General features: G+C 41.7%; 12 protein-coding genes and 5 non-coding genes across 20 annotated transcripts in view; 5 read left to right on the top strand and 12 right to left on the bottom strand.

Moving 5' to 3' along the window:
• The window catches only part of LOC139285200 (pannexin-1-like), an 8,007-nt gene extending 2,942 nt beyond the window's left edge, over window positions 1-5,065 (top strand). The window contains exons 4-7 of the mRNA XM_070905702.1: window positions 702-980; window positions 1,464-1,686; window positions 2,065-2,332; window positions 3,298-5,065. Of these exons, the coding sequence (XP_070761803.1) occupies window positions 702-980; window positions 1,464-1,686; window positions 2,065-2,332; window positions 3,298-3,383 (856 nt within the window). The 3' untranslated portion in view covers window positions 3,384-5,065. The remainder of the gene's footprint in view (window positions 1-701; window positions 981-1,463; window positions 1,687-2,064; window positions 2,333-3,297) is intronic.
• A 1,309-nt stretch (window positions 5,066-6,374) lies between these two features.
• Window positions 6,375-12,715, top strand: aamdc (adipogenesis associated, Mth938 domain containing). Its single transcript, XM_070906048.1, has 4 exons — window positions 6,375-6,467; window positions 10,948-11,085; window positions 11,247-11,342; window positions 11,995-12,715. Exons 1-4 carry the CDS (start codon window positions 6,441-6,443, stop codon window positions 12,133-12,135), a joined length of 402 nt encoding a protein of 133 aa, XP_070762149.1. The 5' UTR covers window positions 6,375-6,440; the 3' UTR covers window positions 12,136-12,715.
• Window positions 7,578-7,741, top strand: LOC139285935 (U1 spliceosomal RNA). The gene has a single exon (XR_011597356.1). It is a non-coding gene; the product is annotated as a U1 spliceosomal RNA (small nuclear RNA).
• On the top strand, window positions 8,912-9,102 carry LOC139285938 (U2 spliceosomal RNA). The gene has a single exon (XR_011597359.1). It is a non-coding gene; the product is annotated as a U2 spliceosomal RNA (small nuclear RNA).
• Window positions 12,712-25,043, bottom strand: ints4 (integrator complex subunit 4). Its single transcript, XM_070906047.1, has 24 exons — window positions 24,965-25,043; window positions 23,611-23,805; window positions 23,186-23,303; window positions 22,660-22,766; window positions 22,401-22,503; window positions 21,910-21,992; window positions 21,701-21,751; window positions 21,104-21,192; window positions 20,500-20,620; window positions 20,242-20,313; window positions 19,934-20,108; window positions 19,231-19,436; window positions 18,988-19,130; window positions 18,166-18,281; window positions 17,190-17,323; window positions 16,732-16,886; window positions 16,230-16,323; window positions 16,037-16,117; window positions 15,818-15,948; window positions 15,661-15,720; window positions 15,153-15,312; window positions 14,788-14,931; window positions 13,644-13,764; window positions 12,712-13,271 (listed from the first exon to the last, which is right to left on the bottom strand). The coding sequence occupies exons 1-24, from the start codon at window positions 25,016-25,018 to the stop codon at window positions 13,081-13,083; spliced, it is 2,904 nt and encodes a 967-aa protein (XP_070762148.1). The 5' UTR covers window positions 25,019-25,043; the 3' UTR covers window positions 12,712-13,080.
• An 8,616-nt stretch (window positions 25,044-33,659) lies between these two features.
• Window positions 33,660-38,196, bottom strand: kctd14 (potassium channel tetramerization domain containing 14). Of its 2 annotated transcripts, none has more exons than XM_070906333.1 (4): window positions 38,093-38,196; window positions 35,703-35,927; window positions 35,397-35,531; window positions 33,660-34,451 (listed from the first exon to the last, which is right to left on the bottom strand). In XM_070906333.1, exons 1-4 carry the CDS (start codon window positions 38,144-38,146, stop codon window positions 34,140-34,142), a joined length of 726 nt encoding a protein of 241 aa, XP_070762434.1. In that variant the 5' UTR covers window positions 38,147-38,196; the 3' UTR covers window positions 33,660-34,139. The 2 variants fall into 2 exon arrangements, with proteins under 2 accessions (XP_070762434.1, XP_070762435.1); XM_070906334.1 differs by having other exon boundaries at window positions 38,096-38,176.
• A 757-nt stretch (window positions 38,197-38,953) lies between these two features.
• Window positions 38,954-44,424, bottom strand: rps3 (ribosomal protein S3). The gene is made up of 7 exons (XM_070905679.1): window positions 44,375-44,424; window positions 43,144-43,274; window positions 42,816-42,909; window positions 42,054-42,148; window positions 40,309-40,496; window positions 39,868-40,071; window positions 38,954-39,028 (listed from the first exon to the last, which is right to left on the bottom strand). The coding sequence occupies exons 1-6, from the start codon at window positions 44,402-44,404 to the stop codon at window positions 39,872-39,874; spliced, it is 738 nt and encodes a 245-aa protein (XP_070761780.1). The 5' UTR covers window positions 44,405-44,424; the 3' UTR covers window positions 38,954-39,028; window positions 39,868-39,871.
• LOC139285947 (small nucleolar RNA SNORD15) lies at window positions 39,341-39,489 on the bottom strand. Its single transcript, XR_011597368.1, has one exon. It is a non-coding gene; the product is annotated as a small nucleolar RNA SNORD15 (small nucleolar RNA).
• Window positions 40,898-41,047, bottom strand: LOC139285948 (small nucleolar RNA SNORD15). Its single transcript, XR_011597369.1, has one exon. It is a non-coding gene; the product is annotated as a small nucleolar RNA SNORD15 (small nucleolar RNA).
• Window positions 42,375-42,523, bottom strand: LOC139285950 (small nucleolar RNA SNORD15). Its single transcript, XR_011597370.1, has one exon. It is a non-coding gene; the product is annotated as a small nucleolar RNA SNORD15 (small nucleolar RNA).
• A 1,257-nt stretch (window positions 44,425-45,681) lies between the features above and the next one.
• LOC139285692 (uncharacterized) lies at window positions 45,682-59,876 on the bottom strand. 2 transcript variants are annotated; one of them, XM_070906310.1, is made up of 10 exons: window positions 59,638-59,876; window positions 55,975-56,121; window positions 54,009-54,103; window positions 53,092-53,177; window positions 52,695-52,911; window positions 51,656-51,771; window positions 51,217-51,328; window positions 49,725-49,926; window positions 48,738-49,067; window positions 45,682-47,876 (listed from the first exon to the last, which is right to left on the bottom strand). In XM_070906310.1, the coding sequence occupies exons 2-10, from the start codon at window positions 56,091-56,093 to the stop codon at window positions 47,738-47,740; spliced, it is 1,416 nt and encodes a 471-aa protein (XP_070762411.1). In that variant the 5' UTR covers window positions 56,094-56,121; window positions 59,638-59,876; the 3' UTR covers window positions 45,682-47,737. The 2 variants fall into 2 exon arrangements, with proteins under 2 accessions (XP_070762411.1, XP_070762413.1); XM_070906312.1 differs by lacking the exon at window positions 59,638-59,876 and adding an exon at window positions 59,344-59,525.
• A 2,188-nt stretch (window positions 59,877-62,064) lies between these two features.
• LOC139285311 (coiled-coil domain-containing protein 150-like) lies at window positions 62,065-73,678 on the bottom strand. The gene is given in 18 exon segments (XM_070905860.1): window positions 62,065-62,460; window positions 63,133-63,216; window positions 63,703-63,941; window positions 64,245-64,327; window positions 64,467-64,615; window positions 66,413-66,532; window positions 67,160-67,226; window positions 67,333-67,400; window positions 67,491-67,669; window positions 67,671-67,677; window positions 69,791-69,886; window positions 70,218-70,289; window positions 70,432-70,475; window positions 71,655-71,784; window positions 71,863-71,966; window positions 72,085-72,164; window positions 72,881-73,058; window positions 73,208-73,678. Coding segments are annotated over 18 exon segments (2,190 nt in total). The 5' UTR covers window positions 73,563-73,678; the 3' UTR covers window positions 62,065-62,325.
• Window positions 73,679-74,468: 790 nt separating this feature from the next.
• Window positions 74,469-78,202, top strand: xaf1 (XIAP associated factor 1). Of its 2 annotated transcripts, none has more exons than XM_070905962.1 (7): window positions 74,469-74,674; window positions 75,737-75,872; window positions 75,963-76,019; window positions 76,308-76,536; window positions 76,650-76,714; window positions 77,109-77,354; window positions 77,439-78,202. In XM_070905962.1, the coding sequence occupies exons 1-7, from the start codon at window positions 74,637-74,639 to the stop codon at window positions 77,469-77,471; spliced, it is 804 nt and encodes a 267-aa protein (XP_070762063.1). In that variant the 5' UTR covers window positions 74,469-74,636; the 3' UTR covers window positions 77,472-78,202. The 2 variants fall into 2 exon arrangements, with proteins under 2 accessions (XP_070762063.1, XP_070762061.1); XM_070905960.1 differs by having other exon boundaries at window positions 76,647-76,714.
• Window positions 78,203-78,844: 642 nt separating this feature from the next.
• On the bottom strand, window positions 78,845-83,456 carry tekt1 (tektin 1). The gene is made up of 8 exons (XM_070906416.1): window positions 83,413-83,456; window positions 82,561-82,749; window positions 82,287-82,452; window positions 81,547-81,675; window positions 81,231-81,377; window positions 80,821-81,046; window positions 79,528-79,724; window positions 78,845-79,115 (listed from the first exon to the last, which is right to left on the bottom strand). The coding sequence occupies exons 2-8, from the start codon at window positions 82,724-82,726 to the stop codon at window positions 78,956-78,958; spliced, it is 1,191 nt and encodes a 396-aa protein (XP_070762517.1). The 5' UTR covers window positions 82,727-82,749; window positions 83,413-83,456; the 3' UTR covers window positions 78,845-78,955.
• A 316-nt stretch (window positions 83,457-83,772) lies between these two features.
• On the bottom strand, window positions 83,773-93,097 carry LOC139285229 (inositol polyphosphate 5-phosphatase K-like). The gene is made up of 12 exons (XM_070905742.1): window positions 92,856-93,097; window positions 92,144-92,248; window positions 91,939-92,047; window positions 91,679-91,795; window positions 91,086-91,261; window positions 90,723-90,834; window positions 90,509-90,618; window positions 88,142-88,373; window positions 86,527-86,664; window positions 86,358-86,441; window positions 86,157-86,261; window positions 83,773-86,029 (listed from the first exon to the last, which is right to left on the bottom strand). Exons 1-12 carry the CDS (start codon window positions 93,095-93,097, stop codon window positions 85,934-85,936), a joined length of 1,626 nt encoding a protein of 541 aa, XP_070761843.1. The 3' UTR covers window positions 83,773-85,933.
• A 2,075-nt stretch (window positions 93,098-95,172) lies between these two features.
• On the bottom strand, window positions 95,173-107,975 carry LOC139284974 (phosphatidylinositol transfer protein alpha isoform-like). Its single transcript, XM_070905379.1, has 12 exons — window positions 107,855-107,975; window positions 105,461-105,491; window positions 102,071-102,216; window positions 101,564-101,655; window positions 101,254-101,261; window positions 100,800-100,874; window positions 98,562-98,645; window positions 98,286-98,363; window positions 98,057-98,167; window positions 97,770-97,892; window positions 96,124-96,193; window positions 95,173-95,996 (listed from the first exon to the last, which is right to left on the bottom strand). Exons 1-11 carry the CDS (start codon window positions 107,869-107,871, stop codon window positions 96,146-96,148), a joined length of 813 nt encoding a protein of 270 aa, XP_070761480.1. The 5' UTR covers window positions 107,872-107,975; the 3' UTR covers window positions 95,173-95,996; window positions 96,124-96,145.
• Window positions 107,976-112,931: 4,956 nt separating this feature from the next.
• LOC139285059 (large neutral amino acids transporter small subunit 4-like) lies at window positions 112,932-136,104 on the bottom strand. Its single transcript, XM_070905497.1, has 14 exons — window positions 135,904-136,104; window positions 129,459-129,675; window positions 129,293-129,348; window positions 128,995-129,071; window positions 120,178-120,270; window positions 119,844-119,977; window positions 119,139-119,344; window positions 115,670-115,822; window positions 115,033-115,159; window positions 114,954-114,996; window positions 114,776-114,895; window positions 114,325-114,398; window positions 113,247-113,370; window positions 112,932-113,093 (listed from the first exon to the last, which is right to left on the bottom strand). The coding sequence occupies exons 1-14, from the start codon at window positions 136,061-136,063 to the stop codon at window positions 112,932-112,934; spliced, it is 1,746 nt and encodes a 581-aa protein (XP_070761598.1). The 5' UTR covers window positions 136,064-136,104.
• Between the last annotated feature and the right edge of the window lie 4,077 nt (window positions 136,105-140,181).

The following is a 140,181-nucleotide window of genomic DNA, read 5'->3' as shown; positions in this document are numbered from 1 at the left end:
AGTATCCATGCCAGCAGCTGTGACACCAATATAACCCTAACCCTGTTCATTGTCAGTTGCATTTTCTGTGCCGCTCCTCACTGTTCAACATTTTAACATGCAAAGTAACTTTACAATACAGATAAGTAGAAGGTTAAGGTTGGGTTCACGTTTAGGTAACAGGAAACAGACACCGGCATGTTTGAGCCACCTTATATAGTGTAGGTGCATCAACATTTAGTTGCTGAATGAAAATTTTCTACATTTTCCTAATCCTAAATGCTATTGTATGTCATGTGATACTTTGGATGGCACTAATCAATTTTATGGTGGGAGGGTACTACTACAACATTTGATTGATAATTTATGTCACATGCAACATTTTATCTAAATGCCATTAAAAAAAAAAACAAAAAGATTAATTTCACTGCTGCATTTTAGCTTTTCAAAAGTACACTCATAAGAGGGTTAGAGGTCAAGACAAGGTGATACATTTGTTAATGCACAGATGTGCACTTCTGAGGAGGATGAAATATTTACTTTTGCCTCATTTTAAAGATACTACATGTAGCATTTTGTAACAGACAGAAGAGGATTTTCCTACTTTATTGCTACTAAATGTCTGGTGATGTCTTTGATCTTGCCATAGTTACTAAGCTCTGTTCACTGTATCACTGTTCTTTCTCTCTCTGATCTTGTATTCTCTTTAACTCTTCTGCCAGCGACCCCACCGAGGGCTGTTTCAATTACCCGCTGGTTGAGAAGTTTCTGATGACCAAGCGTTGCTCGCGGGTGCTGCTGTTTTACTACCTGCTGTGTCGCGGCTTGACTTTTGTCACGCTGGTGTGCGCCTGTGTCTACCTGGCCTACTACCTCCGCCTGGCCTCCTTCACAGACGAGTTTGGCTGTACGCTGCGCGTTGGCCTGCTTGCCTCCGACCCGGGCGTCCCCGACAAGGTGCAGTGTAAGCTCATTGCCGTGGGAGTCTTCTCTTTGCTGAGGTACGCAGTACACCGCTTGGTTATTGTAGAAACATAGTGAGGTGCATTTATTGTGTGGTTCACCTGAAATACATCAGGTGGACACAATACTATGAACACCTGTATAATATAATGTACTCCAAAACATAAGCTGCAATGAAAGTTTTTGTTCAAACTGTGTCTATTTCAGTGTGTAGATCTGAGGTCTTTTCTTTTTTTTTATAATAGTACTGGATGGAAGTACATGGTGTCTCTCTTATTTTGTCCACCTATATAATGGTTCCTGTTTCCACTTAATTCCCCATTTTTTCTAATGTATACCATTATCCACAGAAACTCTATTTTTGTTATTCACTTTACATGTGATTTTGAATAATCATATTCTATGTAGATTTTTTTGTCATTTTGCGTTCATCATGTTGTTCTATAACACGGCCATATTGTAAGATCAAATGCCCCCTCTCTACATGTCAAAATGCAGTCTGTTTGTTTTACTGCTTCCAGCTATGTCAACTTGGTCCTGTTCATTGCACTGATTCCCGTGGTGATCTACGCCTGTCTCCGTCCCCTCTTCTGCCACGGATACGCCCGCTTCCTGGAAACCTACCAATCACTGCCCACCGTGAGCGTCCTGCCAACCCCTGGTGGCCAATGGGACGATCTCTCTCTGTATCTGCTTTTCCTGGAGGAGAACATCAGCGAACTGAAGTCCTACAAATACATCAAGGTGTGTGTTGTGTGTTTGTGCGCCAGTATCCATGGCTATGTCCGAGGTCACTCCCTATTTACTATGTAGTGCACAAACTGTGAGTGAGTTACATGTCACTATAGAATAAACTACTGAGTGTCTGTTGTATGGGGAGTAGTGAATGGGGGAACGAGAGAGTGATTTCGGATGCAGCCCATCTCTGATCAGGTAATGGATCATTCTCGTTATTTCTGTTTATTTTTCTTGATCTTCAGTAGTATTTAAATTGTACTACTGAGCAACCTACTATGTGAAAATCAGATGTGATTAAAGCACAATAAGCAACTAAAACTAAAACAGGAATATACAGCTTTTTTTTTTCTTTGTCCAATTTTGTTATATGTTTTCTGACTTAAGGTGTTGGAGTTGTTGAGGAGACGGGGTGAATGCTCCGGAGAAAATTTTGACCCCTTGGGTCTGCTGCAGACTCTCTGTTTGGTGAAGATGGACAGTGTGGATGGCAATAAACCTGCCGGTGCTGCAGGGAAACAGGATCAGGTAAAAATGAATGCAGCTGACCCTGCCAGCACCCCCACAGCAGCCAACGCCGGAGCAGCTAAGAACAGCTGCAACCGTCCGAACTCAGCAGCAGCTAACGACAGCAAGATGGAAACCGAGATGAAAGGTGAGTACAGAGAGGCGGGACTAGACCAAATTCTATTAGTTTTCATTTGTAGCATTCTATGAAGGATTAAAAATCACATTTCATGCTATTCCAACTATTATCGAACATGATTTTGTACATATTAGCTGACTTGGCTGTAGTTGGTAGGTAACGAATTCGCTGTAATTTATTATTATATAAATTATGATCAGTTCATTCCAGCCATAATGCTACCTTTTATCAGTCTCAGTGCAGACTGATGGTCTGAATTCTGTTTGAAGTTCTAACCATCTTTAGTTTATTAGCTTTTAAACTAGAGAGTTGGACTGCAGATAGAGACATGCACTAATCTTGTGTCTCAGTGTAATTTTACTTTGAGGTTTCAAGGAAATGTGGAGGGAAGGATGAGAAATGAAACTGAGAGTTAGAGGTGGAGTGAAGGGTGGAGGCCTACAAACTACCTCTTCCCAACAAAACCTGTTTCAGGAATACAAACAGGAATGTTTGACAGCACATCATGTTATTAAATTCTGTTTTACTGTCAGTGTTTCACTTCTAGGATTTAAAAAAATTCTACTATCCTAAAAAACGTTTGTTTGTCATTGTCTTGTTTTTAGAAGAGTCGCAATATTAGGTAGCATTTCTTTTTAGTCTTGATGAAAGATCGATATCACTAAAAACGGCCATAAAGTGGAATTTGTACACTTTTACACAGATTAAACGAAATACAGCATGTTAATTAGTGAGATTAGGCAGATTTAGTCACCATTAGACAGTGCCAGGCTCGCTGTTACTTTATGCTAAGCCAAGCTAAGCGACTGTTGGCTACATATTTCCCTAAGGATAGAGGCTATAGCTGTACAGCCCACTGGCACAAACTTGACATTTCGGGCCACATAATTAAACTCAAGTTGACTTAATAAACATGTGCAACAAAACCCCAAATAATAACTCACTAACACGCAAAATGATGTATGTATTTTCAGAGCTCACTCCCTTGCTGCCAGGAAACAGCGACGCAACAGGCAGCAAAAACAGTGAGGGAGGGATTCTCCGGCAGCGTGCGACGTAAAGGACTACTGGCACGGCGATGGAGACGAGGTTTCTTGGGGGGGGAATAACTTTTGTTTGGCACAGTGCTACAGTGCTGAATAAAAGGGGAGGAAATGAGTGTTGTTGAAAGTCTAGACAGTGGAAGGGTTCAGTAGAGTAAAACTCATGTTGGTACAGATTTCAAGAATCATTGAATTTGTCGACCCATTAAGGACTAACAAACTTTTCTTTTTCTTTTTACTGAGTTAATGTTTGAGACACTACACTACAAAAATACAGACAAAGATGCAAGTGTTCTGCCCTATGAATTGAAGGATGTGATGTCAGGTCATCATGAGTGTCAGGATGTGATACATATTGACATGTTTATATAGCCGTCAGGGCTGTGTTGTTGTTTGTTTGAAAAGATTTGCTTGTTTTGACTCACAGCCTGTGTATTTAATTCTAATAGAGAGTGAGTTTGTTTACCTGATTATATATCTGTGACTATTTAAAGTAAAAGCAGCACCGTCAGTATGCAGTAGATGTTTTTGCAGTACATGAGGTTGCTCGCTGCTTAAACAAGCAGGATATTTAGGGTTGAGGGTTTGGGGGAGGGGGTTTTAACAGATTATCATTTGTTCAATAATCCATGTGACAATTCTAACTTCAAATTCAAGTTAGAGCATGAAATTGTCAAGATTGCAGCCATTTGGTGTTCATCATCAAAAGGAGAGGTGATGTATTTATTTGCACTTGTCATTGTGGGAGAATGTACTTTTTATGAGATTGTCAATCACATTTCAAGACAATGTCAAGTTTGTAAAGGGGAATACCACTCAATGAGGAATTCATTCTTCATTATTCTGTTGTCATATTTTGTAGACAGTGATATGACAAGGCAGCTAAAACATGAACCTATTGGTCAAAGATGTCACAGTACGGCTTTAGGTGTTCAGCTCTCTGGTCTATTATAGAGTCATTGATTGGATTATACAAAAAAATAATATGAATTCCTAAATTGTTTGGCATTCGCCCCTAAGAACTGAATGTGCCTCATTTATGTGGACTGGGTAGTTCTCTCATGTGTAGATCTGTTTTACATGTTAAGCTACAGCCAACGGTGGCACAAATGCAGGATGTTTTTGTTTAATGTGACATTTATCTATTTTTCAACAAAAATGGTACAAGGTGTTCATTGCTTGTTCATCTTTAATAAATACATAATTTCTCCAAAATGTCAGTAATTTATAAGAAAATGTTTCATCAGAGGTAATATCCGGTTTTGGGGCTTAAAGTTCAGTCATTTTGTCAGAGTTTTTCAGATGTTTGGATGTCTCAACCTGGAATTAAACTTGCCGTGCTTGCTCGGGAATCTCAGGGATAAAAACATCTCACTACTGCCCGTATATGTGTACTGCACTCAGTGGAACATTTTGCCATGTTGTCATGAAATCGCTGTAGTAAGATCTCCTCTTTACTGTGTTGTATTAACTTTTCTGTTAGTGTTCATATGATGGCTACATGTTATTGGAGTCCCATTCCTGCGCTGGGAAAGAAACTGGTGCTTGTTGTCTTGTCGTTATGAGAAAACCTTTCTAGTGACATTTTTGAAGCTGCTGTTGGTCATGTTTGATATATGATGATGGCTGTTGATAATTACACCTTTTAGGATTGTCTGTGGTCTTAAAAATAAATGCAGTAGACATTACTGTCGAGTTAGATGTTGTCTGATTACTGCATATGGGGTAAAGGTTTGTGTCTGTACTCTAAGGTGGTACTTGTTTTAGTTTACTTTCTTTATGAGGGTGGTTTTGGTCCCAAGATGATGAACAGGAGGTAAATATAAGTAAGATCCTCTGCATTCCCGGGGTAGGTTGATGTTATGCATTAAAAGAAACAAACAAGACAAAACGACAACAAAGCACATATACATGAATAATAAAGATTTATGTGACAGTGATTAAGTCAACCTTTTACAGATTTTAAAGGAAGGTGAGCTCAGTGTAAACAATATGGGGTTACATACCTTTAACATTCCTGTTTAAGACTACAGCATCAATACTGCAACATTTCCCCCGTATTTCTTCCCTGGCCCGTCAGTAGATGGGGTAATGTCCTCACCAGAGACAGCGTCCCCCTCCTGGTGTCAGATGAAGGCAAAGGGATGCTCCTCCACCTGCATGGACACTATGTGTTACTGGGGTGTTAATCTAGCTCAGTTTTATTGTCATGTCATTTCTCTTTCTCACATTCTCCATTTTGTCTCTAAAATATCCACAATACTTTTTCACAGGTGGTATTCTTTCTGTTTTAGCACAAAAAATGCTGTACACGCCACCTGCTGCTGTCCTCCTCTTCTCCCAGTTTCCCTCCTCCACTCTGAACTTAGTGAGACAGAGAGGGCTGGAGGTCAGAGTCCCGCACACAGAGAAGGCAGCGGCTGAAGACAACAACCTGGTTGTTCAGGGCACCAAGGTGGGCCTGGTCTTCCACTCTACCTGTTGATGATGAAACCATTGTCGCTTCGACTGCCATTGCCAGGACCAATGTGTTTACCAGTTAGACTGTTAAGTGGCACATAACAGCCCCCACACATTTCAAAGCCCAGCTCGAACTTGTGTATTATTTCACATAGTTGTTCCTGGTTAACATCTGACACCAGGTGTTCACGTTGGAGAACTTTCCAGGACCAAAACATTTTGGCTGCAGTCAGGGACTCAAGCTTTAAAGCTTTAAAGTTTGATAACCCAGTTTCAAAACTGCTTGTGTGGAAAAAAAGGCCTACATTAGAAAGAGTTATTTTTGATTCATCTGTTAAATCTGGGGCGTTTATAGTTTAGGTTATAAAAGTACGTGGAAAAGCAGAGAAATAATGAAATGACAAAAAAAAGAATCATGTTCTGACCAAATTGAAACCAGAGATTGATATTAAACCACAGTTTTGTCCCACTGAGTGAGCTGTTACATCACACAATCGTGAACTACCTAATTGGCTCATTGGAGGCAGTGTGGAGCTCATTAATATACACAACCTCCGGCCATCACCACGACTGATTACCGAGGTCTGGAACTCGTTTTTCAGCTTGATGTTCAGATGTGTTTGGCATCAGGACGTCTGGGGGTAGGTCATTTACATAGTCATATCTTTTTGTCACGTCAGACGCCTTTCGTGTCACTATCTCTTTCGGAGTTTGGCCGTGGTTTGGTGGTGGTGGCGTCTCCGCTGTGATTTTGGCTTCAGGTGTTTCTCTGGCGAAGTTTTCACCATGCAGGTAGAAAGAAAGCTTGTGCAAATTCAGCGAACTAGATAGTTTTATCAACTGAGAACGAATCCACAACAGATATTACCGCTTGCCGTGTGTTTAAAGGTGTTTTGGCTCTTAGGCATTTCAATTACAGTTAAGTGGTAATATTAATGCCAGTCTCCGCTAGGTATTCTGTGGTGTTGTAGGTCATTAAACATTAAACTGATACGTCGTACACGGACAAAAACGATGGACCAGCCATGACAATACTAAGAAAGTTGTTTTTACTAACAGGACGGGAAATATTCAGCAGGAACTGCACAGGGCTGCACTTCATTACCCAGCAGAGGGCGCTACAGCTCAGTTCATCGTCGCGAAAAGAGTTGAGGGAAAAAGATCCTTTATTTGATTGTGCAAGTTATGTTGTGCTGATTACACAGCATAGTAATGTAGGTAAAGAATTATTTTGTTTTCATATAATTGGAGTCAACCAGAAATAAATGACCAAAAGCTGATAAAGAAATGTCTTTCTCATGATAGGAGCGTTGGTGTTTTGCGCGTGCGCAGTTTATTACTCGGTCTCCAATGCGGAAATGTTAAACTTTAACGTCAATTTGTCATAGACGATTGTCCTAAAGTAGATTACTGGCCAGTTTGGTAAGTGCGACGCATTTGTGTTTTGCTGTGGCTGGTCCACTGTTTACCGTACTAATCACTGGTGATGTGTTTTGTATGCAATTGTTCTCCACTAAAACAATGCAGACATTTCATTTGCAGTGCATGACGGGAAGACATAGGCTATAAACCGTGTTTAATGTTAACGTTACGTCTCTACAGCACCAAACATCTCAGAAAGAGGAGGCTGCTGTGATTATTTGGGCTGTAGTCACATTGATATATTATAGTGTGTATATATTTAGCGTTACAACCGTCACAGAAAATAGTTCCTCCTCGAATGGCCCCCTCGTCTCTGACATGTACAACTCATACTTACCTGGCAGGGGAGATACCATGATCAAGAAGGTGGTTCACCCAGGGCGAGGCCCAACCATTGCACTCCGGTTGAGCTGACCTTTGCGAATTCCCCAAATGTGGGAATCTCGACTGCATAATTTATGGTAGTGGGGGACTGCGTTCGCGCTCTCCCCTGATAACATGTATAAAATAAACTTCTATGCAAGGTTAGTGCGTGTACAAGAACTCTTACGTGCTAAGAACGTGACATAGTTGAGAATTGCGTAGAAGTGAGTCTTATATATTTAAATCGGAGTAACAATATGGAGGACATTAGAATTGGCTTGTTTAGGCACTGTCCTGTATGTCGTATTTGTTATGTTACACATTAATCCAGCGGTGGAAGAAATATTCAGATCTTACGTACAACGTATCAAAGTAAAAGTACCTAATATGTTAGCAGAATGTCTCCTGTCAGTGTTATATCATTAAATATTGTAGCATTGGTTGTTGTTATTACTTTATACATTTATGTTTGAACATCATTTTGATATTGCAGCTAGTGGAGGTAATTTTAACCACGTTATATAGTTCAGCTTAACCTACAGTATATAATGTACCATTTTTACAAGGTGTATCATGAAATGGAAATACTCACGCCAAGTATAAGTACTTCAAAATTGTGCAGTACTGAGTGCATGAACTTAGTTACATTGCACCCGTGCATGTATTAGAGGCAGGCTTTGTTAACTTTTCATAAGCATCCTAAATCACAGCTGTGGTGGTACTTACAGTACTCAGTCAGTCAGAAAATAAAACACTAATCTGATATTGACATGACTCTGTACATTAGAGCAATTATTTTTGTAATCTTTTGAAGGCGGTGTCACTACAACAACCTGCAGTTTTTGTGTACTGACTGCAGTGAGATCTTGTGTCCACTAGAGGTTGTCGGAGCTCCATTTGTTATTGAAAACACACTGTGTCATAAAAAGCACATTATTATTTGCACCCGTAGAGAACTCTGTCATGAGTTCATCAGTCTTTTACGTGTTAGCATCAATGTATATATGTATATATATCAATACATATACAAGTGTATGTATTTTAACGTTGATGCAGCTGTGTTTCTCCTGCTTTAAATTCCTATTGGATTATAAGGCACCACGTGACCAGGAAGCGTTTGTTACGTTTATTTTTTTAAAATAACATTCTTTGTAGCGACTCTGTGACATTTTCGTCGACTGTTTCTTAGACCTTTACTCTTATGTCCCCGACTGTCCTTAAACGATTAATTTGATTTTTGACCCCTCAGTGAAAGCGATAGTGCGGCGAATCACCCCTTTACCTCCAACGTATTGACGGTATCGCTTCTCGGCCTTTTGGCTAAGATCAAGTGTAGTATCTGTTCTTATCAGTTTAATATCTGATACGTCCCCTACCCGGGGACCATATATTAAATTGATTTTTGGAATAGGGAGATGGAATAGGGGCTTGCTCCGTCCACTCCACGCATCGACCTGGTATTGCAGTATCTCCAGGAACGGTGCACCCCCCTAACGATGTGAAAAATAAAGTCTTCCTCAACGGGAATCTGGTACCCACTGTGAAGCCGTTAATTGCGAGTCTTCAACAGGATGTTACAGCGGTTTTGCAGGTAGATTATAAATGTTCAAGTAGAAATGACTTAACAACATACCCCATCACAAGTAAAACGGTTGTATTTAAAATTGTGCTTGTCCAGAGGTATAGTTAGCTAAATGTACCTACAGTATTACAAGTAAAAGAGACTCTGTATATAGAAAGAAAGTGGTATATCATTTTATGTAAAGAATATTACTTCTGATGCAGAATTTTGATATTGTTGCCAAACACAGTGAAGCCCACTTCAACTACTTGAGTATTGTTGAGGATTTAGGTACACCGTAAACAACAGGGGAGGTTTGGAGTTTACACATAAAACAGATGAATTTAGGCATGCCGAAGAATTTGGCTGTCAACAATAAACAATAAAACAACAGTTTTAAAGGGTTTGAGTGAGATTTATATTTAGCCACATAGGAAACGGTGGACTAGGTTTATAAGACATGCAGGTGATTTATAATTAAAGTCCACAAATGTGAATGTTTTTGTCAGACACTTTGTTGATCAGCTGTGTAGATGCCACTGATTCTAATGCTAATTCAATTAGCCACAATTTACAACAAATTAGCCCTTTCCATATATCTATTTGTCCAAAACAAGACCCAAAGGGTCGTTAACTTCTTTCTGATGATTACTAACATGTTTGGTTTTTTTTATTTTATTTAATTTTTTTATGCGACTGAAGAGCGGGTAACTGTCATTTATCTGGTCACATTTTCACAGTGAATCTGCTTTGATTTTTAATCATATCACCACAGAAGTGTAATCTATAGATCATTGCTAAAAGTTGGGTTAAGTCAGTGTTTGCGTCTGAGTGAAACTCAGAGGTGTTGCCCTTTAATTACAGGAAGAAGAATAATTTCAGGGGGTGTGTTCAGTCTGTTGACATCGAGAAAGGGTAAGCAGCAGTACAGGCCTTTGCTTCATAAATGTCCTGTTATAGCTTAAGGAACTACTGACAACAGCATTGCAGCTCCCTGTTTTTAACCTGTTGATGTTTATTAATGCAACAACAGATTGTGACATACAGGTTTTTCTTGGTTTGGTGGGTAGCATGAGCCAGTCTGTGGCCAGTACAAAAATAGCTCCCAGTCAGCTCCTAGGAATAACTGCAGAACTGGCAGTGGACGGTTTTGGCTTTGGCAGCTGACGAAGGCTAACGTTCATCTCGACTGATTTATCTGTGTTATATTATTATACACGCCTGCTGCTTCAACGTAGGCCTTGATTTTATGGTGAAGAAGAGAGCAGTGAAATGTTTAGAATTCTTGTGGGTTGTGCTCCTGTCATTAGTCTGCGAAATATCAACACATTTTCAAAATTTTACCAAGGATGACAGAGTTTTATATATTTAATCTATCTGACTCCGAATAAATCAGGAATGACACAAAACTACTTGACATGAATGAAACCAGCATCTTCCATAATGTGCTTGTGTGTAGTGGCAAAACAAGAACACACTGTCAGCTAAACACAAATTTAAGTGTTGTTTTTTTTAACTTTATTCCAAAATGATTCTGAACTGATCTGAGATGTTGACATTGTGATGTGGGTCAACAGTGTGTTTATGCAGCGTGTTTTTACTCCCAGCAATGCCACACAGTCATGGTTCTTCTGACGCTGCTTTAGATATCAAGTCAATATGTTTTATAGAAGGATGGAGAGAGCTGAGGCTAGAGTTAACATTTATTTCACAATCTGACTTGCCTCAAAATTCACAGTCATCATCTACCTTTGTGTCTCAACCTTGTCTTACAGCATACCATGTCCTCTCCAGAGATCGCCTCACTCTCCTGGGGCCACATGAAGGTGAAGGGATGCTCCTCCAGCTATAAGGACTGTAAGGTCTGGCCTGGAGGCAGCCGAGCCTGGGACTGGAGAGAGACTGGGACTGACGTGAGTGGAACCATGCATCATAATACACATGTACATATACAGGAATGCATAGTGTTGGTTAACACAATAAGAACAGACACAAACGCACCATGACCTAGCATTACACACCGGGGTTTTCCCTCAAACAGTGATGACACATTCTTTTGCTTTTCCCACCACAGCATTACCCCGGAGTACAGCCTGCTGATCTGGAGGAGGTGCTGAAGAAGGGGATCGACTTGCTGGTCATCGGCAGAGGCATGAGTGAAGCTCTGCAGGTAAAACAGACCCCCAAAAATAGTTTTAAAAAAAGGAATACCTATCACCAGTTTATGAATTCAATCTCAGTTTCAAGTATGTATTGAGAATTCCTACTGAATTCCTTTTTTTTTAATTATTATTCTGTAAACCTACAAAGACAATGTAGGGAAAATGAGTGCTACCAAAATAATATTTGAGGAGGTTGTCAGTTGCAACTTAAATGTGTATGTTTCCCCCGTTCTCTGGGAACCAGTAGTTCCATTTATCGTCAGTTAAGTCAGTTCGAACGCAGTTTTAGGGGTTTATTGTCCACTTCCACCGTCATCTAATTGGTTTGGGATGTTCCTTACTATGGATAGCCTAAGACATGAAAGTGGAGGCTGAATGTATACATGCTGAGGGTGTAGTAGCTGCACGGGGACTGACTCCATGTCAGAGCAGCAGCAGCTTCAGTGCTCCGTCTGTGTCTACAGAGGATGAGTTCAGGCACAGTATTGAAAGTAGGTCACCTGTGTTTTGGCAGCGCTCGGAGCCCAACACACAATCACTGTAGTCGCATTTACTTGACATTATAGTGAGATGCAGCCCATGGAGACAGCTAGACTGAGTTGAAATAAGAGCGTACCTGTTCTCATACGGACTAAAAAAACGCAGCTTCTCTTCTCTCAGGTTCCCTCCTCCACTCTGGACTTTGTGAAGCAGACCGGTGTCGACGTCAGAGTCTTGCAGACGGAGAAGGCGGTTGCTGAGTACAACAAACTGGCTGGCCAGGGCGCCAAGGTGGGTGGGGTCTTCCACTCCACCTGTTGATGCTTTCACCCTCGTCTTGCTGCACCAACTGAGATGACCTGGATGAAAGTAGCCTGTAGTGCACCATTGCCCAGTCTCTGTTTTGCCGTATGTATAGCTGGCTAGCTCTCAGCATGACTACAGACCCCTGATTTATGGTAAGATTGAAACATCTTGATGTTCAGTTTGGAGAGGGCAAGCCCTTGTTTCAGCCCAGGTTTTGCTAGCTGCGCTGTAGAAGAGCACTCTGTGTGTCGATCAGTGAGGCCCTGCAGAAGAGCACTTCAGAGGGCCTTGGTAGATTGACTCTAGCTGCATTTACGCAGGATGAAGAGATCAAATCTGTCTACTTTACGTTTGTCGTCTGAACGGGGAGGAATTCAGACATTGATATAATTAGATCAAATTGAAGATGCAATGCAAGTACATTTGACTTTAGAGGCCAATTTTGTGGAATGTAGAAGTACAATGACCACTTCTCAATTGTCAGGTAGAAAAGACACAGATCATATGGTGGTGGTGTTGGTAAAAGGTAATTAATGAGGTGAAGATGTATTTCTGTTTGTTTGCTACACAAAATAAAATTAGAAAATGATCTCCATCACATGGGTTTGTCTTTATAAGAAACGACTGTAGATACAAAACTATTTCCTGTACAAATGACACATCACAAGTAAAAACAAAAATACTTGTGCTTCCTGCGACTTAAACATAAATTATTTTTATGCATGCTTGCCCAAATTTTAAAAATGAATATATGTTTTGAAGAGAAAGCAAAATGGTTTAATTCTGTACAGTTTTGAATTTAGAAGGTCAGTTATTGTGAATGTAAATATGCACTGACACAGCTTAACATAGCTGACGGCTAGCATCCTCTTTCAGTCCTGATCAAGAAAGAAAAACAAGCCAAGAAACTCTTGCAGGTGAAAGCTGAAAAGAGTTAAAGCCGGTCGTTCCTTTGATTTGTTAGCGGCGCGCAGGTTTGGGCATGATGTAGACTTTGACGGGCTTGCTGAACGGAATGGTTCCCTCTACAGCGGCCTCTGGTGGCGGGAGGCTGTCGATGCTGTCGCTCCACCCGAGCTTGGAGGGGGAGGAGAGGGAGGTTGATGAGGAGCTGTAGGCCAGCAGGAGGCGCACCTCAATCTGAGACGGCTCTGAGAGAGAAAGGCGGAGATAGAAACGGTCAATGAAGACAACAAAGGCAAACTGAATACACAGAGGATGAAGGGAACGTTTAAGAGCTCTGCCTCCCAAATCCTCCTAAATCTAGCTACAGTCCGATAGACAAACAATATTTTTAAATAATTCGATAAGCTATGATTCTATGCGATAATGCTAATGCTGGTGTTAACTTGAAAAAGGTCAATTGAAACATAATTTGGTTGGAAAGATCTTATTTAATTTTTTTTCAAATTTCATGCAGCATTTGAGTTGGATCAGTGTTTGTAACCCCTATTAAAAGTAGATGAAGATGAAAGCATTTGTCACTAAAACAAAAACATCAGATGGGTGTGTATTATACTGACCTGTCCATGCGGTGTGTGAGAGGTAAACCTGTGTGATGAGTCTGTGTCTGTCAGGGCCAGGCTTTCTGAAGTCTCCAGGTTTAGGATGGATCACATGACTCTGGCCGTCTGGATACAGAACCTGCAGAGACGGAAGGTGTGGACGATGCACAGAGAGCAGGTGTTCACATTCAGAGCGAACGGTTCGGGGTTTTAGAACAAAATGACAGGACATGTGGCCGTTAATGGGCCTGTTGCAACAATTAGAATCTGTAACTTTATAAGTAGAGGGCAGGCTCATCTGTAACCCCCCCTGAGCTGCAGCAACTTTAACAAAACCCATCTTTTAATATCCAGTATAACACTGTTATTTTCACTGGAGCCAAAGCAGCACTGAACTAAGGGTCCGACCACAGTACCTGCTGGCTAAAAGTAACAAATATCTCATTGCTTGTAACTGAATCGTTTACTCTGCATTCACTTTCACGTTTGTAAGTAAGCTGATCCTGAATCAGGCTTTCAAATGCATTACAAGCTGAACTGATGAAGGTTATTAGCAGATGGGGTTGAAAAACAGTTCTGCAGGCCATGTATTCATTTCCAGCAAAGGGAAAGATCAGCATGGTCACGTTGAGTCTTGGACCACGTCGTCGTAGGAAAAAGAAACGGCAAAAAGGAACAAGCTGCCACAGTTTCGAGGGTTGAATGAACAATGTATTTCAGTAATAAAATGATGTGCAAGTTGAGACGTGTGTGGTTTTAACAATGTTTGTTTTATACTATGTCCATATAATATTACATAATAAAATGTGTTTTTATTTAGAACTAGTGTTTTATTTTAAGTGCAGAATCATAATAATAAAAAAAAAAGACCCCCACAGCGTTCTTATTAAGTTGAACCTTGTTCCACACTGTACACAACCTGAGCTGAACCTGTCAAGCTCAGTTGGTTCTTCTTTTTCTGGCATGAATGCCAACTTGTCAAAGCAAGGCAGCAGGACGTCAAAATCAACTAAATCAGCAGAAATGTTTCTCACTCCAAACTAATTCTGAAACCCTTAAAACAGCTTGCCACAGTCTACAAAAGGTTTCTGAAGAGCAAAACGCTAAAGCTGACCAAAAGTGAGAAACAAAGGTTCGTTATTTAGTTGTACATCAAACTGACCTGTACTTTGACTGTGTTCTGGGGGTCCTGGACGTGCTCTAGCGTAGCATCAATGTCTAGCGCCACCACCAGGCCAGACGTGAACCGCAGCGGGTTGTCGGACTCCCCTGTCGGCTCTATGATGGTGGCTGTCGCGCGATGGATCTGTCAGTCAGCAGGGAAATGTTAATGGAAACAAAAAGGTATTCTGTTGATCAAACTGTGCACCACTGCTGTCAACATTTTTACATCGGTGTAGATTTCCTTCATGTGATGATAACTCATGGTCAGGGAATTCACACTCACGCCATGGTGTGTCTGAGAGTGTGAAAGACAGTTTGGTTCAGTGGTCACGCTACCTTCATTGACTTGTTCATTCATTATACCTGTTCAGGCAGTCTGAGCTGCAGCAGGCCACTCTGTCTCAGGGTTGTCTGGAGGATCTTCACCAGCTCCACTGGTTTACATGACGACAGCCGGGGCATCAGCTCCAAAAGCTTATCCACAAAACTGTCCTGGAGGTGGGGCAGCTCCTTCAGAAACAGCCTGAGGGTTGAAGAAATAATGAGAGGATGCATGTCTACATGTACACCCACAAAACCAAGGAAGGAGCAGGGCGATTCTACCACCCAGAAAGATACGTATGTTTTTAGGCAAGAGGGGGATGTTCAAGAATATACAACACTTCCTCAGACAGCAAATTCTTTTTAGTTTGCCTTTTCAGGAAGACTCTGCCCCCCCCCCCCTCGCCACATTCAGTCATATGTTGCACTGTGTAGCAGTGCTATAACTTGTATTATCATGTTTTATTTAATTTGAGCTTACTCACAAATTAAAGCTTGAATGTCCTAATACTTAGACTTCAAAAGCTAGAAAGACAGACAGAGATCTTACCGCTGAAAAGACTCAATGTCCTGCAAAAACTTCTCACAGCTGCTGATGAGAGGATCCAACCTGAAGAGAAATGATAAGCTAAAAAGCATCTGTATACAGATGTAGTCCACATGAGGTCCGAACTGTACATGGTGAATGTGTGTGTGTGTGTACTGACCCTTGCCTGGTGCGAGCAGTCAGGATGAGCTGCAGAGCTTTAGCTTGAAGGCGAACATGATGTATAGTGGCCACCTGTCTGCTGTCCAAGCCGCTGTACAGAAACTCCAGCTTGTAGGTTTCCTCTAAGATCTGCAAACACAACCGCACACATTTAAACAGACAAACGTCTCCCTACATGATCTCACAGTTGAGTTGATACCAACGCGCGTGTGCTGACCTGTTGAGCTGCTGCTGTGGCTGTGACGTTTTGTTTGAGGCAGAGAGGGACAGCCATGTTCCACAGCTTCTCCTGCAGAGCCTGAGGAAACATGGCACGGGTTAGACATCGTGGTCCTTATTTTGAAACCACCATTATGTCTACATTAGCATTAGCGTCAGCCTTCACATAATAAAACAAGCAACACACCTACCTTCATGAGCAGCAGCTGGCAGTGCAGGTACGTAGCACAGAAATCAGCAGATCCAGCAAGCTCTGTCTGCAGCTCCCCCAGCCGCTGCAGGTCTCTGACAGACAGACAGACAGACAGACAGACAGACAGACAGACAGGTGGAGAAAGACATTAACATACTCCTCCTCTTCCATTGACCAAAGAGATGCTGATGCATTCCAAAATTCACCAGTTAAATTCACCTTTTTACCAATTAAACACAGGTAAAACAACCTGTTGGACGATGTCATAACTTGAGGTTGGCAACAAATAACGTCCATTCTGTGACACTTGATTGTGGACAATTACTTTACTGCAATTAAAATATGAATCACATATTCAGTGATCAACAGCCACAGTCAGTCAAATGACCAAACGATGATTCCTTGACTTTAAATGAATTTGAAAGCCTTGTTCACCATTATTATGTTAGTATGTATTTGTGTGTGTGTGTGTGTGTGTGTGTGTGTGTGTGTGTGTGTACCGTATGGTGAAGTCCAGCAGGTCCTGGGCTCCAGATGCTTCCAGGTTCTGGATGGTGCTGACCCTGTTCAGACTCTGTTGAAGGAAGAGTTGAGCTGATTCCACAGAACCTGAACCACAACGCGAGTCCACCAAGTCCAGACCGTTGCCTGGCAACTAAAAGAGGAGAGGCAGTGAGTGTACCATTGACTGTCTTGTCAACGTTGTGTAAAGGGATGTGTGTGTCAGGCCATTAGTGTGATAATACAAAATATATGAGTCATTTATTCTCTGTTCTATAAAATCAGAAAATAATAAACTACTAATCAGTTAATCAAGAAAATAATCAGCAGATTAATAATGACAATTGTAGCCGTAGTTGGAAACAAATCAAAAGTCAAAATTTAGCCTATGGCGTTGGGACCTTCTGTATTGCTGACATGGACTGCAGTAATATGACTACAGTATTTCAGTTCTCACTCTCAGCGGCGGCACGAGGTGCGACAGACTGTCCCTCAGGTAGGCGTAGTGTCTGAAGGTGTGGTCGGAGAACAGCGCCGGCATGGTGGGACACGACTTGGCAGCGTTGAACACCAACACCAGCACCGCGATGTCTGAGATCAACAACCAGAGTCAGGAAAGAAAAACACAGTTCACAGGAGCAGCAGACAACAAACAGCTCTGTGTCCCTCTGCTGCGGAGATATTAACTGTAACCAACAACCCATAAACACACCGTCTGTGGTAAAGCTGCGCTGTCATTTTGACACGCTAACTATTTTGTTAATTCACTACAGACTCTGAAAAGTTACATGTCTGTTCAATGACAGTATTAGAAATAATCTTGTTCCATTCGGTTAATGATAGAATACTGCAGAGGACAATTATTTTAATAACACTGCGCAGACATTCAGTATTAAAGTTTGTCGTCTTCTATACGTGACTATCCTCAAATCCTTTTTTCCCCACTTGTGCATACAACAAGTGGAAATGACTAAATCCTAGGAAATTATAAAACAGATCAAGAAAAACATTTGCTTTATGGCTCATTTTCTTTCTTCTCAAAATAGAGCCGCTGAGCAACACAACGTTCTTTACCCAGCAATGGATTTCCATCCAAGCCATGTTTTTTCCAGATTTTTAGTTTTGTCTGTGTGTCATGATTATGTTTATGTATACGTTACTAGTTATGGTTGTACTGCCTGTACTGGTGCTTATGTATTCATAGGCTGTAGCTCATTTTGGCTGCAAGCTGCAGCCTACTACAGGTTTAATGTGGAATGAGGAAAAGAAAAACAGCAAATGGCTGCACAAGCAAATCATAACGGCTGATTTGTGAAATGAACTGGCGAACTAATGTGGAGACTTGTAGTTCGGCCGCTGCAGAATAAAGTTGATGTGGCTTGTCTGCATTAACGTAGGTGTGTTTTTTAGATTTTCAGGTGCGTGAAGGATACAGGCCGGATCATCCATGTCAGGCTCTGGTGTGTCGAAATAAGGGTGTGTGCTGAGCAATTCAGGAACCAGAGGCAAAACCAGTGTTGGGTGACGGGAGCCCATGAACTTGAGACACCTGAGGGGAAAGAAGAAAATAAAAGACAAAGCCAGTCAACAGGTCATCAATGGACAGTTTCTATAAGACGTAACACCAGATTCAAGATTTTTCTTAGCCAATGCGTTTAATGCTTCGATGAGGACAGCGAGTCCGACTGTTCCCTTTCTTACTGTTGCTGTCGCTCTGACACGGTTGAACATCACAGTCACTTTGAGTATATACCATATTTTCATCAAGTGCTATCTTAAACCAGCACTGACCAAAGTTTCAAACAATTTTTTCATGACCTCCCCCCCGTTTTTCACTATATGTGACTCACATTGATGTTGATGTAGTCGGTTGTCAGTGTCATTATTTTGTAACTTCTGCATTACATTTTGTTCTAATAAATAACACTGTTGTGTGTAACTTTATACACGTATACAATTATTAGAAGTACTTTTGTGTGATTCTAGCTGTATTTAGGCTTCTTCAGATTATATAACGTTTGAATGAAATGATAAGTATTGTTAAAACTTGCAGCACCCTTGGCCCGTCCTTATGGCACTCCGGGGCGCCACAGCATGCACTTTGAACTATTGTCTTAAAGCCTAGTCCTAATCCTGAACTTGTTTCCTGGAAAAACCAAAATGTCTTCACTCAAAAGGTCTAAAAATCAAAACACTTTTTATAAGAACTGCAGAACACACACACACACACACACACACACACACTGGAGTCTTACTTCCAGACCGAGTTGCGGTCGGTGGGATACTTGTTGAGGTTCTTAAGCAGCTCCAGCAGAGCCAGCTGGATACAGTCTTTAGTGGAGACGTTGGTGTAACAAATCAATTCATGGAGCGCTTCTCTGATGTCACGAGACGAATCCTGCAGGTCGACAGTGACTTCATCAATGTGTGTGTACATCAGATTGAATAATGTGTTGTATAACAAACAAGAAAATACAAAAGTGTGTGTGTGTGTGTACCTCCAACACAGCCAGCACAGTGTCCAGCTGGTCCTCTCTGAGTGTTATATGGGTCGAGATTTCTCTCAGCACATGGATGGACTGCAGCCTCACTTCCTCAATCTCGTCGTTGAACATATCGACCAGGAAGTCCAGACACTTTTCGGCGAAACTGGGAGACGACCGAGCCAGCTGGCACAACGCCTCCACCGCCGCAATACGGACCTCTGACACAATATTAAAGACAGAGAAAACACCAGTGGGGAAAGCACAAAAGTCAGAGAATAATAAATATGTAAAGCAATACAGTATAATGAATAAAACTAATCCTGGATAGAGGACAGAGGGGCGAGTAAGAAGGGGAGACTTTCTTAGAAGTTACATTTTCTTGTAATTATTCATATTTGCTGGCACTGTAAAACCTTGGACGAAATCTAAAGCCTTAAAGACATTGGGGGACATATAAACAGATTCAGTGGGAATATTCACTCAAAACCTCATTTTGGCAACAAAAAACAAGTTATACGGTCTCAGATACATACTATCTTTTGTTACTTGCTTGACTATAAATTAACAAAATCATTATTAAATATCACAATGCCACATCAGTAACATCCTGAGGCTGAGTGGGTGGAACATCATTTGTACCCTTTGGGCTCTGTTTACATTTGAACCGAAATTCTTTGCTGAGAAACAAAGACATGCTGCACGATGTTTCACATACCAAACATCTCGTCCTCCAGGCCGTGAACGAAGGCCCCGCAGGCCCCTGAGGCAATAAGGTTGACGGTGTTCGTGTCCAGTCTCTCCTTGGGGGCGTCGTCGGCCCACTTCTTGCCAGAGGAGAACTCCCCAGAAGCAAAGAGGTCCTTGGCCCGTTCATGGGCCGTACGCTTCCTCTGGACACAGGAGAGAGGAGGAGGAAAGGGCATGAAGTAGAAGAGTGCTAATTAACATTATCAGAGTTCCTGATTTTGCTCACAGATTTTCATTAAAAAAGCCAATATCTTGTGGACAAATGCAATTACTCACCCTGAGATCTGACATCAGCTTCTTATCCAAAGTTTGCTCCAGAAAGTGAGGACTGACCTGCAGCATCGAACCCTGACACAAAAGAATAGATTCAACAAGTTTCCCTTATGAATGTTGTGTTTGTGTCTCAATCAAATCACCCAACACCTGTCTAGACTAAACCTAGACTAGGACTAGACTAAAAAAAACAAAACAGTATTTATAGGGATGAAAATAACTATGAATACGGTCTGTGTCGGTCTGATCCTGTTCCCTCACCAGTGTTTTGGCGGCTTGCACCCGGACCATCCAGGAGCCATCGCTGACCATGTGACTGATCTTCCCAAATGCGTCATCAACCAGTCGGATCTCCTCATTGGACGACGGGATGGGCACAATGCTGGTTGGACAGACAGAACAGTGAACTACAAGTCAGACAAGGCCACTACAAACTGGTGCAGCTGATCAGTAAATTACAGTAAATGGGTACACGGAAAGTAAAAAAGTAAAGTTCTACTTATTTCAGGTAGCATTCAATTCACTAGCTAACCAAATCAAAATATCAGCTATCAACATAACAAATATTATCAAGACAATAAACTGTATAACATAATTTAATGTTATACAAAGAATCTCACACAAATCCAAGTTTTTTCTCTTTCACTACACTTTCCTGGGTTTCAGTGTCTGGCTGAAGAACACTTCAGCAGAGACAAGTGAGCGGTTTGGACCCAGCTTGCTCCTTGTCCCTGGTGTTACATCTATTTATTACACCTACTGTCTTTTCACTGTTTAATGCTGTAAAGCTTATAATGTAGTTGATCCAGAGAGGGGATCTAACATTACAACTATGAAGTCACTATGAATATCTGCATCTTCTCACCTTTCTGGGTACAGCTGGCTGAGCACCCAAACCATCTGCACCGCTGCAGAGCGGACCTGCTCATAATCATCTGACAGCAACCTGCAGGCCTGCAACACACACACACACACACACACACACACACACACACACACACACACACACACACACACACACACACACACACACACACACACACACACACACACACACACACACACACACACACCACACACACCACACACCACACACACACACACACACACACACCACACACACCACACACACCACACACACGTTTACAGCCACTGTAGCTGTGATTGTCTGCTCTGGCCACCACCAGAGGATGATTAACGTCATTAACAATACTCTGAATCTGTTAAACACCTTTCTTATGGCAGACACTTTCTTGTTATTACCATTATTTTATTATTATTCTCCCACAGAGAAATTTGTCTTGAAATAGCACAGGTACTGACATACACTACAACCACAGTAAAACTATACACAACACGTGCCTTGAACACACAAGTCTAAACGTCCACTGTGGGGAAGGTCTGTTTATTCCAGGATTTCCATTATTTTGGCAGGTTTCAGTAAAGATAATAGGGCTGTTACCTGGTCATATATGATCTCATGAATCTTCATTCCTCTTTCATGCAGCTGCAGCTGGAAAACAAACAGAAGCACACAGAATGAGCTGCGTTATATAAAAAGAATCATCACTGAAATATGAGCAGACTGGGTTTCCTCACTGCTGATTGTTATTGCATTGTGTGTGGTGATTGTTAGGTTTTTGGTGAGGACAAGTGTTGGCCGTGTCCTACCATGGCTTTGAGGGCTGCAGTGCGGACTCTGGGGTCCTGGTCTCCAAAGTAGTCACTGATGATACTCTGGACGTCCTTCACTCCTCCTGGAGAACCGAGCAACATGTAAAATGACACAACACAACAGAGCCATGGTAACACACTACACAACAACCACAATCATGACCCATAATGTGAGTTTTCAAGAAGAAGAATTAAGAGTTCTCACTGTAACGGCAGACATTTTAAATCCTTGTAAAATTCCATAAAACTAATATTTCCAATCAATTCTGCCACAAAAATAAACATAAAAAGTGAGAGAATAAAACTTAGAATAAGATTTTTTTTTTTTAAATAAATATTCCTCTCTATATATATATATCAAACATTTTAAGTCACTGAGGACGCATGATTCAGTTTAAGAGCATGCACACGTTGTATCTTAAAGTAAGGAAAGTCAAGAGTTCAGCCATCTAAATATACTGAGCGATGGCACAAACCTAATGATGTGCCCAGTCCCTCGTTGTCTTTGGTCAGAGGAGTGTCCACCATGCCGAGACATCCGAGGAGCTGCAGACACTTGTTCCTCACTCCGAAATACGTATCAGACAAATGCTGAGAGGAAGAAAGAGAAAAGACACAGAAGAGTCCTGTTGAATCTGTAAAGAAGACTTAATGATGAGTACTATGTACAGACTCTCTGTGTGTGTGTGTGTGTGTGTGTGTGTGTGTGTGTGTGTGTGTGTGTGTGTGTGTGTGTGTGTGTGTCACCTTGCAGGCCACCTCTATGAGCCTCTGTCTGACTGTAGGACTCTCAGGTAGTTGTGTACCAATGACCAGCAGAGTGTCCATCAGCTGGGCGAGGACCTGATGGGACTCTGCAGACACAGAGGAACAGAACGGCGCAAACTATTCAAATTTGTGTTTTTTGGAGGGGGTGGTCAAATGTTTCAATATAATTCAATCTTAAAGTGTAAATAAGTGCTTTTAGTGCTTTGCCAGAGACAATTCTATAGACCTCACCGCACCCCTTGGGAGGTCACTGAAAACGTTATACCCTTTTAATACCCATATTTTGAAATACGTTAAAACATCTTGAATAAGAAAATTGAAAAGGGCCAGCAATTTTCCTAAATCCTGCCAAACACGTCTCATGACATTATTTCAAGGAAATCTTTTTCACAATGACTATATGACTACAAATAATGTGATGATGTGTAATTATGGCTTGTTGAGCGTAGAAGTAACCAAAAAAAAAACAGAATGGCTGTTCAGACTGTGAGTAAATGTGTCTTACTCTCATTGCTGAGTGTGTTAATGGCGTCGTCTACGATGCAGTCGGGGCTGAAGCCTTGCGTTTTCGACAGCAGACCCAGCAGAGAGGCAATCTTCAGCCTCACAGAGTTATCTGTCTCCTGGGAGAGGACATCAGTAGAAGCAGTGTCAGATGTGTTTTGTCTGTGCAGTTTAGCTTAGCTTCAGTTTAGCTCAACCAAATGAATATAACTTTAAGACACTGTAAATTGTGCTTACAGCTGCCAAGCATGGGTTTATCTCTTTCATGCGAAATACAATTTCAACAGAAGGCACCATAGGCTTTGTATGAGCACAGCAGAGCTATTTTATTACAATTTAGCAGATATTATCTTTATATTTATAAAGCTCTCATTAAAGCAATGGATTATTCACACATGTTCCTGGTTACAACCCCTAGTTCTTTACCTTGTAGTAATGCTCCAACAGGATCCTGACCACACCCTCTACACTCTCCGTCTCCACAGGCTTGCGGGCGAACTGCAGCAGGTATTGCAGGGCATCAGTAGAGTTGGTGGCCTTACAGAGGTCGATGTGCAAAGCCGCAGACTTACTGGGTTTGGACAAACGCAGCTTCTTGGCCGGAGCTTCTTCATGGGGAATCTGTCAGCGTAAAACAGCTGAAACTGAAACGTCATTTCTACAAAAAAGCGGGTGATAAAATAATTTCCCCTCACGGTGTGTAATCTTTCCTTTTCTCTGTTCAGACAAAACCTTCAAATTGCTGTATTTATTACTCTGTCACGTGTGATTTTATCTACCAACAGTCACTTCTTTCTATTCTTTGATTCTTATGAGTCCGAGACCCTGCACTGCTCAATTTGGCCTTATTGTACATTTGTTCTCAGTGTTGGTCCAATAATAACAACATCACCTAGATGGAGACCAAGAGGTGACATGTGTACGTTTGTGTAATTGTGTTTGTGTACTGAGAAAACACAAGGTCATGGTAGACCGGCTCATAACCACATAATCATGGGTTCAATTCACACAACAGCCAGATTCTCAAAGTCACAACCTAAGAAAGTCTGTCTTCAGCATAAATCTTTCGCCACCATCACATAATAATGTCAAATTCACTCTAATGTACCTCGCTGACAAAAACTAGAACAAGAATCCTGTCACGTTACGTATCATTATATAGAAGATGCCACACTGTTTTGTTTTGAGGTGACTTACTAGTACCTCGAAAGATTACATCAGATGTTCAAGGTAGTTATGTAAACCAGCAGATCAGTTTGACAGTAACAGCCTTGAAAAGAGTAACGTTTGCCCATCTGATGTATACTGAAGTCAGTAGACAAAACCCGGTCATTCACTTTCATAGGCTTAAGTTACAAGTGTGAAATGCACCTGTCAATACAGACTGTAATAAGGAATCCAGTAACTATCAAGCGTTAACGTTACAAGCCACAGGAACGAATTTAATTCAATTATTGCTCACTATGTACGTTAGCTATGTTATCTTCCACTTGAAAGTTAGCTAACATTTGATAACGTATCCAGTCTGAGGTTGTTAGCTCACTGGAGTTCAGGTTGAACGAGTCAAATGAACGACAGCCGGCAGCCCAACTCAGACTTAGCTAGGACTATTATCGAACAAGAGATGGCCGTTGTGTTGTGACTGAGCCGCTCTCTGTTGATGGTTAGCGGCAGCTAGCCATTTAGCATTAGCTAACAGCCTAGTTAGCTCTCAAGCCCAACTTTCATCTTCGGTTATGAGTCTACAGCGGGCAGCGATAAGAGGGTTTCCTTTGCTTACCTGTACAACTTTGGAAAACTCCTCATAAACTCGCCTTTTCAGATGTGCTGCCATTTTCAGGGAAAGATGGTTAGCTACGCGTTCCTCCTCAACAGCAACATAACATTGTCCCTTTATATTTCCCGTAGCTACGGTAAGAAAAGTAAAACGCGTTTTGTAAATTACGCTTGTTTTGTCCAAATTTACTCGCTAAATTGACTTGTTATTAAATTGACATTTGACTACAGGACTATAACCCAGATGTATGTAAATATAGGCAGCTATATTAAAAAATGGACCGTGATCTGCCTGCATTTGCTATATAGCTGGATTTGAAGGATTTAGGCTCACATAAAAAGTAAATATAGCCAGTATGTCAGTACAATCACCTACTAGACTTGGAAAAATGTGAACATATCCTCTACATTTTGCATGAACTGAAATTTAGGATTTTCCAATCAAAAAATGTTTTTTTTTTCACATGATTTTTATTATTTATTTTCCACACTTTTTTTTACAACCAGATTTAACCTTCACTCAATGGAAAGCTTTACATTTCATGACCAGAACGATCATTGACAGCTGCCCAATACATAACACCTCCACTGCCTTGCTCAAAGGCACTTCATCAGGAATTACTGAGGGAGAATGTTTCTCCTTACATTTGGCTTAAGCTATTACACACCAACATTTCAGCAACTGAAATGCTAGTTGGACCCACTGTTAACATCATAAATGTCAATGTCATCATTCCTAGTTTTAATTGACAAATTAAAACTACTCCAATTAAACCTAATGTACAGTACTAATACTATAAATTATACACAACTACCACTACAACTAATTCTACTTCTATTACATACAATTAACACAACTGCCAGCAATTCTACTTATAGTTCTTACAGCAACAACTGCTGTTTACTGCTCAAAAAATTGAAAGGAAGGAAGAAAAGATGAGTTTCTCAGCATTTTGGTCGGGACTTTGGCTGGGATGGCTTGATATTCAGATGGCATCGCATGAAATTTCTAAGTCTGTCTCAATGCATTGCATTAATGCACACCTTTTGGACTATTGTCTCTGTACACTGCACATATTCTTTAGTCTTCATACTGTGAATCTTTCCCACACACTCCCGCACAAACTTTACAGCTCTTTCTTTCTAAAAACAGATATATTGTACATACTTCTGTCATCACTTTTTTTATTTTTTATTTTCTCTTACTATGTTTATCATTTTGCACCAAAAGAAAACAACATTTTTGTGTAGAAAATAAAAGAATATAAAAGCATTCTGTTTTTGCATTAAACTTTGCACTCTATACAGAAATCCACCCTGTCACAACACACTGCCAAAACACATGAATTAGTCTACTGTTGTTAGCTTAGCTTCATGTGTAAAATGAAGTGAAGTTTGGCTTCTTGGCAGAAAATCTGAAGTGTGGCGCACAGCACGTCTCTAAATGTGTGGGATCTATGGGGATTTGGGGCTTGAAAATGGGGCCATGGAACAGAAACAGAAGAGAAATCCTGCTCAAAGCCAAAAATAACACAAGAACAGATACTGTGATCAACAGTCAGTTCATTTCCTGGAACTCAATGCTGGCATCAAATGCTATGGCCTTCTTACGCTCTCCTCTCCATGTGAAGAATCCCACTATGATTATCATGACGGTCAGAGACACACAAAGCATGATGCGGCTGATGGGAAGCTGGACTTGACATTCCAATGTAACTGGAGGATTCTGGGCAGTGGGAGGATTTTCAAACAAGAAGGTAGATGTGAAGTCCAGAAATGTCGCCCTACTGTTTTCTTCGGTGTTCACCTGACACCTCAACTTTCTGTTGTTGTCTTCGCTCTGGAGTTTTGTGACCAGAGTGATGTTGCAGCGAGTGTGGACAATCAGCTCATCCCTGCGCGGGGGGGAGATCACCAGAGAAACATCACACAGCTGTCATTCATCAGTAGTTAATGTTATATACATTTTGTATTTTGCTGTTTTTGAGTAATTATAGGATAAACCGGGTGATATTCTATATTTTATTGTCAACAAATCCCATGAGAATACCCCAAACAATAATGAATTGAACCTACTAACAAGGAATGTTAGTGTATTCAAAGCCTGATATATCTTATTCCTCTGTTGCACTGAGTGACATGTTCCTTCATTACCATGAACCCACACAATGTAGTTTATTTTGACTCAGTTCCACATACACCGCCCTGCTGCCCCAAATACTCACTAGGGCACCAAATTTAATTTAAATGTTTGAGCAGCTTTTGCTAAAAGCTACAGGGACCATCTGTTTTAGGAAATTACTGAGCCTTTTTTAAAAATTAGATTATACACATGTAAGTCATTTTTACAGATTTGCTTATTCAGTAAGAGCCAGTGGACTTGTGGGTGAGAGCGTTGGTTTTGTGGTTTTCATGGGATTTGTTGACAATAAAAAAAGAATCATCAGCAAGTCAAGTCAAAATTAGATTTTTATATTATCATTACTAACTTTTCATCTGTTTCTTTTCTTTTCCTGGCAAAAATTTTTTTCTCAATGTTTTTTAAGTAAGTAGATTTTTGAATGCTTTCATGCTTTTAAATTACTTTTAAAAATCAAAATATGAGTTACATTTAGGTTTCTTTGATATTGTTGATTTTTGTTACCCGTCATATTAATTATTACTATTGTTAATTTATTTTTCTTTTGCTTACTTTCCTTGGTTGATAATTAGTTGAAATTGATGAACATTTTGGTAAATAAAAAGTAATTTTCCTCAAAAATTTAACTATTTCACAACTCTTCACAACTTTCAATGTGACTGTTAACAGAAAAATGACAAAAAACTAAAAACCTGCTGTTTTTGGGCAACATAGTACCATCCTCCGCCGCCCAGCTGAGGTTGAACATGTTAGAGTATGAACTGCAGCTCCCAGCATTGAAGTAAGTGAACAGGATGCAGCTCAGAGTGAGGTTTCCTCCAGGCTGTAGGTCAGTGATGGTGGAAAGTGAAGTGATGGTGAGGAGAGAGAGGTAAACGTCAGTGACAGTGGATCCATGCTCCAGACAGTCGTAGGAGCCGGCGTCGTCGACCCTGAGGTCACGAAGGCTGACAGAGCAGTTGGATGTGACGGACAGGCGGCTGGATTTGTCTGAGTCCGCCATGACCTGCCCCCCGCTGACCTCCAAAGTGTACCGCACCTGACCGTCTTTGTAGAAGGTCCAGGAGATGTTGGAGCAGTCCTGGGGGGAACCTGGGGAAACCAGTTTGTTACATGGTAGGAGGGCTTCACCTCCAAGTCTGCTGTACATAAACACTGTATCTTTTACGCACCTCACACCTGGAAACACAAACACACAGCGAAGTGAGATTTAAACTATCCAAAAAATGAAAGAACAAAATCATTTTTATTTTTCTAATTTAAATAAATCCCCACTATTTAAACTAAAACTTTGCTCAGACATGGAGGACTTAAACCCTTAATTCAAAGCAATGACTACTTGTGTCACATTGTGCATGTCTAGAAGTTGTGTGCAGTTCAATCAAAGAGTGAATTTTACTTCTCGCACTTTCATTAAAATAGTTTTTAGAGGCAAAAGAGGCGTAAAACTAAATGTAACACAATCAAGTCTTGAGCTAAACCACACAACGAATGAAAAACTAATTTTGTGGATCACTCTAAGGTTTGTTTGAGTTTTTATTTGTGTTGATATAAGTTTCATTTTTCAACTAGAAAATCTTCCTGAAGCTCTCCAAAGTCAGCCAACTACAGCAGCTAAAAAAGTGTGAATCAGTGGCGTCTAGATTTATGAGACAACAAAAGAAAACCTTAAAATGAGTGGTCTTTGACTCCAACATAGACCCAAACACTGGAACCAAATATCAGAAACAGACATGGAAATCAAACCAAATCCACATTTACTCAAGTACAATTTTGAGGTATTTTATGCTGCTTTATACTTCGACACAACATTTCATCTGAAAATATTGTACTTTTACTGTTACATTTATTTGACAGCTATAGTTGTACTTTTCAGATTAAGATGTTACATGACAGAAAATAATACACTTATGAAATACAATGCATTGTTAAATATTGAACTAGTGGTTCTTAACCTTTTTGGCTTGTGACCCCTCCAGTCACAAAAAAACAGCGTCTACTGGGGGCCTTGCATCACATGTTTCCAATATATTTCAAAAAAAAGATTAGAGAAATGTCCAAAAAAAAGAACACAGATTTGTATATCAGAACTTTGTTTGTTCGTCTTCCTTGCCCCATTAATCATCTCACGACACCTCAGCTGTATCTTGTGACCCTTTGGAGGGGACTTGACCCAGTTGGGGACCACTGGACTAAACTACCTTAGTGTATATAAAGTAATTAAAAGCCCCATCGCGAAAGTAAAATGCTGCTCTAACATTGATGCATCAGTAATCAGTAATTAATCTAATAACGTCATATAATATAATGTATCAGTCACAGGGGTATTTTTTTTCTGCAGAACCAGTACTATTACTTTTGATACTTTAAGTACATTTATTTGATTATACTTCTGTCGACTACTTGTAATGGAGTATTTTTACCGGAGAAACGGAGAACGGTGAAAATAAATCGTACCTGTTAGAAGCAGGCTGGTGAGCAGCAGCACTCTCATCATGCCTGTCTTCACCTTTACAGCAGCTCTGTTCGTCTCTGCTGCTGTTCTTTCTAGAAGACTGTCTTCATTTCCTGTGTTACACTGAACTGAATGTAACACAGTGAGACACACATCAGCATTCATCCTTACTTCGTCATGAGGGACACAAATATCAAACATCACAATATTCAGTATTTTGTAATTACACATTACAAAATATTGTGTCCTGTTCGAATACAGTATACAGTGTGTGTCATTAAAGAGCACACAGAGCGATGAGACCGGCAACATTTAATCAATACAAATATATTACATTCACTGGCAAATTATTTAATCATCAATACACCACTGTCACTTTTTTATGGGTGAAAATTCATTCTTGTACTTAGAAACAGTAGTTTGAGAAAATAATCAAAGCTCCACTTACCAGCCTTCTCCAGATGGTGATAAAGGCAGATGGAGATCATCGTTAAATGCGTGAAAGTGCCAAAAACTAGTAATTGATTGATCAATTGATGATTGATTGTAAATGATTATTTTGTCAAACAACTGTTCAGGTCGCTCAGTACAAGAGAAACTGGTAATTGCAGTTTAGAAATTTTCCTTGTCATTAAAATGACCCACTGACATCTTGGGAATAATTACAATAGTGTTTTTGTCACTAGATGTTATCACTTCAGAGCCTGCTGGGGAAAATGAGACATTTTCAGATTAAAGAAAGATAAAAAAAAACATCCAGCTTGTGACCTTTTTTATTGTCACTCATCAGTGTCACTTATTTCAAATGGGATAGAAGGTGTGAAATGCAACAGTGTGCTACTTTTCTCTGTTTGTGGGGTTTTTAAGAGGAAGTGTAACTGTGACACATTGTGGTGAAAATACTGTAGGTTTGCATGTCCACACCTTCAATTTCTTTGAACAAAGGACGGCAACTCACTTTGGCCTGATTATTTTGTGGAGATCAAAAATTAATTTTTAAATCTTCCCACGCTGTTGGTGTGATTTAATTTTATTTGACCACACATTTCTGTTGAAATTAAAAAATACTGAGCATCCACTCGAACCAAGAGCAAGTACAAGTACATCATCTGCAAAACAATGAAAAACAATGCTCAGAATGACAGTGCTAACATGCTGTACAATTGTATGCTTGTATAATTTCCCCCCGGGGGTCAATAAAGTGTTTCTGATTCTGATGTTCAGTAGGTATGATACCATGACACCATGTTCACCATCTTAGTTTAGCGTGATAGCATGCTAACCTTTGCTAATCAGCTCTAAACAGTTGAGGCTGATGGGAAGGGCATTCGTTTCGCAGGTATTTAGTCACAACCCAAAGTATTGGGCAAATCTAAATTTTGATCTGAAGATGGCGCTAGAGGCAATGCCAGTAGGATTGATCCTCTGGGGATCATGAATGTCTACATAACCCATCCAATAGTTGTTGAGATATCTCAGTCCGGACCAAAGTGGTGGGTCGACTCTCAGACCAACATTGCCATCCCCCTTGCAAGGAAAAATCCTGCAGCATTCAGTTTTCTCATATAAGCATTCTCACACAAAAGATCCCAGACGAGAATGTTACTTAACCTTGAAGCATCAAGTTTACCTAATCATTCATAAATGATTTGATTAAATGAAATCTTTATTTAAAAGCTCTAATGTGTTCATTCACACCGGGTTGATGAGTTACTCTGCTGCTAACCCTGAAAAGTTATCCATTTCCGTTGTCAGTTTCAATATCCCATTTAAATGTTCTAATTGCAGTTCCAGACACTTTCTATGTTTCTAAGTTTGAAAATCAGGAGCAAACACTTCTAATTTTATCTTATTAGCATAATGAAATATCAGTTGAAGCCCATCAAATACAGAAATTGCCCAGTGAACGTTAAATTTAGGTTATGTCGTATGTGTATGTACAGTCATGGAAAAAATTATTAGACCACCCTTGTTTTCTTCAATTTCTTGTTCATTTTAATGCCTGGTACCACTAAAGGTATATTACCTGAAGAATACAATGAACGCGACAAAAAATGCAGCTGATTACATAATACTTTATGTCCTATTTGACATGCTTAAGCTTAATTGTATTCCCAGGGTATATAAGAGGCCATTTCATGTCATAAGCAGCACTGCACATGCAAAGGCCTGGAGTGGTTTCCTGCTTACATTCAAGCCGTAGCACAACTCAGAAGTTGTCAGCTCTCACATAATGCCTAAAACAAAAGAACTATGTGAAGCCACAAAGGCAGCCATCTTGGCACTGCTGGAAATTGGCATGAGTGAGAAACAGGTAGCCAAAAAACTGAAGATCTCCAAGACAGCCGTTCATTACACCAAGAAAAAACAAGCCGAACATAGTACTACCAAATTGCTAGCTGGTCGAGGCAGGAAACGTCTTTCTACCCCGCGAGATGACCGTGCACTCATCCGTTCCTGTGTCAGGAATCGTCGTCAGACCTCCAGGGACCTTAAAAATGAGTGGGCACTGTCGAGAAATGTGACTTGTTCGGCAAGGACAGTTCGAAACCGACTTCTTGAAGCTGGTCTGAAGTCACACAGGGCACGGAAGAAGCCCTTCATCAACGAAAGGCAGAGGAAGGCCCGTTTACTCTTTGCTAGGGATCACAAGGATTGGACTGTTGATGATTGGGCTAAGGTTCTCTTCAGTGATGAATCCAATTTTGAGTTGATGCCCACTCCAGCCAACTTACTGGTTAGGAGGAAGCCTGGAGAAGCCTACAAACCAGACTGTCTTGCCCCTACAGTAAAACATGGGGGTGGATCAGTGATGATCTGGGGTTGTTTCAGTATGGGTGGAACAGGGCAAATGCAATTGTGTGAAGGGCGAATGAACCAGGTCATGTACAGGGCTACTCTTGAAAACAGTCTTCTTCCATCAGCTGGAAAACTCTTTCCTGCCTCGAATGACTGGATTTTCCAACAAGACAATGCCCCTTGCCACACGGCAAGGTCAGTTAAAGCCTGAATGGAGAACCAGAACATTCGAACCATGCCTTGGCCTGCTCAATCACCAGATCTAAATCCAATGGAAAACCTGTGGAAAATCATCAAACTCAAAATGGAGAACCACAAGCCCAAAAACAAAGCAAATTTGTTTGAATTTGTGCAACAGGAATGGGCTGCTGTGACAGCAGAACAATGTCAGAAGCTGGTGGAGAGCATGCCAAGACGCATGGCTGCAGTCATCAAAAACAATGGTTATGCAATCAAGTACTAACTCCTGTGTGTATCATGTGACTAAAACAGACAGAAAAGAAAAGATGGAATGCCTAAAAGCACTGTTTTTGGCAGTACAATGTCATAGCTATTGATGTAAGAACTTAAGTGATTTTGGTTATTATCAAGAAAACCATGGAAAATGGCTGTCAAAAAAAATCTGAAAATGGATATCAGCTCTTAAATTAAACTCTTATGAGCTATTTTTGTTGTTATCATTATATTTGTCCAAACAAATGTACCTTTAGTGGTACAAGGCATTAAAATGAACAAGAAATTGAAGAAAACAAGGGTGGTCTAATAATTTTTTCCATGACTGTATTTACATTTATTATCAGACACTGAACTGACTCTCTGCCTTGCTCAAGGACACACCAGCAGGACACTTGATGGACATGACCACAGACTATTGTTGTATTGTATTGCAGTATTTGTACTCACTGTTTACTCTTGTTTTTTCCTCTCTGATCACACAGGAAACGGCCTGACATACAGGAACGTTGGCTGTTAGATACCCTGCTCTGTTCTGTGGTGAACACAGACGCCATCACTCCGCTTTCGCTTGAAATGCTTCTTCAGCTTTTGTGCTTCGTGACCTTTATGTTTCTTTTAATCTGGGTCGAGGACTGCCCGATGTTGTGTACATGACGCAGTGTTTGCCTCAGTGAATTTCCCCTGGTACTGCAACGTATTTCACACCAACATATTTGCAGGGGGTTGAGGCTCAATATATGAACGCCTGTATAACATCATCACAACACATCAAACTTTGGCCTTAAAGACGACTGTAGAGTTGAAGTCAACACATCATATCAACACATAATACCCTTCAAAAAAGTACTTTTCATTGCAGTGCTGCATTGTATTGTCCAGGTGTTAATGTTAATATGTCCATTCCCCTGTATCTGGGGCACAAAAGGTACCAGATTAAACAACCTACTTCTAAACTTTATTCAAGTTTATTCAAGTTTAGCAGCAGTAAAACATGATGCCATTGACATTACACAGGATATGAAACAATATCTATATTTATAAGCACCTAAAATGAAATCTAAGATAAAAGGTCTTTGTTGTAAGAAAGGAAGGATATATAAAAACTTTGGTGGACCCATCACTTTGTCTTATACCACAGTGCCTTTAAAATTCATAATATACATGTGCTTTACTGACCCCTTGTGTCTAAAATGGCTAGTGTTCAAAATCAAGATCCTTTTTTAACATAGACATGCAGCATGAATTGAATGTTTTGGAAAACTGCAGCAACTTGAAGTATGTGCAGTTTCCACTTGTGCTCCGAATGAAAACAGAAAAGCAGCCCTCTCATCACCACCAGGTGAATATGAGTTTGTAGAAGTAGTCGTAGCTCCTGGACAGGAAGCTCTTCTCCATGACGTGAGGCTGGATGCTCACCTTGTAGCCCTGACTCTCGATGTCCGTCTTTACACAGTCCAGCAGGTCTTTAACGGACAGGACGGCCTTCCAGGGTCCAAACGTCACCACCGACTCCTTATCCGCCTCCAGGCTGTTGATGGCGTTGTCATAGAAACCCAAATCCTCCTCCGTCCGCAGTACGCAGATCATGATGGTGGAGCGGCGGGCGGCGATTGCCTCAGCTCTGGCGATACGAATCAGCACCTGGAAGAAAAGTGAAATTACTGCGTTCATCAACAGCCAAATATATCACTTGGATTTTGGATTACAGGAAAAATATCTCAGAAGTGAAGAGTTGCATCCATGGCTGGAGTCGATGGACAGCTGGTGTCACTGATTTCACTTGAATATAGCCACTCGAACTATTTTTCCACTGCAAATGTATGTTTGAAAGTTTTCTTTAAGTGGCTGCATCAGTGTCATTTAACAAACATGAGTTGTGACGATAATTTAATCATAGTGTTTTGATACATTACGGCATTTTGTCTTCATCCAAACACATTTCATTTCTCTGTCAATTTGGTATTTCGAGTGGCTCGTAATACTACAGTACCCACTACTACTTTTTTCAGCTGTTCAAATGATGTGTTGTGCTCATTAACTGCTGTTTGCCATCACTGTTGGTAAAACAACTGAACACTCAGAGCTTTGTAGAGCTACAGCTTTGCTGATTTATATTACATACATATATTACAAAGTCACCTCTCTCTAGTGATTGGATAGAGTAAAACAAACAATCCCCTTCCCCAAACAGAAAATGACTAACAAGAACACAATGTCTGACTGAATAATGACAATAGAAATTCAAGCTACAACACATAAGCCTCATCAGCTGTTTCAAAGACTCCAACCAGAGCAGCGGAATCAGGATTAAATATACTCTGAGAGCGTGAAGCTGATTACTGCCAAACTGATTTCAGTTACATGGGAAGAATCTACTTTAAGTTAAAGCAACAATCGCAGATATTTTAGGCAAATATCAAATTTTGCACTTTTCCAGAAAAAAACAATGCATCTAAGTTTGGGATTTGTCAGGAATAAATAGAAGCGGAGTTGCTGGTAAATTGACATGCAACTTCTATTAAAAAGGAAGTAGAAACGCACGCAGTTTGTTTTTGTGTTGCCACTTCATCAGTGAGTGTAGCTGACCTCGATGTTTTCTTTGTAGTGCGGCACCCTGGAGAGGAACTGCTGCCTTCCCACCAGCTCTCCAAACAGCCGAGGAGTTTCCTCCAAACGTTTGATCAGAGGTTTGATGTTGTAGTACACCGCCTCCCTGTGAACCTACAGAAACACACACACACACACATTGGTTAATGCAGCACGACAGGAGGAGTTCTGTCTCAGTTAACTATCAGCAAGGACTCCTTCATGCTTTCTTTAAAGCGGGTGACTGATACTACAACAGGCTGATTACTTAAAAATACTTAATAAATAAAACTACAGGACTCAGACCTCCTGGATGTTCTCTGTGGGCAGCCAGTCCGATCTCAGGAACTCGAGGATGCCTCCAAAGTGTGAACCATCGCGGTCGATGAAGTAGCGTCCCTGCGCGTCGCTGCATAGTTTGGGCTGTCCGCTGAACAGGTCGGCCAGCTTGGAGTCGGGATGTTTCCTGAGCGTGCTCAGAGAGGTGCTGAACAGGTGACCCCCGACATTCAGCTGCACAAAAGGAGAGGGCTGAGGGGAAAGATTATTTATTTATTTAAACATCATGAAACTGTTGTTTCTCCCTCTTGTTTCCTGTCTGGACGAAGCTTCTGCACTGCTGCTTTGGAGAGTTTTAAGTGGTAATGGTTTCCTCTTAGCTTGTCTATATATACAGTATATATGTATGTATTGCACCTTTAAGAATAAGTAAGTAATAGTGAGGTAGTATATGTAGAGGCAGGTCCAGATTTCCAGTCCAGTTTATTCTGAGTGTCAGACACTGGACACAGGAGACATTAGCTTACTGCAGACATGTCCATACTGGCATATGTGACAGACAGATAAGTCATATGAGATGTAGGGCTGCAAATAATGATTATTGTCTCAATTAATTGTGTAGACGATGTCAGTAAAAAAAATATCAAAATCACAAATTGACGTCTTCAAATGTCTTGCTTTGAGTCCAAAACTCAAAAGATATTTAGTTTGTTAACATAGAAGACTCAGAAAACCAACAAATATTCACATTTGAGAAGCCTGAACCAGACAGTTTGACTTAAATTATTAATTAATTAATTATGAAAATGGTCTAATAGACAGTTAAGCGACAAATAATTTCAGCTCTAATGAAGTTGCAGTGCAGAAATGACAAAGGTATGTTTAAGGTAGTTTAGAGTCCACCAGAGAGCCCTCACAAGTATGTGTTTCAACCAATGTCCTGCTCTGTACGTATCTTTGTCACAATTCTTTAATCATCAAATGTAAGTGAACCCTATCAGAAATGTGTTCATGAAAAAAAACTGATATATTGTTTTCAGGCTTTTTAAAGTCAACTACAAACTTATTGGCCTCAAAAATCAAGTATCAGTCAGACTATAATTTAGATAAAATATTAAATTCATATGATGAATGTATGAATGAGAATTTGCCCAGTGTGGTTGCTACTACCTGGTCAACAGTGTTATATTATAGCTTAAGTAGTCCTCAACCAATAATTCAATGTGGTGATTGACAGAAGTCTGTGGGCTACAGTTTCAAACTAGCGTACATTTCTGAATAGTTGAGGTTTAATTAATATTAATAATGAACATAATTTGTTGGCATTGTATAAACTACACAGAACATAACTGATACTGTACATTAAATGAGTGAAAACATCGGTACTTGCACTCACACACAGCTAAATAACACAGCAGCTCAGTGACTTTTTCACACACACACACACACACACACACACACACTGTGTGCAGGAAGGGCGTCAGCATGAGTCACCTGCATATTGATTTGCTCAGGATGATAAGACCACGTGCCTCGGCTGTCTGTCACAAAAACAGTCCAATTTTTCCTGAAACAGCCTTCCAGCCGCAGTGACAGCAGGCTGACAGGACTACACCCGACTTGCTACACTTGTCACAACTCCAGACAGTGTTTTGTGTCTTTTAATATGCTGTGGAAACTTGACACACTTTTTGAAAAACTGTGAAATCCATATTCAATAATAAAGGCTGTAAAACTGGAGTGTAAACAACAAACTAATGTATAAACTCCACTTGTGGATTACCAACAACAGCAGTCAACAACATTATTTTATCTCGGGTACATTTCACTGATGTTGTAGTTTATGTGAAGGCTAATAATAATAATAATAATAATAATACACCCTGTCTTATTGTAGCCCACCACTGATCCTGTAAAAGCTATGAGGTATTAATCTGAGTTAATTAAATTAATTAAATCAGAGGTGGAAAGTAACTAAGCACATTTACCGAGTACAGTATTTAAATACAACTTCTGGACAACTTTGAGGTACTTTACTGGAGTATTTCCGTTTCTTTTCTCCATGTTACTTTATGCTTCTACTCCGATCTCAATCATAAGGAAATGTTGTACTTTTCACTCAACTACTGGCCTTGGACTAAACAGTACATTTCTCTCTGAGAAACAACGAAGGAGTTAATAATCCTCGGGAGTCTCCTGCGCAACAGCTCAGCTCTCAAAACCGCCTTCAACAAACTCCTTCAGACCATGAAAGCGCCAGAAGGAAAGCAAATAGCCGCAGGTAACAATGAGCTCAGTCTGCAGGCCGGAGGGAAAGCGTCTAACCTGTCTGCGCTGTCCTCCACCTGGCCGTTCAGTTTAGCTCTCACCGCTCTGCTAAAAACCCAAACTGTGATAGGAAAAGTATTTTGTCTTACTGCAGCTGCGGGTGAAGACTGTTTTTCAAATGATTTGTAGTCCGGCAAACTCATCTCGACTTCAGTGTGCGTCCAGGTGGGAGCTGGGACTTCCTACACTGCTCCACAGGTAGGAGCCAGGGGGCGTGGTCTAACCCGGACATGATGCTTTAGTGCTGAGAAGATGAGTCACTCAGCAGTAAAATCTTTGACCATTTTCTTGGCCTTGAATCACATGGGGGTCACACGTTTATCAACATTGAGCACTCAAATGAATGATCTCTTAAATGTGGATAAAAACCTTCATTATAAAGTGACTGGCTAAAAGAATTGATTGCAGTCCCTCGCAGGTTGATGGCATGTAAAAAAAAACAAAACAAAACACATCAAAATACTGCTACTGCAGATTACGACAGCATGTTTGGTTGTCCAGTAACCGCCGTTTCATGGATTTGGATGACAGTGTTTTATGGTACTTTCATGAACCCTGAAAATGTCCTGCAGATGTGGACTGCATTTCTGGTGCCAGGAAATGGAGCACAGTGAGAGATCTCACTTCTGTCAGGTAGGTATCATGTGACTAAACTGTCTCACTCAAACTCTGCAGATTGTACTACTGTAGTCACTTTTACCCAGAGTAAACAAAAGGGCAAATACTCTTTTCCAAGTTTCCAACACATTCTACATTCCAAAAACCTTGAGAACAGAGGGCATCAAGAGCATGTCAGATAATGTATTAACTCTTTAGTTTGCTAATTCATTTGTGCATCTTCTCTCAAGTATTGAAAGATTAAACCATTTGAGTGACTAGCAAACTAACTCTAATTCCCAAACTATTCATGGGTTCAAGACTGTGAAACAAAGTGACCACAACATGTTAAGTGTATTTTCCAGGTTTTATTGTTTTTGTACACAAAAAACAGGCTCTTGCTTCCATCTGGTGGAACGCTTGAAAACCTGTAAAACAAAATAGAATTACAAAACAAGTTATGATTGACGGTGACAGTTCACAGGTTCAGTTTTGTTTCATTTCGGGCTTATACAACAGTATAAACAGATCTTACAACTTATTCTACATAAAGCATTATTGTGAACAGTGTTTATGTTAAAGCTACTGCCAATTAAGTGTATTAACAAAGCTTTTCAAGTAAATCCTGAGAAAGTAGGTAGAATTTAGCTATATTTGTACTATATTTTGCTTTTGGTATACACCACCTACATTGACTTCTTCCCAGGTATTTTAAGACAGGTAACATATAAAGCTTCAACCCTTCTCAGACAAATGCCTCTATGTCTTCAACTGAAAGGACTCCCTGCTCTGAGGAACCAGAACAGAACCACAGAACGTGAATCTGCACCAGTAACCACCAGAGCCAGACTGAGACCTGTTCCGACTCGTCATCGTATCATCACTGAAGGGACAAAAACAGACTATAATTTGTCTGTTTACTGCCTGCTTATGGTTATTGGATGGATACTCTAATTAAGTGGAAAGATTAACCATTATTGTTCACCACCGTCAGAGGCCTACAGTATGTAATAACTGTATCAAATTTACACATAAAAAAAAAAAGACACCCAGTTCACTACCATCATGACAAAGCTTCTGTGCTATAACACCGTATGGAAGCAGCTGCAGTGGTTAGGAGCATTATAGAGATCAGTCATTTCATGATATTGAGCCATTATCTTTTCATCACGATAATGATTTTGAAGTGCCCATTATCCTAATAGAATGATTATTACACTGACTCAGTGTAAACAAACAAACAATTGAAGATGTTGCCGTTTCTTACCCTCTTATGCGGTGGGTACAGGTGTTCCCTGGGGCATGGCGGGCACCTCTGGCTTGGCCCCCTTCTGCTCAGAAATGGGTGTGGTGGGGAAGGTCTCCTCCTTGGGCTCCACAATGCTGACGTGGTCGGGCAGGGGCTTCTTGGGGCCAATCTTGCCACTGGGGTCCCAGGGCAGCATGATCTTCACCTTGATGCCCAGCACACCTGAGGATGACCAACAAGCACATCAATAAACATGTACTGGTGGCAACAAAGAGCCAACATAAAAATGCATCCTCCTCCAAATAATTCTGGATCTCAAACAATCCTTGGTTTCAGTACCAATAATCAGGTTAACATAGCGGCACAGGTTTCAAAATATTACCAATGAGACAGAGCAGAAACCCCATACGTGTTAATTCTTTAATGTTGCTGTTGTGTGCCTTGTCGAGCTGTACTCACCCTGCCTCAGCAGGACGTGACGGACTGCTGTGTCGACGTAGTAGTTGACGGGGTCTCCGCTGTGGATCATCAGGCCGTCCACAAACTTCATGGACTTGGCCCTCTGACCCCTCAGCTTGCCGGACACCACAACCTCGCAGCCCTTGGCGCCGCTCTCCATGATGAACCTCAGGACACCGTAGCATGCCCTGAAAGAGGGGAGGAGTAAGAATAGAACATGCCATGAGTTACCGACAAGCACAGTCCGTTTTCCAGTTCAACAACAGTGTGTGTCAAGAACCCAAGAAATACAACATCTACAACACCGATGAAAAGACTGAAAGACTGGTTTTAAACATAACGCAAGGAATTAACAGCAGTGTCACTGTAGATACTGACTGTAGAACTGATTAAAACATTTCAATCAAATCTGGTGAAAGCAGGTATTAATTATAAGCCTTAGTTTGGGTACAATCTAACTTCTTTAATACTTGGTTACTATTGCAAGCAGAACCAACTTGCACAAGCCTCCTGTTGACAGGCCTTCAAAGAGCCTAGTTCTCTCCACTACAACATTTTAAATCAGGTCATCAGGTGTGTGTGCCTCAACCCTTCTCAGACAAATGCCTCGATGTCTTCAACTGAAAGGACTCCCTGCTCTGAGGAACCAGAGCAGAACCACAGAACGTGAATCTGCACCAGTAACCACCAGAACCAGACAAGAGTCCTGTTCCGACTCGTCATCGTATCATCACTGAAGGGACAAAAACTCAGACACTGAACAAACACTTCACCCTGAGAGCAAACAAGACGGCAGAGGCCAGTTTCTACTTGACATTTCTGACTCGGTCATTAAAATCACTTCAGCATAAACATGTCAAACTGGTTGCTTAAGACGTGCATGCCAGAATATATTTATTTTTTAATTTATTATGCTCCAATTGTCTTTACTATTTACATTGTGAAAATCAAAGTATTGTTTATTGTCTGTCTACAGATATTGGTTATATTTTCAAACTGCGGACAGATAATCATTGTTTCTTTCTCACAAACCAAATGTTTACATTACTATTCAGGGTTATGTACAATCATGTCTTTCTTCAACCTGCTTCATTTTGCTTTCACCGTCAACAATCTCCACCAGCATCAGAAAGTTGTGGGAGAAAACAAGCAGCCCAAACTGACCGATCCTCACCGTCTCCGTGTGCCTAAGGCCAGATGTGTGGTTGCATGTTTGAGGAGGCGAATGTCAGCTATGACATAACTACAGCCATTACATTGCCATAACTCCTTAAAACAACTATTCGCTCCCATTAACTCCTCATCTGTATCAACGATTCTTTGAATAAAAAAAAGAATGTGATTTTTATCAACTAATCCTAGTATAGCCTGAGGTTTGACAGGCTACATGCATTATTTAAATTAAGACCACATTTCTGAACCGTCTGTTGTAAAGGGTGCGGACTTCAATACAAAGAAAGGCAGCTATCAGCTCTAGGTCCGAATCTCTATGAAGTCTGGAAACTGGAATGCAATTTGGGGCGATTAGCAAAGTGACATTTCTGATATGTGAAATACGACAAGATTTTTCCACATTTCTCAAATCTGACTCTTACAGTGAAGAGACACTGACAATCTTCCTACTGAAGCTTCAATGTAAGCTACAAATTTATGCCACACAGCTGCAACAATAAAAGACAGTAGGTGGCATGTTGAATTAGTAAAGGGACTGTAGATTCTACCAGTTTTTGTCCAGCATTGCTTACCTGCGGACAGCCAGGCCTCCCAACAGCTTGTAGCGCAGAGACTCTGCCTGAGCGATGGCACACAGACCACGAGTGGCAACTTTCTCAGCATACAACTAAAAGAGAAAAGACAGTTCAGTCAAACATCCGGCCATTGTTAAAACTACTGGTCTGGGCCAAAATGGCTCCTAGATCCTAGGTGGGTGATAGTAACACTGTTATATTGGATTGAATGCAGACACGTGAATTTGCTCCTACACTTCACATGCATCCTGATTGAAGAAAAGGAAATCTCACTACTACGTTAATCTTTCTGGGCTGCTACACTCCTGATGCGTCGACCCTTCTCAGACAAATGCCTCTGTGTCTTCATGTGAAAAGACTCCCTGATCTGAGGAACTGGGGCAGAACCACAGAACGTGGACCTGAACCAGTAATCCACAGAGCCAGACTGAGTCCTGTTCTGTCTCGTCATCGTATCATCACTGAAGGGACGGCAATCAAGGTTCTGAAGACTTTGTACCTGCATTCATTTCAATCTTAGCATGAATTGACTTTAGTAATAGACTAATCATTGTGGTCATGTGTTGTACATTGATCTGCAACAATTTATACAAATTCAAACACTGTAGCTATTGTGCACAAGTATGTATGGATTTGACTTCTTATTTTATTTATTACAGTAATAGAAAAACACTTTCATGACCACAATACCACGTTTGTCCTTAGTCACTTAAAAGATTTGAGTACTTTTCTTCATGCAATTTGTCCTGGTTTCCTTACCTCCACGCTGCCCTCAGGGAAGCCAAACCTCTTCTGGACCACAGCAGTCAGCTCTCTGATCCGACGGCCCTTCTCTCCCAGGACATTCTGGGTCCTGAAGACAATTAAGACGTTACACTGTGTTCCTGGACAAAAAAGGTCAGCTGTCATCCGCAAACAAAATCTTTACAGTTGCTGTTATTATGACCAAGCCATGATCTTGAAATGCCAACATATTGAAAGGCGTGCTTTCATCATCTGCTAGAAATGACGCTTGACAAGTGCATTGATAGTGCAAAACAAATCACAATCCCAGGTACATCTACAATAATAAAGTCTGTACATTCACCTTGTGGCCAGGATGATGATCTCGGTCCTGGTTGGAGTCACACGCACCTCCACACCGGAATAGCCATCCTCGGCAAGCTCACGAGTCAGGAACTCGTTCAGCTCGGCCTTGAAGATACCGTCTGAGACAAACTAAGGGGGGAGCACAGGGTCAGCTTCCATACAATAAAACTGATCACCCAGAACAAACACATGGAACTCAGCGCCTTTAAAACTTGGAATGTAATAATAGTTATTACAGTGTTTCGGTCAGTAGAGGCTGAATGAATGAGTTGCAGTGGTGCTTCATTTGTCACTCATTAAATAAACTGGAAACTACAACCTAAAATACTGCTCATGTCTTTATATATGTTTTATTTAATTCTCATAAATTAGTTTTCAAATAGATCTAGTCAAGGCTGTAAGGACAAACTCTAGAGATGCCCCACAGACAGTGAATACAACGAGGTGAATTATAACAAGTGCGGTCACATTAAGATTCACAGATAGAAGCCCAGAAATTAAGCTCTGGTACCTATTAAAAGCAAAATCACTCACCACTTGTTAATTAGTTCAAACAAAGGATTCAAGTAATGATGCCTCGTAACAGGTCAACTATGTATTTAGCCTATTTATGATAAGTTATTCCTCAATTCACCAAAAATACTGGAACCACATGTCAGACCTGTTCTTATATTTGAAAATCCATAAACCAAAATACGATGCTACTGAGTCGTTTGCGGTCAAAAATATAATTTAAAAATAGCTACACTTCTTTGGATGTTTTAATCAAACGTTACTGACATTAACTGCCGGTTTCTGTAGGGTAACGTTAGCTAACTAGCTTTCGGTCCCGTTCACTTCACTGTGAAGCTAACTTAGCAGCTAAGTCACATTAGGATATCTCAAACTAACGTTAGGTTTAAAAAGGTGATGATAGCATATTTCACAATGTGTTAAGTCTGACATGATTGCCCTGCACACAATCCAACTTTTAAACGAGTACGGGGATCATGTCTGTTGGTCCCGGTTTATAACTCATGCTCGGTAGCGGCGGACAGAGCCATGTTAGTTAGCCAAATGAGGAGGACGCGGCGCCGGCAGAATCTGGATTAATCCTCCCCGGGCCAGTGGCGGAGAGGCTCGATTAACACCGGGAAGAACACAAAACGCTTCTATCCAAACCAACATGACCCCATTTTTACATGAACCTGCTGTCTGCGTGAGTAAAACGGGGGTAAAACAGTGCTAACCTTCCTCTTCTTGGAGATTTGCACCGCCATCTTCCGATAGGCCGTAGGCAGGAAAGGACCCTCAAAGTACGCGGAAATGCATTTATACCAAAATGGCTAACTTCCGGCGATGGCTGTCGTTGGGACTTGTAGTTTTATTTTAGACGCCACACGCTTGATTTCCTTATCGATACCCCAAGCAGGAAAACTGTATTTTCAGTATTATCAGTAGATCATATAAAAGATTATATAGCAGAAAAAAATTAGAATTATTTCTAGTGTCATAAATAAAAAACAAAATACATATTCTGTGTATTGTTGAGTACAATAAGAGCTCCGCTGTGAAGACGGAGAATATTGTGCACAGGTGTTTTAAAAATACATCGTATTTTGGATTTATTACAAATAACACAACTATTGGTTAAAAACTATATTATTTAAGTACTGTTTAACAACAGTTTTCTGGTCTGGAGATAACGGTATCATGTCTGCCTTGATGGTGGTGGAGCTGATGATTGACAAGTGTTTATTGCCCTCCAGTGGTCACACAGAGGAACTACATCAAGGCAACACATGGCAAGTGATAACACAGTAAAACTTCCGGCCAAAACGTTCAAAATAAAGAACTGAAGAAATTAGAAACAAATTAAGAGAAATATTGATCAAATGATTATGTAATTGCTCTTTAGAGGTCTCAGTGAGAGACTCCACACCCTTTAAGCATAACAATAGATAATAGCATAAACGTTTGGAGGTAGTCATGTTAGTATTAATGTTATTGATATCTGTAGGAATACCAAGGATGTGTGCACAGTAGGGGAGCACAAAAATATGTTGCCAAAATCAACAAGCCTTTTTTAAGAATCGGCCCTTTTTATTTTGATGTGCATGTGAATCTGCCCTAGATAAAATGTGTATTGGCCTCTCTGAGAGGAAGCCACAAGAAACTCAGAAGAAAGGGTTTTTTTCATTTATATTTTTGGAGAGATCTGAGTTTGCTTGCGAGGTGTTTTGAGCAGATGGAAAGGCAAGGAAACAATTTGTTGACAACATGGAGGGCGCTTTTATCTCCACAATTTGCATGTAAAATTATTGTCTGTTTTCATCATGTTTCCTGTGGGAGTCCTGGTTCCCCTAACATTTGCATGATCGATATCATCAGCCGGCCCTGAATTAACACATTGTGTTGACTGATGTGATTCTAAAAGTGTTCCTTTTAACAGCCGGCCTAAAAACATATTCCTGTGTGCATGAAAAGTTAAATAAACAAGTTTAATGTCTGCAAAATTAAAATTAATTTATTAAAGACGATGGGACATTTAATTGGCTTCCAGTCCAAAACTTTTATTGATAATTTACAGTAGGTCACATGAATGACATTACACAATAACTTAAAATAAAATCAGCAGCAGTTTGATTAATATTCCCTTAAGAGCGCAATAAAAAAAACCAAGATTTATGAAAATAATAAAGAGAGATATCTTAAAACCACCCAACGCCAGTTTGATTGATGTTCCTTGGAGTCCATAAACAAAAACGGAGATATCTGTTTTTGCAAATTAATTCTTCCTTCTGCTTCTTTGTACACAACTCCTTTGTGTTTCTCATATTTTAAGAGGCATTTAATTCACATGCTTTTGATAAGCTTCCAAGAAGTAATCACATGGCTCACTCGACAAGCAATATGTTGTCTAAATGTGTCCTTTACAGTGTTCTTGAACAAGAATGTGAATCCTCACTCACTGTCAGTTTAATCTTCCAGTAAAGTCCACGTATATCAGGCTGTTAAATTATTAGAATATAAATCCCTGTGGAATGATTTCTCTCCCTGAGTTAAAAAGATTAAGCTCAGTCAAGCTGCCTTTATTATAAAATGAGTTTCACTCAGAGTTTTTGAACAATGCTACCATAGATACAAAACATTCAGTCAAGTCTTTAGAAACTGTGTTTCTGACAGAAACATACATTCACCTTTCTCCTATAAGAAAAAAGAAAAAAAATAGTAAGATGCACAAGCTCCAAACACAGATCAGTATAATCAATGAGCCACGTGATACATTTCCTCCACTTTTAAAGGACAAGGCTGTGTTTCTGCACACCAATCAGATTTTAACATGATAAGAGTCAGATAACAGTTGTTGGGTTGTTTGCTTATGTTTCCGAGAAGTAATCACTTATTTGTTTCTATGAAGATATTTGCAGTTCAGTTCTGTTGTGTGTCTTAAAGCATTTTCCTCATTTTCTTTATGCAGTGCATTGGGCTTCCTCCGCGATCCTGTTACAAAACTTAAGGGTCACAAGTTTGGCTCACTCGACAAGCAATATGTTGTCTAAATGTGTCCTTTACAGTGTTCTTGAACAAGAATGTGAATCTTCACTCACTGTCAGTTTAATCTTCCAATAAAGTCCTCGTATATCAGGCTGTTAAATGATTATAATATAAATCCCTGTGGAATGATTTCTCTCCCTGAGTTAAAAAGATTAAGCTTTCTCTTTAAGTGCACTTGTCTTGAGTTTTAGAAGACGTACACACACACACACACACACACACACACAAATACCTTAGAGCATAGTTTTGCTTCAGTTAGTTTAGCTCACAATTTGATTACAAAGCCTCCGAATGGAAGGTTAAGTATTTTTATAATTTGACTTATCGGACGAAAAGGTTTGAAAGAAAAACAACAATATCCGTCATTGCACAGAAAAACTGTGCAGCAAGTACAGTAGCTCAGAGTGGAAGCAGGAAGTGGGTGTGTAAACTGTGATGGATGTTAACAAACAGCAGTTAATTGTTTGCTTTTGTTTTCTCTTCCAAATAATGTTTGTTTAAAACCTGTCTAATCATCTGGCTGCTTGTTTCTGACCTCATCTGACTCATTTTTAGAAATGTCACTATGTTCCCAGATCTTATCAATTAGCTTAGTGAGTACGATGTAATTATTACTCGTGGGAATAATAAAGCCGAATTATCCTTTCAATTTCAATAAAGGAGAAGTTTCCAATTTTAAGATTAAGGTAATTTAACTTTTTGGGGGGAAATTATTCAAAGCCGAGTCTAGAGATCCTTAACCAGAGGACCAAGTCCTAACCCTCAGACAGACCTTTCAACAGGTGTGTGTTTCATTACATTGACATGACATTTCCTGGAGACTTAACCTGACCTTAACCTAACCCTTAAACTAAGTCTTCGTACATGATTTACATTACGGGGACTTTTGGCGTTTTGGTCCCATAAGGAAGGCCAGTCCCCCCAATGTGACAGTGTAAACAGATTTATGTCATCACAACATGAGTAATACAAGCTCACACTCACTCACTCACTCACACACACACACACACACACACACACACACACACACACACACACACAGATAGGTACAGATGCTACTGTACGCTGTCCTCTGGTAGAAGTCCAATCTCTCTGAGCACAGTATTGACAGTTGGTATGAGTTGGGAGCTGAAGCTCAGCAGTCGGCCGTCATAAATCAGCTTGTCTGGTGTCAAGTGGGTTTGTTTCGCAGCTCTGCACAGAGAAAAAGCAGAGATGCAACTGTCATACACAAACTGAGCTAAACACGAGCAACACAGAGTGCTCAAACCTGCATTTGAGAGATTTCTTTTAATAATAACCTCAACGTTCCTGATTAGAATTTAGGGTTCTCCTGGATAATCTAGTTATAAATTTAGTTTTTCATAATTTGGCGAAAAGCACATTTTATTGCAGTACTCATCTGCCCCAGCTACTGTTTCTATGGCAAAGACTCAGAGCTGTAGCAAATTCTAAACGCTTCATCTTTGAAATTGGGAACATAACTACACGGCATAGTAATCTACTGCATCCAAAACTGTTTCAACAGAATAAGTGCAGCGGAATGCATTAAATAAATATCTTATCAAAAGACAAAACAGTGCTGCAGTAATACAATGATAGATTGATGAAAACATCTCCCAAAAGCAGCTCTCTGGATATTTTGGGGGTGCGACTATCTGATGTCATTTCGATTTCCTCTCCAACTACAACTTTTCTCATTGTCGTGTAAATCCTATTTGCGCTGTTTACGCCTGTTCCCCACAAAACTCACCATCTCAGACTGTGAGACCTTAGTGAATCCAACAGAATACATAACAAACCTCAGTTAACATGTCTCCTGCTATTATTTACATGGACCTCACATCGAAAACACTTGCTAAAATGACTCCAGCCTGGTGGGTCTGTTTGATAAACACGTTTACTCTTTCAGCAGAACGCAAGTTTGTTTTATTGATTGTTTTTCTTGCAGCTACCTGAACCAATGATGTGGAGGAATTGTGTCACATTCTCCCAACAAATAACAGTGCCACCACATATAGGAAGTGATTAGGAAGTAAACAACCATCAGTCTACCTTGTGTGGTACATCCGTGCAATATTCCTGTCGATCCAGCTGCAGGCCTTCACTGAGCTCAGCAGTCCGTGGACACTCGTGGAGAACACAATTCGGGGGTTGACAATGATCTTGAAGTTGCTGAAATGAGTCTCTGTGATGATGGGTTCCTGGTACAGGTGAGCCAGGATGTTCACCCCCGACAAATTCTGCCAGCCGGGGCTCTGCAGGGGCAGAGTTTGGGAGGCGGGAGGAGGCCGCATGACGGTGTTGGGGAACACGTTATTCTCAAACATGTAACACCTGTCAGCGCCGTATTTATTTTCCAGCAGAGGCAGCAGCTCCAACCAGCTGGTAACAGAATGATCAAAAAAATACACTTTTTAAACACCGCCCATTTACATTCATACGCAGAATCTAAACAATTAATACATGCTTTATAACACTCAGTAGCACACTATAATGAACTTGGAAGCTAAGTGTTGCAGATCTATAACTCCTCCTATGAAGCAACAATAACATTATAAATAATTAAAAGGTAATTGTGATCACATGAAGATATACTGCATTTCAAGTAGTAGTAAAATCTACGGACCACTTTAAACACACCTATGAATGAAATCTAATGTGTATAATTGAATAATGAATAATTAAAATAGTTTATCCTTTAATTAGTTGTTCATACATTTACTCATTCATGTCAATCTTTTTAGCTTTTTATTCTTCTGAAAAGGAGATCTAAAGTAATGCTTTATTAATGTTTACAAATTCTTGTAACAACTTCTCAGGCGTGTATGATCTGAGATGAGTCAGTGTATCATAAAAAGTCAATAAGGAACTTAATTTGATACCAGGGATCATTTCCCAGAGGTCGATTTATAAAGACATTTGTCTCACGTGTCTACTTTTCTTCTTCTGAGATTGATATTCTATTGAATTTTAGAAAGACATAAGACTATAAACAAACATTAAACAATGATGTGTCTCCTTTCCTAAAGAAAGCGCTACCTGTTGACTGACTGGGGCAGTATGAGCTCGTCCATGTCCTGCAGGGCCACGTATTTGGACTGGTACATGTATCTGTAAATACAGTCATTGAGAGCAGGAATCTGGCCTAAGTAGTGGAGGTCACCTGGACCGTGCATGGGCAGCCAGCCTCGAGACACTTTCAGAAATCTGGACAGAGACCAAGGAATCACCTCTACTAAACCTGAGAAGGAGACATTTAAAGAATTAGATTAGGACACGTGCCAAGAGGTGTGAGTTTAGCATTTTTGTGACATTCTGGGAAATGACTTGACAAATAGATGAAATGAAATGATGAAATTCCCAGCAATAGCCAATTAAAGTAATTACCTGTCAATAAAGTATTTCCATTATTACTGGCAGAGTCCGCCATTGTCTAACTACACATGATGGATTCACAGGAAACAATGTAGCATGTTATCAGCGTTGCTATTTGTAATTTTCACTGATATCAGCCTCAGTGTTCACTGTTTACTCTCCTACAGTCGTATCAGAGCTGGATTAAGTTACTGCTAATGCTCACCCAAAATGTCCTACTGCTGCTGCTTCACAATAAAAGCACTGACCTGGCTTTTATTGCGAAGCAGTCACAATAACACACAATGAATTTGTCTCTGAGGTTAGCACTGACAGTGATCGTTCACCAAAAATGCATCTACAAAACAAGACATGGTCATTTTGGTCAGTGGATCAGTTTTAAATACCGCAGGGAGTAATGAAGAGTCAGGAGCAGTGAGAAGGTAGAGGAGGAGCTGCAGGCTGCACACCTCCAACTCCTCAGCTACATGACCAACTCCTTTTACTGTGTCCTGCTGTGTCCTGCTGTTACTGAACTACTTGTGCTGTGTGCAACATGAGATCATGATGGGATGGCATGATAGAAAAATGATGAAAAATGAAAAATGGCAAATGATTGACTGACATCTTTATCAAAACAATTGAAATCTGTAGCATTACAGCCTTGAAGTACCACAGAGAATTATCATAAACTCTGCAGCTTGAGCTTTTAGCTGCTAGTTGTGGTTTGGTTTTGTAGCGGTGGTTCAGTCAGTAAATGTGTCAGAGTGTTTCCTGCCGCAGCAGGCAGCTGCTTTCTCTGACAAGCCAGTAAATCCAGGTATTCAGGGGATTTCTGGCTATTAGATAGTGTTGTGCTGTCAGGGCTTACATGGTCTTCCAAGTCAAGATGATACTGGGATCAGTATCAGTGTGACCAGGGATGACTTCCAGCTATTGAGGAAACATTAGAACTTTTTATCCTTACTTCCTCCAACTCCTCCTGGGAGCTGAAGGAAGGAAGTCAAGGCAGGGAAAATTGTGTTTTTGGTTGCTTTGCTCACACTGTTCACACAATGATGCTGAAAGGGAAAGTATGAGAAATGAATGCATACCCCTCCTGCAGTTGCTAGTGCTGTGAGAGGAGGCAGCACAATCACACACATACAAAAAATACTCCACCTCCACCATACTTCACCTTTGCGTGTGTAGTAGTCCAGTATGCGCTGTGTATCAGGGCTGCAGCTGGTTTTATAGACAGCAACTCTGTTCACCCCCAGTAACTGCATCATTTCCAAACTCTGGACCAGCTACAATACAACACAGGTATTTAGTTGACACACTCAAGAATAAGTCTTGGTTTCTCCATTATTAAAGGCAAATAATAGTAAGAAGCATTGAGGGAATATTCTCTGGACTAACTGTCATGTATGATGGAAAGGTGCAAGGCATGAAAATAATAGCATATAAGCAATTAGCATAAGAAGAAAGAAAGAAGCAAGATGAGGAAGTTTAGTCTGATTAGTCTGTCCTATTTTGTTCTTCTGCATTTCTCATTTCTGCCTGTACTTGTAGAAAACAAAGTAAGAAAAAGAACTGAAAGAAGCTGAAACTGTAACTGTGTTATGTGGCGTTACCTGCAGCACGTTCGTGAAATCAAACATGGTGGAGAGGCAGACGGTGAACTCGTAAGGAAAGGAGTCACTTTTCGCCTCCCGGTTTCTCACTTCCAAAAACTCCAAGCCAGGATTATCTAAGTGGCCACAGAAAAGAACCACAGATACATTTTGACAATCAAATTTCTTTACAGTACTCTTAAAGTACAGTACGTTCAAATAGGAGGAGTATGAAACACCTGAATAAAGTCATCACCAGGGAAGATACCAAATGTCTGTAGATGTCTGTGGATCAAACACTGCAGACATTCATTGAAATATAGTTAAAACAGTTACTTGTTAACCAGTAAAAATGGGTGAGGCCTTCCACTGTTGATCTTCTTTTGGCACCACCTGAACATAAATGTGATCAAAAGGTCACCACAGCAAATACCTGTGACCTAAAATAAACTCTTCAGGGTGTGGAAGGGATGTGTTGTATTTTCCTACCACACACGTGCAGCAGGGAAGGCCAACCACTGACGATAACATCAGGGAAGGCCCATGGACACCGGCATTATGATGCCACAGTCAAATTGACCTTTGACCTTTTGGGTAATAAATGTCATCCACATCATTAAGATATGGCCAAAAACGTGTTTGTCATTTTGAGGTCATAGTGACCTTTGAGTTAGAAGTGTCAGCAATTCATTGTCCGACCAACAGTGAAATATAGTCATTCATTCCTGAGTTATGGCCAAAAGCGTGTTTTGTGAGGTCACAGTGTCATTGACCTTTGACCACCAAATTCTAATCAGTTCATCCTTCAGTCCAAGTGGACGTTTGTGCCAAATTTGAAGAAATTCCCTCAAGGCGTTCCTGAGATATCGCCTTCAAGAGAACGGGACAGACGGACGCACAACCAGAAAATATAATAATGACTCTGGCCACGGCTATTGCCAGAGTGGAGGCATGAAAGTAAGTGGTGGCATTACAAGAAAAGTCAGATGATCAACAAAATCAACAGGATTCATTTTTTAGGCACCATGGACAAGATTTCATGGCTTAAAACCTTTAGTACCTTCAGAGTGAGCTGCAGCAGTGGTCACAGTGATATGAGATGGGCTCTCACAGCCTGTTGGGAGAGGACACATGATGTCTGCTGTCCCATATGCAAAGTCAAAGTGATCTTTGTGGGTGCTGCTGACACCATTAGAGATGTGCAGTTGCTCCTGACAGCACAGAAGGCAGCGATAGGCCACTGTCTCATTCCTCAACACCACTGCAATAACACGAACCTGGCACCAGAAGACAAGAATAAGTAATCATGGGGAGCATGTAAACTTAAAATGAACCTTTTTATCCTGGCATGTTTAATTGTGGACACAGAACCCACTTGTATTATTGCCATGTTGCATCCACTGAGCACCACAGGGAGTAAAACTTGGCAGAGTTGGTGCCCTGCTCTCTTCACTGACCTCATTTTTTCCTGTGCGGTGCTCCTGATAAGCCGATACCAGCACCGTCTTCGTCCTGTTGACTCCCACCTTTTGTTCCCAAGGAACTGCATGAGTGAAAAATGTTAAACTGAGATGGTGCCTAAGTGCTTGACATTTTGTGATCGCACAATAAAAGGATCATTGTCACTATTGTTATCGTTGTAACCTATTGTAGTCAGACAGAGGAAGGGGAGGAGAATGGTGACTGAAATATTTGCCCGATCCCAGCAGCCGATGAGTCAGACTATGGCCAATCAGACTGCACCATGTGTCCGCCACATCCTGGAGGGGCCTGGGATTTCTTGTTTTAAGGATATTCAGGGTTTTTTGTTCTGGTTAAATTGTCAAAATATTTAAACTGATACACTAATTGTCCTGTTTTGTTTTATTTGTAGTTTAGGTTTGTAGTAGTGTTTGTTTTATCAGGCCAGTTTAGTCTTTTCAGTTCTATTCAGTTCATGTTAAGTGATCACAGCCAGATTAGTTTAGTTTAGTTTAGTTGCAAGAGCAGATATTGTAGGAAAAAAAGAAAATCTTTGTCCGAGTATTTTGCAGATTGTGAACATTTTGCAACTTCTCATCTTGCCGTAGTGATGTACCGGTGTACTCCATGACCCCATGACATCACTGTTACTGTGGTTACAGGTAGTTAGCGTATAAACAGATTCACTTTTTAACATGAATTCTGGGCTTCCATAGAAACACTCACCCAACTTTTGGACATTTTACTGTGGATTGATAACTGTCCTTTATACTGTTACTATGATTTACATCCTGCATAGAACAGGATATAGAAAGTTAGATAATAAATGGCAGCCAATGAGAACAGGAAGAGGAAAGGACAGATGTCAAACAAAGACATTCAATAGAGCAGCATTCAGTAATGTTTTTTTTACCTATAGTCACTGAACCACATCGTGGAGCCACTTTTGGTCGCACTATGGTCTGAAGCTCAGAGCTTGCTCTGTAGTACTGGAAGCTCCTCTCAGGCCTGTGGATCCACAGCAAAGGATTTTGGTGAGGTGGTCATTTTACCTAATCACATTTTTCTTGACATGAAATTTTAAACTTTTTTTTTTTTTTTCTCCATTGTTCAGGTGCATTTTTAGAAACTAAAGAGACTGTCCTCCCAGTCGTTTCAGCAAATTTCTAAAACAAAACGACACGTACAATTACGACAAATTGTGAGTCTTGTCTGCTGAGGGCAAAGAACATCTGCAAAATAAATTCATGGGAAAACCTTCCTTATTATGATAGTCAGCGGAATCTGCCCAAGCTCTACCTATTACACGTTCTCTCCTGCCCCAATACCCCCAGGAAATAAGAAGTTGTTACATAAGACATATGAGATCATTTTACCTCAATGGAAAAAAGAGGAGTTTACGCGAATATCACAAAACCAAACACACTGCACAGATAAATCTTCTGCAACTGAACAGCGGACAAGAGCACTTGGTTGCTTTCGGGCAATCATATGCCAACGATTAGGCACACTATTGAATATCAGAAAGTGAGTTCCCATTATTTATCAAGAAATCATAAAACACCAGGTAGCCAACAAGGGCAGCTCAGAGATGTCACAGTCCGGTTCTCTGTCCCTTCCTCCGGCTGCATTCGGCTCTCTTGCCGCTGGTCTGTTAATTAGTCAACCTGAGATCTGTATTTGGAATCTGTTTCTGCCTCCCTGACCTGTGAGTTTTGCCTGTACTGGCCTTTGGACTCCTGCCAGCTTCTTATTGGATTTCTTTGCCTGTATTGGACTGCTTCTGTGGTTTTGACCCTTGCCTGCCACACCTTCCCGTAAGACGTGGTACATTTTGTGTAAAATACATTGCTGAACTGCACCAGATCTGCCTTAGCTGTTTGCGTTTGTATCCACCTCTGAATTCCTGTTACCCTGCTGGCACAACTGTGATGAGTGAGTGAGTGTTTTCTATGAGAGTTTCTATGCTTTTCTATTCTATTCTATTCTATTTTTTTTTTTTTTACATGCATTTCCCAAAGCAATAATGAAGATGTGATGTGATGTGTTTTATGTTTTAAGTCAAATGAGGAAGTAAGTTGAGTAAATTCCTAACCAATGATGTATCTTCGGCTGTGATGTGCTGATAAAACCCAACAACAAATATCAGTATGAGGAAGTTATGCTAACTGAAAGCATACTCATGCAGGATTATTGAATGGGCCTACGGGGGGGAAATCTTGCCAAAATCTACTTCCTGGTGGTTCAGCAAGTGACTTAACAAGACATGCAGGTCTCCATGCCCGAATCAGAGCAACTAATGGTGCTTCTGTAGCTCATACCACCAAAATGACAGTGAAATGGGTGCATATGACACAATTTCCTCTTCTGCCGCTGCATCAGTAATAACCTCAGGTCAGCAAAGGTGGACATATGCTCCCATATAGTTGGGTTGAATGGGTTTAAACTGGTGAAAAGAGATGCTGGAAAAAATGACGTTCAATAATAGTTTTTTTCCACCTCAAATTCTACTACTCTTTAGATTATTTTTGGTTCTGCCATTAACACATAATCTAATGGATATAAATGAATATTAAATTAAACACCAGTTCAGTGTTTAAAATCAAACTTCATTAGTGGTGAGAAATCCAGATTTTTCTGTCTAGAGTGATATATTCCCACACTGTATATTTAAAATCAAATACACGGAGAAGCTTGATAAAGTGAAACATTGCTGACACCTTCATTAATACTTGCTGCACATTTAAGTCACGCTAATATCGCCTTCTCCACCTGAAGTAGTAAAAGTAGTTCCAATATGCCACAGTTAGAGTTGGTGGAAAGAAACTCAAGATATTTGAATTATTGTCGTATTAAAGCAGATCAGTAAGTTCATCCACCTGTAGGTCCAGAACATCAGAGTGAGAGAGAGCATGGTGATGACAGGAGTGATGTACATCAACAGTATGAGCATCTTTCGTGGAGGCAGCTGCTGGTGATTGTGGCACATCGTGAACATATTGTCTCCCTGGTCCAGGTGGAGAAACCTGGACAAGCAGAAGGAAGTTAGTGATTCTTATCTTTTCCCTCTGATGCTTTGGCTCTCTCAGTGGAGAAATGGCTACAGGAAGTTGAAGCCTTGCTGCATAGAGAAAGAATTAGGGCAATAAGAGCATGCATCCTCTCCAAAACCATGTTGAAAGAACCAGACAAGAAGTCCTGCTTGTAGTCTGTAGGGACTGCAGTGTTCATTTCATCACACAGTAGGAGAGCGATGGACAGAACAAACCAACAACCGCTTATAGCACAGGACAAAATGGTCAGTGCCAACTAGTTAAACCATATGACTATGTAGTCTGTTTATAGCCTAACATTAGCTTTTTACTTCTGGGATTGCATTTATGCTCCAAGTGGTGTTCATTTGTCAAGATTATCTTGCTGACAAAACATGTAAATATCATAAACTTGCGTTTGCCACAGAGTTTATTTTCTACAATAATCCAAATCCCATTGGCTTTTGTTTGTCAAGGGAGCCAGGGCAATGCTAACTTCCAGGTTGGCCTACAAAAAAAAAAAGCCAATGATAAATCTAACTCAAACATCTGCATTCAACCACTTCCTAGCTAACATTACCGTTTGATAGTGTACTGGATGTATTCAAGCTTGCAATGTAACATTAATTGTCTTGATCTAAATGAATGTTACACAGAAATATGTGTTCCAGTGAGGATAACGTCACATAACGTTACTGACTTAACCAGAACGTTAAGTCGGGTGAAGAGACAGCAAGATTGATATTTCAGAGTTAATTTACACCTTTTCTATCGTTTCGTGTAACACTTTCAGACGGTAATGTTAGCAAAAAGATTAAAGAAATGTCATCTTTCGCTCTCGATCATTTTACACTCTGAAATGGGCCACTCTGTATAATGTATAATATTTTTTCTTTTGATAGTTGAGGTGCATTTTGCTGGTCGTACTTTTACTCAAGTAGAGTTTTGAATGCAATTTTACTTTACTTTACTTAACAGAGTATTAAATTGTGGTATGGTTATGTTTACTTAAGTAAAGGATCTGAGTACCTCCTCCACCACTGCCAGTTCTCATGGTCTCGGCTGTGCCGCCTACCACGTACTACCCACAAACACAGTATGCAGTATGTACTACATACTGCATACTACTTTTCATAGTAGTATCCAGTATGAAACTGTATACTGTAAATGTGTGAACCACGAGTGTGAACCATATCAAGGATGGCCAGGCAGCCAGGGTTTGATTCCAGCCCGGGTCCTTTGCTGCATGTGATCCCCTCTCTCTCCCCTGCCTTTCCTGTCTCTCTCCAGCTTTCACTATCATAATAAGCAGAAATGCCAAAAAATGATATATTGTTTCTAAGTGTATATATAAATATAAATATATATATATATATATATATATGACTGACTATGTTCTTTAATCTGACTATGTCACACCTACAGAAACTGCTCCCTTAATACAAGGTACATTATTCCAGTATTACTGTGCATGGAACACAAACAACTATCTGTATGTTGTGTAGACTGTCTGATATTGTCTTGCACTTCTGCGGCAGACAACTTCTCCCTGTTTTTTCATATAGTCATTGGTACTGGGACCATAATTTGGGCGGATTATACAATTATGAAACCTGACAATGACTATCACATGAATAACTATAAAAAATAATAATGGTCCCATTGTTAAAATACAGCAGTTACTTAATGGAGTGGCAATATGTAGCTACCTGTGGTATTTTAATGCAAGCTAGAAAAAATAAGGCAAAATACATACATAAGAGCATGGAATAACTGTAAAAACACATGGTTTCCACATCAGAGTGACTGAACAGAAAGGGCACCAGGATTAATCAAGCCTGGCAGCTAGCCTGGTCTGGAGCAGGCTAGCTGGACAGAATAAATCTCCATGGTAACTTATGTGCCACTGCTTTCATAAAACCGAGTCATCGCTAAATTCAGCCAGGATAACTGGAAAATCCGCTATCTAGATTTTGTGAAATAGCCCTAAGAAAACCCTTGTGATGACGTCATCAGTAACATTTGTCAGTGTTTACACTTCATTCACTGAGCCACGCCTGAATTGTCAGCCACCTGTATATCAGGTCTGTATGTACACGACAGCAATACATTTTCTACATGAGAAACTGCGCCTGGTTTTGACTTCCTGTAGATTCAGTGGGAAAATATGTACAACATGTCAATGTGACACTACTGCTTGAGGCTGTTTAGAGAATGGCTCAATGCAACCAATGGCCCCCACACTTCATGTTAATGGGGGGTTTTTTTCTCTGTCCAAGGCCAAATTGAGTGTGACGACAAGGCGGACGGGCCCTGTCTCAACATTAGTGCAGTGTTTACTTTTGATTGTTGGTATATTTCATAGAACTGGGACACACTTCCACAGAGGGTATTAGACATATATCAGATAGCAGATGTAGTCAGTGATAGTTTGTGGGTGTGCTGGAATTTACTGGCTACAAGTAAACACTAAGAGGTTGTCTTGTCTGTAGAGTTGGGTGGAATTCCAGTTTTGCAGGTCCAATCAAGGAATAACAGGAAATAGCTTTGTACGTTTTTGATTTTATAATTACTGTATTATCACCGTTATTTCAATAAATTGAGATCAATTTTTACTAATCTTTATTGTCACTTTTACTTACTCATTACTACTTGCATGTTATTCCGATTGCTCTTATTAGTATGATATTGATTGAGTGCCTGAAAAAGAAGGTTTTATACAGCTATGTATTTCTAGTGCTGTCAGTAGTAGTGTAGTAATTACACTAGCAGGGTACTGTTTGAAAACGTATTTGCTGAGACGGAGGAAGACGGGGCAACACTGAAGCGGTTGCTTACCCCCCCCGGGGAAGCGGGAAGAAGTTGCTGCCGGGAAAGGGACGCTTGGTGCGGTCAGATAGCCCTGTTGCCAACGCGATAGACGAATAGATAGCTGAGCCGATGAAGACATCTGCCACAGTCAAAACAGTCACTGGTGAAGAAGGGTCGCGGAACACAAACGGAACAATCAGAATACTGGGTCTAAACTGGTCACCAGCAAGACCAGCACAAATTCCAGTTTAAACCAACGGGTCACCAGCATACACCAGCAAACGCCCCCCCCCCCCCCCCCCCCAACATGAGAGCAGCATCAGTAAAGTCACTTTATATGCACTCAATAACACCTCGCTGGAAACAGATCTAAAACGTCAGTAATATATAAATAATGTTCCTGACCTGATCGCGACACGGAGCGAAGTTTCGAGAGAAAGACATCAGTCAGTTGCTCCCTCTGCTGCCTGCAGGTAGGGGGTTAGCCTACCAGAGAGGGGAGGGGCGGGCTGCCGGTCTCAGCCGGTAGACAAAGATAAAAAGGACTAAGAAACAGTTTGAATACATTCAGGCAGCTTTCGGTTCCTCTATCTCGTAACAATCCGCTATTGGCTTAAGAGGCACGCTGCGGTTGGTTATAACCGAAACTGCGGATCAAGCAGCTATTTCTACATGTTACCATGAGTTGTCGTCAACTACCTGCCTCAGCGTCTCCGCGGCTCCTCCGCTGCGGCTGTGTGAGGGGTGCGGGCGGGCGGGCGGGCTGCTGGACGCGGCTGTTGCTTTTGTAAACTGACACAACGCGATGATGATGATGATGATTCACCGTGCGGTCAGACTGTCTGCTTGCTGTTGTCTCTGCGAGGATTGTTGAGCAAAGTGCTCAGACGTGTTTGGTTTGTAAAGAGGAAGACCTGGGCTTGTTAGCACGAGCAGTGAACTCCGTCACGGAAGAGCTGCGAGAGACGAGGGCGTCATCGCCAGCCAACCTGCCCGCCTGTTTATTTTGTTTTAAACTGGTTTAACGTGTTTGTGCAGAGACGTCGCTCAGAGAGTAAAGCATCATCAGACCTCACTGAAGTGACACGATGTCAGTTATTTCACAATCATTTGAACACTGGTTATTAAAAAGGGTCCAAAGTTAAGTGTAGTATAAGTAGCAACATGAGGTGGACAAGTGGTATCATAATAAAGTTGTTCTTTATGAGGAACTTTGCGCTCTTATATAAATGGGTATATAGATATGAATAGAATAGCGGTGAAAAAACGTCCACGCCCACCCTTTGTGTGGCCCTCACCTCAGTCTCACCTTGTGTTGTCAAGTGGACTGAGACGGACAACCGGCTCCATACAACAGCTTTCTCCTCAGCTGCTTAAGGAACCGGTGAGGCCCAGAGCTCAGAGGGCTGCGCTTATACTCACAGAACCTGGACTGAGACACCAGTTCAGAGCTGGTATCGACATGCGTCCCCCTGGGCCATCCGATCCGACGGGCCAAGTGGACTGCTCTGACACCAGGTGTGAATGCACCCGGGACGCACTGAGATGCGATCGCTCAGATCACATTCAAGGCAAGAAGAAGGCGCCACGACAACAGGCACAATAGATTCTCGTGGACGGAGGACACATGAAACACGGTGTCCGATGTCCTCCTCAAAAAACACCCCCTGGCTATATTTTATGTGAGGCATTGAGTTAATATAAACATAAGTGGTTTACCTGGCCTTGCTAAACCCTGTGAACACATCTACTCCTATTAAACTACAAACTATAACAACACTTTAATGTTCTATATCACTACATGGTTATTTTAATTGTCATCTCATCGTTTTGTTTTGCTCACTTTTTTTCTACAAATTGTAATGTTCCATGTCGGGTTGCCCCCCCCCCCAATCCATGCAGTAAAAAGCCACAAGCAGTCAAGCTGCACTCCAGTTTTTCCACGGAAATCACAGAGCCAGGTACATTTGTTTATCTTGATGACGTGTTGGAGGTGTGCTTATCACATACCAAAGACTCTGTCAACTGTAGCCCTTTTCAGGTCACTGTAGCTGGCTGTTTGTACTAACTACTACTGTACTACTACCCTGTAATATTTAAAACGGATCTGCTGACCAAATAGCTGAGGTGGGATGCTCAAAAACTCACAAAACTAACAATTTTGAGCCTCCACCTTTAAAGTTGAGGTGGATGTACAACATTTGGTACGTATATGCAACACCTCCAGCCTCTTGGTGCCATGCCATAAACCCAACAGGAAGTTGGCCTTTTTGAGCATGGGTCCCATGATCATTGGTTATGTACATATATTTGATTATACATTTTTCTATGTTTAAATTTATTGTCAAATCATATTTTCTATTTTGGCAGATACATCACATACATTACGCACAGGATTCATAAGCTACTTGGTTTTTATTTAATTAACGTGTTTCCCCTATTGTTTCTTTGTAGCATCAACTAAAAAAACTTCAGCATATGAGAAGATCAAAGATTGGCAGCAACGGTGCTTTCAGTCCCTAATGTAAACTGGACATGGACCAATTTAAATGAACTGAGATCAGTAGCATCCTTGTGCTTGCCACCATGTTGGTGTTCTTTCGATTTGGTATTGGAATTTGATGTGTTGCAATGCTGCCCTCTTGTGGCTGCAGAGAGTAATGGTCACTGTTCAACCACCATGACTGTCATATTGTTTGCTTGCATTGGTCTCTTGTTACTGTGAGTGTTTGTACTGTTTAAGATTGGTCAACTTTTTTTTTAGAAGAAGGTGGACTCATGGTGGATGTTTATTCTCAGGATCTGTAACAAAGCCGGCGCCAAATGGAGGATCTCGGCCTCTCTCTACATTTAACTCTTTGGCTTACGGTGGTACGTTTAGCAAACATTGATGGAAAAAAAGTGTTTTTCCTCACTGGAATTCACAGAATGGGAAACAACTTGACCGTATTGGATGAGTTGATTTAAGAGCCCTTTCTATTGGATGGATCTGTGTTTCCTGAGGAACTATGAATGATCTTGTATAACCCGGGATTCAAGTGAGAAGGAGAGCATGAAGTCACATCATACTGTATATTCAATTAACTCACCAAAAAACAAGTCCATCAATTTTAGTTTCTCCTCCAACAGAGCAGACTGGAGGGGGTCAAAAGTTGAATAGTTTAATGTGTTTAATGTTTAGCACAGTGTCATACTTTACAAGCAAAACATAAAATCAATTTATAAAGTCTTAATCGGTAAAGTAACTAGTAACTCCAGCTGTCAGATAAATGTAGTTGAGTAAAAAGTAGAACTTTTCCCTCTGAAATGTAGTAAAGTGAAATGTCAAGGAGCAGCAAGTACATTAAAAGTACCTCAAAATTGCACTTAAATGCAGGGGTTGGTTATTCAGCGTGATTGTGTTATCAGCCGTGTCCTCACAGGCTTGGATCCTCCAGCGATGTGAGCCTGCTCTTTCTTGGCCTCCCAGCGTTGGATGGTAGAAGTCCACCTTTCCCACTCTGCCTCCCGTTTGCGTAAAACCTGCAAAACCCACAAGGAATCAAACTATACATTTACAATGCAACATCTGCAAACAACAAACTGTGCCAACCAGAGGGGTGTTTCCTAAAACAGGTCTACCAGTTAAACCACTTACAACTTCTGCCAGACACTTCCTCCCTGAAGGCTCCTCTTTACTGCTGCACTGTAAACAGTAACTGTAACATGCTCACAATGACAATGTTGATGTTGAACAGGTATATTTACCATGTTTAACATGTTAGCATGCTAACGTTTGCTGATTAGCTCTAGAAACAAAGTCCATCTGAGGCTGATGGGAATATCATTAGTTTTGCTCATATAAGGCAACAAAAGGGACAAAGATTTAGACATGTTTCTAGAGACCCATGGCTCTCTAAATGTCACTGGGCTTTTAAACAGATAAAGACAAAACATTCCTACATATCAAATCAGATCAACTGTTTTGAGATTCTCAGAGTGCTAAATGTGCTCTTTTGACGAACATCAGGGTTTCAGGGGCCTCAAGGAACTGTGTAGTTTATTTTTTAGAAGCTTCACCTTGAACCATAAGAACGCCAAGACAAGAGAACAACACAAACCTATGTTGACTAAACAATATTAGTAAAAAGTTAAAATGGAAGGAAAACATGAGGAATAGAATCATGTGAAATTAGACATTTTCAAGACACTTACCTGCTGAGAGTCCATCCAGACCTGCTGGAGCTTACTGTCAGCCTGCTCCTCCTCGTGCAGACTCGTGATGCTCTCTTCAAACCTCTGCTGACACAGAAGATTGAATATCTATAATATCTACTTTTAAGCCAACAGATACTTAAGAAGTTTAAGATTCTTCTATTGAGAATTGTTTGTACCTTTCCTGATCTGGCCTTGCCTCAAACATGGTCCCAACCTTCTCTCCTATCTCTGTTCTGGGATTTAACAAGAAAGGCTTTTGCGGACAATACAAGCCTCAATATTATAATCAATATTCTAAATTGATTAGTTATTTTGTACAAATATTCAATAGCTCAGTGGTTTGATCATTGAAAAAGCATTATAACAAAATACAGTGTCTCCTCCAGAACTGTAATATTCTCAGATTGGAAAAGACTGAAACTACATGTTAGCCATTATGGGACGCTGGACCACATTAAATCATTGTAGGTGACACCTAACAGTTGTGTTTCATACTCGACAGTAGTTAATGAAAGAAGGAAAAATGCTAATCATTCACTACCTGTGTGCAGGGTGAAGTTTCTTTACCTCAAGTTTCTGAGAGCCGTCCCGTAAATCTCTGCTTTTCTGTTGCTGCCTCAGCTCCCTCCTCTGCTCTCTGATACACGCTCTCTGTTTGGACACCTGCCACTCCAGCTCAGACACCCGTTGGTGGAGCTCCTGATTGGCCTTGGACAGGTCACCTGACCTGTTTGAGTCCTTAACTGCCATTTTTAGCTAGGCGAGGAAACAGGGGAATTCTCAAAAACAGGGTAAAATGGATAAACCTGAGACGCAAGACACAATTCGAGTGCTAGAATTAGTTTTTATTAATTTGACATTGATAAATCAGTGGCTCATTAATTTTGAGATAGTATGGATGATGTAAACAAAGAGTCTTGTGATGAGAAGCCTGGCAGCCTCTACTGTTTTGTGCACTGCATCAAAAGAAAACCAGAGATAAGGATTTTCAATAAGGATTATGCATATTTATGCATATTTACACTGTTCAGTAAATCTCTCAGCAGCTTAGAATTGTTTTTGTCCGCTTCCAACTTTTACTCTCAAGTCCTATTTGGAGGTCTTTCAACACCAGTCTGAAGATGTTAAATCAGGGACGGTGTAATATCTTGTATGACTAACCTTTGTCCAAGCCTCGCTGAGCTCTTCATCTCTGCAGTATACAGTGACAGCATGCAAAGATGTCATTAGTACATACCATATAAGATGTCTTGTTCATACACACACAAACACTCACACACACTCACGTCATGTCACACACACTGATACCAAGCTGTTTTCTCACAGTGTACCTTAGTGCTATGGTGGCCTGGTACTGGTCTCTGGTCTGCTCCAGTTTGCTGTGAAATTTGCTATTGGTCAACACAACCTGCTCCAAACTCTGGGTCAGCCTCTTGTTGTCCACTTTGGCTGTATCTAAGGCCCTCTGCAAGGAGTCCAGCTGGAAGGTTCACACACACACACACACACACACACACGGTATAGACACAATTTTAATTATACAAACATGTTAATGTAACCAGATTAACCCACTAGGGGACCAATTGCAAACATTAGCTGTGGGCCCCTGTTAGCTTAGCTTAGCTTAGCATAAAGAGGGGCTCTGTCCAAACGAAACACAATCCGCCTAGCAGCAGCTCCAAAGATCACTAACTAACACGTTATATTTGGTTTGTTTAATCAGTAGGAAAGCTGAAGTGTAGCTAGCTAAGTGACTTACTGGAGTCTTGTCTTCCAGGCAACTGGCGTGGAGACTACAGGAAGTCGCTGTGCCCAGCCTAGGAACAGTCTGGCACACCGTACAGGCATGTGAGTGGTATTTATCGTCTCATGTAACTCTTGACAAGAAAGCTAATAAGTGTATTTGCCTAAATTTCAAACTATTCCTTTACTGTTTCAGTTGATGTTTTGCTTTATTTACTCTCAAAGTAATTGAAACAGACAAACTGACATGTAGTGAGCCTCTGGCTTTCAGGGCCCCTGGTTTGGGGCCACTTTTGCCCAGTCTTAGGGGTAGAAGTACTTTAGAAACAGAAATAATATGAGTGGTAAAGTTAGATCTCAATGGGTGGAGTCAAAGGATCACAGTTGTTCATTACTGCGTTCTGTGAATATTCCTACTCCTCCCTTTATGTTTCAACTGTATTCACATCAAAAGGCCCTAAAATTGCACTACATCTAGTGTGCACTTATACAATTGCACAGCTACACCAACTGTGTCTCCAGGCCTGTGAAAAGAGGAATTTCCTCTCTTAAAGGAGTTAAAATAGTCCGATTTCTATAGAATGTTTTTACAATACAATGCCTTGGGAAGATAAAATCTTTCTCATCCTTAATATCAGTTATTAGTTCAGTTGCCATTGCAGCATGCACTTACAACTAATAGTCTGACAGAATGACGTAGCAACGGTCAATGGAAACCAAAATCAACAACCGATGGAGGGCTGGATTCAAAATCACACCGAAAATCAAAGTAAGAAATTGAAATCACAGGCTGATCCAACTTGAATTTCATCACGGCAACTCATAATGTGACTCAGTTGTGTTTATGACTCCCACGCCTGTATGCATTCCCGACAATGTCTGGGCATGCCCCTGATGAGACGGTGGATGGTGTCCTGGGGGATCTCCTCCCAGACCCGGATCTTGAGACTGTGCTGAGAAACACAGCAAACCTTCTTGCGATGGCACGTATTGATGTGCCATCCTGGAGGAGCTGGACTACCTGTGCAACCTGAATGGGCTGCAGGTACCGTCTCAGGTTACCAGTAGTGACAAGGACACTAGCTAAACGCAAAACTAGAGAAGAATCGGTCAGGAAAGATAAGGAGAGAGCAATTGTCTGTGGCCACCGCCTGCAAAACCATTCCCTTTTTGGGTGTTGTCTTGCTGTTGCCTCACCAGTGCACCTGTCACTTTCATTTGCACCAAAACAAGTGAAATTGATTCACAATCGCTTATGCCTGGCAGGAAAGCAGCACGTAACATCCCCAGTTACACAGCTTAATATGATCCAAATGTACAGAGCACACACTCTGTACATACATGTATGTGAATGTAAACAGACATTATGCACATTCAATGCTGAAAGTCAAATATTACCTTACAGGTATTGTACTATGTGCTCTTGACACATTGAAAGTGTTAGTTGCATTATGTTAATTGCCCTTATTCATTCTATTGTCATATATTTTTCTTCTTTACAGTGTCATATTAGTATTACAATACAGTACCGCACCTGCTCATGTTGCAGGGTCTGACGGTTGAGTTGGAGTCTGGTCTGGGAGGCCAGGATGTTTTCAAGTGTTTGACTGACGACACCCCCCGCAGAACCACGGACATCCTCTAGCTCACTGTTCTACAGCACAAGACAGGTGGTGTTACTGAAGACAACTTGAAGAGTATTTTTGCACTAAAGTTGATACCTAACCAACATGCATTTTAAATACATTTTAATGACAGAAGTCATCAGTGGAGCTGTACCATTGTGTTTGTACCATTCATGGAAAAACAGAAAAACACCATCTTCATATTTCATTGTTAAGGAAGATTTCAATAAAAACATAATATCTTTGCTTGCAACCATAACGAACCATCACAATATATTTGACAGCAACAAAGCTGCTTAATAAGATTGCATGAAATGTTGTGACTATTTTTTCATATTGTGCCACAAGTACTAAAAGATCTGAACAATGGACATAACATAAGCATCATGAGGCTCATGGATTGAATTATTGTGTGTATGTGAAAGGGGTGGCATCCCGCAGTTCCTCTCAGCTCTATAGAGCATTTTAGCATCTTTCAGCTCTATGTTTTGGTGTTGCGGCCGCAAACACACACAACACATACATACACACACACACACACATACAAATACTGTAACTATGTATAAGTAGATCCACAATGATAGATGAAATGCTGATTGTAATGATGACAATGACAGTGACCTGTCTCTCACCTGGTGCTGCTCTAAAGCAGTCACCTTTCCCATGAGCCTCCTGTTCTCATCCTGTTGGCTCTGTAAGGCTGAGCTCAGCGATCCCACCTCCCGCTGGCCACCAACATAGACACCAGTTAGTACTATGACCAACAGGTGAAAGTATAACGTATATAAAGTATTACATGAGGTGCGATGGCATTCTGGCCAGTCCGACCTTGGCCTCACTAAGTTGGCTCTCCAGACCTCTCTTCTCACCCTCCAACTTAGTGACAACAAGACATAACTGGTGGAGAGAAGAGACAGGGACACACAAAAGAGGGATTGTTTTATTTACTTATTGGTACAACATTACCCACCATGCAAAAAATAGTACTGCATTTGTTGAATGTACCTCATCATCCAGGTCTTTCCTCATTGCATCCTCCTCTTTTTTGGCCGTTCTCAGCTCCCCCCGTAGCCTCTCAATGGCTCGCTCCAATAGTTCCCTCTGAGTGACCGCAGTCTCCTGTGCAATGGAGGAGCTCTGCAGGAGCTGTGCATGTTCACCCTCGAGCTTCTCTCTGAAGAAAGACAGATTTCTTATATATATCTAAACTTACTTCCAAAAACTTAATACACTTTTCTCAGTTTTTTTAAAATTTTTCTAATTGTACTATTTCATGTCCAAAATACAACACTAGCAACAGTGTTAGACCATCAGACTATTGACCATTATTTTTGGTGGTGGGGTTTGCAGGTTTTAATAAACGACAAATATCAAATATCAGTCTTAGGCTTTGCAAACCAATATATCTGTCTAACCCCACTGTTCTCAAATGTTACATTGTCCCCCTCCCCCACCACTACTCATCTCTGACAGTGAACTTGGAGAAACAAGAGAAAAAAAGAGAAAGAGACAGATGCAGTGCCTCACAGCAGCTGATTATGGCCTCATGTATGGCCCAATCTACTGCCGTTACATTTGGCTCTGAGGTTATTTCAAAAATGTGTTGGTATGCGTTATTTGTCCAGCATCTGGAAATTATTTTGGATGTGCATCCATCCCCTTTTACTTTTGGATTTTATTTTGTCAAAAAAATATGTGATCAGTTCAAGAACTGCAACACAAAACTGAGCACTGCAAAATATGACAAAAGAACAAAAATGTGAAGTGCAAAGAAAAAAGAAGTCTTAAAAGAAAATGTCTTTGTTTTGCATTTGATGGTATAGGAGAAATAGCTGTAGCTCATCATGAGGCAGATTGTTAAGGTTTTAACCTGTGATGGGCCTGAGTCATACCCTCCCCCGCCCTCTCACTTCCAAGTAACAGTTCAAATTACGTTCAAGTAAACTGACATGACTTGACTTGTCACTGAAAACTAACAGCAGACCAGATAGTTTGTGGTTCAACAATAAGCCTGTGGTTTCTGCACCTAACGGATACCCTACGCCTGCAGTGACATATCACATACTTCCTGATGCTTCAGTTTGTTCCATTGTGCTCACAGGTCATGTGGGTTGGCCGAAAGTTTGCTGTGCTTTGTGAGCTGACACATTGTCATCCAATAGTTACGATGATGTTTTGAGGGTCGACCTTTTATGGATCTTTGACACCCAGAGAGCAGGGGGGCGGGGGTTATAAAAGGAAGAGCCAAACAAGGCTCCAGGCTTTTTCGAAAGGTTTTTTGGCTTTTAGGCTTTTGCCTTTTTGCTTTTTGTTTACTTTTATTTTGTATTTACTTCTTTTTATAAATCTTGTAACCATTTACCCTTTTTGGTAAAACTTCAATAAAACTGGGTTGTATTTTGTACATTCCAACCAAAGTCCTGTGTTGCTCCTCTCTGAGATCATCTAGGTAGCCTCCCTCAGGTAAGAAGACTACTCTCCTTGAGATGTGTCGACAGTAGATAATAATTTGGCTTTTAATTTATGAATGTTGATGAAGGTTGTTTATATTGCAATGTACAACATGGAAGGACATGTTGAATAGGTTCAGTTCAGTTGTCTGAAGCTTAACTGCTGTTGTTATGTTTGGAGCTAAGATGAAAGTTCTCTGAATGCTTGGGACACAGGGTGGGTTTTCTAAATTAGTCTCTAAATTATAAGTTAGAGATTAGGGCTGCGAGGCAGCCCGTTATAAAACCAGACGAGTGTCCTCAGACTGTCAGAGTGGACCTCCTCCAGTACTGATCTGTTCCTTCAGGATCTTGCTGGAGTACTACCGATCTCCAAACACCGATTACACACAGATATTTCCGTTGATATCCGGCTCTTAGCACATAGTCAACGATGTAGGCCTGAAAGAAGAGATACTCCGGGAACGTGACTTGGCTTCCTAAGCAGACTAAGGTGGTCTTGCGTGTAGATTTTGGAAGCCCGTTCGAAAACCTAAGTGTAAGAACAGCCGTCACTCAGTGTTGTATCCGCATTGGGTGGGGGTATCGGTTATAACATCTAGGAACCACTTCAATATAATTTCAGAGTGAAGTCTTGGTTTAAGGTTAGGGTAAATGTTAGGTTTAGGCAAGTAGTGGTTATGGTTAGGGTAAGTCTCCACAAAATGAATGCAAGCCTATGTAATGTCCTTGAAAGTGATGGAAACACAACTGTGTGTGTGTGTGTGTGTGTGTGTGTGTGTGTGTGTGTGTGTGTGTGTGTGTCTGTGTGTCTGTGTGTGTCTGTGTCTGTAATACCTTTAAGCTGGCCTGCTGGCCTTCATTCTCCACTGTGAGTGAATGCAGGGCAGAACTGAGCTGGGAACACTGACTTTGCAGCTGCTTATTCAGGGTCTGTTTGTAATACATATATATATAAACATGAGACATAAGTAGAATGTATCACTATTACACTGCACTTGATAACTGATGTTGTCAAAATGCTTATTTTAAAGCGTCCATAGTTATATTTTGATGAAATGTTAATCTAATCTTTCATTTTAATTAATATTAATTAAATACATCCATTTCTGATCACTATTCCAATTTGTAAACTTGTTATTTGGGTTATAATTTTGAATTTCAACAGTTCTGTCATATTTCAGAGCTCAGAAAAAATACTTTGACTTCAGGTTCCCAGGTTTTTCTCTGATGAAGAAAGAAATGTTCCTGTAAGACTCCTGACCTGGACTCTGTCAGCAGCAGCTCTCAGCTCTCTGCCTTCCTTCAGCAGTTTACTGTTTTCTGTCTTCTGCCTCTGAAGGGCCGGACGAACACCATGAACACAACACACACACATACAACATTCACAAACAGAAATACAGCATAAGAACAGGCATTACAGATCATACACTTTACTGACGAAATGTTCATTCACTGAGCCGTCTCTCTTTACTTACTTTGAGTTCAGTTTTCAACTCAGACACATGGCAGTCCTTCATTGCTGTGAAAGTCAAATGGAAAAATGCATGCACACTGAGAAATATTAAGACTGCAAGTATGATGCGTATAGTTTCTGACTGTCCTTAAGGATTTCACATTTAAAAAAACAATAAAAACAAATAAATGTCATAAATTTCAGCCTTTCCTTAAGATACGCCACCAGGAGACAGTTTAGTGTAGCAAGAAGACTAGGAGCAGGGGGAAACAGCAAGCCTGTGTCTGTCCAAAGTTTAAACAATCTGACAACAAACACTTATAACAACAAGTTCAATCATTTATTTCATCCATACAAAAAAGTATAAAACAACAAGTTGTTATTTTACAGGGGGGTTGTGTGTCGGATGGAGTTAAGCTAGATGTTTTCCCCCTAACTGTCTCCTGGCTCTAACCTCGTATTTAACGGGCAGATATGAGATTGCTATCGGTCTTCACATCCAACTCTCAGTAAGAAAGCCAATAAACGTATTCTACTATTTCTTTCAAGTAACGTGTAAAATCTCAGGAACCACATAACATTTCTTCAGTTAAGTGAATACCTTCTTTTTATTTTTTTGCTGGAAAAGAGGTTCGACCATCAGTGCTGAGACCAGCTTTGTCACAGCTTTTTATATCAATACCAATGGCAGAGGTTCATTTGGAAATATGGGGGGAATGTCCAGCGTCTTAGTTAAGTGTTATAGAAGACACTCTCTGTTTGAGCTGAAACAATTATCAATCGATCAATCAATTAGTCGATTTTAAGAAAAAATATTGATTGTCTAAATCATTTATTAGGCATAAATGCCCCAAAAGTGCTGCTTTTCTCTGTCTTATTTCATTGTAAATTCAAATTTTTTGAGTTTTGGCCTGTTTGATGGACAAAAGAAAAACTCTGAGAAATTGTGACAGGCATTTTTCACTATTTTTTAGTTGTAGCCTTAGCCTACATAGTGATTCAGGTTGATCTGGTATATTTTTTACATGAAAATCTTGCCTGTCAGAGTGGAGCTTAGAACAACTATCGGGCCTGTGAGAGAGGACTTGACCACACAATATGCTGAAGGTGACCAAAATAATCCTGAATCAGTTCAATACTTGACTGACAGCTAGTGATATACTGTCAAAAGCCTTAAAGCAGCATCCTGCGATGGTTGTAGCTTAGCCACAGCAGACAGATTTTGTACCCCTCGATGCTCCTAACCTGTCTGCTCTTTGAGCTGCTGACAGCGTTCCTCCAGCTGTCTGCCTCTGTTTTTTTCTTCCTCCAGTTGCTGCCGGCTGGTCTGGACCTCCATATGCAAGGCCTGGCAATCCGACTGCAGCAGCAGAGCCTGGGAGGCCAGAGGCAGACAACATGTCAGCTGCTGTTTACACATGTTCGTCACTCAGTGAGCTTTCTCTCAACGTACCCGTCTCCTCTCCATCTCCATCTCCTCAACCCGCTGGAGAAGCTCGCTGTGAGAATTTATGGCTTCAGTGGAGCGGATAGACTGCCTCATCTGCTCTTTCATCTGACCGAAGGAGAGTTTCGTTAAGATGGCTCATTTCCAGTAGGTCAGGGCTTGTAAAATAAAGGTTTGACAGTGGGGGATTAGGGGTAGAAGGGCTACAATAAATGAAAATAAGTTTCTCCATCAATTTCTGACTCATCTCTAATTTGACAATCTTCAGCTCCTCTGCACCCAAAGCCACATCCATCTGGAGCAAAAGACTGGCTATTTTCTACACCAAGAAGACACAGATCACTGTAGTTCACAGTAATTAGGTCTTCATGCAATAAGCAGAATGTACAAAATCTTCCAGTGACAAAAACTGAAGAAAAAAAAAAGTACAAAAAACAGAAATGAGCTGCTGATCAAGTGAGTAAAGGAAGGAAAACAAGTGAGTGGTTACATTACAAATTCTATTTTCAAAATCTGTAATTTTGCCTTTTCATTTTCACATTTTTTTTAACTTTAAAATGAAATGCTGTCCACAGCCCCATTATCCATCAATGATTAAAGAAAAAAATCCAACATTTTGTACAATGTGCTTTCTTGCCAAGAGTTCGATGCTATCCGGCGGCTGGGCCCGACTACATTATTAGTGTTTAGTGGGTGGAGGCCAGAGAGAGACTTGAAAGCCAGATAATTCAGCAGTTTCTGAAATATCCATTAAGTAATTTGTACATAGTTGACTATAATTCCTCATAACCTTTTACGCAACAGCATTATCATAAAGGCAAAGGGACACACTTGGAGTGAGAAGTAGGTTTATCAGTCAGAAGTGAAAACAAAGGTGAACATTATCCAATCTAGCAGTGTTGGTGTGTATCTTTATGTCTTCAATGAAAATGGTGAGGAAAATGTCACCATTACTACTAAGAATTATGAACAAAGTAAAAAAAATAAGACCCAAGCTATAAAATAAGTGAATTATTGTATTAACTTGGCAGCAGTAGCTGCCTCCACTGTCTCCCCCAGCCTCTGCACCTCTGTGCGAGCTTTGTCTCTCTCCTGGTAAGCCTGCTGAAGTTGGTCCCTGAGCTTCATCACCTCCCCCCTTGAGGCCTGATGCTCCTCGTCACTCTCCTGCTGCAGAGCTGCCAGCTGCTGTTTCAGATGAGCTGCACCGGGAAAAATAAAAGACTGGCACTGACATTTTTCACACAATGTTTGTATTTGTATTTCTACTTAATGTATGTAATTCTATTGTTGTAATCTTTAACTGTGTTATATTTAAGTAGCCCCCGTCTCTGCTTGTTTTACACATGACCTGTGTGAGAGGGATCCAGCTCTCTCTCGGTCTCCAGGCGAAAAATGGTGAGTTTGAGGGTTTGTAGCAGGCTTTCCATGCGACACACCCTGCTCACTAGAGAGTCACACTGTTGCCACAGCATGCCCTCATCCCCAAGGGGCCGACGCATCTTCAGAGGACTTACAGGCCGTTGAGTGGCGCCCATTCTCTCTGCATATCCCAAGACTTGATCCCTGGGAACCCCCAGTGCACCCATGTCTTGAATAAGAGCTTCAGCCTCCTCCTTGGCCAACAGCAGGCGCTGGTGCAGAAGGGACAGAGAATCTGGGGCTGTGGCCCCAACATTGAGGGGCGGTATGGCTGAGCGGGACATCTCTAGACAGGCGGACTGGGTGCAGGTTGGGCTAGGTTGGAGGTGGGTAAGGGCAGACAGCCCTTGTAGGTGCACTTATGCCTACTCTTAAGCTCTATCCATGATTACTTTTCAAACTTCCTGGAAAATGAAAAAGTTGTGAATTGAGATAAATGGCAAAATGTAGTTTTATATAGTTACCCCATTCCACAGTAATGTAGTGCATACATTGTTGAGCTAAATCAAATAACGGCTAAACCCACTAACGTTACTGTACATGAGTTCCAGCATATAGTGATAATATCAAGCCAAAATCGTTTCAAGTGCTATTTTACCTACTGTTTGGTTTATCAGTTGTCTGCCGGAATGACTTACAAACCCGTAAGGATACATACATGTATTCAAATTGAAGAAAGACACGAACTATAGCCGACAAAGTAGCTTTTCGGGCCATATTTGACTGAGAAGAAAGGCGCGCGAACAAATCACAGCAGCAGTGTGTTCCGAACTCTCATGCACGAGACTAGAGCAACACGACACAAAACGCAAAACAAAACTTCAATATGGCGTCACGCTGAAAGAAACAACCCCGGAAACTGTTACTTTATTCTCTTTTGCAGTCAAACAAAGTAGTGGATAAAGACCCAGCTGTAGGTTCTCACCGTTACAGTCGCTACTTCCGGCATCCGTCTCCATAGCGACGCGTCGCAGTGCTTCCTTCCCTCCAAATAGTTTTTCTGCTGCATTCAAGGACTATCGGAACATCGCCAACGTATAATTATTTCATTGTATCTCATTTTTAGGTGTAACTGCTCCCTAAAGTCACTATTCCCGCAGTATGATACAATCTCGGCAGATATGATTCTGAGTTCACAGCACAGTCAATCCAAGAGTAAACTAAAACCTGAAACGCCTACAGAAACCAGAAACCATCTTTTGCGTCACCTTGTGGCAGGTGGGCAAAACAACAGCATGATGTGGGACACCATTTCACTTTCTGTTGTAGTGAATTGAAACGCTCAAGTCAGAAAGTGTCAGTCAGAAACTTCAGACTAATCTTCTTCTGTCAGTGTTTATTTTTATAGATTTCTGTCGATGGATAAGAAGGACGCAACGCGCACCTGCGGCCAATGGTGAGAGTTAACTTTATATGCAAGTGTTTTTTGGAGGAGGTCACATCAACAATCGGATTGTTTAAAGTTGTTTTGATGTCATGGCAGTGAAGATACAGTTCGTTGAACGTGAACCAATACGGACGTTTCTGGAGTCACAGTTCGGCATAGCTGTGATTGAATAGGATGTTTGAATGTTCGGTTATGAAGTTAACAGTTGTACCAACACTTGGTGCATTATGTGACGATATTTGTAAGAAATTGTAAATCCTATCATTGTACCAGTACTTTCACTTAAGTACATATTAGGGCTATTATTAACTAGGGCGGGGGTTAAGTTGCCTCTCACTTTGAGACAGCCTTTATTTAGGAGCAGGGCAGATTTAACCACAGTGGACACATTACTTGACCGTAGTTCAGTGGACAATGGGAACAAATCAAAACATTTCAGAAAGGTGACTGATAAAAAAAACTGATGTATCAACAGGATGTGCCCCACTACTAAACCTTTCTCTGAGATTTTTATCTGTAATGTGTCTTATTTATAGGAACACCCTGTCCTGCTTTTGAAGTCAAGATACTAAATAAAAGGCTGAATATGAATTATACTATAGGCCATAACTTTATAAAGCACTTTTATAAACGCTCTGTTATGATGCAGACTAAAGTGAAGGAGTGAACACCTATTGATAGAGATGACATTAAATCACTACTGCCTATTAAGGTCCACATGTATTTTGTGTGACATACTGGTCCTATTAGCTGGTTGACCGTGATGGAAAAAATAAAGGCGTGTAACACAGACAGGATTGTTGCACTCTGCGTTTGACAAAGTGCTTCTTTATGACCCACAGCGCACGGCAAAGCTGTCATTTGTGACGAATTGATCCTTAATAAATCCTGCAAGGGAAGGCTTAAATGTAAACTTGGAGTGAGAAAAAATGAAAGCACCCTCCCCTGCTCTCTGGAAAAAAAAAACCTTCTGACTATCCTCCCTTCAGCAAAAAGAAAAATACATAATCCTCCCCCTTGTTTGACCCCCACATAAACTTGACCCTCTCCCGCTCTCTCTCTCTCTTTAAGCCACAGAGAGGTTGCAGAGGCCAACTTCGCTCTGCACGAAACGCACTGCAGCCGCTTCTTATGTGTTTGTCCTGACTGTGATGAAGCTGTTCCCAGAGATCAACTGAACCAACACAGAGAGGAACAGCACACCCAGGTATATACACACACACACACACACACACACACACACACACACAACATGATGATGTATTCTCTGTAGGTTTACACCTGTGTTTGTTGGCAGGTGAGATGCTCCAAGTGTAACCAGAAGATGGAACGTTGTTACCTAAAGGATCATGAGGTAAGTCCAGTGGTACTGCTGATGCTGTTTTTCTGGACATAAGTTATAGTTTAATATTTGACAGTATAGGAAACATCTTGAACACATTATTATTGGTTTATTATGTATTTTCATTGTTCTTTGTTACCGGGCAGTAAACACCTACATCTTTCAAACTCCGTCCCCTGAAGGGATGGTGTAATGAAAGACAGATCTTGTTGCATTATGGAAAAAAAGCTTAAGCCACACTAGGGACATAAGAGTGTTAAATACAGTATGTCTGACTCTGCTCTGCTCTGACCCCCCCAGTCTGATGAGTGTGTGGAGCGTCTGCAGAGCTGTCAGTTCTGCGAGCTGGAGATGCCATGCAAGGAGCTGGACGAACACCAACTGGTCTGTGGGAGTCGCACCGAGCTCTGCAGGGACTGCGGCCGCTACGTCACCCTGCGGGATCAGCCCGGGCACAGCCTGACCTGCTCAGCCACTGACAATGGCTCAGGTCCTCCTCAAACTACCAGCAAACTACCACCAAACAAGAGTAAGGGCATGTGGGCTTTTAACTTCCACAATACTGTTTTTTTTTTTTAATTAAACTTTTACCATGCCTGTTTTCTTAAACTATTACCACGCCTGTTTTCTTTTTCACAGCAGAAATAACAGTGAGTTGTGGCAGATGCATGGCACCATTTCCAGCTGAGGACATAGAGGAACATGAGGTATACGTTTTTTGCAAGCATCTCTCTGACATTATGGGAACAATTCCTGAAGATGCTAAATTCCTGAAATGCTAGGCTATTGTAACAGCAGCACAACTGGATAAGAGTCATTAAGTCAGCAAACAGACTCAGTGATGTGCGTTATACAGCAATATGTTTGCTAACATTTGCTAACTTTAGCCACCATAAGCTACTCGTCATATCAGACCAGATATCAGACATATTGAATTGAGCAAAGGTGTGTTTCACTGCTTAGGAGTTTTAATTTGCAAGAGGCAGAATGTGTTCTTTCTTCTCTCATCGTCTTGCTTTAAGCTCAAATCCACACAGAACAGCACAGTGGTTTTCTAACTAGTAGTCAAGTACAACCTTTGTCTGGGTCCCCCAAAACCAGCTGGAGTGTGTTCCAGCAACCAGACGGCATGATGAAGAGGCTGAGTCAGAGGAGGAAGAGAGTGAGGATGAGGGCGATTTCTCCAGGCAGGGGCCCACTTCTTGGCTAAGCAGCGCCTATAAGGCAACCACCCTGTCAGACAGATCCGGCATTGGTCCCTGGGGTGATGGAGGTGACCCAGACCAGATCAGCACCTGCCCCCACTGTCATCTGGCCCTGCCCCTGTTCACACTACGGTGGCATAAGGTAACAATCCTGCGACACACAATACATACAATCTTGAAAGGTTCCCATGTTAAGAGCCCCCCCCCCCCTCCTCTGTGTTTTTAGGTGAAGTGCCAAATCCACCTTCTCTTGAAATAGAGAGAGAGAAAACTCCTCAGAATGGAGAAGCTGCTTCAGGAAGACCTGTATATGAGCTGTTGAAATGTCATTTTGTTATTGGCCTACTTTAGAATTTTCAATGAGAGTTTACATTTTCTTCTTAGTGACATTTTGTTTAATTAGTGTGTGTGCACAACTTGCATGAAGAGAAAGTGGTTTAGAATATAATAATATGTCGGTAAACTGTTTAGTATAATAAAATTTGAAAAAACGTTGCAAAATGCTCATCACAATTTCCCAGAGCCCAAAGTGACGCCTTCAAATTGCTTCTTTTGTCCAACCAACTGTCCAAAGACTCTTCACTTACTAACATAAAAGGCAAAAACGAAGTCTGACGTTTTTTGCTTGAAAAATGACTATCGATTAAATGATTATCAATATAGTTGGCAATTAATTGTCTTTCGACCGGCTAATCGATTCATCGACTAATCGTTGCAGCTGTAATATTAACACTATCTCACAAGGCTAAAGCTCTTGGTCCATATGAAGTCTGTGTTAGTCGGTAGTATTTGTAAATTATAGTTGTTATTCAGTTTTAGTAGCTTTTTTACAACAGTCTTTATTGTTTTTATTTATTATATCTTGATTTTCTACTTATGTCTGTATGCTGCTGTAACAATGCAAATTTCCCCGCTGAGGGATTAATAAAGGATTATCTTACTTTATAGTAAATATAGTATAGTTAATAGTGTATCTAGAGTAAGAGGGCAATATCATGTCATGTCATTTAGGCTAATGTTGTTGGCGTTATGTTTTATGTAGTTTGAGGTACATTGAGCTATCTTTGAAATGTAATTTAATTTAATATCAAACGGCATTTTGATAACATAATGCATGATATGTCGACCATATTACCTCTTCCACTCATCAAGCCAGTCAAACAAGTAATAAATGAGCAAGCTAACATGTGGTCGGTTGGTTCAGTTAGCTTCCAACCGACAATTAGTTACACCTGCCAGTTATTGGGTATATTTATTTAGTTATAGCTAATCTCTATGTAAGGACGAATCCATTTTAATTGAGTGGCATATTAATCTCCGGGTCATCTTTTCACTGGTTACTTGTTGCAGCTTCTGCCACATTACAGATCATGAAGTGAAATATGGAGATATTTGATTAATTTGATTCATTCGGAAATGGAACACAGATAAAAAGTAATCAATTCTGTAACAGATCATTTTTCTAAAACAAAAAATGATTCAAGGGTTTTGCATATTAGGTCAAATGTAAGCTTTTCATGAGGGACTCAGACAAACTCATAGGATTGGATCCAGTGTAACCATTACTGAGAATTTGTCAGGTAGCACAAAAAACCTTAGAATAAACTAAAGAAAACACAACGTGAAACCCTGTTTAGACCACATGAAAGAGAACGATTTATTATCTATTTTCAAATAGATTTTATATAACTGCATTTTGAAAGAAATACCGGGTACGTGTAGGCCCTTCCTGTTGCTGACAGCTCAGAAGTTATGAATGACAATGGGCTCCCTGTGCTGGGTGCAGATGACCTCGTCGATGTAGAGAGAGCTGGCCTTGATCTCGATGTTTTCCTGCAGCTCCAGCTGGCAGCGAACCAGAGCCCTCTGCTCCTCCACTGACTGGACCACGGCCTCACGCAGTCTGGGAGTGCAGAGATAAAGAGATGCCACGTGATGACTTGTCCTAAATGGTTACATCTCGAAACAATACATCAGCCGATATGGGAAGAACGGTAGTAGAAAACAGGAAATCAATTGTTCGTTGAAATCAGTCATAACATCTATGCAATCCGCCCAAACCAGCCGTTAACAACATGGTAGGTACTTTCCACTTCGTGTGTTTATCTACTACTCCTTGAAAACCTTCATTATGCTGTTCTACACACTTTCTTTGCGTTATCGTAATGTGTGAATTCTTCTGATTTGCTGTATTTATATTCTAGATTTCTTGGTCATAGCCTATGTAAACCATCAGCTGAAACAGCTGTGTGTCCAACTTTTTTTTTTTTTTGCCTTGTCCCTTCACATCAGAGGCGAGCGCGCTCTGTCCTTACTTTGTGATGTTTGCAGTGAGCTGCTGGACCTCTGCGAGGAGCTGGGACTGTGCTGAATCGTGACATTGCTCTTTGGCAGGCCTTTGGCAGCGCAAAGCCAGCCGGGCCTGCGCCAAACTCAGAGCCTGCCCATTCTCTGTGATGGCCACTTGGAGATCCTCTCTGACCCTCTGCTGGCTGGCAAACTCAGACAGAATCTAGAGGGGATAGAGGTGTCACACCAGGGTCAACCAGTATTTCGACTCAATGGTAAATTAGTTGGAACATTTATATCAAGCTATTGCTACTATGACACAAAACAGTTCTATACATATTAAAAATAAATAATATGAGCACAGAGAACATATTGAGAACGAAATATACAAATATGCAAACACTTGGAAAGTATACCAATGTAAGATTATCAGATGTCTACATTTTTGGTCACTCTGAAGTTGTTCTTTTTATTAATAATGTTTTGAAGGTTTCGTTGCAAAATAATCCTAAAACTGCGATATTGAGAGTAAGCCCTGAAGATTGTGGACATTCATATTTGCTGAATATTTTGGTTTCAGCAAGGAAATGTGTAACTGCACATTCGCTTAGTTAGTGAGGGGGAATGGACAAGCAGTTTAAATCCTGGGGGGAAAATGGCACTCACTTATTACAAATAAGTATATAAAACCAAAAAAATGAATGTTTATGTTAAGATATAATGCAACTCTAAGCTCTTTATTATTTACTCCCTTTTTATTTCTCTTTTAATGAATTTCTTTCATACTTTTTCTAATTAGTGTTCTAATAGGGTAGAAACCCTATTGAGTTTGTGCCGGATTGTTATTATTATTATTTGTTGTCTTATTCCACGTCTCAGATTGCTGTGAGTTGGAGTTCGCAACAAACTTGAAACTTGGCCCACTAACTGGAAATGATGTGAATTAGCTTCCCAAGAAACAAGACTGCAATCGGCCAGATGGTGGCACTATGATTCACGTTTTAAACCGCGATTTTGGAAAGGCCACGCCCCTCACACGTGACTCCGATTCGCTTGAAATTTGACACACAAGTCCAGCTCAATGTGCTCTACAAAAAAGCCTCAAGAACCCCTAACGTCCACCCAACTACATTTTCCGCAATTTAGAATTTTTTGAAAAACACATTTTTGACATCTCTTGAGAAAAAAGTCAATCACATTATTTCCCAATCTCTCACTTTTATTATAACTAAATCTGCCTCCCATTACCTGACTGTGTTTCCCTTCACGTCACTCGCCCTCTCTCTGCTAAATATACACCAGACTCTCATCTGCCCTACCTTGGCCAGTTGATCCTCCATCTGGCTCTTGACAGACTTGATCTCCTGGACGTTCAGCTGAAAGGCAGCTGTTGTGGCCTGGACCTGCCTCTGCGCGTCAGCGGCCGTCTGCTCCAGGAGAGACTCCACCAGGGCCCGCAGGGACACAGAGTTGGTCTTCTGCTGCTCCGCTTTAGCTATGTTGATGTCTGAGATGTTCTCCCACTGCTCTGGAGTCACTGCCAAGCTGAGAGAGGGAGAGGTTTAAAAACATACGAAGGCCTGGATCTAACAAAACGGCTTTATTCCAGACAAACAGAGAACAGAGAACATGGCTCACCCCGTCTAACTAATCATTTCAAATCATCAAATCATCCTTTTCATAGACATAATCCTGTCTTTATGGAGTAAACTAGAACATGGTCGTTCACCTCGGCAGAACTGTTTTGGTGTTTTTGGACTTCTGCAGGTTGTTGATGGAATGGGTGGTCATTAAGGCACAGGAGTTGTCGATGCAGTGAGCCTCAAATTTCTCTTTCAGATCCTGCTCTAGCTGGTACTTGGCAGATCGGTTCAACCTGGAACACAAAACATGTTTCGTCTTGGTTGTACTGGCAACTCAATCCAGTGATTCGATCTTCCTTCCAGGTTTCAAGACAATAAACGTTAGAACATCCGAAAGGTCATACATATGTCTGAGACCTCCTTTACAGAGTCCATTAATCGTACCTAGTCCGTCTCCCTTACCGTGTCTGCTCAGTGATTTGCTCTTCTACACGTTGCAGAAGGGAAGCCACGCCCTCAATAACCTCCCTCTCCTTCAGCAGCTCTCTGTTCACCTCATCATGCAGCCTCTCTGAGGGGAGACGTTTCATTCTGCAGGCCACAGAAGAAAAAGAACATTATTCGTGTTTTATCCATTATTCTGCTTATCCTTACGGATGCAGCATCTTTCAGGTAAATACTTCGAACGACCCTCTTTCTTTCCCGTGAACACAGATTAGTGTTGTAGCCCTAATTCTGCCTACAAAGATCCCGACCTAAGTTTAGCTTCAACCTATCTTTTAATCCCTCTTTGGTCCTTTTTGGGCAACGTCCTGGTGATAAAGTTGTACATTTTGGGTATACAAATAACAAGGACTGCCTGACCGCATCCTTAGTTTTGGTCTACGGTTTAGGTTTAGCCGGACCTTCAGGTCTTCTGAAGGACCCCCTATTGTAAACAGCATCCTTTGAGGGATCCAACCATTACATTGGTCTGCAGGTTCTGTGTGTTAGCCCTGTAACAGACCGGTGACCTCTCCAGGGTAGAGTTTGCCCCTCACCTGAAGCTTCCTGCGTTAAGCTACTCAACACGAACAACTAAACCTAAAAGACAGGTTAGATGTGAGTAGCACAGGAAGTTTCAGGGGTAACGTGGTAAAATATAATGCATTCTGTGCTTCTGATGGTTCAAGGTCCTCTCTTCTCCATCATTTCCCATTTACCTCTCCTCCTGACAGAGAACAGTGACTCTCAGAGGCTCTTTGCAAGCCTCCAGGGCTTTCACCACTCTGGCTTTCACCCCTATGAGGTCATCAGTCTCCACAATAATCTCCTCCAACTTCAGCTCCAACTCCTTCTTCAGAAACTCGATGTCTCTGACCTGCTGATCTGAACAGCAGAAGAAAATAAAAACACTGCAGTCCACCACTCCGAAGTCTTTGCAACATCCTCCTTAGTGCTAAACACAGAGCAGCTGATTTCTATTCTCCTACTTACCTAGTCGCTTGTTGTCATCATTTTGCATGCGTTTGCTTTCTTTGTCAGTTTCCAAGATCAGCCTCAAGCATTCTGCTCTGAAGAGCTCTGAGTGGTTCCGCATAACCTCAATACTCTCTAGATTGGGTCCAGCACCGTGGTGGGGACTGCGCTCCGGGACAGACATTGTTCTCTACCGGTGGTCCCTCACTGACAGACATAAAGAAGGACATAAATGAAGAAATGTGGCTGCCCTTTAAGGAACACTTCACTACAGTTGGATCGAAAAAGTCTGGGACGTTGAGAAATGGCTGGTTTACACCTGCAACACTGGGCCATGCTTGTTAGGAGACAAATGTATTAACTAAAAGAAGACAAAGTTAGTAGCAATCTCCAGGTAATAAATAGTGAATTCAATTCATGTGACAAGTAGTGTCATTACAAAGAGACAATATGTAATTCAATGTCAAAACATTTGTGTATAGGTCATATTTGGAATTTTCTGATTTTAAGGGAAGTTTTTGTTTTGTTTCCTTCTGACTTGAGAACGTTATGTTGGCTAAGAGTCAGTTATGTAGCGTTAGCTGGCCGGAAGTTTCAATTTCAACAAACCACGGGCCCCACAGTCCTTACAAGATGATTATATTCTCGTGAGAACATGATATTACCTCGATACATGATGGCAAACGTTACCGTTAACACCAAACAAACTGGCAAGCACGTTACGTTGACGTTAAATTAGCGTTAGTTAAGTTGACTTAACGTTAGCTGTTAGCCAGCTGTCTTGGTTTGAAGCTGACATTAGAGGCGTGTTGTTTGTCACTACCGTAACCTTCCCCAGAGAGACACAAGAATCTTTGTCCAAACCTTTACCTTGTTCTGTTGAGAAACTACCGAACTACCAATTTCGACGTCTTCTGCCTCTCGCTCTGGGTCAAATGGGCCAAAACAAATGGTTACTATGGCAACGGATGACACGTCATAGGCGGACACGGTGGGTTTTTCTGGAGCTGCTGTCAATCAATACATCTTTACATTTGACTGTGCTGATGATATTACATTTACAGTCACTGGTTAAAAGCTACTACTGGTTCACCTTGAGCAGGATGGAAAAGATCTAACGTTATCACTGGACACGAAAAAGCAATTCTACTCCTAATGAATCACAATAAAAATAATTACGTTAGAAAACGGAATATATAACTTAATCAATAAAACACACAACAAATGAAGTGAGACTTTAGAGATTTAATACTTACATTTGCAGAGCTATACATTTGTTGGTATTGTTACAGTACATTTTACAGTACATTTCTTTCTATTTGAGAAAATAAGTCACTTTTTAGTTTAAAAAAAAAAGCAACAACAGTGACATAAATTGGCTGATATAACTGATTCCAGCAAGCCAATAAAAATAAAATTCAGTAGAGGAGGTGAAAGTTTAGAACAGCAATATTTAAAATCAAGTGGCCATGAAAACGATGCCATGTTATGATAAATAATCTGGTGAGTATCAGTGATACATATTGTATCAAAATGGAGCAGCATTGTACAGTACACTAAATGTAAAGCTAGAGTCATTTCCGAGGCACTTGCTGAATCCATACTGCTCTAAAAACAAAATATTTATATTCTCTCTCAATACACACCAATAGTAACATCATATAAATACTTATGCATTAACAATAAACAGTGCAACATATCTGTATGTCCTCCATTCCTCTGTGTTACCACAATCAGTTTAAAAAGGGAATGATTCATATTCCAAAAAACAAACAAACAAACAAACAAACTGCAAGGTGCTGATGGGCTACTTCAATCTAAACTGCAAACTTTTCTCGTCTTCCTACAGCAGTCCATTCACAACACTGAGCTGAGATATTCTGTGAGCCCTATGAATGTTTTAAATAACATACAAAACATTTGAAACCATGGAGAGATTCAGCGTACATACTACAGCAATGCTTTTGGTCCCGTAGGACTAATAATTCTCTGCTCATTTCTAAGTAAAGAATGACTTTAAAGCCACCATGTTTTTTGAAGAGAAGAACGTGGAAAGGAAGAAGGGCATAGTCAGATCATCTGTAATCAAAGTAGTTCACCTCAATACATTTGAACTTCTCTTTATTTCTGTCTTAAAAAAGGTTTTATTCAGTTATTATCTACTACTTAACCTCATGTCTGTAGGACCACCAAACAAAAGAAGTACTACTCAAAATCCAGCATAAAATGTCCATAACATTTCTCCAAAAACTGCATCATAGAATGTGTTGTAGAAAAACAGGATTTGTCCCATTTTATCCTTTATTTTCTTCACATACAGTGAATAGTGACTATTGCCTCCTAAAGTTTTGAAGCTCTGATTATCTCCTGAACAAGGACATTTTTACTTTTTTATTTTAAAGCTTTAAGTCAGACTGAAATGAACATATGGAAAATATAGCTAAATGACAATTAATGATACATGATGAATTTCATGTGTAAGCTCCTGTTCCAGCATGACATTGGCTTTGCCATGAGCACTGCAAATTAATCATATATATCCACAGACTGGCCTCAAGGACACCAATCTCTTCACGTTTGAAAGTAAGCAGTGAACATTGACATTGCTTGTTTTCCACTGCAAAATAACTTGTTTCTTATGAACAAATTGATGTGAAAGCAAATGATTTGTTCAATGTGCAATTCCCTTTTCACAATTGTAGCAGTCAGGTGAACTTTCACTGGGTTGTTTTCACCCCTCCAAACAAGCCTAACTAAAATATTCAGTGTTCCAGCTTTTTCTTTCAGCCACCCCAAGCAAGCTGTGAGACCATGTTCAGCATTAATATATGGAGCTCACGCAGATATTTTGATCCGTTAACACAACCTTAAACAGAGAGCGGGCACACTGGACTGACCACACGAAGCTGCAGGCCAGTACGGATCGTGCAACACACTTCACCTTCTATTTCATCAATACGCCTAACCTGTTACCTCCCATTCCCCATTAACCAAACATACAACATTCAATCAAAGCAGTTCATCATATTCTATAATGCTACCTCACACAAGTTTGTTATTTTATTATGCTTTTGGCCAGGACACAAAGCTGGCTCTTCTTTGCTCAATGTAAGTCCAATTTAAATTTGAATTGCGCTCTCAGGAAACTTATACAAGTCAATAAAGGAAGGGTGGTTTCTGTTCTGTATTATTATATTTATCTATAAATGTGACCCTTAAGACCAGTCGTAAAAAAAGTGTATTGACCAGAGAGGTGTGAGTAACTAATAGCCACACTGGTAGCATTAGAGAGGGATGTATAGAAGAATTTAAAAGCCTTGTTGCAGTTCAGCCAATCCAGGCCCAAACACATCCATTTCTCCATCATACCACATCTGTGACTCCTGATAGATCAGTTCCAAAGGTCTTCACTCGCAACGGTCTTGTCAAGTCCGTTGATCTTCTCAGGCACCAAGCCTTCCTCAATGGCAACCTTGGACTCGTGGACCTAAAAGAGACCAGCAGATCACACTTAGGGCTTAGGAACTAAGTTTCAAGTTGTCAAATAGGATGAAAGGGAAATACATTTTTATTAGTAGATTCTTCTTGGTATACAGTGTGTGCTTATTACTCACCTTGAATGGTTCACTAATTCCAATGATGCACTGCAGAGTATTACTGTAGTAGCACAGCACACACTCTCCTCCCCGCACAGGGATTTCCTCTTTACTTACATAGACCTACAAAAACAGAGATGCATTTATATCATGTGTGGGCTTTTTCTCCAGGTAATGAGTCAAAATAGATGTCCAACTCCTCTGTCGTCGAGTTACTACCTGGATGACTTCTTCATTGAAGGCCACTTCGTCGTCTTTGACCCACGTGTAGGTGACGTAGTCCGACACACTGGTGAATCCAACCTGAATTTCATACACATGTTCAAGACTGTCATACTGAAATACCACTTTTAAACTGCCAGTGGTAAACGGCTGTCGTTTGGCTAACCTTATAGAGCCCGATCCAGTCCCACGTACTGGAGGGGAACGGCTGCAGAGGGCTGTAGAGAACCATAGCATCAATGTCTGCGCTCCAGTCGCCCTCTGGCTTCAGACTCACCAGAGGAGTCCCGTACATCTTCCTCAGCTAGACGGGTGGGGAAATAAACTTTTGAACGATTGAAATGATCTTGACTTTTGAATGGAAATGTTGTACAAATGAATCTGTAAATGGAAGAACTTTTGTAGGTTTTTAAAGGATAAATCCAGTTATTACAACTTGGATCTTATTTTGGAAGGTTTGGCCACAGTTTCTATCAGTTATGATAGCTTACCAAGTGAAGGGGTGACACTGCTAAAAAGAAGTCAGACAGGGAAAGAAACAGGCGCAGTCAGACAATCAGATCAGTTTTGATGTATGGATCCCCTCGATTTGTTACTCATTTTAAAATTGTGACCAAGACACATACTTTTACAGTTGAGAAATCAGCTTGTCAGTGCTCTCTGGTGGACAAACTATGTAATGGACACTGTTTTTAAATGACTTCAAACCTAGTTTGCATTTCTGTACGGCAATTTGTTGTAACTTCTTGGCCGAAATATATACCAACACCAATATATCTGCAAAAAAATAATATCAACCTGGCCTAGTTATCGGCCAAGTGTTTCCAGATCTCAGTAATTACTGAGGTGAATATTATCGTAACCAACAGAAACCATGGCCTCCTGATTGGATAAGGCTGGCAAAATTCTACAGTTTTGTTATTGCAAATCCCATGAAAAGACCAAAACCACAAATGCTTTTGTCTGTCTCTCAATACTTTCCGATTTTCAAAAGCCCCCCACAGGATCTCAGCCCATTTATTCCTACTAAAGACATAAATATGTTAAGCTGGAGGCCGGAACCTTTGTCTCCCTCTTCTGGCGTATGCCCACAGGTTTTTCTGTAGCCCAGAGCCATGTAGAGAGAGAGAGTTGTGTCAACTCTGATTAATTACCAAAAATCACAGTTCTGTCTCTCTGTATTTACCATGGATGTATTACATTTACGCAATCTAATTGCCCACCAAGAACTTCCTGGAACTATCTGAAGTCTACGTGAATCACATGATGATCAAGCATTTTGAACTTCCTTGATGCAACTCTGTCTGGCTTTAAAAACAGGTCACAAATATATACTTTAATATAAAAAAGAAAAAGGCAAGGTAACTCCCTTAAATAGATGGGCACTGTAGTTTTTAGCAAAAGTTACTCAAACAGGAGAAAAGAGTGTTTTTGTTGTGGATTGATTCAAATTAAACTACAGTGTGCGTGTTGATGGTAATGAAGAAACATGTCACCCAGGGCAACAATGTGGCGATGTGTGAGTGTGTTTGGGAGCTCTATAGCACAGAGGAATGAGATATATCAGTCTTTGGATACACACACAATACTTAGTTAGTAGGATACATTCATTGTTGGTTTTGGTCTTTTCATGGGATTTGTTCCCATAACAAAACAAGCACTGACAAATGCATGTAATCCAATCAACTGTCAGACAGGAGAGGATAAATGGTGAGCGAGTGAGATAGGAAGTGACATCATTCATCATTCTGGAGAGCACAGCCAGTGCTCCAGCTTCTCACCTCCAGCGTGAAGACGCCGATGACAGGCTTGTGGTCACTGACGCTGTACTCCATGTTGCTGGTGTACAAGTTCTGCCTGATCTTCAGCGGGTACTCCTCATCCTCTTCCAGCTGCCTGACCTTCTTCACATCCAGTCCAACCCCGCCTTCATCTTGCTCGTCAGGGGGCGGGGCTTTGGGTTGCAGCCGCCACAGAATCCTGTCGGTCCAGGCGGGTTTCCGCTTCTTACCGCTGGACGGGTGGTTACAGGTGATGAACGGACAGAGAGCAGAAAGGCGGGCTTTAGTTAGGAGACAAAGTCAACTCTTCATAGCAACAATCAAGGATGTTGTGACGTGACTGGGTGATGGACGAAAAATAATGACACGAAACAAGGTACAGTATCTATTCCTCTGATGATGGCGTATGAAAGCATTTTGCAGTTTTCACAAGCCCCTCTGCAAACACCAGGCCTCCATAACATACATATTTCAGTAGTGGCTGTGCTCTGACTAGCCTGATAATTAGACCAAACCATTTTGTTTCACTTCATTATTCCATCTGACATCATGTTCATGTTGTCTGATTTCTGTTTGGGACGGGAGGTAGTGAGTGATGAATATGTCCCGCTGACTCCATTTTCCGCTAACATGGAAGGTGCAAGTATTGTGGGCCTCAGTGCACCAGCATATGCATCCAGCACAACAGGTAAAGGTTCAGTTTGTTACCACATTCCATCATAAAAGCTGCTATTTTGTGCCATGGAGTTAAATAGACACCATTGAAATGACACAGCGGTTTAGCAGAGCTGAAGAAGCACACCATGGCTTCATGTTGGGAATGATGTACACTTTTTTATGCTGACTCTGAGTCTGCCTCTCTCACTCTTTCAGTCAACCTCTCCCTCACAGGTGGAAACAAACTTGAATTCGTCTCCATCTGTGTCGTTTGCCTTTTCTTCATTGATCTCACATGTCCCATTAGAGAGACCAGCTGTTGGCCATCATGGCTCCTGGTAGCAGAGCCTCTCATTCACGTTAAAAGGTCAGACATGGATATTTTTCAAGGCTGACGCTGTTTTTGGAGGACTAGAGCAGATTAATACTCATTAATAGCGAGGCACTGTCCATTTTCACTTCCCCCCACATTTTCAGTGGTGACTAATACATTACTACCCTTACTTCAAGCATTCATAAAATTCTGTAAAATGTAATCATAAAATGAAGTCAATGCACATTTTTACAGAACATTACATTAGCTGTTGTAAACAGGGTGACATCCAGTTATAATCCAACACACACATATTGAATTATCCACGGTCATAGCGCTTGTGTTACTAAAACATCTATTTCTGGCCATGCATGTTAGCTGTTAGCAGCTGTTCTGGGACCCAGAGAGGTTTACTCACTGGCTTTTATACAAACAAGCTCTGAAAGCAGTAGGATGGCATTACACACTGTAGGTTAAATGTAGGTTAATAAGGACTACCGATATTTTGCCAGTTAAAGGTACCCGGTGGAGTTTTTTTGTAAACAAAGAGTTGTATCTACATTAAGTGTTTCTCATCCTTAACAAATGCGTTGAATGCCTTTTCTTCCTCATAAAACATTTGTAAAGTCAATTTTTAAATATTTCAAAATCTGCATTGTTTACATCAATGTTTTCGAGCTAAAATTCCCTACATTTTGTTGTCCCACCACTATGTTTCTTGGTGCACTACCTCCACCAGCTGTCTATCAGGAGAACAACATGATAGACATGTTAGGAATATGCATCTCGCCTGGGATCCGCTCATAAAAACATTGCTCCATGGTGCCACTAGTGGTCAAAAACTCCACATTGTACCTTTAACAGCAACAGGTCTGTGAGCTCAGACATCATCTGTAAAATAAACAAGCACTTCAGTCTTTTCTTCGCAAAGACAATCTGACATTTGTCTTGAAAAGACTGTTAGTTCCACCTGCTTGTTTGTTAAATTTGCAGTATGTTACAGATGAGGATAACCTTCCTTAAGCCTTTGAAAAGTGGTGAAGACTTAAAGTTATTATACTGCATAAAACAGAGGATACTACTTACAGCATCTTGTTAAAAGTAGCATGTGCGTACATACGCACATACTGAGGTGCAGTTAGGTGGATTAAAAAAGGGGTGACATGATATATTAAAGGAAGATGAGGACCCAAATGTGTTTTGAACTCTTACTTAAAGCCAAACCATGTCCTGTAGAGCCTGTGAAGTCGAAAAGAGGTGTAGATAAAATATATATAAATTAATATTTTAAGAGGCAAGTATTAGAAATAAAAAAAATTTAATTTAAAAAGTATCATTATGATGAATTAGGATTGGTTATGATGATGATTTTTTGTGTGTTACTCGGAAACAGTTACCTGCTGTCGTAAGTATCAGAGTTTAAGTCAAACTTGTACGTGGGTTGAAAGTCAAGAGGTCCTTCCTCAAACTCCTGGAGCATCTGTTCTTTCTTCTTCATCATAGTCAACTGAGAATGACAGCACACACATTTCATGACCTGTATGATATTCATTCATATGAGCAGGAGTTAATCATGCTGTAAGCAGCTGTGTGATTCTTTAAGTGTCAAACCTGGTCTTTGCTCCACAGCAGGTTGTAGGTTTGATTGTTGATACAGGAGCGAACAAAGTGCATGCCGTGGTCCTGGATTCGGAAGTTGAGATCTCCAAACCAGAACACCAGCCTGGACCAAGAGAGGGGCAGAGGAGGGAGGAAAGACCCCAAGAGAAAGCAGGTTGATGAATAAAGAAATTAGAAATGTTGAAGAATGAAAGAAAACGAATGTGTGACTGTGCAGATTTTATACTAGCAGAAAACTGACCTGGTGCAGATACAGTGAGATGAAGGAAGCTTCAAGATCTCCTTTAAGATCTGTCATATTTTTAAAACATCTGTTTGGGTAAACTGGGGTTTGTATTCTGTGTATCTGCTCACCTGTGGTCAACAATTCTTGGAGCCTTTTTACAGTCAAAGGTCTGCGTGTCCATGATGTACTCAAACTCGTCCACTCTCTCTGTGGCATATTTCATGTGAGCAGCCAAGTGACAGTTGAGGAAACAGAGCATGTGGCCATAGAAAGACAGACGGACAGACACGCCACCTTTGTTACCCTGAGGCCCAAGAGAGATAAGAAACAGAGGAACCGCAAGTTCTGTTAAACTATTCTCCACTATTCATCCCTTTTTTTAGCTGTGTGAGAGAGACATCAGTGATGTGTTGGGGAGTACTACTGCATATGTGAAAAAAAGTAGTATAAAGCCTTTACTGTCTCCAGACGGAGCTGTGTGAAGTCTTTTGGGGCTGAAGTCTAACGATGAATGAAAGTAATCTGGGGGTGTGGAGTTAGCTCAGAGTGAGTTTACCAGACCTCTGTAGACCGCTCCTCATCTCAGATTCAGGCTAGAGTCTCGGTTGAGTTGCATTGTGGGTAATGTAGGTGCCAGGTCAATTTGATCTTTTTTTTTTTTTTTACTGCCCACCATGAGTCACTCTTTTAACGTGTGTGTGTGTGTGTGTGTATTTCTCACCCAGTAACCAAAAACACCTGTGCGAGTGTAGGTGGCCTGGATGTCTCTGATGAAAGGGACGTGTTCCAGTTTTGAGAAGAAGAGCAGCAGCAGACCCTGCATCCTGATGGATGACACCTGAAACGCACACAAAGTAATTACAGCACAGCATAATACTGTAATTAACAGCCATTGAAGACTTTGTTGTGTTTATCTGTGGAAATTGGCGTCACCACTTATGTGTGTGCACGTGTATGAGGGTGTTTTGAGCAAATGTGTACCTTGACATATTGCCGTGGTGCCAAGGTGGACATAAACACTTGACTCCATGGGTCATCGAATACAATGTCTGACACAAATCTCAATGGCCTCGAGTACACCTCCTGCAAGCTAACGCACAAACACACATAGTCTTAAATGTCTGGCCCAGTTACAGAAACAAATTACTGACCCCACCAATCAATTCACATTCTCTGCACCACCTACCCGATGACGTAGATGTCTGGGCTCTTTGGGGAGTTCACGTGAAGAAGTGAGGCCACGTCATCTGGAGGATCAGCTGTGGCCACGTTCCACGTCACCATGTGTAGCCTGCAGGCACAGAAGATGGAAAAATAGTCATTTGAGCAGCACTTGCACCCAGAAATATACATACTGCATCAATAATAATCCGACAATGTTTAGAACGGAATAAGCTATCAGGTATGACTTTTAAAATAAACTTTATCACCTTACAATTGAAAAACATCGAGCTGCATCATATCACAAAATAAAACAGAACTATGCTTTGAGCTTAATAATCGCTAAGCTTCAGTCAGCGTGGCAAAAACCAAAGACGAGCACATAATCTGAGTGTAAAAGCTGTTAGAGTAAAAGCACTGTGCTTCCACCACAAGCAGGTCAGGCGCCTACAGTTAACACATAATGAGAGCAGTCATCCTTACACCCAAACTCGCAACATCCATAATGTTTAATTTTCTGTGCTTAGCCATGACAGTAAAATGTTGTTGGCCAGTGATAAAGCAGTTCACTGAGCCCTAGGGAGATAAATCCATGAAGCACTTTAAAGAGAAAAGCAAAAAGAGAAAAGAGTAAAGAATTGAATAAAATGGAGGAACATTATTCCGGTGCAAAAATGCAAACTCTTTAGCTTCAAAACACAGAAACGACAAGCGAAGAGGTGACGTTTGCTCTCCACCTGAAACTGTTCTTTTTCGGCTTGTTGGCCCTCTTGCCACAGATGAGGAAGGCGTTATCCAGGGTCTTGACCACTTTCTCGTGCAGCTCGTTTTTGGGGTCCAAGTCATCCATGCAGGTCATCAGCTGGTTGAGCCGATGACGCAGAACCAGTTTGCTTCCTGTCGACTGCGTGGCATCACTGGAAAGGCTGTCAGAGCGGACGCGCCCTGTGGTGCCTAACAGCCGACTGATTTCATCCATTCTGGCTCAAAGTGTTAAGTGCAGCAAGGTCGGCTGTTGTCTCGAAAGCCCGAGTGTTGGAGTTACAAAATATGAATGCAGAAAGTATTTCCGACAGGACCAAAAATTGTTGCCAGTGTACTTTTAAAAAAAATCCAAAATTTGACAATTTTAAGTATGTTTAGATTGCATGAAGAAAGCCGAATGAGCAGTCCGAAGCTTTGGTTGCTTCTGTAGAATCAAACCACTGAGTGAAATGAAGAAAGTCCTGGCTCAAGGATTTGGGTGTTCCAGAGTTGGACTGAGTAATTAGGGAATTGGTTAATTTGTGTACAAGTCTTCTTTGTGTTCTAAAAACTATGTATAATCTCATTGTAAAATGTTTCAACATTAGGCCTCTTAAAAAAATTGGGAAACCAACTTGCGTGCATGCACATAAAAACTACTTCCATTTGCAAGCTGCTGAGCTCCCGGCTGCTCTTTCCTCAGGCAGGATGGCAACACATTGTTTCTTCAAATCCTTATTAGGTGTGTGTTGTTGAGCAACCTAATCCACCTGCCAGGATGCAGACAGATTTGTAGACTGGCAAACATTGCGCTATGTTTAGTCTTGGAGCACATTCAGCCCTGAATGAGGCAGAGCCTTGGAGTTCTGGGACTGACGGCGGGCACTGACATGAAGCGTTAGACAACTACCAATCCCAAACCTTTAATTAAATTAAATAACAGAAATACTCCTGTGAAGTACAGCTGTGAGCTTAAATGTCAGACTAAAGAGGTGAAGAGAGAAGGAGTCAATAATGTCTACATCGTAAAGCCTGTCTTTCTTACTGACTTCATGGCCAAACTTGGACAATGTCATCTCCATCTAAAGAAAGCAAGGCCAAATGGCTACAAGAACAACACAACATAGTGTCCATGAGGTGATATCTGGAGCAGCTTGAAAGATCACTCTTGCATGCTCTTTTATATTCTATAAAAATATTATATAACGTTATTTATTTGAGAAATGTTTGGCTTGTAAAATAGTTTTTCTCTTGTACGCCCTGGCCCTCAATTGGAGTTTATATTCTGTATATGTTTGGCAACAATGGTCGCAAGGAAGAGTCCAACCTGAAGCTCTCTCCCACGTTGTCTCCCGTCCTCACATTGACGTCTGTCTGCTGGGCGTTTGACTGCTCCTCATTCTCCTCCATCATCTCCACAGCTGAAAGGCAATGGGGCAAATCCGCTATAACTTAAATTATGGCAGTAGAACCACAGCTGGAGCCTGAACAAAGTAAAAACACGAATACATGCAATAGTAAAGCGCTTGTTCCGTATCACTGTTAGCTAACATTGCTAGCAACTTCAGCCTTTACTTTGGGATAGGACTAAAGGTTAACAAACGTTACACAGTGTAACATGTTTCATCTCTGGCTTGAGCAGACTCGACTACATAGTTGGTAACGTTTACTTACGTCGAGCTAGCTGCACATGGCTAACGTTATCACCGTGTCCCGCTGTTGTGGTGTTTTCATCTGGTAACGTTAATGTAAGTTAAACGATAATAGATAACGCCCGCGACATTGCGCAGCTAGCTAAACCAAGCTTTTTTTTCATCAAACACTCAACACTCGAATTAACAACCTGTATGAGTGAGGGTGTTTAATTGTATATTACCTGATGTGCTTTGGTAGTACTTGTATTCGTTGTTTTTCTCTTGCAAAGAGACGTACAGTACAGTACAGTAGACCAGCAGCAACAGTCTGAGCGTACAGTCGCTAGTGTTGTTGTTCCCGCCCCTTACCCGGATGACGAGTTAGTTGCCTTCAAAATAAAGGCGCAACAGATTTTCACTGCAATACATTTGCCAGTACAAGGTAAAATAAGCACGTTGACAGTCTGTGTGCACCCTTTCTGCCAAATTCAGCGTTTTTAGTCGTTTAAAGCTTCTGGGGATGCTTTCATTCTGAAGGATTGAAGCTGTTAGTGCTGGTGAAACACACCAGCTTCATATTAGATGAAGAGACCAATTCATCCACAAAAAACCCCCAACAACAATAGGAAGACACCACATTTTCTATACATTGTACAAATATACAAAAAAGCAAGGAACTAATAAATTGTCTTTAATATACTACACAATCATATAACTCATTACATTAAAATCCAAGTTATTCCATTCAAAACAGGACGAGACTAACAATGATGTAGGTAAACTTTTGAAAGGTTATCACAACAGAACTGCTTCATGTGTCAATATCATGTTGGAATTTGCTCAGAGTTCAGGTTCTCCTTACATATTACATGAATCAAATTACATGAGGAGACATTAAGAACAGGAGGGTGGAGGAATTTCCAGTGTGACAAAACAGGGCAATAAGTGCACTTTGTGAGAGGAAATCAGGAAATTAACTGAACTTTCTCAAAAGCACTAGAGCCTATTTTAGTCAATTATAAAAAATAAAAAAAACATTTTATAATCCTTGTAACTTTTACGGATGTAGACAAAAGACGACAATGTGCTTTGCTCTGGTAAGTAAACAATAAATCACTGAGAACGAGAATATACAAAATCAAGACAAACAACACAACCCAAATAACTGCTTTTAAAAAAGTCTAACAGTAATCAGAAATTATTCTTAAGAGACAACCCACACCTTTTCCCTAACGTTTTAAAATTTAAGAGAACCAAATAGACATAAGCAAGAACCCTTGATCCTCAAAACTGATTCCCCAACTTGCAAACAAAAAGCCACTGTAGATGCATTCAAACGTAGTACATAAATACACACAATTGCTTTACAATAATGAGCTCTTATTAAGAGCAGATTTTATTAGGATGTAAGTGTGGTATTATTGATTATGCCTATCAAGCTGTTCTAGGTCCAGTGTCCCAGGAGAGGAGTCTGAGCTTGCTGAATGAAGTCAAATCCTCCTGTGATTTGAAGAGGAAAACAGAAAAATAAATAAATACATAAATGAATGAATGAATAATAAGACTGATTAATCCTGTTCAAATTTACAAATGTTAAATCTCACCAAGACAATAGTTTAATACTCACTGGGTTAGCCAGTCAGCTGCCATCAGTTGTCATCATCTGCCATGCCTTTAATTTCATCATTCTTCCTCATCTATGACATGGAAAGACACACGTTACTGAGAACCGGACGAAAAATACCTGATTTCTTGTATTCAGCACAAGCAGTGCTGTTGGGGGCAAAACAATGACGAGAAATATTCAGAAGGCTACAGCAACGTATTGCTGCCGCTCTGACAAAAAAAACATTTGCTCAGTTTCCCGTTATTATAAAAGGAACATTCTTGTTTTAACAGGATCATTTCCAAGTTATACCAAAATATCGTTCATTATTTTTCTCATTATTACTACATACCAGATTATTCCATTTTAAGTTTTATTGTTATAACAGCGTATCTTTTTATCTCGTTACGTCACCCGTTCTCTACGTGTCCCGTTAAAACGAAACCTCTGTCATTTTAATGACATACTGAAGTCTATCATGGGGCTAGCACATATAGACAATCATATTCACACATTATTATGTGATTTTATTTTTACAATTTTTTTACTGATATTTTCAAGCAAAAAGAGTGGACTTACATGGGCAACTCAATACTTATACAGGAACAGGGTCTCATGTAATGGGGTTTTCCCCCAGTATTTTACGTATTGATCGTATCGTAGTCTTAAAGTAAAAGTCAATTTCTCCATACAGTTTATTTCATTGACAAATGCAGTCCAGTCGCCTTCGTTGGAGGGTTTGTCTGCAGACATTTTCATGCGATTGCTCTCTTGCTGGCAGCAAAAGTATTTTAAAAAGATATCTCCTCCAACCTTAACGGTTCCCAAAGCACTCAGTTTTGTTCTCATTCACCCATTCAGACACATTCACACAGCTATGGCGACCGAGCTGCCAATTATTAATTGTTACTATTAAGAGATGCACTATTTCGATTTTTTTCAGTATTTCAAAGTGAATGGGCTGTGTTCTAACATAGAGCATAAGAAAAGCTAAAATGATGGGGACGTAGACAGAAAACGCCATTTCCACAATATAAAATACTTTCTGCGCTTCATGTACATTAAATTATATTATATAGGGATGTCTCCACAAGTATTAACCAAGGAAAATAAGCCAAAGCCATGCCTGACAAACGTGAGTTTTTATAATTCCTTACGACAATGAATTATTTTCCATCACGTAAGTAATTCAGTTAATGTAAGCCTAACGTTGATACACACTCTTGAGTGTCTAGCAGCGATTATAAGCCTAGCTATCGAGATTCTAAGTAACTGGAGACAAAACTTTTTTTTTCCTACTCCACGTAGATCATAAACATTTGAATATAAAAACATGTCACTGAAATCGGTTGAGAAATGTAAACGTTATAGCGCTTTTAATCCAGAAATATCGCAGCTCCCCCATTTACTTCATAGACCCGTCTTGCCATGTCCAGTATGGTGGCGACGTTAACGTGTCCCAGCAACCAATGCGGCATCCATGTATATATGTCTATGTGTAGTAATGATGAGAAACGTAAGTCGTTATAAGATGAAAATATCTTGATAAAAACGAAAAGGATTTTGTTAAAAGGAGAAACTTTTCACGCAGAACGAGAAACGGAGCAAATCTTTTTTTTTTTGTCATGGTGGCAGTAATCAGTGTAGAGTATGCTGCGTTCAGTCACCTCATCCAGCTCCTTCTTTGTCTCGTCCTCCATGCGTCGTATATCATCCATCGACAGATCGATCCATTTGTCGATCCAGCAGAACAGCTGTCTGTGGAACTGGGTGAACAAACGCTTCTCCATCTGGATGGACAGAGCCGTATTAGATAATGGTTACTGGATGAAGTATAAAAGTCATCTGAAGTACATGTCTTGTGTTCTGTGGCATTTCAACTCAAAGCAAAATACATTTTAAGGAATTCATTTTTTCTCCTGGAAAACAAACAAAAAGAGCAACAATTTCGTACCATTTGAATGAAGTTCTCCACCCTGCCCTGTAGTCCAAACCACTTGAATTCAGCGGTGGCTAGCTTATAGGCACACATGTGTGGACAGTTGGGGTTTTTAGCGAGTTCTTTCTGCAAACACGTAGAAGCACAGATGCCATTTAAACATAGTCTCCGGGGCCTTTAAACTCAATAATTGAACTTCTTTAATGAAGAGAGCCACAGTGAAGAGTGATATCAGGTGTAGTACCTTCCAGTCAGGTCCCAGAGGTCCTCTACCCGTCTTCTCTGACTTAAAGATGGCTGGATCGTGATCTGGCTTGTAGTCCTACAGAATGAATGCAACCAATAGAATATACAGTGTATGAAGCAGCCTAATAAAGAAGCAGGTTTATACTGAATGTTCAGTAGATGGATGTGCCACCTGTGACTAAGCAATTCCAAGCAGCAAAAATTGGTGCTGATGGGAGGAATCGGACCCAAACCTGGGCTTGTTGCTAAAAACATGCAGAATTGTTGCCCTTACCTTTGGATTTATGCACTTTCTGTCAGCAATGTCAATGTCAACTATGTTCGTATTTTTCCACGTGCTTTCGTCCAGTCCGTGTACCTGCAGCAAGGCAAAAATCAAACCATTTAGGTGGGTCAGTTGCTTGGTAAAGGCAAGGATCACATATCAGACTTCATGTTTATAAGTACAGCTCAACAAAAAGGAGTGTGCAGGCCAGTGGACCTCAATATCCATACTAGTGTTTGTTGGGGTGATGTTATCCAATCTAAGATTAAGAGTCCCAGCAAAAACACAAGGAGAGGATTTCATCACATTAGCTTCAGCTGAACTGTGTAATGTGTTTTGGCACAAAACAGGGATTGGTTATTTTGTCCCCAATTTCCTCCATTCCTGCATTAGTAAGACCAAACACAGACCTATGTCCCCTTTCCTAACTACTATTAACTTTTTGACGACACTTAAAGTCAAGTCAGTGAGATTAGATAGCACACCACAAGTCTGCTGACCAAACAATCAGAATCAGAAATACTTTGTTTAACCCCGGGGGGGAAATTACACGTTTACACACATGAAGCATGTTTCAATAACGGCGGGAATAACACAATGACAATGCGAACATGCATATGTTTAACAGACAGAACAGGCTACCCAGGGAGGCCAGGCTGTGTTAACTTGGTCATAAAAGAGAGGTTGAATCTCACTTCTTTTGTGAGAAATACAAGAATTTGAGAGAGGTTTTCTTTGAAAAAATAAATAATATACTGTATATCCTGAGTTTATCCATCTCCCCGATCCTCAGAAACCTGCACACCTGCACAATATGTTGACTGTTGACATACACTAAGAGAAACAAGCTCTGTAGTAAATATTTCTGAATGACTACATCTGTAGTACTACAGCTGCCCATGTTATTCCATCTACTGAAGTCATTCCTTTCTATGTTCATATTATTGTATATTTATTACTAATCATCTGTTCAATCAATGTCAATCATTTTCTGTACTGCTTTGGCAGTATAGCTTTCTGATCTGTCATGCCAATAAAGCTAATTTGAATTTGAATTTAATGTTTACCATGGTCACCATCTTAGTTTAGCCCGTATTCTAACATTCACTAAACACAAAGCACAGCTGAGGCTAACGAGAACGACATTCAAAATTAAACTTAAAAGTTTGGCCTGAAGATGGCGCTAGACAAAAAGTCATTAGAATTGATTCTCAATAGTGCGCTTGAATATCAGTCCAAAATTTGAATGGCAATCCATTCAGTAGTTGTGAAGTGGTGGACAGACAAAACCAACCGATCTTCAAAAATGTGTCTGAAAGTTGCACCAACTGAGCAACATAGTGTGGCGGGCACTCAGTCTTAAAGACCCAACCCATGATCCAAATATAAAAAGATTGGTGGTGTCTTACATGTCTTACACTAGACAACCACTAATCTAAGTTTTACTGTCTTATGAATGCTACTTGTGGTTTATTTGCATTAGTTCTATAAGTTCTGTGAACAAAGTAGTAAAACAGGACAGTCATTTTAATTACAATCCCATAACAAGCAAAATGCTTATTTCTCATCAGGAAGTCCAACTCTTCAGTTACATACTGTATTTAACTATACCTATGATGTATTTACTTAACATACAGTGCTTAACAAATGTATTAGACCACCACCCAGTGTAAGGTGTTTGCCACCGCTGCCCTAAATGAACAGTATTGCTGATGACCAAAATATTTGATGTTTCTGTAATGGTTAATCCACCAGTATGTGCAAGCCAAGCTCTTTTAATCAAAATGATATCTTTAATGCTAAAATAGAATTATTGTTGTTATCCATGAATTCTCAAATATACTGTTTTACAAAAAAGCAGAAAAAAATAGTAAAGCACATTATTATTTTTTGATTGAGATGCCAAATCACAGTTATTTACTTGCATTCCTGAACAGAAACATTTGTTTTGTGATTACAAGAATGCAAGCTGTCATCAGGGCCAAAGGAGGTCGTACAAAATATTAAGATTTATGGTTAATATATGTGAATAAGGACTATTTAGTTGTTCCAGTTTGTTATTTGCCTAATAAATAACAACACAATTTTTAATTTGAAACAAGTTTTTGACAGATTTCTAAAATATTTGCATTTTCTCATTTTTATGACAGGTGGTCTAATAAATTTGTTAAGCACTGTATATGGTGGGTATAGGTTATAAAGAATAACCAAAACTGGTCAATACTATTGCCAGATCACATGACTTACATTGTCCTGATCGCCCATATCAGGCTTGTGCCACGTCTCGACCTTAATCATGAACTTATCCTTCATGAATTCACTCTGTAAGCATGGGAGAGATAAATGATAGAGTCAGTCAACAATCATATGTCCTGTACATTAATGTCATAAACATAAACATTAGCAGCAGCATGTGAGCCCATCATGCACACACACACACACACACACACTTACATACAGCTACTGTGTGAAGTCAAGCTCGCCACTGCATTGTGGTGTTTCCTTTCGTCTAACATGGTTACCATCTCATCTTTCATCGTGTTAAGTTGAACAATGTGTGACTGAACCCTTTATTCAGTTTAACTCTACTTCCTATAGTCATAAAGATAGTACCATATATATAGAATAAAAAGTGAAACATTTGTCGAAAGTTTAAGTTAATTTGAACTTTTATTCAAACTCAAATTGAAAAAGAACTTACTTTAAGGACTGCATCAGAAGCAAAGGTGGACCGTGACGGAAAGAGGATAGACCAGAAAGAGAAGAAGAGACAAGGTTTTAGATAATGCACAGATTTCAAGCATCAAGCTTTTCATTGGTGAAATTCTGCAGCATGCACTGTAAACAAACAGCTGTTTCGGCCTTTAATGTACAACGGGACCAAAAGGCGCTGACTGACAATGGGTTGCAGAGCTGTATGCGGTGTTAAATGTTTTCATTGTCAGCCAAGATGTGTGTGTGTGTGTGTGTGTGTGTGTGTGTGTGTGTGTGTGTGTGTGTGTTTCACTCACTGGTTCTACAATAAGGATATGCGTTCCAGGCCTCCTCATGAATCTCGAGAGAACCTTTCGGAGCTAACACACGAATAAAACCTGGCACTTTACTGCAGAGACACAAACAGGCATTGATGTAGTCACACAAGTATGCACAATCACACACAAAAAACAAACATTCTTGATCTGAATGTATTCACACCACAGACTGTATATAAAAATGGACGACCATCTTGTGCTGGCAACGCTATAATCCTATGAAGTCCTATGATGTTTGCAGTTGGACAGAATGCAGCTTAAGTGTGTAAGCACAGTATGTATTACACACTGTACAACATGAAATTCTAATAAGGATCTGGTCACACAGCATATAAACTGGCAAAATATCGTCGAATGGAATCCTCGAAACACTGGATTTACCCCTTGGAAATTGAAAATGAACTTGAGAGGTTCCAGACTATGATGCTTCCTATGTGACGTACGCAGTACGTAGATGTGCGAATGTAGCCGTGCTGAGCTGCTCACCTCTGCAGGTGGTAGATCTTGTGGGTGTACTGTCCCTTCTCTCCATCCTTCTCATAGGGCTCGTTGACCAACACCTCCACGCCTTCTCCCCCACCCGTCTCACTCTTACTGGCCTCTGCTACTGCATACAGCTGACCCACTTGGTACTGGAGGGACAAAAGAGGAGAGCATGGTTATTGTTGTTTTACAGATATATTTATACGGTAATGCATTCAATCAATTTTCCCTGAATCACATGCTGGTGCTTGGACTTTGGAGCCAAAACTACTACTCCAACTATGTGTTGGATTAAAGGAACTTTCCAAGGAAAAGCTGATCAATTTTGAGGTTTTGGAAGGAATTACCCTTAAATAATAAGCTTCTCTCTCTGGTTTAAGGTATGCTAATGAGTGACAGTTTGTGTAGTAATAGACCTATTCCAACATCATATTACTACACATACCATGTAGTATAAAATACAGGTGGAACTACTATTCATCGTTGGATCAAATGTATAATATGAAAGGGGTTGCTCCAAGTGAGGAAGCCACAGAGAATAATCACCACCTCAGCTCTGTAGAGCATTTTAGCATATTTCAGCACATTGTTTCACTGGGCAGCTCAATCTTTGAAAAAAGCTTAGGTATTCCTGAAGAATACACACTAGTGTTGTTACACTACTGCACAACTGGCAAGATCAAATAAATACTACAACAATGATCCAAGAGAGACTCAACAGAATGGAAAGTCAAGTTCAAAGACCCCTTATGAGAATCCTTCTCTTATGACCTCAGTTAACCATTCATGGAAATAACCCTGAGTTAAGCATTTTCCTTAGACACAGAGTTGAGCATTGGAAAACCAGCAGAGTAAGCCTTTCGTTGACTTTTTTCTCCTCTCTTCCTGTTCTTCTTCCTCCTCCAACCCCCAGAGTTCAAACCCTTCCTGAGTCAGGCTAAAGTGTTGTGACACTCAGTCAGTCTGGCCAAGAAAAGTTTTTTTTTCCACATACTACCAGAGTGACAGAGTCACTGACACAATCATGCAAGTTGTTTTGCATTTTTGATTTATTGAGGCTTCTGGTAGAGAAGTAGGTAGCATCGTTGTCTATGATTATTAAATGTTTAGAAATTTGGGTGACAGTTGGTGAGATCAGCGATGACACATCCGCTGCCATCTGTAGTTTAGTTGGACAAAGATCTTGTAGTTGGATCGAGTCGAGCCCTCTTCTCCCCGGCGACAGAGAGCTGCTACAGGCTAGCGAGCTATTTGGGTAGCTGTGGATGCTCAGCCTCGCCACTGCGAGTAGGAACGTAGGAATGCAACTTGTCGTGTATAACCAGTGTGTCTTCCCTTTTGACCAGGACAGTGAGACGTAACGCAGGTCTTCATGAGCAGCTCAGGGGCGGGAACACGACGTTCGAACAACAAACAGGCTGAACCTGGGGTGGTCATCAATGCTGGACAAAACATGTCTGTCAAGTGTGTCAGAGAAAAAGTGAACCTGCTGGTTCATCATCATGCGATTTACTGACAAAAACAAGGCGTGGGCCATGAATGACGGTATTATTGCTTTACAACAACAGTTTAATGGAGTTTAAAAGGCATGGACATTCACCAGACAAGACTTGTCTGGTAAAAGATGCAGTCAAGTTGCATTATGAGGAGTGTAGGATCCAGCGTTTTTGGAGCTTGACCGATACCAGGGAAAATCAGGATCTTTTTGCCTCTGCTGCTTCAATTTTGACCGTTCTTTTCAAAATATATATTTTTTGTGAGTCCTTTAACTTTACGGATGTGAAATACTAAATTGCGGGCGTGCCCATTTAATAGATAAATGATTAAGTCTGAAAAAATGTCTATTACAAGTTCCAAGAACCCAATGTGACGTCTTCAAACTGCTTGTTTTGTCTAATAAAGGGTCCAAAATCCCCAAATATTCAGTCATCATGGAAGACTAAGAAAACCAGGAAATATTGACAATGGAAAAGTGTAACCAGTGAAGTTTTGGTATTTCTGCCTGAAGATCAAAACCACCCTCATGTCTCTCCAGTAAATATGAAGCCACGGAGAGACTCTGATTAGCTTAGCTAAATAGTGTATTCCCCCAATTGTCAAATTATTCCCTTAACTATTTTAATTGTTGATTAAATTACCATCAACTAATTGATTAATCGAGTAATTGTTTCAGCTCTATAAAATATTACACCCAAGAAATAGAATATCATAAAAAAAGCTATTTGAAACCGACAAAAAGAAATGTGATACCGTGTATATTCATAGATTCATACATCAGAATTGTAGTTTTGATAACCTCGGCCCAGTTGGGATACATTGTCATGTAACCCACCCAACCTGGTTCCTGTGAACGCAGCATCACATATGACAGGATATGCAGATTCATTTGCTGTTATAACTCAGTTACTCAACCAACGCAGGAATCCAGCTAACGCTTCACACTAAAAGGGATCAGAGGAAAAGCCGGTCATACAGCAAACGGCGATTACCTGGCTTAGTGAAATATTGGATTCTGTTTTGTGTTAGGCAATAGAAAAACAAAGAGTACGGTGTTGTATGGAACATTTGGATTGAAGTGTTGAATGAGCCAAAAGCATTTAGGTAAGAAAAGGGAAGGGGGTTCACAAACAGGTGCAGTGAGGAAGGTTAATAAAGCCCTGATGGTCCTCCCATAAAGAACAAACCTAATGAAGGGGAAAGGTAAAGAGGGTGAACCTGCTCTCTTGATAACATGGTAGCAGCCAACGGTACGATAGATTAAACACAGCTAAATACATTCTGGACCTGATAGCAAAGTGTTCAACTGCAAGGGCATCTACAGGCAGCCTGCAGTGACAGTCCTGAGAGTGGCTAACTCCAACAACAACACATGTCCGGGCACAAAGCATGCAGAGTGGTAGTATGCACTTAGTGGAGTATGTGTAAAACCCCATCGGCTCTGTGATGCCTTTAATGACCTCTAAAAGCAGTAAGATCAGATGCATGGTGTTAGCTGAAATATGTTGATCAGCAGCCTGGAGAATTTTAAACAGCATTCCAGTTTACTGTGACTGAGTGAAAAATAATGAAAGGTTCAGCAAGTAACACCAGAGAGAAGAAATCTCCTCATCACCTAGAGGAGGTGACGACAAATCACTGTGAAATACTAAACTTTACACACAAAGTGAGCAAACGCATACAAACCTCTGCAGTGAGTAATTCAGCCCTGACACACCTTCATTAATAAATGACCTGTGAAGATATTCTAGGTAAATGAGAGCCAAACAGCCAACAGACAAGGAGACTGCAATTTAATACAAGCTATTTAGCTAAATCTGGAACATTTACATTACATTGATGACAATTATCACGTGCTGTCCGTGATAAAATAGAAGTAAACAAATGAGTCCTTACCTCCTCCACTGAAATGGGCAGGACAATTCGGCTACGAAAGAGAGAAGAAAAAAACAAACAAGAAGACATTAATGAGGGCAGTCAGCAATAAAACAGACAATAAAGCGATGAGTGTTACTACTGACTTACAAGAAGTGGATGAGGATCTATAATCAGAGGTCAACATTTTGACTTTAGGTTTAACTCACAGACAACAGCCTTCTGATTACATAATCTCAGCACATCAATAGTCACATGTCCAAAAAGCCTTAATGTGGATTCTTTTCAAAACTGCCTCTAGATGTGGAATTTAAAGAAATATTTGGACACTCACGGAAATTTGCCGTTTTTGCAGAGAGTTGAATGAGAGGATTCACACCACTCTTAAGTCTACATGGTAAATACGTAGCCCTGAGCCAGCAGTCGGTTAGCTTAGCTTAGCACAAAGAGTGGAACTAATTAACGCGTTATATCTCGTTTGTTTAACCTGTATAAAAAGTATAAAAGGGAAAATTCACCGTTTTACGTGGGGGGGTTATGTGCCGGACTGTTTCTTGGCGAATAACCTTTGGACAGAGCTGTTTCCAATCTTCCCTCTAAGCTAAGCTAACTGCTTTGATATATACTACCTAATGCTTGCTACCTCGCTATATTAAAGAGGTACTCTGGCAATTTAGTACTGCACTTCCAGAAAGTTGGACAGAGACAGATTTAGAGAAGAACGGTCAAAATCAAAGCAGCAGACGCCGCCATGCCCATACAGTTGTTAACACAGGCCGGGTAGTACTCAGAAATCAGAGCTGAGGGCACACCTGCAGCTTGATTTAGGGTTTTTTCAACCCACAATGAGAAAAATCTGAATTCTAAATAAATGTGACAAGAAAAAAAAAACACAAATTTACAGTGCAACTAAAATCAGTGGTCAATCAGCTGGCGTGTAACAAGGTGACTGTCACAGGCAAAAGACATGACAGTTCAGCCATGACACTACTAATGTCTGTCAGCTGACAGTCAGAGACACAGCCATAAAAGCAGCAGCGATACCAATATAAGTTGTTCCTGCTCCCCAAAGCTTCAGCCTTTTCACACCCTAGTTCTATGTAAAAAGGATCACTGGGAAGTAGCAAGTTCTCTGTTAGTGTCCCATTGTCATAGGAACCTAGAGAAGAGGAAGAGGAAATGATAAAAACTGCAATCAAGACCGCCAATGTGAGAGAAACCCTGCATGCGTGTGCCTGCGTGTGTGCTCTTTGTGCATCCTTCTGTAGTGTGCCTTGGTACAATAGCCAATTAATCGCCACCTGTTGCCAGTCTAGCGGGGCCTGAATATTTCATTAGAACAGATCAGAGTGAAAGAGGAGCCTTCCCCGCATGAACTTGATGAGCTGGTGTGATGAAAAAGACATACCTGCGCTCACACACTCACAGAAACACTGCCCAGTTTAAAAGTTGTGGCTGACGTTGCACATGATGGGTCCATTTGTTTTATTTTACAAGCAGTACTTTTTGAGGAATGGGCAGATTCTCCAAGGCATAACAGTTTAACATGGTCAAACTTTTAATGTACTTTGCACCATGGTCAGACGACAGCAAGCTACTGGATGTTGTTCCAGCAATGATGTGCATATACAACAGTCATAAAAAAGAAGAGTTACAGGAATGGGTAATTAATTCACTCCCTTCAATCAATCCCTTTGAGGCAATTTTGTGATTTGTGATATTTGGCTATGTCAATAAAATTGACTTGACTTCATAAGGCCCCAAACTGTGTCCAAAGATTTGCCAATTTGAGATGGCTTTCCTTACAAATTCGCGCGCATACCTTATGAAAAGTCAATTCATATATTTTCTGAACACTTGAGAGGAATTCTCCACTTCGGCGTTCATCAGTACCTCAAAGAATAAATGAAGTCAATGGAAATTAAACTTTAAACTTTGTTTCGCCGCACCCAAAGCCTCGCTCTTCCTACCGAAGTACAGTGTAATGTCAGCTAGTTAATGAGTTAACCTATGTCGGCAGCGAGCAATGTAAAACCAAATCTGAACGGACTTACACCGTTGTTTCAAATATGTAGCTCAACAAATCTATGCGGAATGACTCTCTTTCCCATAGTAATCCATTTACTTTTCTAACAACCGAGTAAACTTTAAATTGCCAGAACTTTAAATGAAGTTCGGAGAGGTCCACACTGGAGTTCCAAGTTGAACCAAGCTAAGGTGCTGAAACATAACGCTTATTTACTTATATACATTTTGAGCCACGGCAGCATTATCCCGACCTCCTGTCCGATGTAGTAATAATTAGAGAGAAGTTGACAAAGTTGACGACAGTGACGGTGCCCGTTTCTCACTTCTACCTGGTAAAAAAAAAAAGAAAAGCAACGCAGTGTCAGAAATAACGTTAAAGATACTCACTATTCTGTAATCAGCATGTTGGCTGTGCCTCCGTCCAACAGCAGCACAGAAAGTGGGAATCCCGGGAACTCCTTTCCTAAAGCCGACAGAATCCGTTCATTCGCCGCTTGACGCGTTTTTCCTCCGGGGTTTCTTCCTGGAAGATGCCGTGAGAGTGCGAAGGGGCGCGGCGTCGATGGAGGAGGAGACTCCCACCTTAGTTTCAGGTAACTTGATGCTGCGTTCAAGTGCAGCCGGTAGACCTGATACCCCTACAAGCTACTGTGACTACTGATCATGATTATCAATAGTCATGGTGATAATGAGAGTAACAGTTCGACTTTAAGCAGTAGCCTCAACATTGTCATTTGCTTGTTGTGGTGTAAAGCAGGAATAACCGCACGCCTTTTCATTTGCATTGTGGATTGAACCGTATTTTTAGGCTCACATGACACAAAGATCCTTATGAGCCTGACAGAGGTTATTGTATGTGGCATCAAACTGTCTGAGATCACAAGACTGCCACCACTTTTACTTTGCCTACTTCTGAATGAACAGTTACAGCTCAGTGAGCATCAGTTGGTGCAAACGGATAGGATGCCTCTCCTTGTCTTCTCAGAGGGCGGAGAGTAGGCCACTGAACAGTGTTTGTGTGTGGGTGTGAGCTTGTGGGGACATAAATCAGCTTACACAGTCACATTGTGGGGACTCACCTTCCTTTTGGGGACAAAACGCGAGGTCTAGGGTGAACACTTGGTTTAAGGTCAGGTTTAGGTTAGGGTTAGAGGTAGGGTAAGTCTCCCAAGTCTCAAGTCAATGTAATGTCCTTTGCAGTGATGGAAACGCGATTGTGTGTGTGTGTGTGTGTGTGTGTGTGTGTGTGTGAACGCCCCAGTGTGGTCAAACAAGTACAGGGAGAAACCGTCAACTCTGGTTCAACCTGTTTATGAGACGACTCAGACAGTTGACGTCCACTCAGGGTGTTCCTCTGTGATTAAAACAACGCTGAGGAAACTGTGCGGTTGCTGTTGCCCAACAGGTTTGCCTACAAAGTCAACTCATGTATAATTTAAGTATCAGGCAGATACTGCTATTCTGTTTGACCCCACAGAACATGAGCATCAGTATTTTAGTGAGAGCCTGACCCCTGCTGCTCTGAAAAAGCATTGTCCTCCCTCTACAGTATCACAGAGGTGTGCACAGTGGCCATTTGAAATAAGACACATTTTTACAAATGATTGTGTTTATTTTGCTTCATATATTGATCTGTCTTTTTTTTTTTTATTTACGTTGAAACGACATGACTTAAAATGGCTATACTGTGGCACAAAACCAAAAGAAAACCAAATATACAATATAAGACCATGAATATATGCATTCTCGTAAACATCAGAGAAATGAAAGCTTGATAAAAGATAACAAAACTAAACTGGAGCATGGTAGGTAGAAACAATGCAAAAGGTATGTGCCAGGGGAGGGAAACAAGGCGCCTGTATCCCAGCTGAAATCTTCATTTCCTATCATCAGACGCAACCATGAAAAAACACCCGCAAGCACAAGCTGACGCTAGGATTCATCTTCAGAGAGTAAACAATTAATCCACACATCAATCAGTAAACCGAACCACTGTAGAAACCCTATCCTAGGAGGGTGGGGTTAGACCGGGAAGGCGATGGCGTTGAGGACAGGGTGAGTTGTTTGAGGTTTGGCAGTGATGGAAAGTGCTGATTTGTTTTTGAGGGAATGAAGATTCCACCCGGGCTCAGTCATCTTGCACGCGACTCCGATTCACAGGCGTTTGTGGCTTAAGACAAACAGTCTGTAAATGAGCCACAGAGGATGGGTTACCCAGGCAAATGAAATCAATGCCCATCGTCATTCACATTCATAGTGCTGGAGTGAAGTACTGCATCAGAGTATACCTGTACCTGCCTGCCTGTCATCTCTTGTCTTAACAGGAATATTAGTTACAGGACACACCAGCACGCTACCAGATACACTCTATGGAGTTAAATTACTAGCTGTAAATATATTCACACATGCTTTAGAAGAATGGCAAATGTGAAGATTTCGTGAAGTGAAAGCAAAAATTGTACATTCACATTGTTGTATCTCTCGAGTGTTTGTGTTTAGAAACAACACAACAAAACAGATCTTGTGCCTGTGCAACGCAGCATACAGTGAGTATACGAGAATCCCCCCTCCGCACTTTTCAAGGAATAGTGCAAAAACAATCCGTGTCACTGTGTGGGTTTGTATCTACAACGTACAAATATAGAAATAAAAAACAGAGATGCAACAATGTGAATGTTTGGATTTTCCAAAAAAAAATGCAAAATCGTTCAAGAAGAAAAAACAAAATGAGAAAAGAGAGAATCCAAAGTTTCGGTCGTAGACCATGATCAGGACTTTGATAAGACAAATAGAGTGCTGCCACTGTGGTAGTGATTCATTACTTTCTCCTGCTTGATTTATCTTTGCTGTGCATAAGACAACATTCAATTCGACATGCATAGAAATGCACAAATGTGACTTTAGTTTTCTATGCAAAACTTTAATTATAAATGTACATTTTTTTAATTCATTTTTTTACACTTTTCCACGTTTCTTCACTTTTGTCATCTAACTAAACACGGTTAAATGGTTACTGCACCAATTTCACTCCATACAGTCCTCTTGCTGCTGCTTCACAGATAACAAACTCATGCAGTTTAGTGAGGATGAACATGTGTACAGTTCTGATGTCCACGCTCATGAAAGTTCCTGAACTGAGAGACAAGACTCTGCCACGCTGTCCGTGCACATAAAGGCGATGTAATGAACATGTGAAGCAATCTGGGTTTTTTTTCTTTCTGTGAATATAAAAAAATAACAGCATCTTTGCGTATCCCATATTCTGAATTAAAAATCTACATCTGAAGCTGAGTATACATTCTTTGCATCATGCGCCACTAGTAAGCAGCCATGCACTGCGTGTACGGATATACAGAAATACATGACTGAGGTCCATTTCTAGAGGTCTAAAGTGCATCATGTGCCATTCATTTCTCACTTAGTCATTCATTGAGAGCATCTCACGGCGGCAGAGGCTTGTCTCTCAGCTCGGTCACCTTTCATCAGTAAACATTTCATTTTGCTGGGCGGATGAAAGCGATAGATGGATGGATGGATGGGAGGGAGAGAGGGACTGGGTGCACCACATCCTGCCAGGATCCACTCCTCCCATCAACTGTACACATAGAGAGGCACTCTGAGGGTCATGGCTGTCTTTGGAAGTGCCTCTGTGAGTTACTGCCAGGCAGGAAATATCTGAGGAGCTTCCGTGTTGTGGCATTTGAAGACAGCAGGCTGAATCAAACAGCACTCACTACCTCCCTGTATCATTCTCTGTACTGGACTCTTTCTTTCAAACACAAATTCTCCTTATTGCCTGCGTCGAGTCTCATCACGCTCCACTCTTCTGGCCGGAGGGAGTACGTCTTTGTCAGCCTGCTGCCTTCAGGCAAATCTCCCTTCATGTCTGTAAGAGGTGAATTCAAGTTTCCCAGAGCTGCTGCTGTGGTCACGCTTTGTGTTATGGTGCAGAATTACCACAAAACGGACTGGAAGCCAACCGCAAAGTAGTAATTCAAAATGGTAACTTGATTAGTTCTTTGGACTCCGCTGCGTCGGCGAAAGAAGCAGCTCTTGTGAGTAATTTGTTGCCTTTGTCGTAAAATGACCTCAACTGCCCAAAAAAAAACCCCCATCACATTTCTGTGACTCAACTAGCACCTTTTTGATTTAGAAATACAGCCCACAAAACGTTTGCCTGTCTGTGTGTGACTTGTGTCAACATGCTGCCCAGCACCTCACAGAAGCACTTATTGCTACAACGAATCGAGACTCCAAATTCACGTGTGTAGCCACTACACGCCACTCCAGCCTTTAAAAACACACCACATCTCATATCTTTGTCCCGTCGACCGACTCTAAACACGTTCCCTCCTCCACATCGTCACATCATGTATAGGGAGCAAAGGTTTAACAACACATCTGCGACCATATTGCAAGTGAATACACTTGAAAAAAAACCAAAACAAAACAAAAACGTTACAAAAGGAATTCATGAGGAAAACCAAAAAAAGAAAGAATGGACCGACATGGCGAGTCAAGTGTGTCTCTGAGTGAAACAGTGATACAGGGCCAGCACTGTCTCTGGCATCATGCAGTGTTTTTTCTCACTGCAGTCTGTGACACACGCAGGGATGCTGCAGTGTTTCCTTACCTGCGCATTATGTGCCAATCTAGCCATCATACTATGCGTTTCAATCCGAACTGCTACCAATACTGCTGTCTGTGGATTCTTATTCAGTTAATGCCCTCGAGGAGGAAGGAAAGAGGAAGCAGAGATGCCATGACAAAGGGAGACACTCGTGTGTGTGTGTGTGTGTGTGTGTGTGTGTGTGTGCAGCCATAATAAACACTGGCTCATTGACTATTGACTGAGTCACCTCAGACAAACCCGGACCAATCAGAAAGCAAAGGTCGTCATGGTTACTGCTGTACGATACCACAGTTAGTTTCTGTGAGTTCTTGTCACTGGGAATTTCTTTTTACATTTGTCTTCTCCAAAATCTCCTCACCGTGGCTTTCCATTGGCTGGCATCTTCTTCTTCTTCTTCTTCTTCTCTAAACCAGTTAGCGACGGACGTAACAGTGAGAAATAAGAATGATGTGAGTGAAGAAAAGGTGTGTGGAGGAGTCAATTGGGGAGATACAAAGCGTCCTTCTCCCATTAGTCTATTTTCTCCGTTCAGAGATGCAGTCGAGGGAGTGGAAGAGGTGTGTGTGTGTGTGTGTGTGTGTCAGGTTTCTCACAGTGTATAGTATCAGAGAGGGTGAAACTGGGTGTCACAGTTGTGTGCAGTCATATTTGACCACGTATGATTGGCAGTAAAATGGTGTTTGTGTGTTTATGGGGAATGTAAGGGACGAGTGAGCCGCTGCGACGTCAGGGAGGACAGGGTGAAGGAATTCATCACACGTGTCACACGGCCACTCTCCCCTCCCCTCTCTTCTTCTCTTTTTAATGTAGCTCGTCCTCTCCCCCCCCGGTCTAGACGAAGGCCTCCGGCTTGCTGCCGTTGTTGATCTTGACGTAGATCTTGGGATCCTCGTCGTGCTCGTCTCTGAGGCGCTGGAGGTGGCGGCTGTGGCACATCAGGTAGCAGGGCAGGCAGAATCCCAGCATGCTCAGCACCAACAGGCCTACGTTTACCTGAAGACAACATACAGTAAAGGTCAGACCAACATAATGATGTGGGCCTTTCACTAAAAATCACTGTTCAAATGTTCAAAGGTCTAAATATTTCCCACAGTATTTGCTCCTTTACTCATTTATGCTAACGTCTATATATTTGCATCATCTTACCCATAGGGGGTCTCCCTCCAGGGGTCCCACCATGGCCATGAAGAGAGGCTGTTGGAGCAGGGCGAACAGAGCGCTGATCAGAGACTGCATGCCTGTCAGGCTGCCAAACTGAGAGGACGGGTACCTGCACAGGACAAACGACATGTCTCAGATTTTAAATTCAAACAGGTTTCATGACGAAGCAGAAGTGGTACTTGAGTTTTGAACTTATTTTTGTAGGTTGTTTTTCATGGTTTGGACCAGGGCCCGATATCTTAATGCTGGAGCATATAATGACGTGCTTCCAACTTTGTGGCAACAGTTTAGGGAAGGCCCTTTCCTGTCTTTAGAATCGACTTACTCACAAGGAACAGGCTCATTAATGACCATTGCTTTAAATGTGCCAGTGTTAGCTATCCAGCTAATTTTCAACTGCAGCCATTTGGCAAAAAAATGTTCCAAGACTTTCTCCACGACAATGCCCGAGATTACATCTCTAAATCACTGTGCCCTTATCAACCAGTCTGAGGTCATCAGGCAGGAACCTGTGGCTGTTCCCATGCCATGGGAGATTCCTCTGGATCAACCTGCCTGACGAACTCAGATTCGCAAAATCAGTATCCTTCATCCTATTCAAAATCGCTTCTGAAAATGTATTTGCATGTATGAACTGATAAAAATTTTTATGGATTATGGATTTTTTTTTGTGGTATGCTTATATGACTTTGTATGTGTATTTTCTCTTTTGGTTTTGTCATTGTAGTCAATTTTATTCATGTAGCCCACATCACAGATTTGCCTGGAGGGGCTTTACAATCTGTGCAGCACACAACATCAGTGTTGGACCTCGCCAATGCACACGCTTCTTATCTGTTGTGGAGAGCCTCCTCAGAAGAGTGGAGGCTGTAATATCAGCAGATTAACGCCCATGGTTTTGTAACGAAATGTTCAACAATCACATATGGGTGCAATGTTTATGTTTCCATATACTTGTACTACAACATACCATGTAGTGTATGGAGTAAATGGTATACTCTGTGGTATAATGGCACTATACAGTATCATTGTGTATTGTCATGCCAACGTGTCACACACTTACACAGCAGCATAGAGGCCTCCGACTGCCGAGTGGATGAAGCCTCTGACGATAGTGTGCAGGATAAAGGACAGAATCTGAAGAGGAGGAGAAAAGTGGAAAAAAAGGGATGAATTTTCCGTTAAGTACCCGGTCAGATCACACAGCTGGCCTGTCCTCGCTGAGAAATGGCTTTCATCTCTGATGAATGAGATTCTGTGAGTAAATAAACCGCAATGACTCTTTTGTCCAGCAGGTGTCACTAAAGTACTAAGAAATACCAGGAGCTGCATTGCCATGTGAGTCTCTCCTGTTTGAACATCATGTACATCTCTGGGTCTCTCTCTTTCTCTCCCTGCAGTGTGTTAGCTCTCTCTGTGAGGAGACTTCAGCAGCACATGCTGGGAAATGTGCATCCCCCGATAAAAGCTTCAAAGAAATAAAGTGGCTCTCCATCCTGTGTGTGTTCGCGTACCTGAAGTGGCAGGTTAGAGATGATGCAGGTGAATCCAAAGCCGACCAGGAGCAGGTTGGTGAAGATGAAGGCTCTGGTGGCGTTGATGATCTTCTGAATCTGTTTGTCTGGGCGACGGGGCTGACCGGGCTCCCTGATGGGACAGACGAGAATAAAATCAGAGTCCGGCTTTTCTTACTTTTTCCAGCTTCTGCTTTTTCTTCTTCTTCTGCGCTGCCTGTCTAAATGTGTGTGCGTGTTTACGTGTGCATCCTCACCTCTTGGCGTTCTTGTCATTCTCGTCCTCGCAGTCTTTGAGCCTCCAGTCCATGACGTAGCCAATCACAGGTGAGGTGACCAGACACAAAAGCTGGAGCACGCCAAAGATGGACGTGTAGACACTCACTGAGAGACAGACACAGAGTTATTGTTATCGTTGTATGCCATGTTTTGAGGTTTTGAACATGAAATGACCGGTATGAGGACTTTAGAGGGTGATGCACATAGAAACAAGCAAACACAAAGTGGACAGACAGCTGAGGAGGACAGCTGGAGAGTGTGGGTGGTTAGATCTTTGTAAGTTGAGCCTGAGGTCTCTTACCCACTTGCATCCTCTCCACTGCAACAGCAGCATGACAGGAAAAGAGAAATAGCCAGAGAGACAAACGGAAAAGGAAAGACAGAGCTGAGTTAACAACAAGCAATAAGGCGGCTTAGCTGAGCAGAAAGCAGCTGAGAGAGGATTGTTAGAGCAGAAAGAAAAGACACAAGGAGTCTTGAGAGGACGTGAACACCCACTGCAACACTGTTAAATGTCTGGGGTCAGATGTTAAAGATAAAAAGCAAGCGTCCACAGAACACCATCTGTCTTCTGTTGCACAGTTGAATCCACTATGTGCGGGCAACAACACACACCTGTGCTGAGGTCTCCGTCCGTCAGGGACTCCAAGATGGTGTTCATGGCCCCCATGTAGAAGATGAGGCGCAGCTGGGTCACACACATGGTGATGAGGCTCAGCAAGAAGATGGGACTGAAGATACTCTTCATGAAGGACTGAGCTGCAGAGGAAACGAAAGGAGGGAGGTCAGGGTTGGATCAAACCACTTTGCTAACATTAAATACCAGATATTATACGTCGGAAAACTCGGGAAAAGTAGGGTAGGTCACCCAGCCCCTTTTTGTGACCTCAGCGCCCCGAACATTACTCAAACGTCAGTGCCTGCCTGTCCCTACACACGTTTTTCTGTCTCTTTTCACTGTCTAAGCTCTTTTCACATGACGGAAAACTACACCAATATGTTTCCTTTATGGACCGTTGAGGTGGAGGGAAGAGGCTGTCATCTAAATATTCCCACTGGCCCTTGGGTGCCACGGTAACATGTCTTATCCCCTCATGAGAAGCTGAGTGGCCGGTGGGATTCAAAGAAAGGTGGGTTCTCGGAAAAGTTGATCATTAATTAAAGTTGTGAATATAAATGGAAATTGGACGCGACTGCCCATATGGTGAAGCACTGGACAAACCAATTAATTGTTGGCGCACAGATGGAGCAGATGGGTTTATTGCCCAGAACAACAGGTATCCACCCGAGGCTTAATTAAAGGAATTGTTCGGTAACAGGTCATGCCTGCAAGGCATTATAATGTTTTTTAAGCACTTTTACACACAGGTTTCTTGGTAAAGATCAGAATGAGCGCTTGATATGAGAAACAAAGTGTGCATTTTTTGCATTAACGTCCCTGTCAGTGCGTGGTGTTATACTCCTGCACTGATCAAGGCACCTGCACTTGAAAATCAGCCCAAAAACCTTTCCACCCAAGACTGAAAGGAGAGCACCTGAAGACGCTGAGATTCCTGAGGCAAAAAATACACAGCAAGTATTTTATTTTGACATAGAAATCTAAGCAATCTATTATAAAAAAAAATCCTCCATCCTTCTCTTCCCATCTTCAGTGCTGGCTCAAAAATGTGGTTTACTTACACAGCTCGTACTGTATTTGCCACACCAAATGTTTCAGTGCAGCTACATGATGTGAGTTTGTTACTGATGATAGAATCAAATAACAATATGTGTTCAAATTCAAATCAGGCCTTTCAGAACTCAGGAGACAGGAGGAAAAGAAACAATGTCTAATAAGTAAATATTCTGCAACCTTCCCAGCTGCCATCAAATTAGAGAGGAATGGGGGGTGGAGGGGGGGGGTTTGTGTGTGAGGTGAGTGTGTAATATGGGCCTCTTTAAAGCTCCTGACAGACGGAACATGTCCAGCTGTTATGAAGCCAACCATGGGCATCCTGACTGTACACACACAGTAACCAACACACACACACACGCACACACACACACACACACACACACACACACACACACACACACACACACACACTCGAACCGGCTGATGCTCGCCACAACAATGCTTCTCTGGGGCTCCCTGCCAGCGCGCCACACACCTGCTGATTGACTTTTCTAAGAACAGAGTCCGAACCAATTCCACAGTCCATTTGGTACCAAAGAGACCAAGAGGGGAGCAAGCACCCCCCCCCTTCTGGGAGTCCCTGACCCTTGTGTAGAAGAGCCGTAGGGCCCCTGAGGACGCCTGGAGGTGTAGGGGTAACAGAGGTTAGCTTGGATGTAGGGCAGAGGTAAAGGGTCATTTAAGGGGTACCACAGGGGTTCTTGTGCCTAATTGTTGTGTACAGATGTAGGTCAGGCCCTGAGAGGTGGTGCTGCTGACTGTCCGACCACACATTCAATTTACCCGGGACAGTACTCTGATTACTGGCTGTAACTACTGTGGGTCATTGAGGTCTTTGATACTGTTTCTGGGAATGTGAGAATTTGAATGTAGCTTACATGCTACAATTACACAAAAATAACACGTGGTGGGTTTTTAAGGCTGCTTAAGTTGCATTAATTGATTTTTTTGGACACTTGGGGGAAACAGAACAAGCTAAAAACACAACACTGACAAATGATCACCTCTTAAAGTTGTTGTGGCTAACATGTTAGCCTATTTAGACATTTTGCAGACTCATTAGCAATATTAGCATTTATTTGGAGTCATGTTTCTATCGTCCAGTTGTCACTCTCCTTTTAGCTCTGTTTTGGTCTCCACCAACGGCTGATAAATGTCTATTTTCACCAGCTAGCCACTAACTTTGACTATCTGCAAGACCATGAACAAAAAGAGGCTAAATTGCTTTGTGTAGAGCTGAGGGGTAACGCACAGTTAGGTGGTAATTCTCCGTGGGTGACACCTTTCACATTACACATTACACATAGTCTTTTGATCCATTGTTAAGGTAAAAAACATTGACCCGTGCAGCTTTAAAAATGAAGGGATTTCGTATTTCTCGATATATTTCTGGTGTCAAACATTTCTCAGGGGGGTGGGGTTTGCGCTGGGATCATTTTAGGCTTGTGGTTTGAAGTGATGCAAGTACTCTGATAACCTGCTTTATATGGTTTTTCCTCAAAGGTGCACAGTCCAATTGCATTTGCTTTGTGAATACAACATCCAGATTATTGTGTCTGCATCTTATACAGTGCATCAAGTACACTGCATTGGTTTTCCATCAGAGTTTGTGACTAGGGCTTGAGCTGGATCTTGATTTAATATTATCCTGTTTTTTTAGCCGAATCAGGTTGTGACGGCAAGATCTCATCGAGGTATTGTTCTTCAACATTCTGCGGATGAAATAGTAATTCTGAGCAAAGTGTAATAACAATACTAACAAGGTTATTGAAGGGGTGTTTTTTCATATATGTGAAGATTTTGGGCTTACGTATTGAATAAAAGTGGAACACAGGTGTTTGCTTTTAACACCAATTGGATTATTTTGCTGTGTATAGGATTAACAGTTATCGAAAAAAAATACCATTCTTAATAATATTGAATTATGTCAACCACATTGCCAAGCTCTAATTGTTTTACAAACATCTAAGAGAAAAGAAATGCCTCCATGACTATGAGGCGCTCACATCACTAGTCCAGGACTGTGGGATGGACTGTTGTCTGGAAAGCCTTTGTCCGTCATGGAGCTTTCAGACAAATCTGGCACACAGAGCAGGTCTCCTGCCCGGTTCATTCACAACAGACTGGCTCCTGAGATGCCTGGATGAATATTCATAAGTTGGCAAAGGAGACACAACAAATAGTGGGACGGCCTTTTCTCAAAGACTGGATCACTTGAGTGCAAGGACCACTTATGTTTATTTATCTGTGATTTTGAAAAGCCCTGTTTCACCAGATATCTCCCAAGCAACACGTATTTGATTAAACTTCAACTTGGTTTCCCTTTTTTACTTTCACTACAACATGACACCAGATTCCCAACACTACAGAGCTCCTCAGTTAGATCCTCTGTGTCAGACTCACTCTCTTCCTTGGCCTTGCACTTCACCTCCAGGTCGACGGTGGACAGGCACAGCTTGTTGGCCTCCTGCGTTGCCAGGTCTTTGGGCGGCTGGTGCTGCTGCTTTATGGAGTTGCCGACACTGAGACGGCGCCCCACGGTGGTCACCTGCCGGTAAAACTGCTTCCCTGTGATTTTGTGGTCAAAGCCCAACCAGCTGAACTTGATCTTCACCCTGAGGGCACGGTGGAAAGAGAGGAGAGGGTGAGCACAAAATACAGAGCATGGAAAACTGTCAAATGAAAGGAGATGGAGGAGGAAAACAAGAAAGAAGGAAAGAAAACAGAGAGAGAGAGAGAGGAAAAGGGAAAGGATGGTAGGAACCAAAGGATCCAGGTGATTGAGAGCAAAGCCGGCTGATCATCTGGTTTTATGTTCTTTCCTGTCTTTAGGGCTCAGTTGGCCTCCGCTGCATTACACAAGGATTTACTGTGTATGAGTGTGTGAGCATGCAAGTCTATGCAATCTTGAATATGTGTGTATGCAGTGATGCGGTGATCTCTGTGGAGAATGCAGGCTGTCTGGGCTCAGGCAGGAATCCCTTTGCAGCAGGTATAACCTGAGGTCAGCCAATTGCATTAAAACGGCTGCTTAACAATGAGAGCTGGAGGCTACAGAAATGTTGATTTGCCTTTGTGTGCGTGTGCGAGAGTGAGTGCGTCTATTTGTCTTACGTGAAGTCCATGTCCTCTGGGCCGGGGAAGGGCTCCAGAGGCCAGTTCACGAAGCAGTTGAGGAAGACGAGGCAGGCACAGGCGGCCCAAACCGTCAGGATGATGATGAAGGTGGCACCCAGGTCATAGATCACCTACAACCCAAACAGACACATCATAATAGAGAATCAATATCTCATTCTGTGGTAGCAGTGTTATTCTTAGTTAATGTTCTTTTCTTGAGCCTTTCACTTTTAGGTGGAATCCTTTTGTGATGGATGAGTTCAAATTAATGAATATTTTGGGGTAAATCAAGAATCTGGCGACGCAACTGACAGCACAAATAGAATGTTACCTTGATGCCGGGGAAAGTGACAGCCGAGGAGGCGTAGGATCCGATCATCAGGGCAATGAAAGTCGACCTCAAGTCTCCAAACATGTTGGGGAGCTATGGAGAGAGCAGAGAGAACCGATTAGGTCACTAACTTGAACATGACACACAACAAGTTCATATAAGCACACAAACTTGCGACGTCCAACGACACCAGTGTGAAACACTATTAGCCTGAGGCTTACAGGAGAAAAGTCAATTATCCACTTGCTAACACAACACGCAGCGCAGTCTGGTCTTAAATTTCCCAACGGAGTTAGAGAAAAAGGCATTCTGACGTGCATGACGTCAGCGCTTTAGCGATGGAACAAAGAGGTTTTTTTGCCTTTGAAGCCCCCCCAAAAAAGTGACACAGCCACTGCACACTGCTGCTCGCCTTAGTAAGTTACTAAAGCGAGCCTCTGAAGCTTTCGACAGAGGACACAGCACTTTCATTCTCTTACAAAGTAAAAGTTGAATTCATTAGCAGTAAAATTCAGTACAGTTCTGCTGTTACTGCCTTACTTGTTAGCTCGTGGTGGCTAATGTTGGCAAACTTTAAATAGAGATTCCTGTGTAACATTACTGAGTCCCTTTGCTGACTTTGTATTTATGCAACTGTTATGCTGTGTTTTAGCATTTGCCACTATCCTTTAACTGCAGCAAAACTCACACAGTCTCGCTTTAAACCTTTTTAACCAAGGGACCTAGTGTAACCTGTGTGTGTGACGACAGCCTGATTGCTAACAGGCAGGCTGCTGCCAGCCCTAATTGTATCTATAATTGGATTTAGTTAACTACGGCAGATCAGTTAATCAATTTTTGCAGCATGTCAGCTTGCACATTAATCACTTTGTTGACATATAAATATATATTTTTTTTTTTGCTACAATCTGCTAAAACCCACTTGTTAAAAATGTTGCATATTGCACACACTCAAGTAAATACTTCCCCCCCACTGCTGTACTTTATTGAATATTGATAGGCTTGTCACCACAAAGTACACCCTGTCCTGTCTGCAGCAGCAGCAGCAGCGTGTTTCTCGCACTGTTTTTGTTCCAGCATTCGTAGCGGAGCAGAGACAGAACCGCCAGAGAGGCTTGCACAATGACACTCGACCTCAACTCCAGACAAGAGCACACGCTGTTCTTAACTAGGCATCTTCAAACCGTAAACAGCCTTCTTCAAGAAGTCAAAAACAAAGACCCCCCAAAAAATGGCAACAGAGAGCGTGAGAGCAACATGGGGCTTAGAGATTTATCGTCCCTGTCAGGGTAATGTTTGATTTATGCCATCTGGAGAAAATGTAGTTTTAACACGGAGGAGAGGAACAGCAGTGAATGAAGGGGGTCACTAGTGAAAGAGTGGGGGCATGGAGTTAAACATTTGGGTGTAACATTATTGTGGATCATAAATAGCACAACTACACTCAGAATTTCTCCTCCAGTTCCTCTCGCATTGTCCTCATTTGTCCGTCCACCCGTCCATCCGGCTGCTGTGCTCCCCACGGGGGTGCAGCTTGTTAGGCAGCTGCTTGAACCCTCTCACCCCACACAGACGTCACTCTCCGGATTAATTGGACCAAAGGTGAGCTACAAAAACCGCTCCGCCCCTGCCATGACATCCGAAATAACAAGGAGCCTGAAGTCCTCCACCTTGTTTCTCTGCTGCAGCACTGAACTGGAAGAATCCAGTTGTGACACTTTGCAGGAGGAGACTGACTGACGAACAACACCAGGGGAAAGATGGGTGACCTTTGGCACAGTTGGTGGAGAGGAGAGGAGACACAACTGACCAGCTCAGCTTGTGTCTAGCTCAGCAGACTTGATGTGGTCATGACGCATCAAGGCCTTGATGGCGATGCAGAGTCAACAGGTTCAGATTTCCCCGCTGTTCCTCATCCTCTAGCCTGTACGGATGGGTCATTTTTAGTGTTTCGCAAGAGCTCTGTTAATAATAATAAGATGATCTTGGGAAGAATCGGGTATGCTGTGGCGTAAGGGACTGTACCAAAATAATTGGGGCGCTAAGAAAAGGTGGAGGGTATTGTTCTTTTTGCTGAAGGAAGTGAAGTCTGACTTTTTTGGTAGAGCAGAGGCAGGGTTTTTTTTCTCACCTTAAATGTATATTCAGCCTTCCTTTGCCATATAGTTCCATAAATAGTTATAACATAAAAGAAAACTTTCACTTGTGATGATTTGTAACCGTGCACTTTGCCATGTGAAGAGGACAGACGTACAAGCTGTTCCATTTAACAATTAGTAATAATTATTATTTTGACATGTAGTTTTTGTTGCAGTCAAGAGGAGGTTTCAAAGAAAAATGAATACACCCGGGGAGGGGGCCTTGCTTTTTTACAAAGTGAAACATAATTTCAAGACCCTCTCACCAACCCAGTCATTTCATCATACAGTCATAAAGTCACTAGTTCAAATTAACAAGTTTACATTGAGATTAGTTCCATCAGAAATTCAGTGCAGATAAAAAAAAAAGGAATAAGGCTGTTGCTGTGTTGATGAGTCAGTCCCTAACCTCTCTGTCATTCACCTCCTTGGTGTCTCTCCCACTAATACGCCTGGGCTTGTTTATTCACTCTGGGAACAGGTTCATTTGGAAGCAGCACTGTTGCCACTGGCGCTAATTTCTGCAAGTGCACGAGTGAGTGGGAGACAAACAACAAAATCACGTGAGCCTACGGCGCACTGCCAGTCTAGAGTGGCAACCTCAAACCATTTGTGTGTGCAGCAGCATGCCCAAACCAGAGTCAAAAAACACATGGAGTCCTTGTGATGCCGAGCGTTTATGTCACACAAAGGGAGCTTCCCTGGGTTACTAGGTCTGAGTCACAGTCAGCTGCTGAGACCACTGCTTCCCAAAAAAAACGACATGTCACAAACCGGTTTGGTGTGCTAATAATGAAAGAAGAAGTACGGATTAATGGGTTCAGCAGCATGAGGATGAAGACGGAGATAAAGAGAGTGAGTGTGCTGATGGGAGGAGCAGCTGTCAGGCTTGACGAGCAGCAGATAACAGTGTTTTTGTAGCTAGAGTCAATAACACATCAGTCAAGCAGACAGGTGAGTTTGTGACTGTTAAACACTGGGGGACAAAGAAGCTGCTGTGGCTTCAGGTGCTAACAGACACACAACAAGCAACTGACTGCACAGTAACTGTGCACAGCCACCAGATAACAGACACGATGAATGTTACTGCCATGGCATATGTCTGAAATGTTATAAATACACATTTGACCCTATGGGTGATCTTTTGGGCCTCTGAAAATCTGCCAACTACATAATAAAAATACATTTTCCGTCATCTTCTGGGTAGGAATTACGCTCTCTAATGCTCATGAATCCCATTGAAATTAGCTGAATTCTACTAATGTGTTGTTATCAGTCCAATAAGACAAAGAGTCGACAGCCATGCTCTGAGGTTGGAAAATGGACAGACCAACAGACCAACACTGCCATTCCTAAAGCCGCTAGCTTTGGTGACGGAACAGACAGACAGCAGTCCTGTGTGTATACACCTCTATAAAATAATAACACCCACCATCTACTTTGTTATTGCTTCTTCCCTGAATAGCTCTTTTGTTAGCTCTGTGGTCACAGTGTATCCATGCAGAGAGGTGGCAGGGTACGCACACAGATGGACTCAGTGTTTGGACAGCCACTAAAGGTCTAGTTTAGCTTCAGAGCAGTCGCCTGGAGATAAGAGATCAGAGTTCGGTGGCAGGGTTCGGTTAGAGGCAGGTGCATAATTGTTTTGGGGGGGGGGGGGGGGGGGGGGGGCGTTCATCAATAAGTGGATCTATGCATTTCAGGGTTTTGTTTGAAAAGTATCCAGGTAACTCAGTATTTAATACGAGCACCACTGTGTGCGGGAGGCCAAACTTGAACTGAACCGAACAAAGAAAAATACAAAAACTGTCAAAAATCTCTTTTAGCGTGGGTTATGTAGATGAATTAAACAGGTCTTTTCAGTCATTTAGAAAATGCTCTTTTTGGCAAATCTAGAGACATTTAAAAACGGCTGTTGGGCCACTGCCACAATGTCCTGGAACACTGTAACTGCTTTTTAATGTCCCTGGATTTTCCAGTGACAGAACAGCTTTTGAACGGGCTTTACAGCAAGGAGGCTAAACCCACTGAACTCACTTCACCCAACCTGCTCATCAGAAAATGTTAGCATGTTGACATGATAAACATCAGCATGTTAGCATTGTCATTGTGAGCATGTTAGCATGTTGGCATTAGCATTTAGCTCAAAGGACCACTGTAAAATGCGTTTCAAATAACCACATGAGCGGGTTGAAACCTGTTCGGCTGTGATTTGATCTTGTTTGGGTGAGAGCGCTGAATGTTATCAGTGCAGGCAAAGGAGATGAACGCTGCGTACACTATACGCCATGTGACCGACTTATGTATAACGCATATATTTGGTTGTTGATGATATCTAAGCAGCGCCTCAAGCAAGACTGATATCTTTTCCACCGTCTGTCTTGTTTTAGCCCCTGTGTATTCCTTGGGTACATGTTCTGAATACGGTGTAAATGTAATATGTAAATGTATTCAACTGGGTGTAAGATAAGTCTGAAGGAGCCTAAACTTCTGATGTTGCACTTCTTTTTGGTGAATGAAGACGAATCCGACTCCTGGCTAACCCGTTTAGATACTCGCTTGGTTAAAAGTTTCCCCTGTGACTGCAAACTTTTTGGCCATCCTGCAGCTTTTGCATGTGTTTTGTACGTCACTCTGGATAAGAGTGTGTGTGTGCTGAGTGTTTGAAAATGGAAACGGGAAAGGCAAAGTGTGAGGTGACAAAGAGGCCTAGGGTGTGAGAAAACATGCTGAGCCTGAAGGCAGGCGGCGGGGGGGGGGGAGGAAACTGGACAGCCGTTTCAGAGGACAGAAGAGAGAAACGAAAGAAGGAAGAGGGTTTGCTGCAGCAAGTGGAAACTCCAGTTGCTTGCTGCCGGACCATTGAGAACCAGCTCTGACCGGCCCTGTCCTGACGCACAGGATAGGACTCCATCCATCATAAAGAGCAGCCAAGGGGGCCTTAAGATTAGCAAACACCAGCTGACGAACACCAGACTGCATACCACCATCGACCTGACGTCATCTGTTGCTCCCTCCTATTAGGAGTCCGATATTTTTTAAGGCTGAGCTTGATATGTTGTGGACTGAAACCAGTTGACTTTCACGCCACAAAAAAAAAAAAGCAGTGTGTTTCCACCAGAAATAAGTTCTTGGAAGGGCGGGGGTGTCTCTACACGAGTGTTAAGACCCCTCTGTGTCTGGAAGGGATTTACAGTCATTCCAGCAGCACGGAAACCCCTAGTGGATCTCAAATTTCTGAGCAACTCTTGACCTTTAGCATTCATTCATCTTTATTTCCCCCCACATCTCCCTTCCCTTCATTTCATGTGGTCACATGCAGCAAACAGAGCAAACACTGTGCTTCCTGCCATCTCCAGCATGGTAATAAATAGTTCACACTGATTTTGCTCTCATCCCTTCACCGAGTAGAATCAAGTACTGTGTGTGCGCTTCAGAAATTTTCCACTGAACAAGAAATCACTCATTCTTTCTCCTCCAGCCCCCGCCTAGAAGTTTAAGCCATTAGGGGGAAATACATGTGCAGAACATGTAGATTTCTCAGCTAAACCCCCCCCCCCCCATGGCCAGTTTGTTGACTGTTTCACGCAGGAAATCAGTCAGACGATCAGTGAGCCTGTAATAGTGTTCCCAGATAGACCGGTGACACAGAAAAAAAGGGGATTGGGAACAGAAGAAATACACGTTATACAAGGCATCAGACAGAAAGTAGATTAGGGCAGCGAGCAGAGCCTCAGACTGGGGGACCAAACCCAGGAAGCAGAGGGGGCTCCAACACGTGCCGCAAACAAGAACGAAGAACAAGAGGAGGGGCTTCACGTCTGCCTGTGGGTGTGGATATATGTATATACTATATGTGTACGTAGAGGGGGTCTGTTTGGGAACATTTCATAAGAGGAGAGATTCTGTGTAACATGAAGCTGTTTACAAGCACAGAACGGGAGGAATGAAGAGCAGAGAGGGAATTAACCCCCCCCCCCTTCTCCTCAGCTTCACTCCCTGTTTTCCATCGCAGGGACACAGAGTGCTGAGTGTGCATCCACAGGAGAGAATGAGGAAGTGAGGAAGCAAAGACTGATAAAGAGAAGCGATAACAGAGAAAGGGGTGAAGGAGCCAAACAGTCCACTTTGAGCTCATTAGAGGTAGCAAGAAAGGAGCAGAGACAAAGAAAGAAAGAGGATGAAAGAAATCCCTGGTTCTGGTCCCAAATGACTAAGACCCACACACACTGGGTCACTCTGACCTGATGCCGCGTCAGAGCTTTTCCCCCCTGGAGAAATAAAGATTAAACGTCTCTTAAAATAGTTGTTTTCCTTGGTAACAGCCCATGACCCAGAGATTCAGGAAAGGGCAGGGAGAGGGAAGAGCCCGAGCAAAGCATCCGCACAATAGCACTTACTCTGCCTTGATCTCTCTCTCTCTCTCTCTCTCTCTCACACACACACACACACACACACACACACACACACACACACACACACACACACACACACACACACCAGGGGTTCACCACGTTAAGACTTTTAATACCACATAGAATGCAATTTAATACCTGTTTCACAATCACAATGGCCAAAGTATTACAGTATGACGAAAACCACCAGGGGCAATAGGCCTACAATTATGTATTATTACATTTTTTATATACATTCAGTACCTCCCAGCAGTATATAATAATAATGATATAACTAATTCAATGAATGCAACCTTGACCCGCATAAGCAGCAAAGCGGTTCAAAATGATTAATATGGAGCCATTATGAGGTGATTAGCCACGAGCTACTGTAGCTAACAGTAGTTGCAGTGATTGCTATGTAGGTGTGATGGTGCTGACTGAAACTCCGTCTGTCAGAGGACCGTGTGTGTAACGTCTCCCGACAGACTTTTTAATACCTTCTATGGCCTTCTTTTGAGGAAACTAAATTCAATGTTTTTAAAGACTTTTCAAGACCTACAGATACCCTGACGCACACACACACACACACACACACACACACCGAGGCAGCAGTACAAACAAAACATTTGCAGAGGCCTGCAGGGAGCTGAAACTCAGCCTACTGTAGGTTAGAGGCCCTCCACAGCTAAAACAACACACACACAGTGCGGACATACAGTAACATGCCGCACCCCTGCACGAGACAGATTTGACAGTTGTGTGCAGGTCCAGCCTTGCTGAGGGAGAGCAGCTGAAACTGGAGATGACAAAAACAACCAGGTTGAGACTAAAGACTGGGAGGTTGGAGGGGGTGGGTGGGGGGGGTGTGTGTGTGTGTGCAGTGGGATGAAACCAGCTGAGCAACTTCTGTGTGTATTTAGGTGTGTGTGTGTGTGTTTCAGTAAGGGTCCCAGTAGGCAGCCTGAATAGGAAACAGCAAAGCATGGGTGGAGAGACACATGCAAACACACACACATTCAGTTCCCTTGTTGCTGCTTCCTGTTTGTGTCCTCAGTGACAGCCTGTCTCTGCTCTCGCTGTGTTTTGTGATAAAGCAACAGACTGTTCAGTGACACTGTTGCAAAGGAACATCTACCGCGCGTTCACAAAGTAACGTGTATCTTCAACATTCCTCCTCTGATCTAGTGCTTATGATTTCAGAACCCCTCCGTTTTGATAAAACAGACACTAGTCAAACCCTAAAAATGTGCTCTCACCTTCAACACTGTTAAAACAATCACACATCTGCAGGCTTGCACTGTCGACAACACACACACACACACACACGATGATCCATGTGTCCTTGTGTGGATGAAATAGTAATGAGGAGAGGTCTTTTTTTGGCTCCCAGCCAGAGCAGCAGCACGGGAGTGAATAATAAATTACTAATGCAGACTTGCTCTCTTTTCACCACTCTCTCCCTATGTCTCTCTCTCTCCCTAAGTCTCTCTCTCTACCTAAGTCTCTCTCTCTCTCTCTCTCTCTCTCTCTCTCTCTCACGTGGCCTCTCCTGTGATGCAGCACTTTGTCTGACTGATGAGATCATCCTGACCACTGGCTTTCCTTATCCACTCCATCTGTCCCTCTTCTCTTGTCTACACATCACTGCTCATCCCTTCCTCCGTCTCCTCCTACGTCCATCTTTTCAAACGTTCCCTCCCTCTGATGCAGAGAAGCGTCATGTCTCTCGGCCCATCTCTCTCTCTCTGTCCACTGACCCTCTTGTTTGGTCCTCTCTCTGTCCACTGACCCTCTTGTTTTGTCCTCTCTCTGTCCACTGACCCTCTTGTTTGGTCCTCTCTCCGTCAGTGGCTGATGCTATCACTTCAGTGTGCTCTAATCCACTCTCCTGCCTCTCGTTCATCTCTCTCCTCTTCTTCCTCCCCACAGTTTTTCTTTAGAAATCTTCACATCTCTTCCTCCCAACCCACTCTTTCTCATTTCATTTCCTCTCATATCAAATCTAGATATTATGCTATTCTGGTTTGCTGATATTGACATTTTATGAGAAACTGGCTTTCTGTTATTCAGTGTTGTCTGCCTCCAGTTGAGAATGTTTCTTTAACTGTTTTACTTTTTGTCTTTTTAGTGTTGGGTCATAACAGAAAGTCGTACCAAGAAATAAATCCCTGACAAAAACATAATTCTGGGGGTATAAGTAGCATCATTTGAGAAGTGAAACTAAATAATAATTGAATCTGAAAATATAAGCATTGCAATCTTAGCAAAGCCGTCCTACTCACCGTCAGAGACGTGAAGGTCATGCACATGCCTCCAAACCCATTCATCGCCAAAGCAAAGAAGATCAGGATGGACAGATCTGCGGGAGAAAGACCAGATTAGTGACACAGACAGATGTGGTTCATGCTGGTTCATGTTCTGCTGATGCAAGGCAACTCCCACACCTCCCATTAAAGTGTCACCGCCGCATCGACACACTGTATGTGCCTGTGTGTAAATATGCTATTGCCTGTTGTGTGAGGCAGTACGACCCCGGAGTGAAAGGCATGTGTGTGAGGTGACATGAGCAGGGATACTTACTGTTGGGGTCACTGGCACCGTAGGCGATGAGGAGGCAGGAGAAGGCAAAGCAGGCACTAGGAACACAAAGCAATGGGTATGAACAAGGCCGCCAAACAGACGATAACTGTCCGATGATTATTATGTCAAGTGGAAAATGGATTTATATTTTCTTTTCAAGCCTTACCTGCCCAGAAGTCGTAGCTTCCGCGGGCCGTATTTGTCCATGACAATGCCCATGGGCAGGGTGATGGCCGACAGCAGGAAGGAGCCCACAGTGAAGGCCAGGTTCAGCATCTCGTCCTGGTCCTTGCAGATGGGCCAGCCATTCATCTCCAGGTACTCCTCAGAGTCAGAAGGCGCAGAGGTGGACATGTTGGAGAGGTTGAGGCTGGAGCTGTTTTCTGGACGGCGGGAAGAACGAGAGAGCGGAGAGGAAGAGACTGTCAGATAAGGAAACAGTGTTTTTACTGGATTTGTGCACACTGCAGCTATACTAGTGGTTCCAGATGGCAATGAAGCATAACTTTGAAAATTCAACACCTTGTAATTCTGTAACATTACAAAAAGTATCTGCAAACAACACACTTAAGTTAACCAGATGATAAATCAGGCATCAGCCTGTGGATGTCTGTTGTGCCGCACAAATCATCATCATTTTCTTTGTACAAGAAAAAGTGTTTATGGAACAAAACCAGATAAGAACCTGCTGACTTGGTCAGTCATTCGAGAGGTTTTAGTGTGACCAAAAATAAATGCCGTCTTGGTATTTCAAGGGAGCTCATTTCTAATGTCGCTCTTTGAGGCCTGAGCTTCGACATTTACCCCTCCCCTCTCTTGAGAGCTGAGCTGCTGATCGGAGAGCCAGGAGAGTCAGAAAAGGTCACGTAAACAAACCGGAGGGAAAAACAACACAATGCCGGGTAAACAGGTGCCAGAAATAGTCACAACTGAACCCCGGCACGGTGGAGGGGAACTCTATGTAACAGTTTCTCACAGACAGACGCCAGCTCAGTCCGCCTCCTGCTGAATCACTGGTAAACACAGTCCACTGAGTGCATGTGAAGTCTATTTTTGTCTATCTGCTCTATTAGATGGTTGCCTCTGGTAAAACTCCGCTGGTATCAACAGGCAGACGGACAGACAGACAGGGGCTGAAGGAGGGACGCAGCTCCTCATTCACCTTGACTTGTTTTTTTGGTCAAACTGCCAGGAAAGCAGTAGAGACAGACTCAGCAGTTGCCACATGTTTAATGTCTGGAGGAGGGAGGGCGGCATTAAGGACTTAGTCATCAGAGTGTTTTCTTCATCTCAGTCCTGGGGGCCAGTTGTCAACAGCAGCTAAAGACTCTGCTGCGTCTAATAAACAGCAGACCTGAAAATCTGCTTTCCCGCTCTGTTCTTGAACGGGTGTGTGATGTTCATTTCTGACTGTGTTGAGCCAGCTCAAGGTAAAAGGAGGGAGGAGGTATCGACGCTGGACTCTGGGCTAAGGGCAGAATTTAGAGGAACAACAGGAAGCTGTTATGTCAAATTAAATGAATCCTGGTGCAGAAAATTGGCACTGTGAGGACACAAGTAGGTGAAAGGCAACGTGGCTTAATGAACATCTGATGACTGCAGTGTTGTACATGAAGTCATTGAGGGATGTCGGGACACTTGAGCTCAAGAGCATTAAAAAACAAGCAGCAGCAGAAAGGACAAGCTGGATTTAACATGAGGGTGCAGATCTGTAATGAAAAGTCATTCACCTCTACTGTGGTGCATTTATTCAGGTATCTATAGATTGAATCAATAGAATATTAATTGTAAAAACAATCTTCCCACAAGGTCCATTTAGTAGATGTCTGTAACCGGCAAACCAGTAGTTACTGAGACATTTCACTGCATGGGAGTGAACCTCGTGGTGGCACGAGAGGAAGAGTCGGGGAATCACCAAAATCAGACTGGTTCATCCTCTGGGAACCACGAGTGTCTGAACAAAATGTTCAACCTATCAAGCAGATGTAGCTATATTACACTGGAGACGTGATAACTTTGACCTGCTGGTGGCGCCGGGGGGAAAGCAGTCAGGGTTGATCACCAAAGTCTTTGCGGCTTTCATGGCAATCCGTTCAATAGTTGTTGAGATATTCCACCGAAGTGGTGGAACAACCGACCCACATTACCAGTGACATTCTCGTGTGGTGAAAACTCAAAACCACGGGCTTCGGTATCAGCTTTTAAAAGCCCCTTGTGATCAAACCCTTCTGTCAATATGGAGAGGATGTCCTCGACCCTCTCAGGCCGGTATCTGAGGTGGAGCGGAGCATTAAGTGCTGACTGTTGGACTAACAGAAGATAGCAGCATCGGTCCCCCCAGCGGCCTCGGCTGCTGACTAATCAAATGGCCGCAGCAAACCTGAGTCAATAAGGGAAGAGCCCCAACCACACACACACACACACACACACACACACACACACACACAGGCAAATACACTCAAGGCTGACTTCTGTGAAAAGTTCTTCCTGATGAATCCCACTGTGTTCACTGTGTACCTGCCATCCGTCAGAGGGTGTTTCTCATTCTTGTCAACACCATTTTGTGTGTATGTTCCGTCAAATTCCTTTTTCATGCCACTCCTTCGTCCTTTATGACTTCCCCCTTATATACATACAGCAGATGTCAAACAGACGCACCTCCTGCAGAGTCATTTGGTTTAATGATTACTAGGATGCACTAACAGCCTGGTTTCCTTGGCTCCAAAGTTGCAGCACCGAGATCCACAACTCAACCAAACAATTTGCAGATGGAGGCTCTGCTCCTCGTGACACAAGGATACAGTCATTACTGTGTAAGGTGATGGGGTCAAGTGATGGTTGGAAGGTCGAATCTAGCAGCAACATGAAACACATGTTGAACTGAATTCACCACTTGAGCTATTCAAATCCTCCGCGTTTTCTTTTGCAACGGCGTACATTCTGTCCACAGTGACCACAAACAAGCTCCTCTGGTGACAGAGCAAACAGAGCACAGTTTATCTTTCAGAAACAACCAAGAACCTCAGTGAAAGAAGAGGCGCGCTGACAGGCCGAGTCGTGACACAAAGGGAGGTGGGAGCGCTCGAGGCTTGCAAACCTTTCTCTTTCCACTGTGTGACACACACGTACGCACACTTCTCACCACCAGAGCAACCACAAGCTAACTGTGGGAGAGCAGGATGTGCTGAACCGATGAGCAACAACAGTTGTGGGTTTCACTAACCTGAGGTAGAGGACGTTCTTTAAAGCAGAGCCACACTGTACAAAAGCTGTGAACTTCTTGGGGAGGTTTGTTCAGAGATGTGCGTACAAATCAAGCATACAAATTCAAACAGGGTGTGTGCACGATAACACAAGCTGGGGCGGTGATTTGCTTCCTCGGCCAAACACTGGACTGCTTTACAATGTGCAGAACAACTGTGGTCTGGCCAGCTCTGCCTCCGAATGCCTTCTCATGTCTGACGCAGTGTCTTGTTAGCTTTCTGACGTGAGCGCTCCAGCTGTTAACAGCTGTTAAAGGGGAACTCCACCGACTGTACACATTGAAATGTGTTTACAGGTGTTGGAGAGTCCTGCTGCATATGTGGCCATCATGGGTCCGACAGTGTAATGCTAAATGCTCTTCACTACCATCATCAAAAACATCTTTTGGAAGAGTGTTATTCATTTTGAAAATCTATAACAAAGACCATTGACGATGTTACTAGGACACTTCTTCATTTTGTCACCCATCTGTGTATTCCTGACGTGTCTGCCCTCTTGCTTTATTCTGATTTACTGCCATGCTGAATCATCAGCAACATATTAATTGGCTTCCCTTTTGTAGTGCTGTGGGGTTAGGGTTAATGGAGGACCCTGATCCAGCAACGCTTTACAAAAAGGGAGCAAACGATGCTGACTATCATAAAATACCAGCGTGCATTGTGCGTGACCTGCATCATGTCCCGTGTTGTTGTTTTCTAAACTGACGCAATACTAAGTCTTCTTTGGCAAACGCTGGAAAGTAAATGAGGGGACAATTTCAGAAGCATCCCTCATGTTTCCAGGGTAATGAAAAAAGCCAAAGCTCTGGAAAAAGAGGAACTTCATTAAAGGATTGGTTCACATTTTTTTCAAGTCTGTCCCAAAAACAACACTCATATGTACATTGAAACAGTTTTTTAGTTGCCGCACTTAGTCGCCAACACTGGCCAAGAACAGATCCCTTCCTCAGGCAGTTCTAATGTATGAGATGAGAGACAAAGCATACAGTCCCAATGCATTTCATTTCAGCCAAGGCTAGCGTGAGTTAGTCAAATCAAGTGGAAATCATTTAAAATTAAACGTTTTTCAGTATGAAATGCCCTCTTTGTGTTACTAGCCCTCCACCACAGCACAGCAGGAACATTTTGTCCCCCGTCTCTTTAGAACAGGATCACTTCTCCTGTTCTCCTGAGAGGAGGTTTGGTGGGTAATGTTTTAAGATATTTTACCATATGTATATTTTATTCTAAATATTTCTTTAATTCAAGAACCTTTCCTTCAATCTGATCTCGTCTTGAATTCAGACTGAAAAGGCTTCGCAACAACAGCAGCATGTTTGGGCTCCGCAATGTCAGAAAATTCACGACGGCATTTAAACCTAATAATGAGTGCAGACTGCTCCTTTGTACGCGAGAAGCAGGACACTGCAACATGTTTGTCTGGTCTGAGGCACCTTCTTGACCTGGTTTCAAACTCCTCAGCTCTACAAGTAAAAGCAGGTCAGTGGAGACCTTGGGACGGTGCTGGGGTCAGGTCGTTGTGGAAGGAGCTGAGTCAACGGCAAGAGATACCTAAACCTAATCCAATCAGAGAAACAACAATAGAATGTCAACGGATCATCAGCTTTCATTCAAGGTGGATTACACGAGCTGTATCCACTGGTTTGGAGGATTATCTGTGAGCAGTTATTAATACAGACCCACAGTAATGTTTTACAGTGTGGAAACATCCAGTGAACATTACTCTCAGATAGCGTCAGGTGACAGTGTGAGTGAATGCATGAGAGCGATAAAAGCATTAAAAGGCTTCATATGCGCAAATTGACCCTGCGAGGCTTTCATCACCGCTCCTTTGTGGGGATACAAAAACAGAAACACACAGAGACGGAGACACAATCTGAGGATCAAAGAGACAAAGTCAGAAAACAGCCTGTGTGATAATCACTGTGGAGAATGAGAGGGATGAATGGTCTCATTCACATTCACGATGTGCTGCAGGACAATGGAGGCAACTCAGAACCCCACTGGTGATGATGAATGTTTTGATGAACTGCCGTTTCAGCGTGTTGTTGTTAAGTTTAATCCGACCTACGTTGCCACTCTGTCAACGAACGGTTACCAAAACCTGGCTGGGAAGGACCCGAAGTCCTCATCTGATTTGATTTTCCAAGACGAATAAAAACACAGCTCCCTGTGTCGCCTTTGATCACAGAGAGCCAAGCACAGAATAAAAAAATGATGAAATAACCTAATCGGAGCCGTCTATGGGTTTGTTGTGCAGGAGCACTTCATAGCTGCTTTTGAAGCTTGTTCAGAGGCTGCCTGCCTGCCGCTGGCATATCGACTTGTTTTCCATGAGGAAATCCCAACTGTTGGATCATTAAGAATCCCTTCAGTTGCGGCTGCTTCTTTTTTTTTAGGTGAAACCTGAGCACTTCCTTTGTACGCTTGTTTGTGTTTGTCCTTAAATCTCCATAATTCCACCACACCCACTCAGCAAAAAAATACCCCCAGAGTGTTGCAATCAGTCTGTTGAAAGGTTTTGGTTTCTCGGCAGCTCAGAGATACTCAGGGCGTCGTCATGCAAGGTCGACCCGTTAACATCCATTCAAACTCTGACTAAATCCAAAAAGCCCAGAATGGGGCTGCTTTTGTAAAATACTGGAAGCCAACAGGTCTGTTAGCGCTTAAGACGAGCTATATGTAGCTTATTTGCATGATAAGTATGTTCATATCAGCAGCAGCAGTTGGAGTAAAGGTAGTGGTAATAGCATAGCAAGTCATTAATGAGACTGACAATTACAGGTTGTAAGATGATCAACCAAACTACATGGAATTTAACACGAGTTTATCTCTAAACTGAGAAAGAGGTGAGCCAGTGAGTCATTACAAGTAAATGTGCTGCATTCACAATCCTAATCATGTAGAAGAACAGAAGTATAATCAGCTAAATGTATCAAAAGTACTCGTTCTGCAGTAAAATCTCCCCTGTGACTGAAATATTATGTTTTATGACATTATTAGATTGTTAATACTGATGCAACAATGCATGAGGAGCATTTTACTGTTATATTTACATACAGTTAGGTATAGTAGTTGAATAGTTTAATTCCCCAATATTGGATAATCCCACCTCGATGGGTTTTCATTATTTAAATGAAACCAGCTGAGAAGTTTAGAGGGGAAATGTCTCTTTGGTAGAACAACTCATCTGAAATGTGACATGGGACCCCTAACAGATGTTTTGTATGGGGTCATAAGCCAAAAAAGATCTAGAACTACTGGCTCAATCTCTAACAACGCGGTGTATTTTATCAGCTTGTTTTTGTACTTAAGTAAAATACGATGACCCACATAAAGCAGACTCACCTGGTCCTTTGCACAGGTAGGAGTAGAAGCCCTCAGACTTGAGCATGATGAGCAGGGATCCCCAGCCCAGCAGCACAGCGGAGAAGAGCAAGTTCTCGATGACCGCCGTCACCGCCATCCACCAGCGGCGGGAGAAGGCTGTGGCCAGGGTGGGAGCCATCTCAACTGGGTTGGAGGTAGCACTTCACTGGCCTGAGTGGAGGTGAGGGAGGCTGCTGGAGCCTGGAAGACACCAGATTAAATATTAAACATTCAAAAAGACGATCAAATTGATGCCCTATAATACTCTGCGGCTGATGCTGCATTGCTTATTCTGCTACTCTCAGCCCTCTGCAGCCTGGCACTATTGTATTCTTGTTTACAATGTATAGCAACAGTTGACTTGTAAACAGACACTGTATACTGCTGTTAATTGTTGCTTTTATATATATATTTATATATGCTTAGACCTGCTTGTATGTATATAATAGTTAAACGTTTTCTATCTTCACTCAGCTTCTTTGTCCTGACCTGCGTCAAACTCCCAATAAAGCTGATTCCGTTTCAGAGCTGCTTGATTTCACAATAAAGTGTTTTGGAGGACTCTCTGGGCTTGAACCATACACATTTCTTTGTTCTTGCCTGATGATGATGATGGTGGTGGTCTAGAAGAAGACAAACAGAAAACAGCTGAGGCCTTTGAAGCGCACAAATCCCTCCTATAAATATTAAAAACTCCCGCCCCCATGACATATCTGATTGGCTCGTGAGTGTAACAGCTCTGCTCCTATTGGCTGCTAGTGACATAGCTCGTGCAGCAGCTACACGTGAGGTTGATGTTGCATTCAGGCCCCGTGAGGGGAGACTGGAGACGGCTCTCTATCGCCAGAAAATGTTGTTTCTGTTGAGCTTTTACATTTAGAATTCAACTTCCTGAGTTTGACGCCAGAAGCCAATTACCAAAGTCATCAAGTTCAGCTTTCTAAATTTCGATGTCAACAAATCACAGATTTTTTTTTAAAATACCTGTGTCCTGCCTCACTTTGGTGGTACAAAAACAACACGACTACTTGTTGGCAGTGCAGCAGTTTGTTTGGAAACATACACGGGGATGTTTCACTGTTCGAGTGGATGTGTGTCGGGCGTGACAAAGCCGCTTCCATAAAAACAAGTGTGTGTTTCCAGAAAACTCCACTGCACGTGAATGCAGCGCGAGCTCCAGCCGGTTCGAACCAGTGCGGCGCGAGATTCTCGGTGTCATCTGGCTGTCAGCGCTCGTGCTGCTGCGATACACTTTAATATCTGTTGTGCCCCCACAGTGAAGAGCTGCACCGACAATTAGGCCAAATGCAGTTCATGTGACAAAATTAAAAACAAAAACATACATAGTAAAATACAGAAAAATCCATCCATAACCATCAATACGTGTAAATAAAATGACGCATTTAAATAAGCCCCGAATATCTAAAGTATATTTACTGTATTGCAAAAATAACAATACACATGCTACTGATAACAAGTGAAGACATAGTGTGCTGTTTGTAAGTGGGAACTTGAGGGAGCCCATTCAGATCTTACAGAGGCCACATACGAACCCGACCTGACTTCATCCTGAACAGAAATGCATTTCGTTCATGCAGGCGTTTATTATTATTGTATTCCAGTGTGCTAAGTGCTGCTAATTACTGTACAGAAATGACCCCTAAACGCCGCCCTGCTATTCTCTATGACATCGCCGACTGTTTTTGTCCGAATAGGAACTTGATGTCACTCATCGCCCCCGGCACTGAGGACCGTGAAAAATAAAGATGACATGACCCGCGGGGTCCAGACTTCACTTCAGATTTTGTGTGTTTCTTTGGGAAGTCGATCCGCAGATCATCGCACTGAGAACAATAAGACAAAGTATATTGCGGTGAATGAAGATCAGCGCTGGAACTGGTCTGAACTGGACTGAAATCATCCGCACAATACACCCCTCCACCACCAACCTCAATCTGCATCTCCCACCCCCCCTCCCCGCGCACAGTCAAGTCAGACATAACACAACACAGGTGTTCCGGTTGCTAGTTTAAAAATAAAAGTCTAATGAACGTTTGCTGCCTTGTGAGCGATAGAAGAGCGCCAATGCGACCCTGACATTTTATTTTGAAGGGCCTCCCTGCGCTCTTCCGGTATCCAGCGTATTGTTTATCGGTGGTTTGACGCACAGCTACGCAAGAGGCGCTCAGCTGTTCGGTATCAACAACAGTACGAGGAATTACCATCACATAAACAAAGACAGTTAACTAGCAACTGGCAACAAACAGGCGGCCAGCTGCACGAGCCCCCGCTGCTATTCTGCGGCCTCGCGACTGTTCCTGTGAGGTCGCGCGGTTTTTCCTGTTAGAGATGAAATCTTAACTTTCAGGCTGCGCTGACTGCACGCCCGACCGTGGTCTCCGTGCCCGAGCAAAAACATAAAGGGAAACGGAAGAAGTGGTCTGCCTGGTGGGGGACAATGAGCAACAGTAAACAAGTCAGCTTGGCCTGATCTGATCTGATCTGATCTAACTGTGCAGAATCGGCACCGTGGCTCAGAGGAGGGACAATGACCAGAGGATAAAACCACAGATAAGACTCTGAAGTTGTTGCAGCTTCAGTTTCCTCCCTGCAGCCACCGAACAAAGACAGCACGGAGAGGAAGCTGGCTCAAAGAAACCATGCATGCGATAGGTGGTTGTCACTGTGAGATGGTGATTCCTCCTGTGAAGCATGCCAAAACATGAGTCAGCCTGTCCTCCCGTGGAGTGCAGGGTGACAGAGCTCCAGTGTGGAGCATCCTTGGTGCGCGGGCAGCCTACCTGAGCCTGTGGATCCAGTAACAGAGACGCTCTGTCCTCGGTCAAATCTGCCCCTGCAGGTCCAAATGTCCCTCGACGACAAACACCCAGAGCAGCGAAGGAAATTCACACGTAGGGCGTCTCTTTGGCTTCTTTGAATCACTATTTCTACCCTCATCCCTCATTGTCGCCGCTTTATAGCAGCGCAGGAGCGATGCACAAACACCGCCGCCTCCCTATTGGCCCGTGGCTGAGCTAGAGACCCGCCGGAGCCAATCAGAGCGCGGCAATATTACATGTGTGTGTTGTTTCAACACTGAAAAATTGTTGGGGAGACAGTCCGGTTAGGTATGTTTGGACAATTTGTCCAACTTTTGTCCCGCTTGTACTTTGAAACAAAGTCAATGTTGTCAACATGACATTTAATTATGTAGCTGTTATAAAAAGGCGGGAATACAAGCCGATACAATCACTAAAACTTGGCAGAAGGCAAATGGGACGTTTTAACTGAAAGGTAGTTTTTAATGTTTACTGTTATTCAACGTAATTGAGAGCGAATACATCCTAAAAATGTCCAAGAGCATGATGTGATTATACAGGCTTGTACAATAACAGAACCCTTTTCTGTGCTGAAATGGTCCCATTCTGCATTGAAGCATCTCTAAACGAGAGAGAAACGTCGGAGTCAGGGTGAAAAGTCTCAAAATCTCAGTGAGGTCTTTGTTCTGATTTGACCATTTAGGACATGAGCTGCCACCTATAATCCTTGTTTTGTGTGTGCAGCACATAGGGCTTCCATAAGCACTGCTGCGGCACCTACAGTATATGTCGGCTATAAATACTCCCATCAGCATGTGAGGTGACTCACTGTTTACTTCCAACTTCATGCCAAACTTGAAATTCCTAGAAATACAGGAGAGGAGGGTTCACATGGTCCAGTGGAAAGGACAGCTGAAAACAAAAACCACTGGGGGGGAATAGTCACGCCGAGGGCGACACCTAGTGGCAGCTTTAAAGAAGGCTGGTGAGGGTTTATGTTTATACTGTATGAGGCTCTGACACTAACTGTGTTTTATACTGAAAGCAGCTGCCTGCTGCTGAAAACGACGCAGTGAGAGTGAACCAAAACAGTGACGTTGCGGGCCAGACAGACAGACAGACAGACAGCCAGACAGACAGACAGACAGACAGACAGACAATAAGCTGACACTCACTATAAAGCTCTGTAAAGAGGAGGAAGAGCTGATCATTCCTGTGGGTTCATCAAGCCATGCCTTTCACATTGTCACATTGTTTTCACATTATATTTAGCTTATTATAAACATTATGATTATAGCTGCTTTAAAGGCACAGCAGTGTTATCAGCAAAATGTACTTTAAGTATCAAAAGTAAAAGGGTTGTATATCAGTGGATTCTGTTCCATTCCTTCCTGACTGCCAGTGGCAGTAAACACAGAGGATCTGTGTCCTCGTGCTG

The sequence above is a fragment of the Enoplosus armatus genome, chromosome 5, assembly GCF_043641665.1.
Source record: "Enoplosus armatus isolate fEnoArm2 chromosome 5, fEnoArm2.hap1, whole genome shotgun sequence".
Classification (NCBI taxonomy): Eukaryota; Metazoa; Chordata; class Actinopteri; order Centrarchiformes; family Enoplosidae; genus Enoplosus; species Enoplosus armatus.
The sequence above is the reverse complement of the archived record's forward strand: the minus strand, read 5'-3'. Positions and strand labels throughout refer to the sequence as shown.

Bases quoted from the DNA above. Each gene is read 5' to 3' on its own strand.
- aamdc (XM_070906048.1), top strand. From the start codon at position 6,441: ATGTGTTTGGCATCAGGACGTCTGGGG. The intron at 11,086-11,246 runs GTGAGTGGAACC...TTCCCACCACAG, and splicing joins GGAGAGAGACTGGGACTGAC to CATTACCCCGGAGTACAGCC. The intron at 11,343-11,994 runs GTAAAACAGACC...CTCTTCTCTCAG, and splicing joins GCATGAGTGAAGCTCTGCAG to GTTCCCTCCTCCACTCTGGA.
- ints4 (XM_070906047.1), bottom strand. From the start codon at position 25,018: ATGGCAGCACATCTGAAAAGGCGAGTTTATGAGGAGTTTTCCAAAGTT. The intron at 23,304-23,610 runs GTAAAGAACTAG...GTCCTCTCCCAG, and splicing joins TGTTGGAGCATTACTACAAG to GAGACAGATAACTCTGTGAG. The intron at 15,949-16,036 runs GTCAGCACACGC...TTGTGTTTGCAG, and splicing joins CCACAGCAGCAGCTCAACAG to ATCTTAGAGGAAACCTACAA.
- kctd14 (XM_070906333.1), bottom strand. From the start codon at position 38,146: ATGAGTTTGCCGGACTACAAATCATTTGAAAAACAGTCTTCACCCGCA. The intron at 35,532-35,702 runs GTCTGAGTCCTG...GTGTTTCTGTAG, and splicing joins CCACAGAGAACATCCAGGAG to GTTCACAGGGAGGCGGTGTA. The intron at 34,452-35,396 runs GTCAGCTACACT...CTTTTCTTCCAG, and splicing joins ACTACAAAGAAAACATCGAG to GTGCTGATTCGTATCGCCAG.
- rps3 (XM_070905679.1), bottom strand. From the start codon at position 44,404: ATGGCGGTGCAAATCTCCAAGAAGAGGAAG. The intron at 40,497-42,053 runs GTAAGCAATGCT...CCCCTCTTTCAG, and splicing joins GGAGGCCTGGCTGTCCGCAG to GGCATGCTACGGTGTCCTGA. The intron at 40,072-40,308 runs GTGAGTACAGCT...GGTCATCCTCAG, and splicing joins TCACGTCCTGCTGAGGCAGG to GTGTGCTGGGCATCAAGGTG.
- LOC139285692 (XM_070906310.1), bottom strand. From the start codon at position 56,093: ATGTTCACGATGTGCCACAATCACCAGCAGCTGCCTCCACGAAAGATG. The intron at 52,912-53,091 runs GTCAGTGAAGAG...TTCTGGTGCCAG, and splicing joins ACCGCACAGGAAAAAATGAG to GTTCGTGTTATTGCAGTGGT. The intron at 49,927-51,216 runs GTGAAGTATGGT...TCTCCTTCTCAG, and splicing joins GGACTACTACACACGCAAAG to GTTTAGTAGAGGTGATTCCT.
- xaf1 (XM_070905960.1), top strand. From the start codon at position 74,637: ATGGATAAGAAGGACGCAACGCGCACCTGCGGCCAATG. The intron at 76,020-76,307 runs GTAAGTCCAGTG...TGACCCCCCCAG, and splicing joins GTTACCTAAAGGATCATGAG to TCTGATGAGTGTGTGGAGCG. The intron at 77,355-77,438 runs GTAACAATCCTG...CTGTGTTTTTAG, and splicing joins TCACACTACGGTGGCATAAG to GTGAAGTGCCAAATCCACCT.
- tekt1 (XM_070906416.1), bottom strand. From the start codon at position 82,726: ATGTCTGTCCCGGAGCGCAGTCCCCACCACGGTGCTGGACCCAATCTA. The intron at 82,453-82,560 runs GTAAGTAGGAGA...TCTGCTGTTCAG, and splicing joins TGATGACAACAAGCGACTAG to ATCAGCAGGTCAGAGACATC. The intron at 81,047-81,230 runs GTGAACGACCAT...TCCCTCTCTCAG, and splicing joins ACCAAAACAGTTCTGCCGAG to CTTGGCAGTGACTCCAGAGC.
- LOC139285229 (XM_070905742.1), bottom strand. From the start codon at position 93,097: ATGGATGAAATCAGTCGGCTGTTAGGCACCACAGGGCGCGTCCGCTCT. The intron at 92,048-92,143 runs GTAGGTGGTGCA...TTTGTGCGTTAG, and splicing joins CCAGACATCTACGTCATCGG to CTTGCAGGAGGTGTACTCGA. The intron at 90,619-90,722 runs GTTTGACACTTA...TGTCATTCTCAG, and splicing joins TGCTGTGGAGCAAAGACCAG to TTGACTATGATGAAGAAGAA.
- LOC139284974 (XM_070905379.1), bottom strand. The intron at 101,656-102,070 runs GTGAGCAGCTCA...GTGTCTCTGCAG, and splicing joins AAGATCTACCACCTGCAGAG to TAAAGTGCCAGGTTTTATTC. The intron at 98,168-98,285 runs GTACTACACCTG...ACGTGTTTGCAG, and splicing joins CTCTGGGACCTGACTGGAAG to AAAGAACTCGCTAAAAACCC.
- LOC139285059 (XM_070905497.1), bottom strand. From the start codon at position 136,063: ATGGCTCCCACCCTGGCCACAGCCTTCTCCCGCCGCTGGTGGATGGCG. The intron at 129,072-129,292 runs GTAAGTATCCCT...TTTCTCCCGCAG, and splicing joins CGGTGCCAGTGACCCCAACA to ATCTGTCCATCCTGATCTTC. The intron at 115,160-115,669 runs GTGTGTGTTGTT...TCTGTCTCTCAG, and splicing joins GGACGGAGACCTCAGCACAG to TGAGTGTCTACACGTCCATC.